The sequence below is a fragment of the Oryctolagus cuniculus genome, chromosome 9, assembly GCF_964237555.1.
Source record: "Oryctolagus cuniculus chromosome 9, mOryCun1.1, whole genome shotgun sequence".
NCBI classification, from domain to species: Eukaryota; Metazoa; Chordata; class Mammalia; order Lagomorpha; family Leporidae; genus Oryctolagus; species Oryctolagus cuniculus.
Genome location: NC_091440.1, coordinates 127,367,965 through 127,490,324, shown reverse-complemented (window position 1 = coordinate 127,490,324; position 122,360 = coordinate 127,367,965). Strand labels below are relative to the sequence as shown.

At 48.5% G+C, this 122,360-nt stretch overlaps 1 protein-coding gene across 2 annotated transcripts; it reads left to right on the top strand.

Annotated features, from left to right (window-relative positions):
• The first annotated feature begins 13,212 nt into the window (after positions 1-13,212).
• On the top strand, positions 13,213-78,758 carry IPO8 (importin 8). 2 transcript variants are annotated; one of them, XM_051850377.2, is made up of 25 exons: positions 13,213-13,515; positions 16,316-16,397; positions 27,743-27,899; positions 30,091-30,249; positions 31,537-31,693; positions 34,190-34,279; positions 35,909-36,003; positions 36,580-36,664; positions 39,107-39,241; positions 40,407-40,506; positions 44,192-44,268; positions 44,593-44,709; positions 45,084-45,173; positions 46,589-46,754; positions 48,224-48,384; positions 48,917-49,042; positions 53,130-53,196; positions 55,496-55,621; positions 56,190-56,287; positions 60,562-60,657; positions 66,815-67,035; positions 68,843-69,048; positions 72,447-72,650; positions 75,830-75,946; positions 77,034-78,758. In XM_051850377.2, exons 1-25 carry the CDS (start codon positions 13,432-13,434, stop codon positions 77,129-77,131), a joined length of 3,114 nt encoding a protein of 1,037 aa, XP_051706337.2. In that variant the 5' UTR covers positions 13,213-13,431; the 3' UTR covers positions 77,132-78,758. The 2 variants fall into 2 exon arrangements, with proteins under 2 accessions (XP_051706337.2, XP_051706340.2); XM_051850380.2 differs by lacking the exons at positions 13,213-13,515; positions 16,316-16,397; positions 27,743-27,899 and adding an exon at positions 28,821-28,835.
• Positions 78,759-122,360: the final 43,602 nt, after the last annotated feature.

Here is a 122,360-nt window from a genome sequence, read left to right as displayed (position 1 = left end):
TGGCCTTCACAGTGAATGCTTCGTTTGAATAGGCAGAAAGCACAGGCTCTGTGGTCAGGGTTGTGTTTTGAGTCCCGACTCTGCCGCTTGGTAACTGATCTTCGGCAAATCATTTTACCTGTGAGGCTGACATTGCCCCCGCCCCCCATACCTTCTCTGTTAGGGAGTCTTGGAAAAAGTTCACAGCAAGCATGTGTTCCGTGTTAGAAGAGAACTGCCTGGATTTCAGTTTGCATGTGTGTTCACAGTAAATGGGTGTTGCACTCGCGTTTTCCCATGAGCCTGTGGAAGGACCCTCCTGTGGTGCTCTCTACAGAGGGAACGTAGGGCCACTGTTGGCAGAACCTGCTCAGTTCTGGTAGGTACTTGCTGCGTTAGGGATGCTCGCTTTCCACCTAAATAAACTAGTTCATGGCTTTAGCATCCAGTGTTCTGTGGGTGTGATTAAAAGATTTGGGGTTGAGGGGTGGTGCTGTGGTGTAGTGGGTTAAACTGCAGCCTGCTACACAGGCATCCCATCTGGGCTCTGGTTTGAGCCCCACTGCTCCAGTTCCCATCCAGCCCCCTGCTAATGCACCTGGGAAAGCAGTGGAAGATGGCCCAAGTATTTGGGCTCCTGCCACCCACATGGGAGACCCAGGTGAAGCTCCAGACTCATTCACTGTCACTCACTACCACCCCCAATAACTCTGCCTTTCAAATAAATAGATCTTTAAAAAAAAAAAAAAAAAGAGTAGGGAACCCAGAAGTTGAACAGTTGGAGATCAAGTTCATCATGTTGCTGTGACGTTACATTTTCTACCAGTTGTCTTTGGCTTAATCCCTCCCCCACGTAATCATTTAAAGTATTGTAGACAACTTTTTTTTTTTTTTTTTTATGACAAGTGTCAAACAACAAGAGCTTAATTAACTAGGGGGCCCACTGATGCTACCAGTCATATTGTAGGAGTCTATTTAAATTCTCTTTTACCAGGTTTAAAGATTTTGTGTTGTACATTATTCTCAGACTTGGGAGGATGAATGGACAAGATCTTTCACTGTGATGTGAGATTGCTTTTTGAAGATAGTTCTGTAAAGTCGTAGTGAAGCTCGCGTAGCTTCAGACAAGTGACCATGAACAGATTTCACTTCTGTGTGCGGGAGGTGGAGTGGGGAGTAGATACGCGAGGCCCACTTGCAGAGCTTGTGGGAAGAACGCGAGTTTCACTGGGCAGATCTTGTAGGTGCGACTGAAGTGGAAAGGCTATGTGTGTCATTCTTTCTGCGTGTGATTGTAGACACGTGGTTCTTCTGTGGGAGGAGGAGTTGGAGGGGAGCTACAGCGACGCTGATTCCCGGGTGTCCCCTGAGTTCTGGGCTGTCACCCTCAGTCTTTGAGTCTTTGACTCCCGTCGGCTCTGATGGGGTGAGCAGCGCGAGTGCAGAGCACGTGTGACTCACTCTGGTCCCCGGACCCCGTGGTCTCTCAGCCGTGCTGCTTGTTTAACTTACGCAGCTCCATGACAGCTGTATTTTTTAATCCTTTCACATTACGTATGTGATGTTTCTACCATTATTTCCTATTTGCAAAGATAAATTTAAAATCTTTGCTTTAATGACATGATGTTCTTTTATGATCCCGGGATAACTACCAGATGAAGTTTTATGTGTTTTATGTTGAAATAATTGTGTGCATACAGACTTTTCCTTTTTTAAACTTTTATTAAATAAATTTCCAAAGTACAGCTTTTGGATTATAGCACCTTTTTCCCCTCATAACCACCCTCCCACCCACCACTATCCCATCTCTCACTCCCTCGCCCATCCCATTCTTCATCAAGATTCATTTCCAGTTATCTTTATATACAGAAGATCAATTTAGCATATACTAAGTAAAGATTTCAACAGTTTGCACCCACACAGAAACACAAAGTATAAAGTACTGTTTGAGTACTAGTTATGCCATTAATACATAGTACAGCACATTAAGGACGAGATCCTACATGGGGAGTAGGTGCATAGTGACTCCCTGTTGTTGATTTAACAATTGACACTCTTATTTATGGTGTCAGTAATCACCCGAGGCCCTTGTCATGAGCTGCCAAGGCTATGGAAGCCTCTTGAATTTACCAACTCTGATCTTAGTCAAGGTCATAGTCAAAGTGGAAGTTCTCTCCTCCCTTCAGAGAAAGGTACCTCCTTCTTTGATGGCCCGTTCTTTCTGCTGGGATCACACTCGCAGAGATCTTTCATTTAGGCTTTTTTTTTTTTTTTTTTTTTTTCCCCACAGTGTCTTGGCTTTCCATGCCTAAAATATTCTCATGGGCTCTTCAGCCAGATCCGAATGCCTTAAAGACTGATTCTGAGGCCAGAGTGTTGTTTAGGACATCTGCCATTCTATGAGTTTGCTGTGTATTCCACTTCCCATGTTGGATTGTTCTCTCTTTTTTAATTGAATCAGTTAGTATTAGCAGACGCTAGTCTTGTTTATGTGTTCCCTTTGACTTTTTTTTTTTTTTTTTTTTTGACAGGCAGAGTGGACAGTGAGAGAGAGAGACAGAGAGAGAAAGGTCTTCCTTTTGCCGTTGGTTCACCCTCCAATGGCCGCCGCTGCAGCCGGCGCACCGCGCTGATCCTGGCAGGAGCCAGGAGCCAGGTGCTTTTCCTGGTCTCCCATGGGGTGCAGGGCCCAAGCACCTGGGCCATCCTCCACTGCACTCCCTGGCCATAGCAGAGAGCTGGCCTGGAAGAGGGGCGACCGGGACAGGATCCGGCGCCCCAACCGGGACTAGAACCCGGTGTGCCAGCGCCGCAAGGTGGAGGATTAGCCTATTGAGCCACGGCGCCGGCTTCCCTTTGACTCTTAATTGTATCATTATGATCAATTATGAACTGAAACTGGTCACTTGGACTAGTGAGATGGCATTGGTACATGCCACCTTGATGGGATTGAATTGGAATCCCCAGGCACGTTTCTGACTCTACCATTCGGGGCAAGTCCAATTGAGCATGTCCCAAACTGTACATCTCCTCCCTCTCATGCTCACTCTTGTATTTAACAGGGATCACCTTTTGGTTAAATTTAAACACCTAAGAATAATTGTGTGTTAAAGAGTTCAACCAATGGTATTAAGTAGAACAAAAAATACTAAAAGGAATAAAATAGTAAGTTGTTCCTCGACAGGACAAGGGCTGATCAAGTCCTAGTTGCTCCTAGTGTCTGTTTCACTTCAACAGGTTTCCTTTTAGGTGCTCCAGACTTTTCCCATATGACTCCTCCTCTGCCCTCCCTCCAAATACTTTAAATGATTTTGGCTTAAAAAACTCAGTTTATGTCTCTGGCTCCTGTGTTTGCGCCTCCACCCATCCTGGGGTGTTCCACTGACCTCCTTAGTGATGAGGCCGTGGTGCCTTTGTACTCATTGTTTTAGCTTTTGGGCAAGGGTTGACAGTGATTATTGCATAACTCATTAGTTAGCAATGCAAGATAATAACTGCTGGATTATACAATACTGTCATCTCTTACCTATACCAGGAGGCCTCAGGCTCGGTGTTGGTCAAGCGTTATTTCACACGTTCTGTACCTTGCCAATAATGAATTTAGTCGCTTCAGTATCTGGCTTACTGGCTTGAACCTGACTCTTAGAAACAAGAGAGACTTTCAGGTGTTGAGGCACAGCAGGTGTAACAGGGTCAACCTCTGGGACCAAATCTCTGGTTATTTCCTTGGTTTCTGTCACACCTTTTTTGTCTTTCTGTCTGGAAGTGTTCCTATTTAGAAGCTGAAACTTTTTCAACCTTTGTCTTACTTTTGAGCTTGACTTCCCGGGAGATTGTCCTGGTTTTGTCTTGCTAGTATTTTTACCGTGTGTGGAATCACTGCTAACATTTAAAATTTGTAGCATACTTGTTAGCTTCCAGATCTATATATATCCTGTTGACTTAGGATACATTGTTTTCTGACTGCTAAAGGATAAGTCTTTTGGGTTTTCTGGTTTTTAAACAAGCAGTGGCACTTGAATCGGTTTCAGGTGGAGTTAGTAACACTCGGAGACAAACCCATCAGCAGAGGGACGCGTGCGAGGCGCGAGGTATCCTCAGAGCAGTGCGGATCGCGTGCGCGGAGCCGCTGCTGCCCGGGCCAGGGTGTCTGGAGCGGCTGTTGAGCAGCTTGGAAGGTTTCACTGTTTGTCTTGGAAGGAAGACGCGCTCGGCTTTGGAACTGGCAGCGGGGGCGCAGCTCTGTGCAACCCTGCAGGTGAAACCCCACCCGGGTGCCTCGGCCCGCCCTTGGCGTCTGCACGCGGGGCACGTGAGGAGTGTCAGGCACTGTGTGGTGGAAAGTTGTTTCACTTTGCTCCTCTGCGTGGTGTATTCCCGGTGTCTTTCCCCCCCAGGCTCTTCTCTGGATTACATTGGCCGTGGGTCTTGTGGTAGTTGCCGACTGTTCTCAATTACGAACGGGGCACCAGAAAGCTTCCGGGAACTCTGTGTAGCTGGGACTCTGCTCCTGGGCTTCGTGGAGGCAGGGTTTGTGGAGAGGCATAGGACACAGACGGAAGAGTTTGCGCGATGCAAGACCCGGATGCTGCTGAGTGTGGATCCGTCTGCTGCGTGACCTTTGTGCAGGGAAATGCTAGTGTCAGAAGCACGTGCAGTGGGAGTCAGTAGCAGACAGGGAATGCAGAAGCAGCTCACACCTACGTGCACAAATGAGCAGGCTTCACCTGTCCGTGGAGAAACAGGCGCTCAGATTCAGGGCTTCCTGAACATGTTGGCAGAACTGGAATTTAAAAATGTTTATTTTGGTGCAAAGCACTTTTGCAGCCACACGCGGTTTGCTCATGAGCCTCAAGCCCATGTATTCTCAGGGGTAGAGCTGGGCTGTTCTGGGAGGGTCGGTGCACAGTAGCCTTCAAGGCGAGAAAGCCAGACATCCTGCGGCGAGGAATTGACACAGAGTTGAGGAATCGGGCCAGGCGACGTGCAGAAAGAGGGCTTGCATAGCGTTGGTTACAGAAGCAGACGCTGAGCCACTCCGTGGCTGATGTGCTAGGGCTCAGCGCGCTGTGTGGGAGAGGTCACTGGTAGTGCAGTTTTAGACCTCTGAGTGCTTGAATGGATTGTTTCCTGGTACGACGCACGGGGGAGTTGATGGTGTTGGCCTGGAGGGTTTGGGGCTGTCTGAGGAGTGAGGGAGCGTTGTCCATCCGTGCTGTGGAGCGTGAGATGCGTGCATCGCTTCGTGGTGAAAACCTCTCAAGTCAGGAGACGGGACGCAGCGGCGGTGCCTGCCCTGCCTGGTCTCTGGGGAGGGTTTGAGTGTTGTGAGGACCGTCAGGCCTGCGCTAGCTCCCGCGGAGGGGTTGCACCGCCACAGCGCTTGATGCTCACAAAGCCCCTTGTAGTCTGCACTGTCACCTTCCTTCATCTCCGTGGGGTTGTGAGGCCTGGACGGAGCTGGCTGCCCTGGTTCCTAAGCCTGCTCTGTCCTCTGGCGCCCGGTGCCTCTGCCTGCCCATGGTCCCCAGTGCTGTCTCAAACACACACGCGCCTTGGTGTGCTCTCAGCTGGGCTGTGGCCAGCTCTGTACTTGGTAAACTGTGCTCCCTTGAGGTTGCTGTGGTCCTGAAGCTGAGGCTGGGGTGGCCTGCTTTTCCGAGTGGGAGGTGGGATGCCCGGGAGGTGAAGAAGCAGCATTTGGAAGAAGAGACGTGAGAGGAGACGGTCTGCATTGCCGGTCACTGCAGCTGTCTCCAGCGCTTTCCCGTCCACACTGCCAGAGGCACTGGGGAGCGGGGGGTTCAGGCCCCCACGCAGGAGCTAAGTGATGCTGTCCCTGCCCTCTTGTGCTGGGGCTCATAGGTCACTGATGGCGGTTTTGTAAGAAGTCTTCAGGAGATCTGTCACGTTCTTGGGAGAGCTCCCATCTGTTGTTTGACTCCCTAAATGATACCTGCAATGGCCAGGACCAAAGCCAAGAGCCAGGAACTCGCTCCCAGGCTCCTGTGTGAGTGGTAGAGACCCACATCTGAGCCATCACGGCTGCCTCGCGGAGTCTGCATTGGTAGCAGACTGAGGTCAGGAGCGGGAGCTGGGTGTCAGACCCGGGTCAGGGGCATCTTAATCACTAGGCCAAACGCACACCTTGCATGAGCCGTTTTTTATTCTTAAAGATTTATTTGAAAAGCATAGTAACAGATCTTGGATTAGCTGGTTCAGTTGCCAAATGGCCACAACAGCCAGGGCTGGGCCAGGCTGAAGCCAAGAGTCTCCCATGTGGGTGGCAGGGACCCAGGTACTTGGGCTGTCATTAGCTGCCTTTCCAGACCTGTTAGGAGGGAGCTGGATTAGAAGTGAAGCAGCTTGACCTTGAACCGCCGCTCGGATGTGGGGTGCTGGTGCCATACACTGTAGCACCTCACGTTTTCTGTTTAAAAGGTCACTGTTGACTTCCGTTAGCAAAATACTGAAGATGCTTCATTTGCAAGAAATCTGTTTGCTTTTGCATGAATTTTAGGTGCTCTGTTAGTGAACTCCGACAGTGTAGATACTTTAGAATGCAGGTATACTGTTACCAGCTATACAGCCTTCAACCACAGATAATTTAACATGGTTTAAAAGATGTGTTATTAAACTTAAAGGAATTTCTATGCATTGAGCTTTTTAAAAAATTTATTTGAAAGGCAGAGAGAGGGCTCTTGAATCCGCTGGCGATTCCCAAACACCCACACAACAATCAGGCTGGCCCGGCTGCAGTCAGGAGCCTGAAATGCAATCTGGGTCTCCCACATGGCTGGGAGGAGCTTAAGTGACCACCTGCTGCCCCCAGGGTGTGCATTAGCCGGAAGCTGAAAGCCTGGGGATTCTGATACGGAATTGGATATCTCAGGTGGGCTCTGAACTTCTGTGTCAAATGCCCACCCTTGTGCATTGGTTCCTAACTTCCCCTCTGTACCGTCTGGACTAGATGGAAGTCTAACGCCGAGAGGTGATGAGCTGTGTGGCAGACGGGGGAACAGCTGCCTGGTATTACACCACGATGACGTAAATGGCAAATCTCAAGACAGGGCAGGGCTCTGAGTAAAAACTGCTTCCTGCACCTTGAGCGCTAATGCAGGTCACCCCCTCTGCTAACTTTGGGGTGATGCTATTGGTTCCCGTGTGTACACAGGTGACACCCAGTTCTCCATCCCAGCCCTGTGCTTCCCTCGCCCAGCTCCCGAAGGAGTGCCAGAGGATCATGGGGAATCTCGCGGGGGTGAACTCCAAGTGTGTCCGGTTCAACATGTCCAGTGGCAAAGCTCACCTTCCCTGCCAGACCTGCGTTGCATTTTCCCTGGTTAATGACTTCATCGGTCATCAAAGCTTGGGACGTTCGAATACTTCCTGACTTCCCTTGGTTACTTGGTTACTTAATCATAATTGCTGTTGATTGTACCTGTGATGGGTCTCAAACCTTCTCTTTCCTACTGTGGATGCCTTGTTTCAGAGCCCTTGTCCAGCATTTGCACTGGATTATACATTCAACCAGTGCTCGCACATTGCTTTTTTTGTGCCAGTGAGAGACTATATCTCATGTCTTTATTCGAGAAGTAGAGTTAGAGAGGGAGAGACAGAAAGGTCTTCCATCCACTGTCGCAGTGGTCAGATCTGGGTTGATCCAAAGCCAGGAGCTTCTTCCATGTCTGCCACTTGGGTGCAGGGTCCCAAGCAGTTGGGCCATCTTCCAGTGCTTTCCCAGGTCATAAAGAGAGAGTTGGATCAGAAGAGCAGCAGCCAGGACACAAGCTGGCACCCTTATTGGATGCCAGTGCCACAGGCAGAGACTTGGCCCTCTATGCCACAGCGCCAGCCCCCCTCATTATGTCTTAGTCGCTGAAGGTTGACTGAGGGGTGTCTCCTTTGAAACAGACCTCAAGGATAATAGCGCTTCCTGAGCCTGTCCCGTGGGCAGGGAGCTGACTTGACAGCTCTGGGAAGCAGGCACAGAGAGGCGAGCTACACGCACATCGCGACACTCCGAGATTGAAATAGCCAGCTCACGTTCTCCCTCCAACAAGGTGAGCTTGTCGCGGCAGGAAGAAGCCCTGGCACCCGAGGAGTGTAGCACAGGGGCCCCAGAAACAGCCCGACGTCAGTTAAACAGATGACAGTGTAGGGCAAGCCGCTGAAACACTTGTAAAGGCATCAGAGAACACAGCCTGGGAGTCTGTGTGTTCCCCTGATCTTTTCCTGTTGTCTTGGAAACCCTCAGTTGATAGTGTTGCTTTTAGTAACTAGTCTTGGAGTGTCCAAGGCATGTAAAGTTTTCCTGGGGACACTGGCTTTTTCTTTAATTAAAAAAATTACTTAAAGCTGAAAGAACCACATGGAGATAAGGAGAAACACACGCATGCACACGGAATCCATGCACTGGTTCATTCCACACATGGTTGCAACAGCTAGGGCTGGGCCAGCCAGGAGCCTGGAAATCCATCTGGTGGGTGTGGTGGCCAAAGCATCTGGGCCATCCTCCATGGCTTTTCCCAGGCCATCAGCAGAGAGCTGGGACGTGAACTGGCGCCTACAGGGATGCTGTCGTCACAGGCGGTGGCTTCAACACCAGCCCCAGCATTGGCTCTTGCACTATGTTAAATTTTTGTGGTAACTGTCAATGCACATGTGGTCCTAAGACGTGATACGTCCCATGGACTCCAGCTATGCACATGCCATTGTAAGACGTGATACGTCCCACGGACTCCAGCTATGCACATGTCGTCCTAAGACGTGATACGTCCCATGGACTCCAGCTATGCACATGTCGTCCTAAGACGTGATACGTCCCATGGACTCCAGCTATGCACATGTCGTCCTAAGACGTGATACGTCCCATGGACTCCAGCTATGCACATGTCGTCCTAAGACGTGATACGTCCCACGGACTCCAGCGAGTTTCCTTCAATGGTCGCTGCAAAGCTACAGCGGCGCATTACAACCAGGAACCTGGCGTGGACACCGTGAAGAGGGTGACCGTTTCCCTCGCCCCTGGAATCCTTGTGCTGCCCTTCCGTGGCCACATGCACTGCCTCGTGGCTGCAACCCCACTCTAACCCTTAGCCACTGCAGATCTGGGTGTTTCTGTGATTTCTTTTAGTTTTGAGGATGTTTTCTAAGTGCAGTCTGTATGGGACCTCTTGGGACTGGTTTCCTGTACCCGTGTGGCCATTCTTTCTGACGCTCACTCGTGTTCCGTGCATTGTACACAACACAGGTTACTTAACCGTTTGCCCACGGATGGACACCTGGACTGTTGGCAGTTTGGGCTTTGACAAACAGAGCTGATACAAACACTCATGGGAGCCGGCGCCGCAGCTCACTAGGCTAATCCTCCGCCTTGCGGCGCCGGCACACTAGGTTCTAGTCCTGGTCGGGGCGCCGGATTCTGTCCTGGTTGCCCCTCTTCCAGGCCAGCTCTCTGCTGTGGCCCGGGAGTGCAGTGGAGGATGGCCCAAGTGCTTGGGCCCTGCACACCATGGGAGACCAGGAGAAGCACCTGGCTCCTGCCATTGGATCAGCGCGGTGCGCTGGCTGCAGTGCGCCAGCCGTGGCGGCCATTGGAGGGTGAACCAACGGCAAAAGGAAGACCTTTCTCTCTGTCTCTCTCTCTCTCACTGTCCACTCTGCCTGTCAAAAATAAAAACAAAAACAAAAAACTCATGGGCACGTTTTCTAGAAAACATTCTTTAATGCAGAGTGTGGGCCTCCCTCTGCTGGTTCACTCTGCAAATGTCTGCAACAGCTGGGGCTGGAGCAGGCTGACTGAGGCCCGGTGTCCCCCTTGGGTGGCAGGCACCTAACCGTTGAAGCATCGCTGCTGCCTCCCAGGGTGCACATCAGCAGGAAGCTGGAGTGGAAGCAGAGCTGACGGGAGCCCTCACGCTCTGACCTGGCGTGTGGGCGTCCCAGGCAGTCTTAACCCATGCACCAGTGCCCACACTCTGTGCGCGTTGGTGAAGAACCAGGTACCCATTTCTCTGGGCTAAGTGACCGTGTAAGAGTGGTGGGTTCAGTTTTTTAAGGAAGCTGACAAACTTTTCCAGGGTGGCTGTACCGTTTCACAGTCCTACCACCAGAGTGTGAGTGATCTGCTTTCTCTGGATCTTAGTCGTGATTTTTTTTTTTTTTAATTTCGCCTCTGCTTTCCATTATTGGAACAACTGCAATGATGACTGTCCCCACTGCACATCATCTCGAGTGCGACCAGAGAGTTCGTTTTCAGACATTAAATGATGTGGGTGGGGAGGTATGCCTGGGAGGAAGGTAGCAGGCGTTAGGAGACACCTAGTTTAAGAGATCTCTGTTAGAACCAGCTAGGGGAGCTGTGTCTGCTGCGTTAGGTAAGCGGATGAAGTAACTGCGGCAGAATGCGGGGGGAGGAAGGGGGTCTGAGAATGGAGGTGTGGGAAGCCCTGGGGCACAGGGCGCGGTGACCAGGTGGTCAGCCAGGCCCAGGAGGAAGGGGCCCGCACAGGGGAGTAAGCTGCGGTTGGCGATGCCGGCATCCTGTGTTGACTCCCAGCTGCTCTGCCTTTTTATTTATTTTTATTTTTTATCTTTTGACAGGCAGAGTTAGAGAGAGAGAGAGAAGCAGAGAGAAAGGTCTTCCTTCCATTGATCCACCCCCCCAAATGGCCAATCTGAAGCCAGGAGCCAGGTGCTTCCTCCTGGTCTCCCATGCGGGTGCAGGGCCCAAGCACTTGGGCCATCCTCCACTGCCTTCCCGGGCCACAGCAGAGAGCTGGACTGGAAGAGGAGCAACCAGGACAGAATTTGGCGCCCCGACCGGGACTAGAGCCAGAGAGAGAGAGAGTCTTCCATCCACTGGTTCACGTCCCAAATGATCACAATGGCCAAACTGAGCTGATCTTAAGTCAGGAGCTTCTTCCAGGTCTCCCATGTGGGAGTCCCCAACAACTTGGGCCATCTTCTACTGCTTTCCCAGGCCATAGCAGAGAGCTGGATTGGAAGAGGAGCAGCTGGGACTTGAACCGGTGCCCATATGGGATGCTGGCACTTCAGGCCAGGGCTTTAACCCACTGTGCCACAGCACCTGCCCTCAGCTGCTGTGCTTCTGGTCCAGCTTCCTGCTAATGCACTTGGGAAGGCAGTGGAAGATGGCTTGGGTACCTCGTCCTGTCCCCTGGGCGGGAGACCCAGCTGGAGCTCTTGGCTCCTGACTTCAGCCTGGCCCAGCCCTGGCTGTGGTGGCTGTTTGGAAAGAGAACCAGTGGATGGAAGAGTTCTCTGTCTCTACTTTTCAAATAAATAATCTTTAAAACACTGAGAGGTATTGAGCAACAAAGAAGAGCATGCAGTACAGTGTCAGAGCGGACGATACGAGAACCAACAGTGTCTTGTGCACTTGGTGTGGAAGAGATCAGTGTAACAGGTGTGAGGACGGAAGCCCGGCGGAGCTGGACGAGGCGCGGACAGCAAGGAAGGCAGAGAACAGGTGGAGCTGCGCCTTGGAATGAGGGGTGGAAAAGAAAGCGCAGTAATTAGCGTTCCTGGAGACAGCGGCCTTTAACTGGGGAGGTGGTTTACGGATGAGGGTCAGTCACTACAGAGGCTGAAGATGTAGGAAAAGAATTAAAAAAAAAAAGATTTGAAAGGCAGAGTTACAGAGACATGAGGGGCTGAGAGAGAGAGGTCTTCCATTTGCTGGTTCACTCCCCAAATGGCCACAGGGCCAGGGCTGGGCCAGGCCGGACCAGGAGCTTCTTCCGGGGCTCCCACGTGGGTGCAGGGGCCCGAGCTGCCTGCCCAGTGCACGCGCAGGAAGCATCTGGGGCTGGAACCGCGGCCACATGGAGAGGATGGGACTTGGTCGGCTGACCTCGGCTCTCCCCAGGGCTCTGGAAGAAGGGGGCCGGGGCCTGGGTCCTGAGGGCCGGGGCAGCCTGGGGCCCGCACGGTGATGCCGACCCAGACGGGAACAGGACTGTGCGTGCGAAGGGTCCACTGTGCAGCGGGGGCGACTCCGAGGCCTGGGGCCTGGAGGGGGCGGCAGTCAGGGTTCCGGCGGGAGAGGGGAGCGGGGTGCCCTGAGAGTGGGCTCCTGCAACAGGGCTGGCGACGGGCACGCGGGCTCCCCGGCCGCTGGCGGTCTGTCTCGGACCACAGAGGGCAGTCTCCGGCTTCCAGAAGCTTCCCCAGGCCGGCGGCCCTGGTTTGAAGAGCGGGCGTGTCTCCTGCCCATCTTGCACCCGGTCACTGCACCGGTCACGGACCGTGTGCTTCTGGACAGGTCGCTCCCCACGGCGCTGGGGGGAGCCCCAGCCCTCCCTGCCGCTGACACGGGGACGGGGGCAGCGGGGCCGCCGAGTGTGGACGCGCTCGGCCCGTCCACCGCGTTTCTGAGGAGGGCCGGGGATTTTTCAGAAACTCCCAGGCACTTCGTTCCTCTCGCCTCTGTGTTTCCACACTCGGGAAATAAACTCCCGCCACCCCCGTTATGATTTTTCTCTTCTCCCGGATGGTGAATTACTCCGTACATCTTGTTAGAAAGTGGTGCCTACGAACCCTAGTCCTCTGGTTCAGAAATGCATACTTAAGGTTCACTTCTCACTGGCTGCTCCCGGATCCCAAGAAGTCGGCCTGGAACAGACTCAGTTCTAGAACGAACAGAAAGAATCACCTGGCCCCAATCGCTCAACCGGCCGCCAGCTGTAAAGACCCCGGGCCGCTCAAGCTGTCCCACCTGGGAAGAGGCGGGAAGCCGTGTTCCGTACAGCAGCATGGCGGCCGCCACGTGCTTCGTGAAACAGCATGGCGGCCGGAGTGCGGGAGTCGGAAGCGCAGTTTCCTCAAGGGCACGAGCCCGAGGCCGCTCTCCGTACAGTAGCATGGCGGCTACCTGCCGGAGCTCGGGTACCCCGTCTCTAGGAGCGGGAAGCTGTTTCCCCACAGCAGCATCGCGGCTCCTCGCCGGAGCTCGGGAGCACCCTAGTCGCCCACACACCCCGGAAAGAGGGGTTACGCCGTGTTCCGTACAGCAGCATGGCGATCACCCTTCGGGGCTTGGAAACACCATCCCACCTCTCGCTCCTAGCCCCAAATAGGAGGGACGCTATTTTCCGTACAGCAGTATGGCGGTCGCCTGCGTGGGCCGGTCGCTGCCTCCGGCCCGGAGGAAAAGACTGCCGTAAAGGAGGCGCCGCTTCCTCTACTGACTTCTCCCGCCTCCCACCGGTTGTCGTAAAAGGGTGAATGGAGTGCGAGTTGTGGGGGGGAAAAAGGGAGGCCAGGGGGCACGGAGTCAGAGTGGCGCAGCAAGTGGCTGCAGGTGGCGGCGGGCGCGGAGTGAGGTAGCGCGGCGGACGCCGAGGAGAAGGCCGAGGGGGTGGGCAGGAAACCCGAACTGCAGCCTGTGCGGCTGGCCCGGGGGCCGCGGAGTCCCCACCCCGGGAGATGGACCTCAACCGGATCATCCAGGCGCTGAAGGGCACCATCGACCCCAAGCTGCGGATCGCGGCCGAGAACGAGCTCAACCAGGTGGGCCGCGGGCCGCGGCGACCCCCGCCGGGGCCGGGCTCGGGGCGCTCGGCGTCCTCGTCTCGCCCGCCCGCCGGCCGGCCCGGCCCGGGGACAGCGCCCGGCTGGGCAGCGGCTCGCGCACCTGTTGGGCACCTGTGCGCTGCGCTGCTCGGCTTCGCAGGGGGCGCGCGGGGCTCCACGGTGCGGGGCTCCCCGGCGATCGGGAGCGGGAGGACCCCCGGCTCCGGCGAAGCTCCCGGTTCCCGGCTGCCGGAGCTCGGCCACACGGCCGGCCGGCCGTGCGGGTCCCGAAGCCGCGGGGACGCGCTGGGCAGCCGGGGCGGGCGGCGGCCCCGCGGAGGGCAGGCGCCCCCTGGGCGTGCGGCGGCGGCCGCGGCTGTGTCCGGCGCGTCCCGGGCCGGCGGAGGGCGGCGGCCGCGGCTGTGTCCGGCGCGTCCCGGGCCGGCGGAGTGCGCGACCGCGGCCGTGTCCGGCGCGTCCCGGGCCGGCGCCGGAGCAGGACGAGGCCGAGCTCGCGGCCGGGACGTGCCGGGGACCCCGCTCTCGGGCGCGGGTGCGGAGCCTGCGGGGCGGCGAGCTCGCCCGGCCCGGCCCCTGCGCCGCCCGCGTCGGCCGCCCGGCGCCGGGGTTCTGCGAGCTGGTCTGCGCCGTGATGGACGCCCGCCGCGTTTTTCTGGGCGCTCCAGGAGTCCCAGGCCGAGGTGTCATCAGTGAACCCGGGCGGACCCGGCGCCTGCAGCGTGGCCCGGCTCCGCGGGATGAGCGGGTGCGGGGTCGGGCCCGCCGGGGCCGGGCCGGGGCAGCGCCCGGTGGGCGCGGCTTGGGGAAACGCGCGGCTGCAGACCCCTGCGCTGCCCGCTCTTGCTCCAGGCACCTGGCAGCTCCACGCTGCGAGAACAGCAGGTTGAAAAGTCCTTTAAAGCGACGAGCAGTTCCAGGGAGCGGAGTTGCAACCCTGCGCAATGGCAACAGTGTTGCGGCAGAAGCGCTTTGAAATAAGTAGCGAGTGCGTGTAAAGGTTATTTTGTGTTTCTGCGCAGTAAGCTGTTTGAAGAGTAACAGGTCCGTTCTAAGGATCAGAACAAACCTGAGAGCCTGAGAGGTGTTTTAGTCTCCGCTGTAAGTGTTAGAAACCTGCATCCTTTTGAAATGTGTATGTAGAAGACCGAGAAGATGGGGCTCAGTTTCTGTTAATTTTCCCTCCTGTAAACTTTGAGAAGATTGTTTTTCTGAAAAACTACATTAAAGGGCTTTCATTGATGTGCAAATGAGAATTTACATTAAATAAAGCGGATAGAGGAGACTTGATTGAAGAATACGGTGATTTGGAACACACGGTGCTCTTGGGTGGACAGCGTCAGTATTTTCAAGATGGCTGTTTACTCTTAATTAATTTTTTAATCAGACAGTGACCTTAACATTCAAGAAGTGCCTGGTGTGCAGACCCCTGCTGTGTATGGATTGATGCCGGCAGAGAGCCAGGCTCCCAGGGAGGGAAGCTGAACAGACCCCCGGGATGTGGCTCTGCTGGGTTCCAGGCATCCGGACAGAGCGTGGTCAGAGGACTTTGTGGCATCGCATGGGTTTGCCTGGCCACACTGAGGAGCAGACGGGAGGAGGCCAGGGCTGTGGGGTGAAGCGGCCGGGGCGGCAGGGCGGCAGCTGGGTGGACGCTCAGGTGCCGCTAAGTGGAGGCTGCAGCAGCACAGGCAGGTGGTGGTGATGGCTGTGAGCACCTGTGAGCCCCTTGGCTCAGGAGTTACCAAGCTCGCGGGAGCTCCTGTTTCCTAACCCACATTGTGCTCTCTGCCAAAGATGCGGTAGAGAAACCTGCAAAGAAACACTTGTGTAGATCAAATTAAAGGTTGGGATTTGAAATTCACAAAGAGATCTTAGACTTTATTAAGAATGAAACCAGTGTTCTCTTTACAAAAGGATGGAGTGGAGTAAGGAATTTGTAGAACAAACAGCAAACAAATGGGAAAATGCAGCCTCCTTAGCAATCGAGGAAATGTTATTTGAAACAGCAGTAAGTGTGTAAGGTTTCAGAGGAGTGGTGACCCCCGCATTGGGAGGGTGGATTCCCGGGTACCGCTGTTGGGTGAGGAAGTCAGAATGCCCTTCCTGGAGAGGATTTTGGCAGTCTGAAGGGTACTTCATCAAGTTTGTGGAAAAATGAAGGTAAAAGATGAGTTTCGGGAGGGCACGTGGTACAGCCGTGTGGTTGCCCCTTGGGGTCCCTTCTTGCAGTACCAGGTTGGGGGGCTGGCTGCCTTGCTTCCCACCCAGCTTCCTGCCTGTGTTGCACCCCTGAAGGCAGCAGGTGGTGGCTCAAGGGCTTGGGTCCCTGCCACCCACTTGGGAGACTCTGGCTGAATTCCAGTCTCCTGGCCAGCCCTGGCTGTCGCAGGCATCTGGGGCGTGAACCCACAGGTCGGAGATCTCTCTCTGTTTCTCTATTTATTTAAATAAAAATAGACTTTTAAAAAAGATAGTCTCTTCCACACTTGAAGTCCATGTATAATTTCTTCCTGATACACATTTTCATGAAATTTTTGAAAATCCCTTCATTTGCATGGATTTCAGAATATAATTGATAGCAGAGTAAGTATGTCTTTTAATTCCCTTTTCTGCGAACTTTTTGAAGTTCCCTTATGTGTCAAATCTTAAATGTTCACGATGTTGTATTCATGCGTTCACGCTGAGGCCTCTTTCGGACTTGAGGTGCTCAGGAGTGCGCGTTTTCATGGCGAGGCGCTAACGGCCCTGCTTTGTCCACCTTTCCTTGTGATTGCAGTCCTACAAGATTATCAATTTTGCTCCCAGTTTACTGCGGATCATCGTCTCGGATCATGTGGAATTCCCAGTACGCCAGGCCGGTGAGTAGGAGGAGAGTTTGATTTTACTGTGGAATTACTTCCTTGCAGAAGTAGGCCACGCACGGAGTGTGTCTGATGGCACGAAGCGCCCTTCCTCTTGGCGTAGCGTTCAGCTCCCCCTGCTGTTGCTCCGTCTCTGCCTGCAGCCTCCGGCTCCTTTTCCCTGTTGTTCTCAGTTGTCGGGGCTTACTGTGCCCATTGTGGGGGACTCTGGCTATACCTTTGGGGCCACAAGTTCCATTCTGGAGTTAGAGTGTGGAGAAAATGGATCGGAGGGATGCTCCTAGCCAGGTGATCTGGGAGCGCACCCTCCTGTGTCCCACGTGGCACTTCTGTTAATTCTGTGGGCACTCCTGTGGTTCCGTGTGTGTGTGTGTGTGTGTATACACTGGTTGTGAATGTGTGTGTTTATGGACTGTGTGTGTGTTTATGGACTAGTCATGTGTGAGTGTGTGTAGGCGTGAATGTGCTTGTCAGTGTATGGACTGGTTGTGTGTGACTATATGTGTGAGGGTCTGTGAGTGTGTATATGTGTGTGTGTTTATAGACTGTATGTATGAGAATGTGTGTATAGACTGGGAATTTGCTTGAGTATGTTCACGGACTGGTGGGGTGTGTGTGTGTGTATGTGTGTGTTTATGGACTGCTTGCTAACAGCCTAGAAGGTTGCACATTGAGAAAGCTTTGGAACATTGTAAGTCCTGTAATGATTATAAGCTAATGGGCATAAAGTGATAGCTATTTTTAAAAATAAGTCTATTTAGCTGATTTTATGTGAGTGACACACATACACACGATTCAGGAGGAGGAGATCCCAGCTCAACAGACCTCTGTACTGAAAATGCCCCAGCCTCCCCAGCACCGCGGCCCAGCCCCGAGCACACGGGAGACGGGGGCTGACGGAGCCACTGTGGCCTGTCGCCGGCCCAGGGAGGGCAGCAGGCTGGCCGTGTGCAGCTGGGCTTGGCTCAGGACGTGCCGCTCTGAGTGTCAGGCAGGGGAAGTCCTGAGCCCCGGACCCTGTGTGTGCAGCCTAGTTGGTGCTGCACGTAGGGAAGGAGAGCAGAAAGCGAACGCCCAGCGTGCGTTGCTCAGCGTGGCCTTCCTCGTCTCGACCTGCACTGCGGTCTTCCCAGGTGTGCGGGTAGCGGGTACACAGACAGTCTGACAGAAACAGGATAGTGAGCTTTGTGCTGATAAAATGTGCAATTTCATTTGGGACATTGAACTAAAAATAAAGAGTGGGGCTTGCGCTGTGGCATGGCAGGTAAAGCCACCGCCTGCAGTGCCGGCATCCCACATGGGTGCCAGTTCGAGTTCCGGCTGCTCCACTTCTGATCCAGCTCCCTGCTTAGGGCCTGGGTAAGCAGTGGAAGATGATCCAAGTCCTAGGGGCCTTAACCTGCATGGGAAGACCTGGAAGAAGCTCCTGGCTCTGGATTGGCGCAACTTGGGCTGTTGAGGCCATCTGGGGAGTGAACCACTGGATGGAAGACTTCTGTCTGCCTCTGCCTCTCCATAACTTTGCCTTTTAAATAAATGAGTACATCTTTTTGTTTTTTTCTTAAAAAAGGTAAGGAGTTAATATTTTTAAAATGTTTTTAACTTTCATCTACTTGAAGAGAGAGATCTCTTCTGTCTTCTGGTTCACTCCCCAAATGGTTGCAACAGATTAGGCTGTGCTAGGCTGTGCTAGGCTAAACTTGGGAGCCAGGAGCTCCCTCTGGAGGTCCCATGTCGGTAGTAGGGGCACTAGCACTTAAAAAAAAAGTTTTGTTTATTTGAAAGGCAGAGTGACAGAGAGGGAAAGACTGTGAGATCTTCCATCTGCTGTTTGATTCCCTAAATGCCCACAATTTCCAGGGCTTGGACCACCACCCACTGCCTCCCATGTGTGTTGGCGGGGGTCTGGAGTGGAACAGCACTAGCTGGGAACTGGCACTCTGGTGGTGGAAGTGGGCATCCAGAGTCCTGCCCCAGGAATCATTGTTGCCTGCCTGTCACCCTGGTGTTGTGATTGCTCATCAGAGCAACAAGTAGCTGAGATGCATAAATGGATTATGGGTCATGGATGTGTGAACATCAAAACTTGGACAAATGAAAAATAAACAAAAAACCCCATACCTAGAAACAGCAGACTGTTAGCCGGACAGTCAGGATCGCATTAACTAGCAGTCAGATACCTAAGTGGAAAGTGAAGCTCTCCAACTGCTAAGTAGGTAAGGAATGGGCTGTCTAGGTATGCAATACTATTTACACATCCTCCTACACAAAAGCAGGAGTTGCAGTGGGAGAGAGAGAGAGAGAGGGAGGGAGGGAGGGAGGGAGAGGGAGGGAGAGGGAGAGAGAGATATCTGTGATCCACTGATTGACCCCCCACGTGTCTGCAACAGCTAGAAGCTCGGAACTCAGTCCAGGTCTCTCATGTGGGTGGTGGGCACCCAGCTTCTGGAGCCAACAGAGCTGCCTCCCAGATGTGCTTTAGCGGGAAGCTGGAAGGGGAAGCAGAGCTGGGACTAGAACCAGGCGCTCCTATAAGGGATATGGGAGCACAGGCGGCATCTTAACCAACACTCCAAATGCCCGCCCCATCCTGCAAGTTTCTGATTAACATGGACTGTGTGTATATTCTTGTGGGGTACTGTGCAATAAGGAATTTTTTTTGAAGATTTATTGATTTAGAAGGCAGAGACAGAGGAGGAGAGAGGTCTTCCATCTGATGATTCACTCCCCAAATGGCTGCAGCAGCCAGAGCTGGGCCAATTTGAGGCCAGTAGCTTCTTCTGGGTCTCACCCGTGGGTGCAGGGGCCCAAGGACTTGGGCCATTATCTACTGCTTTCCCAGGCCACAGCAGAGAGCTGGATTGGAAGAGGAGCAGCTGAGAGTTGAAGTGGGGCCCATATGGGGTGCCGGCACTGCAGGCCACAGCGCCGGCTACCTCACTTCGGATCCTGACAGTACGCATCTGGCAGGATGATCCGATGCTGGCTGGAGTCAAAATCGAGCAGGATCCACGTGTTGGAGTTGTTATGTGAGTCACGGCACTAAAATGCTATGATGAAACAACAGAGAAAATATTATCTCGGTTCTTTGTCCGACATGGAAGAAATTCCAAGTGGATAAGGCACAGTGAAAAGCAATATTTAAAGATTTAAAAGCAGGCTGGCACCACGGCTCACTAGGCTAATCCTCCACCTTGCGGCGCCACCATACCAGGTTCTAGTCCCGGTCGGGGCGCCGGATTCTGTCCCGGTTGCCCCTCTTCCGGGCCAGCTCTCTGCTGTGGCCCGGGAGTGCAGTGGAGGATGGCCCAAGTGCTTGGGCCCTGCACCCCATGGGAGACCAGGAGAAGCACCTGGCTCCTGCCTTCGGATCAGCGCGGTGTGCCGGCCGCGGTGGCCATTGGAGGGTGAACCAACGGCAAAGGAAGACCTCTTCCTCTCTCTCTCTCTCACTGTCCACTCTGCCTGTCAAAAACAAACAAAACAAAGATTTAAAAGCAAGATTTCTTAGTCGGGGACCTCCAGCCAAGAGGAATTGTTAAGCTCTGAGCAAACATTTGTAGTGATGCACAGTCGTGTGTCACGTAATGATGGGATTCTCTTTTCTCTTCTGGAATGTGTGCTATTGAGTGAAGAACTTTTTTTTTTTTTTTTTTTTTTTTTTTTTTTTAGATTTATTTCAAAGTCATAGTTACACACAAAGAGAAGGGGAGGCAGAGGGAGATGGAAAGAGAGGCAGGGGAAGGGAGAGGGAGAGGGAAGGGAGGGAGTGGGAGAGAGAGGTCTTCCATCTGCTGGTTCACTCCCCAGGTGGGCTCAACTGCCAGAGCTATGCCAACATGAAGGCAGGAGCCAGGAGCTTCCTCTGGGTCTCCCAGATGGTTGCAGGGGCCCATCCCAGGCCAGAGCAAATAGCTGGGTCTGAAGTAGAGCAGCCGGGACTCGAACCAGCTCCCATATGGGATGCTGGCGCTGCAGGCGACAGCTTTACCTGCTACGCCACAGCGCCAGCCCACGAGTGAGGATCTGAAAGTGACTGTAGTTACGCAAACCCAGGTAGGGTAGCCAGCTGCTTGCCCAGGCTGTGTGGTTTGTCCTATTGTGTATGCGTTCTGTCGCCTGAAATGTTACATGGCTCAGGTTGTATGTGATGTCTGGAGAGATCCCTTTGTGGTTGAGATAAAGAAAAAGCAATGGAAAAGCATTGGTACTGGAATTATTTTTAACTTTACACAAAAGTCTTGTAAATCTTAAATTTTTTTTGCACCTGCCATTCTAAATTTAATCTTGGTTTTAAAGAATAGGGCTGTTCTGACAAAACAGATGGCTGAATGGAAGTCTTTTCAATAAGCCAAGTATTTACAGGGCTATTGTGATAATCCTGCGAAGCTTTTTAGAAATAGTATTTTTAAAGATCTTGGAATACTTGATTAGGTGATTTTTTTTTTTTTTTTTTTTTTTTTTTTTTTTTTTTTTTTTTTAGGATTTATTTATTTACTTGAGAGGTGGAGTTATAGACAGAGAAGGAGAGACAGAAAAGTCTTCCATCTGCTGTTTGACTCCCTACATGGTTTCAATGCCGGCTGATCCAAAGCTGGGAGCCAGGAGCTTCTTCCAGGCCTCCCACATGGGTGCAGGGGCCCAAGGACTTGGGCCATCTTCTACTGCTTTGCCAGGCCATAGCAGAGAGCTGGATCAGAAGAGGAGCAGCCAGGACACAAACTGCTGCCCATAAGGGATGCTGTTGCCACTGCAGAGGCTTAGCCTACTGTGCCACAGTGCCGGCCCCAGTATTGTCTTCTTAATATGATCTGCAAACGAGAGAGCTGAGTCTGCTGTGGTGTGTGGTGCTCCAGTTCCTTTCTGTTTCTATTCTGTGTGCTATTGTGTAGTTTCCTTTTTTGTTTTAAATTTCAACCGTGTGTCCTTGGGACTGTTCTGTCAGTGCGTATATGTACACTATGTTCTTTATCATAATGGCTTGACTGCAGAATTGGAGGGAGAGACAGAACTTCTTCCTGCAGGTTCTCTCCCCAAATGGCCACAACAGTCGGAGCTGGGCCAATCTGAAGCCAGGAGCCAAGAGCTTCTTCTGGGTCTTTGCATGTCAGGGCAGGGCCCAAGCACGTGGGCCATTTTCTACTGCTTTCCCAGACCAGAGCAGAGAGCTGCATGAGAGGTGGAACAGCTGGGACTGAAACTGGTGCCCATATGGGAAGCTGGCACTGTAGGCAGAGGCTTAGCCCACTATGCCACAGCACCGGCCCATTAGATGAGCTTTTTTTTTTTTTAAAGATAAGAGAGACCTTTATTTTGGGCCGGTGCCGCGGCTCACTAGGCTAATCCTCTGCCTTGCGGCGCCAGCACACCTGGTTCTAGTCCCGGGGGGCACCAGATTCTGTCCCGGTTGCCCCTCTTCCAGGCCAGCTCTCTGCTGTGGCCAGGGAGTGCAGTGGAGAATGGCCCAAGTACTTGGGCCCTGCACCCCATGGGAAACCAGGATAAGTACCTGGCTCCTGCCATTGGATCAGCGCGGTGCACCAGCTGCAGCGCGCCGGCTGCGGCGGCCATTGGAGGGTGAACCAACGGCAAAGGAAGACCTTTCTCTCCGTCTCTCTCTCTCAATATCCACTCTGCCTGTCAAAAAATTAAAAAAAAAAAAGATACCTTTATTCTTCACAGTGTCACTCCACACCACCACCACCACCAAGAACAACAACAAAACCATTCTAGCACCATGCTTCTTGTAAGTGGGAAAAATTAAAATGTCCCCAAAGGCAGTCTGAGTGAACTGTAATTTGATGTATATATTTTGCATACTTCCTGTGTAATTTTTTTTCTTCCTGGAAACCTTTTATTTAAGGAATATAAATTTGATATATTTCTTCAGTACAACTTCAGGAACATAGTGATTCTTTTCACCATACCCATACTCTCAGCCCGCTTTCTCCTCCCTCTCCTATTCCCATTCTTACTTTTTATGAAGATCTGCTCAACAACTGAGACACAGGCTGTTCAAAGTCATTGCAACTGAAAGTGTCACTTTCTGTTCTATAGATTACCTTTTGGGTGCTCTATTAGTTATCACCGATCAGGGAGAACATACAGTATTTGTCCTTTTGAGACTGCCTTATTTACTAATTTTTATCCATTTTGTTGGAAACAACAGGATTTCTTTTTTTTTCTTTTCTTTTTTTTTTTTTTTTACCACTTGGTGGTATTCCATGGTGTACTTATCCCATAATTTCTTTTTTTTTTTTTTTTAATTTATTTGTTTGAAAGGCAGACTTATGCAGAGGGGAAGGGGTAGGGAGGGTGAGAGAGAGTCTTCCATCTGCTGGTTCACTCCCCAGATGGCTGCAATGGGTGGAGCTGCTGCACTAATCTGAAGCCAGGAGCCTCTTGGTCTCCCATGAGGGTGTGGGGTCCCAAGGACTTGGGCCATTTTCTGCTTTCCCAGGCCTTAGCAGAGAGCTGGATTGGAAGTAGAGCAGCTGGGACTTGAACCAGCACCAATATGGGATACTGGTACTTCAGGCAGTGGCGTTAACCACTGTGCCACAGCACCAGCCCTTCTCATAATTTGTTTTTCTAGTCTTCAGTTGAGGGCATTTGGGTTGATTCCATTTCTTAGCTATTGTGAATTTAGCTGCAGTAAACATGGGGGTACAGATAACTTTTTCATATGCTGATTTCATTTGCCTTGGGTAAATTCCCAGGAGTGGGGTGGCTGTGGCAAATTTGTAGGTCTATATTGTAGGTTTCTGAGGGGTTTCCAAACTGACTTCCATAGTAGCTGTACCAGTTTACATTCCTACCGACTGTAGATTAGGCTACCTTTTTCCCCACATCCTTGCCAGCATTTGTTATTTGTTGATTGCTGTATGAAAGCCATTCTAAGGGGTTGAGGTGGAAACTCTTCATGGTTTTGATTTGCATTTCCTTGACGGCTAGTGATCCTGAACATTTTTTCATGTGTCTGTTGGCTATTTGGATTTGCTTTCTTGAAAAATGGCTGTTTAAATCCCTGGCCCATTTCTTCACTGGGTTGGGTGTTTTGTTGTTGTGGAGTTTCTTGATCTCTTTATATATATTCTGGTCACTAATCCTTTAACAGTTGCATAGTTTGCAAATAATTTCTCCCGTTCTGTCAGTTTCCTAGCTTGAGTTTTAAAAAAAGAACGTTGTGATCTTTGGTTTAAAAAACAACCAGCACGGCTGAAAAGCCCATGAGAACATTTCAGGCATGGAGAGCGCAGACAGTGTAGCAAAAAGTGTCCTACACGAAGGACCTGGTTAGTGAGACCCCGGAGGAAAGGAATGGTCATCAAAGGAGGAGGTACTTTGCTCTGAAGGGAGGAGAGAGCTTCTATTTTGCTTATGGCCTTGTTTAAATAATGTGGATTTAAAAGGCTTCCATAGCCTAGGCAGCTCACGTCAAGAGCCTCAGGTGATCACTGACACCATACATAAGAGTTTTTATTGCTAAATTAACAACAGGAGTCACTGTGCACTAACTCTCCATGCAGGACCTCTGTGCTCAAAGAGTTATAATTATGCCTAAATGCTTGCAAAAGATGTATCATTCTTGGGTGATTATAAGGAGGGTTTTAGATTATTATGATTATAATTATCTTAGGTATTCTTTTTGCTACCCTTGCTGATGCATGGTTATCTTTTTTTTTTTTTTTTTTTTTTTTTTTTTTTTTTTTTTTTTTGACAGGCAGAGTGGACAGTAAGAGAGAGAGAGAGAAAGGTCTTCCTTTGCCATTGGTTCACCCTCCAATGACTGCCACGGCTGGCGCGCTGAGGCTGGTGCACCGCGCTGATCCGATGGCAGGAGCCAGGTGCTTCTCCTGGTCTCCCATGGGGTGCAGGGCCCAAGTACTTGGGCCATCCTCCACTGCACTCCCTGGCCACAGCAGAGAGCTGGCCTGGAAGAGGGGCAACCGGGACAGAATCTGGTGCCCCGACAGGGACTAGAACCCGGTGTGCCGGCGCCGCAAGGCGGAGGATTAGCCTAGTGAGCCGCGGCGCCAGCTGCATGGTTATCTTTAAGAGTTATTAATACTCTTTGCAAATTAAATTGTTTTATTTTAGCCAATTGTATGTTGATTTACCCAACCACCAATCATTATGCTGTTTATGAAAGCTATCTCGTACAGTGCCCTGTAATAAAAACATTTTGTAGCCAGCACCGTGGCTCAATAGGCTAATCCTCCGCCTGTGGTGCCGGCACACTGGATTCTGTCCCAGTTGCCCCTCTTCCAGGCCAGCTCTCTGCTGTGGTCCGGGAGGGCAGTGGAGGATGGCCCAAGTGCTTGGGCTCTGCACCCATTGGGAGACCAGGAGAAGCACCTGGCGCCTGGCACGGTGCGCTGGCTGCAGTGGCCACTGGAGGGTGAACCAACGGCAAAAGGAAGACCTTTCTGTCTCTCTCTCTCACTGTCCACTCTGCCTGTCAAAAAATAACAAAAACAAAAACAAAAAACCCACCATTTTGTAAAGAATTAACAGCATTTATTGATTAAATCGCAAGTCCATGACTCTATACTGTCTGCATCTTTGCCTTCTGAAAGTTGCTTGTCTATGTCTTCAAGATCAGTGCTGTAGGGATTGAATGAGGTTGTGTACATGTTGATTTTTCTTTCTGCAAAGACTAGTCCCTTGAAGTCAGTGTGAACGGCCGACTGGTTGGTCTGAAACTTAAATGGTTCATTACATTGTTTTTGAACCATCTACTCATTTATTATTTATTTTTTGACAGGCAGAGTGGACAGTGAGAGAGAGAGACAGAGAGAAAGGTCTTCCTTTGCTGTTGGTTCACCCTCCAATGGCCGTCGCGGCCGGTGCGCTGCGGCTGGCGCACCGCGCTGATCTGATGGCAGGAGCCAGGTACTTATCTTGGTCTCCCATGGGGTGCAGGGCCCAAGCACTTGGGCCATCCTCCACTGCACTCTCTGGCCACAGCAGAGAGCTGGCCTGGAAGAGGGGCAACCGGGACAGAATCCGGCGCCCCGACCGGGACTAGAACCCGGTGTGCCGGCGCCGCAAGGTGGAGGATTAGCCTAGTGAGCTACGGCGCTGGCCAACCATCTACTCATTATTATTGAATGTCTGCTATTCGCCAGTCATTATTCTAGGACATAATAATTGTACGGGGATAAAAGGTAGTGTTTACTCCAGAGCTTACGTTTTACAAATTAAAAACAATTATGAAAAAATAAAAACCACCCAAAAGTGCACCCCTTCCCAAATACTTCCTGTGTTTAGCAGATGAATTGACATTTTAGTTGGAGTGGTCTTTTTTAGCCCAAACTTGGGAAAGAACAGCTTACAGTACAAGAAGTTCATAATTTCATCAGGTTTGTTAGGGTTTAGCAATTGTAGGACATGTTGGGTTGTAATGTGTGGTGCCGTCCTTTGTCAGTTAGTTTAGTTTTATGTTAAAAGTGGGATGGCAATGGCATTGTGTATAGTGGGATAAGCCATTTCCTGTGATGCCAACTTCCCATATGGGTGTTGCTCCACTTCTGCTCCAGCTCCCTGCTAATGCACCTGAGAAAACATCAGAATTTGGCCCAAGTGCTTGGGCACCTGCACCTATGCAGGAGACCTGGATGGAACTCCTGGCTTTGGCCTGGCTCAGCCCTGGCTTTTGCAGCCGTCTGGGGAGTAACCAGCAAATGGAAGATCTCTCTGTCTGTGTCTTGCTTTCTCTCTCTGTAACTCTACCTTCGAAATAAATCTTTTTTTTTTTTTTTTTTTTTTTTTTTTTTTTTTTTTAAGCAGTGATGAGGGTCCTCGCAGGGAGGGCAAAGGGAGAGGAGCATCTCAAAGGGAGGAAGTCACAGTGCTTTGCAGACACTGCTTTCCCCACACTCGAGTACGAGTGTGCGTGCATCGCAAAGTGTTTTACACCCAGATAAGCTTAGCTTTTAATCCCATTTTCTTTATTTTTTTAAGATTTATTTTCTGAAAGTCAGAGTTACACAGAGGGGAGGCAGAGCGAGAGAGAGGTCTTCCATCTGTTGGTTCACTCCCCAATTGGCTGCAACAGCTGGAGCTGCATTGATCTGAAGCCAGAAGCCTGGAGCTTCTTCCCAGTCTCCCACGCGGGTGCAGGGGCCCAAGGACTTGGGCCATCTTCCATTGCTTTCTCAGGCCATAGCAGAGAGGTAGATGGGAAGTGGAGCAGCCAGGTCTCAAACCAGTGCTGTTATGGGATGCCAGTGCTTCAGGCCAGGACATGAACCCACTGTGCTACAGTGCCGGCCCCAATCCCATTTTGTTTTCTTTTTTTTTTTTCCTAATTTTATTTATCTGAAAGGCATAGTTACAGACAGCTGGAGATAACACACAGAGTGGAAAGAGACAGAGAGAGAAGGAGACAGAGGGAGAGAGATATGTTCTGTTTGCTGGTTTACTCCCCAAATGGCAGCAGTAGCCCGGGCTGGGCCAGGCCAAATTCAGGAGCCTGGAACTCCATCCAGGTCTCCCCCATGGTTGGCAGGGGCCCAAGCCCTTGGGGCATCTTTTGCTGCTTTCCCAGGCAGACTAGCAGGGAGCCAAGTTGGAAGCTGAGTAGTTGGGAATAGACCTGGCACTGCAGTATGGTGTGCAGGCTGTGTCACGTGGCCTGCCCCTCCCAGAGAGGTTGGAACGCAGTGAGCATTGGCTCGGCTCAGTCTGCAGCTGGCACGGTTGGAGGGCGCCAGCTTCCCTCTCAGAACCCTGCAGATGGGCCTCAGCTCATCTCTTCCCCAAGTCCTCGCTGAATGCTGAAGATCATTAAAAGATACACAGCAGAAAATCCACTGGTGCTTTGATGGAAACAAGCAGGTAAAACATCTCTCTTTTTCCAAAAATATTTGAAGGCTGATGGATTCACACGTAACAAATACTGTAAAAAGTTAAGTGAAAATCCCCCAAACTGTGAAAGGCTAGTGCGAGACGGCAGCTGGGGACTGCGAGGCCTGGGGTAGCACCCACGGAGGAGTTTCCCACGCGAGGGCAGGCAGTTACACCTGCTGCCCACGCAGGGCTGGCTCGTTCTGTGCTCTCAGGCTGCCGCCGCGTGGTCTCGGGTTGGCCGGCTGGGACTCGGCGTGAGAGCAGGCTGCCGGCTGCTCGGGCACTTTGCTGTCGGCCAGCTCCCGCCTGTGTGAGGACACGTTTGTGCTGGGTTCCTGAGCCTTGGCCCGTCGCCACCTTGGCTTTGACGCCTGTGAGTGAGGCTTGGCTGCTGGTGTGGACACGGAAGGGTCAGCCGTTGGAGCTCTGTGTAGCGGAGAGCAGCCCCCGTTGGCAGCCTGCCGCACGAGTGGTTTTCTCACACGTAGCCGCCATCTACCTGAAGAACATGGTGACGCAGTACTGGCCGGACCGGGAGCCCCATCCGGGAGAGGCAGTGTTTCCGTTCAACATCCACGAGAACGACCGCCAGCAGATCCGCGACCACATCGTGGAAGGCATCATCCGCTCCCCGGACTTGGTGAGGTGCGCTGTGCCCAGCTGGAGTGGGGGTGGGGGGCATCACCCGCTCCCCGGACTTGGTGAGGTGCGCTGTGCCCGGCAGGAGTGGGGGTGGGGGGTATCACCCGCTCCCTGGACTTGGTGAGGTGTGCTGTGCCCGGCGGGGGTGGGGGACATCACCCGCTCCCTGGACTTGGTGAGGTGCGCTGTGCCCAGCTGAAGTGGGGGTGGGGGCATCACCCGCTCCCCGGACTCGGTGAGGTGCGCTGTGCCCGGCTGGGCCCCGGCTGGGGTGGGGGTGGAGGCATCACCCGCTCCCCGGACTTGGTGAGGTGCACTGTGCCCGGCGGGGGTGGGGGGCATCACCCGCTCCCCGGATTCGGTGAGGTGCGCTGTGCCCGGCGGGGGTGGGGGGCATCACCCGCTCCCCGGACTCGGTGAGGTGCGCTGTGCCCGGCGGGGGTGGGGGGCATCACCCGCTCCCCGGACTCGGTGAGGTGCGCTGTGCCCGGCGGGGGTGGGGGGCATCACCCGCTCCCCGGACTCGGTGAGGTGCGCTGTGCCCGGCGGGGGTGGGGGACATCACCCGCTCCCCGGACTTGGTGAGGTGCACTGTGCCCCGCGGGGGTGGGGGGCATCACCCGCTCCCCGGACTTGGTGAGGTGCGCTGTGCCTGGCAGGGCCCCGGCTGGAGTGGGGGTGGGGGGCATCACCCGCTCCCCGGACTTGGTGAGGTGCGCTGTGCCCGGCGGGGGTGGGGGGCATCACCCGCTCCCCGGACTTGGTGAGGTGCACTGTGCCCGGCGGGGGTGGGGGGCATCACCCGCTCCCCGGACTTGGTGAGGTGTGCTGTGCCCGGCAGGAGTGGGGGTGGGGGGCATCACCCGCTCCCCGGACTTGGTGAGGTGCGCTGTGCCCGGCGGGGGTGGGGGGCATCACCTGCTCCCCGGACTTGGTGAGGTGGCTGTGCCCGTCTGGGCCCCAGCTGTGCCATCCCTGGGAGGCAGCAGCCCAGTGCACCGGGCGAGGGTGGGGCGGTTCAGCCCCAGCCGCTGGGGTCTGTATGATGATGTAGCGTGATGGAGATGGGCACGCAGAAGGTAGTTTCCCTTATTTGTCTTTGCATTTGTAATTCTATTCAACATAAGTTGATTCAAGAAGAAATGAGGTAAAAAATAGGCTTAAACAGAAACTGTTCTTTATTTTGCAAATAACCTGTGTTCTTTGTCACAGTTTGTTGACATTTTCACCATCTGCTTTTCTTTGCTTTTTTTAAAAAAATACTCACTTGACAGGGTTACACAGGGAGAGAGAAAGAGAGAGGTCTTCCATCTGCTAGTTCACTCCCCAAATGTGCAACAGCCAGGGCTGGGCCAGGCTGCCAGGCTGAGCAGACCTTCTTCTGGGTCTCCTATGTTGGTGTAGGGATCCGAGGGCTGGGTTCATGCTCTGCTTCTTTCCCAAGAGCGTTGCCAGGGAGATGGATCGGAATTGGAGCGTCTAGGACTCCAGCCTGCAGCCAAATGGGGTGGCAGCAGCTTCACTGTGACATCACAGCACAGGCCCCTACACTTTTTTTTTTTTACTAAAAAAGAATTAAATTATTTGGAAGAAAGACACAGAGAAAGAGAACTACCTGCTGTTTGACTCCCCAAAGGGACACAACAGCATGAGCTGGAACAGGCTAAAACCAGGATCCAGGCTAAAACCACATCCTGGTCTCCCATGTGAGTGGCAGGGGCCTAAGCACCTGGGGCGTCCTCAGCTGCCTTCCCTGGCACATTGCCAGGAAGCTGGGTTGAAAGTGGAGCAGCCAGGACTTGAACCGGTGCTCTAGTATGGGATGCCTGCATTGCAAGCAGAGGCTTATCCTGCTGAGACGCAGTGCCTTCCCTTCATGATATTTCTTCCTGGGGCCGCTGTTGGTCTCCTGTCCCGCTTGGATGCGTTGGTGCGCCACATAACGAGTCTCGTCAGCGTGACCCACAGGTGTGATGATGGTCTCGCAAGAGGACTCGCCTCGTGATGCAGTAGCCATCTTAGTGTGTGTGCGCCCCCTGGTGCTCACCCAGTGATGGGATAGCCCTTGTGTTCCCAATGTGATGCTACAATATAGGTGAACAGGACTCGGAGGACTTGGAGTAAAATACTGGGGTTCTGTGAAACCTGGAGTTAGCATTCACTCAGGTTTTCTACTTGGCTCTCTCACTTCCAGAGTCCAGCTGACGATGTGCCTGCGCGTCATCATCAAACACGATTTTCCGGGCCAGTGGCCGGCGGTGGTGGACAAGATCAGCTGCTACCTGCAGTCGCAGGACACGAGCGGCTGGCTGGGCAGTCTGCTGTGTCTGTATCAGCTGGTGAAGACGTACGAGTAAGCTGGCCGGGCCGGCTTGCCGAGATGGTGCCCGGCGAGTGGAGGGATCTGCCCTGGGTTTTCTGCACGAGGAGTTAGTCTGGGAAGTGCTGGGTTCAGCACGGGTGAACATGGTTGTTGGCTGTAGCTACAGAAACCTTGATCTACAGTAGACATCGCTCGTCTCTAAGGGGGTGATACCATGCGCGGTGTTTCTCGAGCTTCCCTGCTGGGTTATTTACTGCATTCTTGGGAATGCTGACCCAGGGGCACCTTAACGTCTGTCCCCTGGTGGGCATATTGGTAAATAAACCAAGCACTGCCCTTTGTGGGTGCGAGGTAGACATTCTGCTGGGTGCTGTTCTGTTGGGTGTGAGTTACCTGGGAGGTGGGGGAGTAGATGCAGCTGATGAATTGGAATAGAACTGCATTGGAGAGCAGTGCTTCTGGTTTCTGAGAAGGTTGCTGGTTCTGCATACAAAGTTCTGTAATTTTCCCTATTTTAAACTGGTTAGTTGATACTCTGGAAGAAATTATGACATAATATTTTAGATTTATGGCAATTAAAGTGATCTAAGAGCACAATATTGGCTGATAGAAAAATATTTCTTTCCCCATTATGTTAAATCATATGAATATTTATTTTTTAAGATTTTTTTATTTGAAAGTCAGAGTTACACAGAGATAGGAGAGACAGAGAGAGAGGCAGAAAGAGAGCGAGCTAGCTTCCATCCAATGGTTCACTCTCCAAATGGCCGGAGCTGTGCCAATCCGAAGCCAGGATCCAGGAGCTTCTGGGTGTCCCGTGCGGGTGCAGGGGCCCAAGGCCTTGGGCCATCTTCTACTGCTTTCCAAGGCTGGAGCAGAGAGCTGGATCAGAGAGGAGCAGCTGGGACTAGAACCAGCACCCATATGGGATGCCGGCGCTTAAGGCCAGGGCGTTAACCCGCTCTGCCACAGTGCCGGCCCCGAATATCTATTTCAAGTATTGTTATGAATTCATATTTTATAAGGAGAATCATCTGATGAAAATTGATAAAGGAATGATTCTGGTAGAATAGCTGCAAATTAGTGTTGGCTTCTTGTAAACTATTGTGAATCTTTCTGGAGAGAGTTTAGGCATTCGGCCTAACACAGGAATTATTCTCTTCAGGTTGTCTGTAACTTCGTTCTGGCAACCTGAACAGAAAACGTAAGCCAGTGTTTTTGTATTGTTAGTTTTAGATAGCTGGAAGCGAATCCTTTTCACTCGTTGTTCGTAGCTCTTTGCGGGGGGATGACTTTTCTCTCTGCGTCTTTCTGTAGATACAAGAAGGCGGAAGAAAGAGAACCTCTGATAGCAGCCATGCACATATTTCTGCCCCGCATTCAGCAGCAAATCGTGCAGCTCCTTCCCGACCCCTGCCACTACTCTGTGCTCCTGCAGAAGCAGATTCTGAAAATATTCTACGCCCTCGTCCAGGTCAGTCTCCACTGCAGACCGGTGTGGAGCCTGGCATTGCTGACGGGCACGAGGGAAGTGCGGAGGAGCTGGTAGTGAGGACAGAAAGCTGTGTGTTCTCACAGACGTCTTTAAAGAGGCCTGGGAGAAACAGGCCTGTAGATAAGCTCATCTGACCAGGGTCGTCTTTTACTAGGAAGATGGATGTGTTTATTTCTTTGACAGGCAGAGTGGCGGAGAGGGGAGGGGCATAGAGATCCATCTCTCAGCCGCTCATCAGTGGACTCCCCTCGTGGCTGCAGCAGCCAGAGCTGGGTCAGGCTGAAGCCGAGAGCCTGGGACTCCATCTGGGTCTTGCATGTGGGTGGCAGGGACCCAAGTGCTCGGACTGCCATCTGCCTTCCAGGACGGGTGTCAGCGGGCAGCTGCGTTGGCAGTGGAGGCGGGACTCCATCCCAGGCGTTCTGCTATCTCCAGATGGTCTCAGTGACCGAGCAGAGATGGCCTGGGGTGCCTGCGCCCCGTGCCTGAAGTCCTGGGTGGGAGGAACTGGGGTAGCTGCTGCCCTCAAACCTGTGTGTGGCTGCTCTGAGCATGCCGTCTCTGCTACGGGTCACAGGATTGTCCAGAAGGAGGGAAACGCAGCAGAGAGTCCTTGTTTCGCTGGGAGATAGATTGGAGGCAATTTTCTGCATTTGACCCAACTTAAAGCTAACATGATTTAGTGGTTCACTTTCTTTGGTTTAAAATGGTATGTTTTTCTTAAATGGGAATCTAGAAAGTAGATAGACAAAGTGGGGCATAGGTTTGACATATAAAATATTGAACCTTGAGTCCTTGACAGATGCAGGTGGGTCATTGCGTGTGGGCGGAGGCGGACCACTGCTGTCAGCTTGGTCTGCTGGGTGCTGAGCCGGATGGGCCGTGGCGCTGCCTCCTGGTGACGTTCGTCTCAGCCAGAGGGGCACTGGGCCTGTCCTGCGCCTTGTGTCCGACTTGATGGACTTGTGCAGTGTCAGGATGTGTCAGCTCACCGCCGACTTAGGTTTTATTTAAAGTCTCAATAGAGACAGCCTGAGGCAGGTATGTTTTTCCAGGTCAGCCTTTTTATGGGGGCAGGGAAAGGTGCATATCTGAGAAGAGAGAAGAACTAGGATACGTGGAAAACGTATTTCATATTTCCCTGCTGCTGCTTTTTTTTTTTTTTTTAAAGACTTATTTATGTATTTGAAAGGCAGACTTAGAGGGCAGGAGAGACAGCTTCCGTCCTCTGAAATCACTCCCAAAATGGCTATGATGGCTAGAGCTGGGCTGATCTGAAGGCAAGAGCCAGGAGCTGCTTCTGGGTCTCCCACATGGGTGCAGGGACTCAAGCACTCGGGCCATGTTCCTCTGCTTTCCCAGGTGCATTAGCAGAGAGCTGGCTCTGAAGTGGAGCAGCTGGGATTCAAACTCGTGCTCATATGGGATACCAGTGGCTTAACTTGCCATGCCACAGTGCTGGCCCCTGCTTTTTTTTTTTTTTTTTTTTTTTTTTCTTATTTCTTAATGAAGAAGGAAGATGTTTGGTGCCTTTGTTAAAGCACTGTGTAGAAACTTGCCTGAGTTGGGCTGCGTTAGCCTGAGGCAGACTTACTTGATGCTGCGAGGACTTTGCTAGTAGGTGCGATATCGGCTCATTCGGAGGCCGGCTTGCCCTTTCTTACTGGGAGAGACCACCAGTAACGGAGACTTAACACAGAAGCGGATGACGTCATATTCCCAGAGCCTCTGCCTCTGCTTGGCTTGCTGGGAGGCTAAGTCCAAAATTTTTCTCTGAAACTGTTTTGTGCCAAAAACATAAAACATGTGAAAAATAAGAGCTGCGTGTTTGAGGCGTGCTAATCAAAAATCAGACACACAAAGGAGCGAGGGGCAGAATCGCTTTTCTAGGATCTCATGCTGGACGGTCAAGAAACTAACGCTATTCAAGTTTGTTTTTGGCTTTTTTTGGTTTTGTTTTAAAAAGTAGCTTAGTGAATCAAATCATGGAATGTTTGCTTCAAAATTTCAAAACTTTATGTGAGGATATTTCAAAAAGCTCATGGGAAATGGAATTGAAAGAAGCTTATTTTTGTGTAAAAATGTTGAAGTCGCGCATAGATTTTTCATAGTAGGCATTTTCCGTAAACTTTCCAAAGATCCCTTTGATACAGGCTTCTGGATCCATTGTAAGTTAGGTTTTAGGCTGAACCACACCAAGTTGCCATCGTTACGTTCTTACATTAGCTGTTTCACGTGAAAGCCCTTCAGAAAGCTCCTGGGGAAACTCTAGTGCAGGATTTTGATGGGGTGCGGAAGACTTGGACACCCCTGGGGGGAGGGGTGCGGAAGACTTGGACACCCCTGGGGGGAGGGGTGCGGAAGACTTGGACACCCCTGGGGAGTGTCTCCCGGCGCCCAGTCCGTGACCTTTGTGAACCCCTTCTAGATCTCTCTGAGGGCAGGAGTCACTGAATGTTGTTGCCTGTCTTCCAGTACGTGCTGCCTCTGCAGCTGGTGAGTAACCAGACCATGACCACGTGGATGGAGATCTTCCGCACGATCGTCGACAGGACAGTCCCTCCCGTAAGACGCGCTGGGAACCGGGTGTGGAGCACTGGTGGACGCCTTCCTTGCCAGTCTGCTGCTTGAGAATAAGTTACTCTTGAAAAGAAACAGCTTATACTATATATTCATTTCAGAAAGCTCAGAGGCAAAAATAATAAGAGCTACATTTAATTGTATTAAAATGGTGAAATCCGTTTTGCTTTAAATATTTACAAATACAAATGTGTGTGTGTTACTTATTTGAGGGGCAGAGAGAGAGGGAGAGAGACAGAGATCTTCCATTTACTGGTTTACTCCTCATATCCCACAAGGTTGGGGCTGGGCTAGGCCAGGCCAAGGCAGGGAGCTGAGAACTCGATCCGAGTCTCCCACTGATGGCAGGAAATCAACTGCTTGAGCTGTTATCTGCTGACTGCCATGGTCTGCTTCGGTCAAGCTCTTGATTCCAGCTTCTTGCCAAAGAGTTGAACCCAGGCACTTGGACTGGGACGTGGGTCTCCTAACTGACGTGTTAATTGTGAGACCAAATGCTTGCCCCCAAAAAACTGTTTTTGCAACTTGATATTGATCTTCTAGCTTTTTTTTCTGTGCATATATATGCAATAATACTTTATAAAAATATATGTAGATGATACTGTGAAAATCACTTTTCATTTAAAACTTGGGGCTTCTTATTATGAATACTTTTATATGGTTTAAATTTTGGTGAATGCTTCACTTCATTTGCTGGATATTTAGATCGCTTTAAATTTTTTAGTATTTGTAAGATCGTATTTAAATTTTTGTGCACATCCATTAGTCTTTTCTTTGGGCAAATGTACGGAAGTGTTTCAGGCTTCTGCAAGACCTTGCCAGGTGCTTCCAAGAAGAGTGCCCTGGTCTGAAGATCCCTGTGTGCATACACACTTAGGTTTTACTGTGCTTGGTTGATGGTTGAAGCTGTCTCATGTTGATCTGCAATATCAAGGATGTATTTTTTTTAGCTCTCAAAATAACTACGTATATTTTAAAATTTAAACTTGTTTAAAAATTTATTAATCTGAAAGGCAGGATGACAGAGAGGGGGAGAGATGTTGGGTTATTTTCTCTCTGTTGGTCTGTTCCCCAAATTGCTGTAGTTAACTGGGGCTTGTCCATTTCGGAGCCAGGAACCAAGAACTCCATCCAGGTCTCCCAGATGGGTGGTAGCAACCTAGGTGCTGGGACCATCGTCTGCTTCCCAGGTGTATCAGCAGGGAGCTGGAGCGGAAGTGTGGAGTAGCTGGGACTTGAACTGGCACTTGGGAACAGTGTTTTGAGTTGTCATTTATGAACCTGGAAGCAAAGAAGCTAGTGGGCAGTTCAGTGACTCGGACAACAGTACACTTGTGTTAACCATCACCAGGTCAAAGGGTAGAACCTTTATGTCGGTTCCTTGGGACAACGCGGTTTGTATTTTCTATTTGCTTGCGCTTTTTGAAGACAGGAAGTAAATGTGAAGAACAGCCTTGGTTGGGTGAAATCTGTTTTGCAAATGATAAAGTAAGAATTTGCGCCTGTGTCCCACTCCGACTTGACATTCGGTGTGAGAGAATGTGCAGAGGCCTGCCTTGTTGTGCAGGAAGTCCTCTGGGCAGGAGCCTCATCGGGGTGCTCTTGTCCTCCTAGGAGACCCTGCAGATCGACGAGGATGACAGGCCCGAGCTCGTGTGGTGGAAGTGTAAGAAGTGGGCGCTGCACATCGTGGCCCGTCTCTTTGAACGGTAATCCTCTGCCGGTCCCCGTGGCGCCGCACAGCCATCTCCGTGCTGCGCGTGAGCAGAGCGCGGTTGTAGGGATGCTCTATGGTGTCCACTGTTGGTCTTAAAGCCACAGCAGGCAAGGCGTGGGCCTCCGTGTAGTGGAGGTCTACGTCTGAGATCATAAAGAAGGGGGCAGCCGTGGCTGGCTCTTCAGTTGTGTGGAAAACATAGAAAAATAATACAGTTCACTTCCTTGGGAATACCCAGGAATTATGCAAGAAGGTACATGGCCACTCCTTAAAGTCAAATTTAATTAAAAATGATTCAACACTACTATAGAACAAAGTTGGCAGTTGAATCCCTAGTGTTGGCCCTTCACGGCTCTTGGCTGAGTGGGTGAAAGTCTGTCTGCAGCTGTAAGGATGGCACAGAGGCAGAGCTCACCATGATCTTGTTTGATGGCTGTGGAAGGCAGCTGCAAGGTTGTTTTCTGCCCCGGAAGAGTGCATCTTGCTAACAAGCGTCTGTTTTTCACACTAGTGAGCATGCTTTGCTGTTAAACTTTACAGTAATTTAATTTTTTTTCCTCTTTTTAAGATACGGAAGCCCAGGAAATGTCACAAAAGAATACTTTGAATTTTCTGAATTCTTTTTGAAAACCTATGCAGTAGGAATTCAGCAGGTAATCAGCTTATGCCCTTTCTTTTTTTTCTTTAAGATTTACTTGTTTGAAAGGCACAGTTACAGAGAGGGTGAGAGGGAGGGAGGGTCACGGAGAGGGAGATCTCCCATCTGTTGGTTCACTTCCCAAGTCACCCCAATAGCCAGAGCTGGGTCGCTCTGGAGCCAGGAGCCAGGAGCTTCTTCCAGGTTTCCTGTAAGGGTGGCAGGGACCCAAGGACTTGGTCCATCTTCTGCTGCTTTCCCAAGCACATTAGCAGGGAGCTGGATCGGAAGTAGAGCAGCTGGGTATTAAATCGGTGCCCATATAGAATACTGGCTTCACAGGTAGGCGCTTTACCCACTAAGCCACAGTGCCAGCCCCAACATTGTTTGTATCCTAAACAGAACTTACTACTGATGATTGCTGTGTCGGGAACCTACTGAGGAAGCAAAGATTGAAGACATAAGCAGAGAGTTAACGATAGAGCGATGGCAGATTTTCGTGTCTTTATTGTCAGCCAGAATGGTGCCTCTTCAGCAGTAAGCGTGCTAACCCAGTTTAATGAGGAGAGTACATCTGAAAGACCAGGCAGGTGTCTCAGGAGAGAGCCGAGGGCGGAGTAGAACCATTTCCTGGTTCAGGAAAGCTGTAGTTACGATTCTGTCACGCATTCTTTTCTTGGCCTGTGATTCAGCGTGCAGTGAATATGGCTGAGATCATCTCTTCAGCAGTGCACATGGGTTCCGAGCTGGGAAGCTGTTCTGACCCCATTAAGCATCCTAAAGTCGATGTCCCCTGGAGCTGTGCTCTGCACTCTGCTCGTGTCACAGAGACACGCATGTGTCTGTATGTATTCACATGTGCTCCATCCTCCCTGCTGTCCAGGGGCCACGCTGCTATTGGAAGTAGTCAAGCAGAATCTTCCATTTTTAGCTGGTGTCACAGGAGGGCTTTTGAGTTAGCCGTAGGACTCGTGACAAATACGTCAACCTGAGTTTCATGTAACTTGAATGGAACTGATGTTCTGATTTGTAACTTTGGTAAGAACCATTTTTATTTATCACAGACTTGACAGGGCAGTGCTCTGGAGAGCAGGCCTGGGTGCAGGAACACTTGGGGTTTGTGGCTGTGCTGCTTCTGCCTATGGCCCCTGACCAGTCACGATGGCTCTGCACGGTCCCTTCCTTAGAAACCGTTGTTCTCATCTGTGACTTAGAAATAATTCTTGGCCGGCGACATGGCTCACTAGGCTAATCCTCCACCTAGCGGCGCCAGCACACTGGGTTCTAGTCCCAGTCAGGGTGCCGGATTCTGTCCCGGTTGCCCCTTTTCCAGGCCAGCCCTCTGCTGTGGCCCGGGAGTGCAGTGGAGGATGGCCCAAGTGCTTGGGCCCTGCACCCCATGGGAGACCAGGAGAAGTACCCGGCTCCTGCCTTCCGTTAGGCGCGGTGCGCCGGCCGCAGCAGCCATTGGAGGGTGAACCAACGGCAAAGGAAGACCTTTCTCTCTGTCTCTCTCTCACTATCCACTCTGCCTGTCAAAAAAAAAAAAAAAAAAATTCTCAGTTGTGTGTTAGGTTTACAAAGATAGTCCTTCTGTGGTCTGAAATGATAAAGTCTAAGTCTTCCATATTTTTTTCTAAGAATCTTTTTATTTTTGTTGAAATACTTTCCCATTTGGGTTTCTTTTGTTATGAAATTTATTCAGGCATAGGGAACTAATTTAATTTCTTTTTTCAGAGGGCCAGTCAGTGCCACCTCTTGCTGTCTGGAAATTGTTAATGTTTATTCATTCAAATCTGTTTTGCTTATTTGAAAGAGGGAGAGGAAGTGTGTGTGTGTGTGTGTAAGACACAGAGAGATACAGAACCTTATCTTTCGGTTCCCTCCCAAATGCCAGCCGTGGCCCCAAGCCAGGATCCCAGAATTCAGTCTGGATCACCTAAACGCGTGGCGGGGGGTTCAGGTGCCTGAGATCCAGGTCCTCTTCTGCTGGGTGTGCATCAGCAGAAAGCTGCGTCAGAAGTGGAGTTGCTGGGACTTGAACTTGGCACTCCAGTGTGGGATGCTGACACCCTAAGTGGTGGCTTAACCTGCTGTGCCGCAACTTCCATGCCTGTTAGACAGATACTTTTAACAGGAGTTTTAGTTCATTTTGAGGTTCTGGTAGTGGAATAGGGTTTAGGCTTATTTGGAGTAGTTCCATAGGCTAGGGCCTGGAAATTACAGTGTGACACTCTGTGGTTTAATATAACATAGACCCGTGTAATAATTAAAACTGACTGTGTGAGCCTTCTCTTTAATTACTCTTCTCCCCCTAAGTCTGTTGATGTTGGTCTTCTCGAGTTCTGGATTTTCTGTCATGCCCAAGACATCACACACACCGACCACCTGCCCTGCTGTGCCTTAACCTGCGGGTTGTTGATGATCCTGTGTGTTTTCTCTTCCTCTCGTCTTATAGGTACTACTAAAAATTTTAGACCAGTACAGACAGAAAGAATACGTGGCCCCCCGTGTTCTTCAGCAGGCATTCAACTACCTGAACCAGGGAGTGGTCCACTCTGTGACCTGGAAGCAGATGAAGCCGCACATGCAGGTGAGCGTCCGAGAGCCGCTCTGTGATAAGCAAGTTTTCTTGACGAGGTGTCCCTGATCCCACGTCTTACATGAAATGTGTTTCTGTATCCATGAACATTGTCCAGTGAGTGCAGTCTGAGACCCGGCCTGCAGGGCTTGGAGTCCGAGCATCAGGGAAGAGGGGTGCCTTCCGCTTAGGGTCTGTTTGCCCCAGCTTCTCTGTAAGGGTAGAGAACGTCTCCTGCGAGGTTGCTGGGCCGGGACGAGCTGTGAGAATGCGTGGTGACAGCTGGCAGCGGGCTCTGCTGGGCCAGCGTTGCTGTGCAGTGAGTGAAGCCGCCTACGTGGCTGTTTGCTCTGCCAGGTATGAGCAGCAAGTTCTCTTTCTTTCTTTGGATCATTAACTTCTATGGCGGAAGTTAAAACTTCTCTGTCTTTAATATAGGATTCAGCATTATTTAAACAAATCAGAATGGAAAATTATGGACCCTTAATAGATAAATTGTTAATTCACATGAAAAAATTTGAAGAATTCAGTGCCATTAGGAGTGGGTTTATGGAGAGTGTAGATAGGATCCTCCCTCCAAATTTGTTTTTGTGGAGTAGAAAATGGTATTTTTGAAAATGAAAGAAGGAAAATTTGTTGTTGATTTATTTCCATGTGGACAAAAAAGTATTGTAGTAAAAACCTTGGCTTGATATTTTTATGCCCTGTGTTCCTAAATCTGTTTATATGAAATACATGAAATTCGTATGCCTTTAATAAAAATAAAAATAAACACCTTACCATCACCAACACAAGAATTCTAGGGTGTAAACAAACACACATTGCTGCAAGTAGGCGATTAAACTGTGCAAATTTTCTGTGGACAAATCCAAAACTTTAAAATAATTTATCATTTTAAGGTTTTTTCCTTGTTTATCACTCCTGTGGGGAAACCTAGAGGTAGATGGAGTTACAGATGCGTTCATTCCAGCATAATACAATGCTGTTTATACCTGAAAGAAACACCCATTTGTTAGTAAAGGTGTATTACCTTGTTTCTTCAAAGGAACATGTGTACACATTGCAGAGGGAAGGTTAACGTGAAAATCGGGACAGCAGCACCCACGGGCGTGGCGAGCGGGTGCTGGCCCCGGTTGGAGCCGGCCGTGCCCACGAGCTGTTTGTTTCCATGTCGTAGAACATATCGGAGGATGTGATCTTCCCAGTGATGTGCTACAGAGACGAGGATGAGGAGCTGTGGCAGGAAGATCCGCACGAGTACATCAGGATGAAGTTTGGTAATGCATGTGCTGTGGGCCCCGTGGTCTCTGCACGTGTAAAGCAATGTAACCAAATGCGTACTTTTAAGCGGATGTTGTGACTTGACCGTGAAACTCGGGAGTTGGCTGTGCTGCTGAAGCTCAGAGCTGGGGCCGTGGATCTGGCCGTGATGAGCCCCCAGTCAGCCCTCAGGGTGCCGCAGCACCTGTGGGCTGTGTGTTATTGTCCTGTTGTGACCAGGCTGCCGGGACACCTGTTTATGAATGGGGTTCTTCTCAATTCTGGGAGATCCTTGAGATTGAGGACATTTTAGGAGCATCCCAGTTAGCTTTGCCTCCTCACCCTAGGGACCAGGATTCCCCGAGGGAATAGAACTCCCTGCCAGGGCCTCGCTGTCTGACCTAGGTTCTCTGGGGGTCCTTTCAGCGTGGGTCTTCCTGGAAGCTGCTGAACTGTGCAGGTTGCCCGAGTCACTGCCCCCTCCCGGGCCTGTCCAGTTGGCATTAATGGATTGATGGACTGAGCAGCTGGCATAGCAGAATGTTAGTTTACGTCCCTCTGCCTCTCGCAGTCTGAGGGCGGGAACGCTGTTCCCTGCGTTGCTTCTTCATCCCTTCTGGCGTCTGGGCTGGTGCTTGGCTCCCTGCGCCTTCAGTGAAGGTGAACCAGTGCTGCTCACAGCAGCGCCGCCGAGGGCGCTCAGAGCGGCGGCCGTGCTTCCTGTGTTGAGTGGGGGGTCTGTAGCTGCCTGCCTTGAACTTATTAGACTTACTGTCTGGACACTGCCTGGTGTTGGCATGAATTGATGCAGTAAGGGGGGAGGCGCCTCTTGCCTTAGTGACAAAGCGCAGGAAAAACAAATGGAGGTGAATAACGTTTGCCCTCTGCTTCTGCTTTCTCTCTCTGTCCTGTCTTCCTCCTCTGGAAGTCATCACTCACATTGAGGGTTTACTGTTTCCTCTTGTGACTTTGTTTTCCTGCTTTGGTGGAATGGTGAGCTCGTCTTTTTTTTTTTTTAAAGATTTATTTATTGGCTGGCGCTGCGGCTCACTAGGCTAATCCTCCGCCTTGCAGCGCTGGCACACCGGGTTCTAGTCCTGGTCGGGGCGCCGGATTGTGTCCCGGTTGCCCCTCTTCCAGGCCAGCTCTCTGCTGTGGCCAGGGAGTGCAGTGGAGGATGGCCCAGGTGCTTGGGCCCTGCACCCCATGGGAGACCAGGAGAAGCACCTGGCTCCTGCCATCGGATCAGCGCAGTGCGCCGGCCGCAGCATGCCGGCTGCAGCGGCCATTGGAGGGTGAACCAACGGCAAAGGAAGACCTTTCTCTCTGTCTCTCTCTCTCTCTGTCTACTCTGCCTGTCAAAAAAAAAAAAAAAATTATTTATTTATTTGAAAGTCAGAGTTATAGAGAGATGCAGAGACAGGTCTTCCATCCTCTGGTTCACTCCCCAGTTGGCTGCAATGGCTGGAGCTGTGCCGATCAGAAGCCAGGAGCTTTTTCCAGGTCTCCCACGCAGGCAGGGACTCAAGGACTTGGGCCATCTTCTACTGCTTTCCCAGGCAGAAATGGAGCAGCCAGGACTCAAACTGGTGCCTGTATGGGATGCCAGCACTGCAGGCGGCAGCTTTACCTACTAAGCCACAGTGCCAGCCCCTGAGCTCGTCTTTGTTTGAAGACATTTTTTCAGTGTTTGCTTTTCTATAATACTTATGTGTTTTTATAATATACAGCATGTTAAAATGCTCCATATGTTACTGATTCTTCCTATCTGATAGGATATTATCTCAGTTTTGAGATAATAAAGAGCTGTGTATGTTGACTAATAGGCTATTTGGATTTTATTTGTTTAAAATATTTTATGGGTGGCTTAAGACTAGCTGGAATGCTTCTTTCTTTTTTTTTTTTTTTTTTTTTTTTTTAAGATTTATTTATTTGAAAGGCAGAGCTAGAGAGAGGGAGAGACGGAGGTCTTCCATCTGCTGGTTCACTCCACAAGTGGCTGCAATTCCTGGAGCTGTGCTGATCAAAGCCAAGAGCCAGGAACTTCTTCCTGGTCTGCTATATGGGTGCAGGGGCCCAAGAACTTGGGCCATCTTCTGCTTTCCCAGGCCATTAGCAGGGAGCTGGATCAGAAGCTGAGCAGCCAGGACTGGAACTGGCACTCATATGACATGCCGGCACTAAAGCTGGTGGCTTAACCCGCTACACCACAGCGCTGGCCCTGAAGTGCTTTTTCTTTATCCTGTGGACTAGAATGCAGTGACAATTATTTATGTATTTTACTTTTGGATAGCTATAGGGAAGAACAGTTAATGTGTTTTCCTTTAAAATTTTTTTCGTCAGTTGCAGCTATTTGTATGAATGGAACACTCCTATCTAAATGTATTGACTGATATTAATAATAATGTTTTCTTTATTTTTCCTGTTGTGTTCCCTTTAACCAACACCTTCTGATTTCTCCAGTAATGATGTTTAGGTAAAAGTGATAGGAGCCAAGACTTAGGTGTTAAGACAGCCTACATACAAACACTGGTTTGGTTTTTTAATTGTTGTGTAGCCATGAGCAGTTACTTAACCTTTCTGAAGTGGAATGTTTGTCGCAGTCAACAGGTCATCATGACAGTGCTGGGAGGGTTAAGTGGGACAGTACCCAGGGAAGAAGATGGTGCAGTTGTTAAATCGTTACGTGTGTATCTTACATTGTCAGGTGACGACTCGGATTCGGATCAAGTGGTATGTTGAGTTTAAAGGGGCTAACATTGAGCACGTGCCCATGGAATGCCTCCTGTAGGCAGAGCCGGGCCTTATCCTCACAAACCCCCTTCTCTGCCCTCGGCTTGCAGGGCTTTGTCTTTACATTTCCATGGGCAATGTTTTTGTTTGTTTATGTATTTATTTAAGATATCTAGAAGTTTGAGAGGCAGAGTGACAGAGAAAGGGAGACACAGAAAGAGAGGGGTCCTCCATCTGCTAGTTCACTCCCCAAATGACCAACCTGAAGCCAGGAGTGAGGAGCTTCCTCCGGGTCCCCCATGTGGGTGCAGGGGCCCATGGACTTGGGCCATCCTTCACTGCTTTCCCAGGCCATAGCAGAGAGCTGGATCGGAAAAGGAGCAGCTGGGACTCGAACCGAGAGCCATGTGGGATGCCAGCACTGCAGGCAGAGGCTTAACCTACTGCACAACCATGCTGGTCCCCATGGCAGCTTTTGATGGGCCTGTGGGGAGGTTTCCCCCAAGTAGCAGCCCCTTTTCTCACCATGTCCTGCCCACTTCACTTTTGTTCCTTGCCTGACCTATTGAGCAAACATCTGTATCCCATGGGTCTCTCCTCTGACCACATAAGCCTCATAGAAGCATTTCTGTTTCATCCGGGACTCTGCAGAGCCTGGGGCAGAGCCTGGCGCCGAGTGAGCATGGCAGAGTGGTGGTTGTGTCCCGACAGAGAGCAAGCCCTATTCCTGTCCTCCGTGAAACAGCGGGGCCTCCCGGGTGCTGGTTTCCAGGCGGAGTTTTGGAGGGGCAGCCTGGTTCATGGGTGTCGTGGTGACAGTGAGTGACATGTCCGGAGCTGGCTTATGCTGCCAGTCGGTGTGGTGTGCACTGTCGGATTTCTTGGCTCAGGACAGTAGTAGGTCAGGGCTCAAGTCTATAATTACTTACTATGCCTTTACTAAGATGGTTTAACCTTTTTAAATCTTAGATATTTTTGAAGATTATGCTTCTCCCACCACAGCAGCCCAGACTCTGCTGTATACTGCTGCAAAGAAAAGGAAAGAGGTACGTGGGTACCTTCATACACCCAAGACATGAAGGCAGCTGGTGGTGTGCTGATGCGCCAGTACACCGCCAGTGTTGGAGAAGTTAGATGATTGTAGCCGTCAGCTTCAGGATATTTTATTCTGTCCCAGCAAGGGGAAAGGGGAAAGGCAAAAGTAGCATTGATCATTTCGTTTCTTGGCAAATTGAGTATTTCTTATTAAGCATCTAGATCTTTGATAAAACACAATAAACTAGCTTTCTTTTTGAAAACTTGTACACTTGATGCCATAGGGAGGCAGCACAAGTTCACGTAGACTGAAGTGGGCTCTTGTGTTTCTTCAGGTCTTGCCAAAAATGATGGCGTTCTGCTACCAAGTCCTCACAGACCCGAGCGTCGATCCCAGGAAGAAGGACGGAGCCCTGCACGTGATTGGCTCCCTGGCTGAGATTTTACTGAAGGTCAGGGTGGTCTCAGTTCAGCTGAGTGGGCTCATTGAACACTGGTGGCTGCTGTGGGTAATCAAGATGATTGGATATGCCCTCTGTCCCTGATTTCTTTAATTAAAAATGATCACTTTTTTGGGTCAATTTTTCCTTTTGAAACCATTGCTATACAGAAGGACTTTGGTATTCTGCAAAAATCAGTATCAGATTGATCTAAGGTAATAGTTGTGCCATGTTGTAAGATATGCTATATTGTAGGCCAAATAATTTTACAAAACTTCAAATAGAAGTACAGTAAATGCAAGTCATCATAAACATACTTGTTAGGAAATGAATCTTAACCATGAAAAAGACATTGAAAAGTGGAAATGTAATTTGTTTCTTCACAGAAGAGTTTATTCAAGGACCAAATTGAGTTGTTTCTGCAGAATCATGTGTTCCCATTGTTACTGTCTCACCTGGGATATCTTCGAGCTAGAGTAAGTTTCTCACCTTTTTGTTAAGTTTCATGAGATCTTCATCTGCAAGATAATGACTGAATAAATGTTTAGGGATGAATTGTTCTTGTACCAGTGGAATGATTGAGAATGTTTATTATGGTCACATCAGTTGAATCAAGAATGAGTTACTAAAGAAAAAGACTTGTAGATTTTATTTCCTACTGAGTTCACTTCCTTTATCAGCTGAGCCTCATTGGCCACATAGGTAAAACAGGCAGTGTTGAGGGTTGATTTTACAGCAATGGTATGATGTAAATTCATAAACAATTGGCATCTAGTTAAAATGGCGTGAAATTCTAGTTGGGCTACAAACTTGAGATTTCCAGTATGTTTGGCAACTTAGTAACGTTCCAGTGTGAACTTATGTTCTAAGTGCTATTTCTAGAATCCATTTATTTTATGGCGAAATAGAAATGGAAGTTTATTTCTAGAGCCTGTGTTTATAAATAGCTCCACACAGAAAATGCCATGCTAAAAACACGTTAGCCATGTCTGTGTGCCAGCCTGTGTTTTGTAAACGTGACAGCCAGTGGAGAATTCCTGGTCCAGCTGTCATTTAGGAAGGCCTAGGGCACGGGTGAGATTCTCTTCCTCCAGCCTTCAGAAACACAAATAACTTCTGTTGTGTGTCATGCACATAGAGGAAAAAGTAAAGGAGCAATGAGTCTGTGTTCTCATAGCTTAACACTTGATCATCTAGACAAGTTTTAATGTTCTTGTTAACTTACGTGAGAATAGAATTTTTCCAAGTTTGTGAGAAAAAATGACGTTCATCTAAATGTGAAGCCAGCAAATGGAGAAGCTTTTACTTAAAACAAGTTAGTTACAAATCATAATATTTATTTATTTAAAGCATAAGTAGGATTTTTTTCCTGGGATGTTTGAATTGGGCTTCATTTTCTCTTGCCTAGGAAAAATATCACTGTATACAGGTAATTTAGAAATAATGAAACTACTTTTTCATAACAAGAAATTCGGAAGTAGCCTTCTGATTAAGAAGTTGGATAAGACTCCTGCATCCCGGGTCGGAATACCTGGGTTCAAACCCTGGCTCTGCTCCCATTCCAGCCTCCTGTTGGAACAGCCATGACGGCGCAGGTGGTTGGGTTCCCCGACTCACAGGAGAGATCTGGGTTGAGTCTGGTGCTCCTGTCTATAGTTCCGTTTATTCCTCACCACTGCAGGAAGTGAGGGAGTGAACCATGAGGTGGGAGCTCGGTCTCTCCCTCCCTGTCTCCTAAATAAATAAATTTTTAAAAAGAAATGAGGAAACTAAAGCAAGCAATTGTTGGTAAACCTGGTGGTATTTCACTAAGAAGTTCTTGTATGTGTGACGTCATTGCAGAATGCCATAATCCCAATCTCTTCCTACTTACTTGCTTCTTACAATACAGTCGTGCTGGGTACTCCATGCATTTAGTTCTCTGAAGTTTCACAATGAGCTCAACCTGAGAAATGCCGTTGAATTAGCCAAGAAGAGCCTGATCGAAGATAAGGAGATGCCTGTTAAAGTTGAAGCCGCTCTTGCTCTCCAGTCATTAATCTCTAATCAGATACAAGGTAAAGCCAAAATCCCTGTCGCAAGTTTAAAAATTTTAAAATCTGAGGGTCCAGGGCTTGGATTTCTGAGCTTTTGCCCCCTCCGAATTTCACTGGGGTTTATTCTTGACTAATTCACGAATTGTTAGTGATTGTGGTTTCCAGAAAAATTTTTAGGCTGGGACCCACGTTAGTAATTGTTGGATTCCAGGAAGGCTGTCTTGGCACACAGGCCTTGGTGGGCGCAGGGTGCCTCAGGGTCAGGCCTTGGTGGGCGCAGGGTGCCTCAGGGTCAGGCCTTGGTGGGCGCAGGGTGCCTCAGGGTCAGGCCTTGGTGGGCGCAGGGTGCCTCAGGGTCAGGCCTTGGTGGGCGCAGGGTGCCTCAGGGTCAGGCCTTGGTGGGCGCAGGGTGCCTCAGGGTCAGGCCTTGGTGGGCGCAGGGTGCCTCAGGGTCAGGCCTTGGTGGGCGCAGGGTGCCTCAGGGTCAGGCCTTGGTGGGCGCAGGGTTAATCAGGGTCAGGCCTTGGGGAGACACAGGGTTCATCAGGGTTAGGCCTGGGTGGGCACAGGGTTAATCAGGGATCATCAGGCTCAGGTCTTGGTGGGCACAGGGTTCCTCAGGGTCAGGCCTTGGTGGGCGCAGGGTTCCTCAGGGTCAGGCCTTGGTGGGCGCAGGGTTCCTCAGGGTCAGGCCTTGGTGGGCGCAGGGTTCATCAGGGTTCCTCAGGGTCAGGCCTTGGTGGGCGCAGGGTTCATCAGGGTCAGGCCTATGGGAGACACAGGGTTCATCAGGGTCAGGCCTATGGGAGACACAGGGTTCATCAGGGTCAGGCCTTGGTGGGCACAGGGCTCATCAGGGCTCAGGCTCCCCAGGCTCAGGTGTAGGAGCAGGACCAGGCGGCTTCAGGATTCCTTTGAGTCCTAGGCGTCCAGGACTCTGCAGCTCTGCAGGCAGCAGGTGTGTGTCTCTTGAGTGAAGACATGGGTCAGAGTTGGGTTAGACCTGTGGTAGTCAGCGGTTGCTGAGGAACATGGACCTACCTGGACTCCCCACAGTGCGCCCTCGGGAGGACTGTCCTGTCGGGGTGTGTAGGAGGGAGGGTGGGTTGGGAAGAATTGGGCTGCATCAGTATTGGCATGTTGGTGTAAGTGACTTGTCAGACTTGTCATCAGGAGTGATGTAATACGTTCCCCAAGTTACGCTGATGACCGCATGGGTACTCTAACTAGAATGTCTCAGGGGGAGCTGTTAGGATTTTGGACAGGGCAATTCTTCCTGTGCAGGACTGCTTATCCCCGTGTTACTTGTGGGAAAGTTGACCTGCTGGTGAATGCTATTTGGCACAGCTTTGTAACTTGTTCACCAAAGAGCAAGTGTGTACGTAGCACCTTCTCTAGATACTGCACTGTGTCACTTCAGCTGTGACGAAGGTAATTGCTTTCACTACCTATGAATGGGTTATGTTTACCAGTGTCTTTTACTGCGTTAGCTAAGGAATTCATGAAGCCACACGTGAGGCCCATCATGCAGGAGCTGTTGCACATCGTCAGAGAAACTGAGAACGATGACGTCACCAACGTGATCCAGAAGATGATTTGCGAGTACAGTCCGGAGGTGGCCTCCATTGCGGTCGAGATGACTCAGCACCTGGTGAGCCTGGGCACACGCGGTTTAACATAGAAGCTCTGAGCAAACTGAATAGACGAAACTCGAGGATTTGGAGCACAGCTTTGCTTGTAACTGAACTACGAATAGAAAAAGATTTCTGAAGCTTATTAGTCCAGTAACCTTTAGGATAGCCACTTAGCATGTATAATCTGAGGTTTTGTGGTGATGTGCCTGGATGTGAGCCTTCTAAATCTCTCTTTTCTGGGCTTTGATTCTGGAAACTCATTTCTTTGTTTGGGGCAACGTCTTCTATTTCCTTTATTAGTTTTTTCCCTGCTTTTTTAGTTTTTATTTCCATTTCCTGATGTAGAAATGGATTAAATGTTAGTATGTATTCCACTGCAGTGAGTAAAAAGGGAAAAAGGACTATTCAAAGCATGACATATTTTTTAAAAAGTTGATTTAGTTAGCAAAATGCAGAACTTAAGGTTTGAGATACGTGAAACTGCCCTTTTGATAACTTGTATAATGGGGTATGAGTGCTAACTGTTCATATTTTAATGTTATTTCGTAGGCTGAGATATTTGGGAAAGTTCTTCAAAGTGATGAATATGAAGAAGTAGAAGACAAGACAGTAATGGCAATGGGTATCCTACATACCATTGATACCATCTTAACAGTTGTAGAAGATCACAAAGAGGTGAGATGTCTTTGGTTTAGCCATAGTAGTAACGCTGACTGTAATTTATATGCTGCTTAGTTATTGCTTGGGTTGGAAAGTGGCCTTTAGTTTTTAAATAAACTTACTAAAATGGCTGAGGGGAAATAGTCCAAGGACTATTTAGAAGTATATGAGGGTACTTTGAAGCCTTTGTGGAAAAGTGGAATTACAAGATGAGTTTATTTTTTTTTTTTAAATTATTTATTTGAAAGTTGGAGTTACAGAGGCAGAGAGAGAGAGAGAGAAAGAAAGAAGGAGAGACAGATGGAGAGGTCTTCCATCTGTTGGTTTACCCCAAATGCCCACAGTGGCCAGAGCTGTGCTGATCTGAAGCCGGGATCCAAGAGCTTCTTCCAGGTCTCCCAGGCAGTGCAGGGGCCCAAGGACTTGGGCCATCTTCTACTGCTTTCCCAGGCCATAGGAAACAGCTGGATCAGAAGAGGAGCAGCTGGGACTAGAACCAGTGCCCATAAGGGATGCTGGCATTGTGGCAGTGGCTTTACCTGCTACTCTGCTACACCAGCCCTTGCAGCTCCTATATTGTGTGCTGAGGACCTAGGAGGATGATTAATCTTGTGTTTATCACATATGGTTGAAGGCTACTAGATTCTTCCAAATAGTTAAGTATTCTTCTTGTTAATTTTTAATATTTGAGAGTCTGAGTGACAGCAGAGAGAAAACTTTTCTATCTGTGGTCAGTTCTCCAAATGCCTGCCAGAACTGGGCCAGGCTGAGACCAGGAGCTTGAGAATGCAATCCAAGTCCCCCAGGTGTGAGACATGGACACAGTCACCTGGGCGGTCACCACTGCACTGGCGGACGCTGGAATTGGGAGCTGGAGCTGGGAGTGAAACTTAGGTATTCTTAAGAGATGTGGGCACTCTGCCTGCTAGGTTCACCTCCAGGTGGTTCAATATTTTTCTTCTCAACTTGTCTTCCTTGACATAAAGGACTTACTGTGAAACCATGTGATCATTGGGGTAATGGTGAGATATTCCAAATTACATGACAAACACATTTCAGGGTAGTTCTTTTACCTCTTGTTGGGAACTTACATTTGGAGGTATCTTAGAAGTCACCTGGCCCAGTTTTTCCAGTTGTGTGTGTGGGGATGTGAGGATAGAATGAGCTCCAGGATTAATTTGAAACAAAATAGCACTTTGTTGTGTTAATTTTTTAAACAGTTATTTATTTATTTGAAAGAGTTTCAGAGAGGCAGCGAGAGACAGAGAGAGGTCTTCCATCCGCTGGTTCACTCCCCAGAAGGACCCAATGGCCGGCGCTGTGCTGATCCAAAGCCAGGAGCCAGGAACTTCTTCCGGGTCTCCTACGCAAGGTCAGGGGCCCAAGGACTTGGGCCGTCTTCCACTGCTTTCCCAGGCCACAGCAGAGCTGGATCGGAAGTGGAGCAGCTGGGACTCGAACCAGCGCTCATGGGATGCCGGCATTATACACAGCGGCTTTACCTGCTACCCCGCAGCGCTGGTCCCCTTTTGTGTTAATTTTTGTTAATAGAAATTTATTTTGAATTTTCTCTAATGTTGAGGGAGGATGTGAATATATTGTGATTTTCAACGGAGAAATGAGTTAAAATTGAGAAACAACAATGAAATCGAGCTTTCTCACCTACTGATGAAAAACTTAAAGCATTCGGCTAAATCATAGCTTTACCAAGGTCAGGAATAATTGGTGGCAAAATCTACTAGAATCTTGGTCTCTGGACTGCATATCTCTAAATTTTGAAATTTGACTTGCTAAAAGCAAATTTTGAAGGCAAGATTTCCTTAAATGTGAATACTTGTCCAAATACTTAATGTATAAAAAGCAATATTAGAAACCTGAAATAGGGGGGGCCAGTGCTGTGGTGTAGTGGGTAAAGACGCCGCCTCCAGTGTTGGCATCCTATATGGCCACCAGTTTGTGACCCAGCGCTTCACTTCCGATCCAGCTCTCTGCTATGGCCTGGGATAGCAGTAGAAGTTGGCCCAAGTCCTTAGGGCCCTGCACCCACTTGGGAGACCCAGATGAAGCTCCTGGCTTCAGATCGGCACCGCTTTGGCTGTTGTGGCCAACTGGGGAGTGAACCATCGGATGGAAGACCTCTATTTTTCTCTGCCTCTGCTTCTCTCTCTGTTTAACTCTGACTTTAAATAATAAAAAATCTTAAAAGAAAATCTGAAATAGGTGCTTAAGCATAAATATTTTTGTTTAATGGGTTTAATTAAGCATGTTGATTTATTTGTGGATGTATGTATTTGAAAGGCAGAGCAATGATGGAGGGAGACGGATCTTCCATCTGCTGATGACTACCCAGATAGGCACAGTGGCTGGGACTGTGCAGTGCTGAAGCCAGGAGCCAGGAACTCCATCCTGGTCTCCCACATGACTGGCCCCTAGGGACCCAAGGCATAGGGCCATCTTCTGCTGCCTTCCCAGGTGCATTAACTGGAAGCTGGACCGGAGCAGAGCAGCTGGGACTTGAACTGGCCCTCTTATATGGAAGGCTGGTGTCAGAAGCAGCCATTTAACCTGCTGAGCCACATGCCAGCCCTGAAAATTTTTTAATCTTGGAAACTTTGTATCTTAAAGACACACACTAACGTAAGCTGGATATTAGAGTATATTCAAAAGTTGAAATAAGACACTTAGATGAAAAATGCAACTCAGGGTAGATTTTAATTTTATTTGCTTAGAAAATATTTAATACAAGTGTGATTTTTCTACTAACCTACAAGCAAAGAATTCTATTTTTTTTTTCTTAGGAAAACCACAGCATATGATGCACTGTTTTTATCTGCTGGTTTTTTACCTAATATAGCTTAGTGCTCCTTCCATTCCTTCAATAAAGTTAAATATTCTTAGTGGTTGCCTAATACTTGCTCATGGCAGGTGTCAGATTTGCTTCACCCGCCTTTGGTTAATGGATGCTGTTGAACTGCCCTTGTTGAAATGGACAGTCGGTTGTTAGTAATCGCAGCATTGCTGTCATGGTCTCTTCTGGTTCTGCACTCGGGATCCTTGGGGTTAGACTGCTGGATTGGAGGGTGTGGGTGAGTTACTCGGGGATCCTGGATGTGTAGTGTAGACCCGAGTAGATCCCACTGATGCATCTGCAAGTCTGCACAGCCCAGTGCTTGGGTCCCTCCCAGCCTGATAGGTCAGGCGTGTGAGTGCTGCCTCTGGGGCCTGGGCTGCTGCTGGGTTGCTGGGAACGTTTTTTTGGTAAGCCAGGGTCTGTCTGTTACTTTTTCATGACCTTTGCTTATTGCTCTGTGGGGTTATTGGCTCCATGGTAGAAGAATTTGATCTTTATCTCTGATAACATTGGAAAGGATTTCATTGAAGTCTTCAACTTTACCTTGCCCTGTGCAGAAAAAAATTATTTTAAAGATTATATTTATATATTTGAGAGGTAGAGTCACAGACAGGTGAGAGGGAGAGACAGAGAGGAAGGTCCTCCTTCAGTCGGTTCATTCCCCAAATGGCTGCAACGGCAGGAGCTGTGCCCATCCGAAGCCAGGAGCTTCTTCCTGGTCTTCCATTTGGGTGCAGAGGCCCAAGCACTTGGGCCATCTGCTGCTGCTTTCCCAGGCCACAGCAGAGAACTGGATTGGAAGAGGAGCAGCTGGGGCTTGAACTGGCGCCCATATGGGATGCTGGTTCCGCAGGTGCTGGCCCTAGAAATTTTTAATTTTTGTCAGAAGTTTTGAGTTTTTGTTTTTCTGGGCTTGAAGTCACTTTGTCTCTTCAGCATTATACAAGAATTAAAAAAACTTTATAGTATGTTTATGGTTTATTCACATCAAAATAATCTGTTAGAAATTTATTTTGATAAAAAATATGAAATAAGGAACTAAGCTAATCTGTAATTTCATTATGAATTTATTTCTATTACCATATTTTTTCATAGTTATTCTTGCATGTTGAGTTTTTCACATGAAGTTTAGAATTAACCTGTGAAGTTTCTCTAGTAGAAGTGTCCTGTTGATATTTTACATTGCAACATGAAAATTGTGGAATAAAAGTGTCACCGACTTTGAACTAAATATGTAAAATCTGTCTTTAGATTACACAGCAGTTAGAGAATATCTGTCTACGGATCATTGACCTGGTTTTACAGAAGCATGTGATTGGTAAGTGTAAAGGTGGGATGAATGTTCTTCTCATACTTACTAAATTCACAATGCATTTTTAGCCCATTAAATCTAACAAGGTGACAGTTTTGAGAAAGATAAATGTGTATTTCCTCTGAGTTTGGATATGCTTGATGATGTTCAAATATCCATTTGAGAGTTTTTGGTCGTAGAAAATTTTAAAGACTAGAGAATTTGACAGTTTACTTTAATCAGAAATGAGGAGCTAGTTTGGGGTTTCTTTGAGGCTACTTAACCTGGAGTTGAAGAATGTTCATGGCTCACAACAGGCATGTTTCTCACCAGCAGTGTGAATTAGGTGTTGTCCTGTTCTCTATTACAGCGCCTGAGTTCGGAGCTGGTGGTGTCACAGAAGCTGCTACGTGTTAGGGGCGGCTGGGGGTTTGTGGTGGAGGTGACTTGGCTAAGCATCCAGGTGCTCTGAGCACCCTGCCCCGAGTGCTGTGGGCGTGACCAGATGCAGGCTGTGTAGCTCCCAGCAAGACGCAGGGCAACTGGCTGATTACTTGCAGTTGTGTACAGACTTTCACTATTTTTTTATGATCTATTTTATTCATTGGAAACAGTTTCAGAGAGAGGTAGAGACATGGAGAGAACGAGGTCTTCCATCTTCCATCTTCACTCCAAATGGCGGCAGCAACCAGAGCTGGGCCCATCTGAAGCCGGGAGCCTCTCCAGGGGTCCTCCTTTGCTTGTTCAGGCACATCAGCGGGGAGCTAGATTGGAAGTGGAGCAGCTGGGACTCGAACCGGCTCCCATGTGGGACACTGGCACTGCAGGCAGCGGCTTTACCCACTATGCCACCACACCAGCCCCGTATACACGCTTCCTTTGTCATGTCTGTCCCTTCAGGTTTTTTGTGTTGTGGCTTTTGTGGCTAATGCTGCAGTGAGTGTGGGAATGCCGTTCTGTTGGGTGTGTACCCAGCAGTGGGATTGCTGGGGCGTGTGGTGGTTCTATTGGCAATTTTTTTGAGCAGTTTTTATATTGCTTTCTTAGTGACTCCACCAGTTTATTTCCACCATTAGTGCACAAGGGCTCCCTTTCTCCATGTGCTCTTCAAGTTGATCTCTGGTTTTGTTCTGAGGATGGCTGTCCTGGCAGGTGTGAGGCTGTATCTCATTGTGGTGTCAATGTGTATGTGATAAGTGATATTGAGCATCTTTTCATATGCATTTTTGGCTACTTAAGTATTTTTTTTGAAAAATATCTATTCAGGCCCTTTGCCTATTTTTTTTTTTATCGAGTTATTTATTATAGCTGCTGGGTTTGCATTCCTTCTGTATTTTCAGTTTATCAGATACATGCCTTGCAGTATCGTTCTCCCATGCTGGAGGCTGTGTCTTCAGTCTGTCGATAGTTTCCTTTGCTCTGCAGAGCGTCTTAGTTTGGTGTGATCCCATTTGCCAGTTTTCACTGGGGTGCTTTTGGGGTTGTGTCTAGGAAAGTTGTTCCCTACACTGGAGTCACTGACGTTGGCCCTGTGTTTTCTTCCAGTAGGCCCATGATTGGGGGTCTCCGTGAATGCCTCTTTACCCCATTTTGATTTGATTTTGTGTATATTATGAGCTTCCCATTGTTTTTCTTGTACGTGTGGATTTCCAGTTTTCCCAGTGTTCTTTTAAACACTGAGATAGGTGGGAGACGTGCGATAGTCTGTTCTTTCCTGTATTTGTTTCTTTTTTTTTTTTTTTTTTTTTTTTTTTTTTTTTGACAGGCAGAGTGGACAGTGAGAGAGAGAGACAGAGAGAGAAAGGTCTTCCTTTGCCGCTGGTTCACCCTCCAATGGCCGCCGCTGCAGCTGGCGCACCGCGCTGATCCTGGCAGGAGCCAGGAGCCAGGTGCTTTTCCTGGTCTCCCATGGGGTGCAGGGCCCAAGCACCTGGGCCATCCTCCACTGCACTCCCTGGCCATAGCAGAGAGCTGGCCTGGAAGAGGGGCAACCGGGACAGAATCCGGCGCCCCAACCGGGACTAGAACCCGGTGTGCCGGCGCCGCAAGGTGGAGGATTAGCCTATTGAGCCACGGCGCCGGCTCGCCTGTATTTGTTTCTAATACAGCTTTTAGAAATTACATTTGTGTATCCTGAAATAGAAACAAATTGTGATTTTCCAGTGATAGAAGAACGCTGAGTGAGAACTAAGTGGAGGGCAGGTCTTGGTAAGAGGTGGAAGGCGGAGGAGGCAGCCGAGTGCTGCTCTGGGAGTGTGTGGGGCGGCCCTTGCCCTTCACCGTCGCTCTTTTCCCGCTGTCTGACCGGGGATTTTCTTCCTCCTAGAGTTCTACGAAGAAATCCTTTCGCTGGCGTACAGTCTGACCTGCCGCACTGTCTCCCCTCAGATGTGGCAGCTCCTCGGAATCCTGTACGAGATCTTTCAGCAGGGCTGTTTTGAATATTTCACAGGTACGGCTTGGCTCAGCGTCTGCGTCTCTGCGTCTCGAAACTGCAGTGCCAGTCAGTCGCAGGGCTTCTGCCGCACAGGCGGAGGAGGGGGCTGTAGTTCCCGGTGACTGTGCTGCCTCCAGGTCTCGTCCAGACAGTGTATGCGCGTGTGTTAACTGAATGCGTGTTCTCAGAGCAGCACCCCCGTGCCAGGCACTGTTCTGAGCTCAGCGGTGTCACAGGGAACCCCGCAGGCAGCGCTTGCCCCTTGAGGCTTGCGTTGTAGCGGGGGCAGGGAGACACTTAGCCCAGCAAGCGGGGCCGAGACGCCCAGGGTGTGAGGGCGGCGAGGCAGGGCAGTGCTCGGAAGCTCCAGCACGGTGGGCCGCTTTACCTCGCAGGTGCACACTCCCTCACGTGTAGGGGACAGGTGAACTTGGTCAGTTGCTGGGGTTTTGTGGTTGCAGGGTGGGGGTAGTGGTGAGGATGGTAACGTGTGGGTGCCTCTCGCGTGCAGTCTCAGTGGGAAGAACTTACTCTACTCTTGGGGCTCCCGTCACACTGGGATTTTGAATTTCTTGTTCCCCAGACATGATGCCTCTCCTACACAATTACGTGACCATTGACACAACTACTTTCCTGTCCAACCCAAAGCATTTAGAAATCCTCTTCACGATGTGCAGGAAGGTAAGCCTCTGCGGCAGTGGGCCTCACTAACGGGTGAGCAGTCTCCGTGTTTCTCTGCACATCGTTCTCTGTGTCTTCCATCGTTTGTGTTCCCAAAGGCAAGCCTGGGGTGGCTGTAACGTCTAGGTTGTGTTGTGTGTTACGCTTGGGGATGTTAGCCACGTTGTAATCTGGGTTCTTGGTAAATGTTGGAGTAGTGCTCCCTCAGTGTGCACGTTGCTCAAGTCCTGTACACGAGGCAGTGTTCGCATGTGGCCTAGCAGTCCTCCCGGACACCTGAATTTTCTTTTTAAGGATTTATTTATTTATTTGAAAGAGTTAGAGGGAGAGACAGGGAGAGAAATCTTTCATCATTCATTCCCTAAGTGGCTGCAACTGTGTCCCGATCGTCCATGTGGGTGCAGGGACCCACGTACCTGGTCGTCTTCTGCTGCTTTCCCAGGCACAGTGAGCAGGGGGCTCGATCAGAAGCAGAGCAGCTGGGACACGAAGCTGGCCCCTCCTGTGTACTTGAAATCATCACTAGACCACCTACCATGCTGAATACGATGTACATGTTCTGTAATCGTTGTTGCACTGTATGGGTTTGGGAATAGAGACCAGAAAGGAGCCAGTACGTGCTGAATACAGCGCAGGGAGCTCTTTTTATTTGGAAACACTTGGAGTCCATGGTGGGGTGAATCCACAGATGCTAGTGCTTCTCTTGTTCTTTCAAAGCAAAAATACTAGGAAAATTAACACACAGTTTGTCAGTGATGGGATGGCACTGATTTTTCTTTTAATTGAATGTGTATATTGGAAGCTACTAGATGTCGGTAATTTAACCATAAACAATATAAGAAAAAATTGTAAAAAAAAGAAAAAATTGTAATAGTTGTGAAGAAATCATTTAGCTGACATAAATAATGTGCATAATGGCAACTGTTACATTTTTACATTTGTGCTTAAACATGATTGTCTACTGTGTCGTCTTTGCCACAGTTTACTTTTGACGTTCAATTGATTTTATCTTCATCTATCTTCTTTTAAAAATATTTAATATATTTTGAAGACAGAGACATAGCTGTCCCATCTGCTGGTTCACTCCCTAGATGTCAACAAGGACTGGGCCTCAGCTAAAACTGGGAGCTGAGAGCTCACTCTAGGTCTCCACTCTGGTGGCAGGAACCCAACTAACCCAACTGTAGGAACCATCACCTGCTGCCAGTAATTGCTGTCTTTTTTTTTTTTTTTTTTTTTAAGATTCATTTATTTGAAAGTCAGAGTTACACAGGGAGAGGAGAGGCAGAGAGAGAGAGGTCTTCATCTGTTAGTTCACTCCGCAGTTGGCCACAGCGGCCAGAGCTGCGCAGATCGGAAGCCAGGAGCCAAGAACTTCCTCTGGGTCTCCCACGTGGGTGCAGGGACTCAGACTTGGGCCATCTTCTACTGCTTTCCCAGGCCATAGCAGAGAGCTGGATTGGAAGTGGAGCAGCTGGGTCTTGAGCTGGTGCCCTCATGGGAATCCAGTGCCACAGGCAGCGGCCTTACCCACTGTGCCACAGCGCTGGCCCTAATTGCTGTCACTAATGGGAAACTGGAATTAGGAGTCACAGCCTGGGTGTCTGATAGGGGATGCAGGCGTCTCAGCTCCTAGGCTGAATGTCTGCTCCTCAAGAGCCCTTGGCTTAAGTTACAAGATATTCCTGATTTCATTTCCCTCTGGCAAACTAAAGACAAACAAAACCACCACTAGCAAAAACTCAAGTAAATGTTGTTGCACGAGAAGAGAATGAAAATTCTGTTTTCTGTCCCACAAGCCCATGAGGGATGTGCTATTGCTCTTCTCATCATGTGGACGGGGAGAGGAAGAACTGGGTTACACATAGCTGATAGGTGCAGGGCTGCGGTTTCCCCCTCGCATTCAGAAGTGGATTCTGATTCTCTGCTCTGGAGGTAGAGTTTACATTTATTGAAGAAGGCGACTCTCAGCTCTGCTCGTTGTTGGTTTCCAGCTTTCAAAGTTTATATTGCTGTGTTTCCTTTTCTGTGCTTTTGAGGATGTATGCCTTTTAAGTATCTTTGCTGTGGCCGGCGCTGTGGCGCAGTGGGTTAATGCCCTGGCCATATGGGCAGACCCAGCTGCTCCACTTCCTGTCCAGCTCTCTGCTATGGCCTGGGAAAGCAGTGGAAGATGGTCCAAGTCCTTGGGACCCTGCACCTGTGTGGGAGACCCGGAAGAAGCTCCTGGATCCTGACTTTGGATTGTTGCAGCTCCAGCCGTTGAAGCCAATTGGGGAGTAAACCGTCAGATGGAAGACCTCTCTCTCTCTCTCTGCCTCTTTTCTCTTTGTAACTCTTTCAAATAAATAAATAAATCTTTAAAGAAATTATCTTTACTGTCATTTTAGTGGATTTTTAGGAGGAAATGAAATTAGATGAGAATGTGCAATCTGTCATCTTTATCTGGAGGAAGATACAGAGATCTTCCATCTGCCAGTTTACCCCCCAAATAGCTGCAGTGGCTGGGGCTGTGCCATGCCAAAGCCAAGAGCCAGGAGCTTTTCTGGGTCTCCTATGTAAGTGCAGGGGCCCATGCACTTGGGCCATCGGCAGCTGCTTTCCCAGGCACATTAGCAGGGAGCTGGATTGAAAGTGGAGCAGCTGAGACTTGAACTGGTGCCCACATGGCATGCCTACATTGCAGGCAGCAGTTTAACCTGCTGTGCCACAATGCTGACCCCAGTTCAGTATTCTTAAATTACATTTTTCTTGGAAATTAAACATTCATCTGAGTTTTCAAATTTTAAGGATCTACTGTTCTCTGTTGTACTCCAACTTGTACTTTTTTTTGTTTGCTGTTTGTATCTTCTTACCTTTTCTCTTTTAATATTTTGGCATTAAGTCTTTTCAATGAATCTGCTTTTAATTCCTCTGTTACTACTTTTTTTTTCCCCAAGATTTATTTATTTAATCGAAAAAGCAGGGTGAGAGAGAGAGAAGAGGGGGAGGGCGGAAGAGGTCTTTTATCTGCTTGTCCACTCCCCAGATGATTGCAGCGGCTGGAGCTGGGCCTGTCCGAAGCCAGGAGCCAGTTCCAGGTCTTCCACGTGGGTGCAGGAGCCCAAGTATTCGGGCTCTCAGCTGCTTTCCCAGGATTATTAGCAGGGAGCTGGGACTCGAACTGCTGCTCGTTTGAGATGCTGGTGCTGCAGTGGTCACCCTACCTGGGGCACCACAGTGGTGGCCCCACTACTTTTTTTTTCCTGCTCTCACCTTTTTCCTATGTCTGTGTTTAGTCCTTAATTTATTAATTTTTCCACTTTTCTTAATTTCTAACATGAGCTTGCTCTTCAGTAGCATCCCTGCTTCTGGGAATCTTACAAGACGCCTGCATTTCAACCTGCATGTGAGCGTGCTCACTCCAGAATTGTTTACAATGGTGAAGATACAGAGTTGAGTGCAGCAAACAGTCCGGTAACTTTGTTACAGTCATCTACTGTCAAACTACATAGTGCTGGGGCTGGCATTCCATATGGGTGCCAATTTGAGTGCCGGCTGCTCCACTTCCTATCCAGCTCTCTGCTAATGGCCTGGAAAAGCAGTGGAAGAAGGCCCAAGGACTTGGGTACCCATGGGAGACCTGGAAAGAAGCTCCTGGTTTCAGATGGGCTCAGCTTTGGCCATTGGGGAGTGAACGAGGGATGGAAGAGCTCTCTCTTTGTCTCTCCCTCCTTATCTGTAACTCTGCCTAAAGAGAGACTGAGAGAGACAGAGTGCTCCGATCTGCTGGTTCAATTACCGAATGGCTGCAAGGGCTGGCACTAGGCCTGGGCTGCACCAAATGCCTGACTCCATAGGAACTATTAGTAATTATGCAGTCTGAAAGATGTGTAATACCACATTAGGATTATTATGAAAAACATAAGGGCATATGGGTAAGAATTAAACAGGAACATACAAATTGTTTATCACTTAAAAGTTACTTTGTTTCCTGTCAATATCATTTTATTGTTTTGGTGCCCTTAGAGGGAAGCTTCATTTGCACAGTGAACTTACATAGCTTACTTCTGAAGTCACATAAGTGTGGGCTGTTATACCTTAGAAGAAATCAGAGTAGATAGAGAGGATAGAATGGCTTATGGTAACCTCCTTGTCTGGAATGGGAAGGTAAACCTGGAAAGCAAGCCCGGCCGTGACTCCTTCCCCGCGTTGCTGTGGGCTCTGCTTTGTGTGGCGTTAGTTAAACTCAGGGCAGCGTCGTTCACCACTGAGCTGAACTGTACTTACTGCAGGTGCTGTGCGGAGACGCGGGAGAAGACGCAGAGTGCCACGCGGCCAAACTGCTGGAAGTCATCATTCTGCAATGCAAAGGAAGGGGAATCGATCAGGTGACCCCTGTGTGGGAGCGGCTCGTTTAAAATGCGCATGCCCCGTTGGCATTCTGCTTCTGTTAGATTTGGGAAACTAAAAAGTAGCCTGCAGTGTGTGCTTGTCGGTGCAAACTTCATTTAAATGACAGTAAGAAAAGGCAAGCATTTCGAACCCTGAGCTTGCATTTCAGCTTAGAAAGGCATGCACAGGAAGTATGTAATAATTTAAGAAGCTATCAATAAAATTACAAGTAAATATGTCAGTTCTACTCAGAGCCCCAGTGATTTGCACTTTGCTTTGTTTTTGTGCTGTTGACATATTCCCAGATTTGTTTTCCAGCCAGAAACAGATACTACGAAGAAAAGGTTTCTCTGGACAATTTTAAAAGTGTCCATTTCTACATCGTAATTTTTAGATGGTGTTAACTTGTAAATTCTCAAGATTAATTCAGTTCTTGATACTACTGTGGTGTGATCAATTACTTAGAAAAAATCTTGAAGCAATCGAGTGAAATTGTGAATTTTACTTTTTCTTTCAGTTTTGTATTTTCCCATGCGGCTTTTGTAATAGCTTTAATGAAATGGGTTGCAAACCATACATTTCATTGATTTAAAGAGTACTCTAAAGTGGTTCTTGCTAGATTTTAGGATTTTCATGTTTGAAGATGAGGAGGTGGCTTTATTTTATGGGGGACAGGTTGACGGGGTAGAGAGTAGGGGTTGAGGCTGCGCAGAGAGAGGGCAGGGGGTTTGAAGCAGGCTTCGTGACGTCGGAGCTGCTTGGAGGAGGAGGCGCAGAACACTGTGTGGACCCTGATGAGCTGGGTGGGGGTTTGCAGAGAGTCCTCAGTGAGGTTCACCGTGCACTGTCTTGGCAGTTTGGAATGTCCCAGGTGCAGGGCTGTCCAGAGCAGTACACATCTCACCAGCCTCGAGGTTAGCTTTCTGTGCCCAGCTTCGGTGGGCTTGGGGGTTCAGGCCCCAAAACCTAATGGGGTCTGTCAGGCCTCCATGGCCTTAGAGGTTCTAACAGTTCTTAGGGTATTCACAAGATTGTGTAACGTACCACCCTTATAGAACATTTCTTCTCTGTAGATGTGCCTACTCTGGACATCGCCTATTGGTGAAGCACGTGGGCTTTGTGTCTGGCTTTCTCACTTCCAACTGTTATTGTGTATTGATAATTTATTTTCTCGATCGCTGAATACTCTTCCATCGTATGGATAGAACACATTCATCTGTTTCTCCATTGTTGGACATTTGGGTTGGTCCCACTCTTTGGCTTTGTCAATGAAGCTGTTAGGAGTATTTGTGTACAGGTCTTTGCATGCACATGTTTTCATTTGGTAGGCCTGGAATTTTTGAGTCATTTGATAATTCTGAATCATTTGAGGAACTGTATTTACGCAGTGGCTGCACTCTGGTCAGCTCCTGCTGGAAGTCAATGAGGGTTTCAGCGTCGCCATGTCTTCAGCCACGCTGGGGTTGTTTCCTTTCGGCCTCCTGGTAGGTGTGGAGTGGTGCCTCCTTGTGGTTCTTACTTGCATTTCTCTCATGGCTAATTACGTTAAGCATAATTAAATGTCTTTTAATTTGTGGGGGAAGAGAGAGAGACTGAGACAGACGGTGCTCCCTCATTTGTGGGTTCCCTCCCCAGATGTCAGCAGTGAGAGAGGAACATGTACTGGGTATTCCATGTGGACAGCAGGAACCCAGCGTCTGCCTGCAGTCAGGACACGGAGCCGGGAATCAGGCTGAGGCTCTGCGATGGGGACACGGATGTCGGAACCTCTGGTTTGCGCCTTGGCTGCCATCGCTAATTTTAGTTGTATTGTTCGTCTATGCATTAGAGTATTTGGTGTTCATTGTGTTTTCTAGATTGAACTCTGTTATCAGATATGACTTGTGAAATTTTCTCCCAATTGGTGGGCTGTCTGTTCACTTTGGTGGTGTCTTTTGAAACTCAAAAGTTCTTTTTTTTTTTTTTTTTTTTTTTTTTTTAATAGAGAGAGAGAGGTTTTCTATCTGTTGTCTGCTGGTTCACTGCCCAATAGGCCGCAGCTGCCTGAGCTGTGCCGATCCGAAGCCAGAAGCCAGGAGCTTCTTCTAGGTCTCCACAAGGGTGCAGGGGCCCAAGCACTTGGGCATCTTCTGCTGCTTTCCCAGGCCACAGCAGAGAGCTGGATTGGAAGTAGAGCAGCTGGACCTTGAACCCGAACCCATATGGGATGCCAGCGCCTCAGGGCAGGGTGTTAACCTGCTGTACCACAGCTTTATGGTTTGAGTTTGTGTATTTGGAATGTGGATAGAGTCCAGATGCATTTTCTGCATGTGGATAGTGCATTGCTTCAATGACATTTGTTGGAAAGACTGGGCACTCTGTCAAGTACTTGACTACAAATTTGAGAGTTTCTTTTTCTTTTTATTCTGTTTTCTCATTCTACTTGCTTTACTTAATTTCTTTGCTATGCTGTCTTTATTACTGTTGCTTTGTAGTTAGTTTTGGAATTAGCAAGTCTGAGTCCTTCAACTTTGTTCTTTTGAAAGATAGTTTAGGCTTTTCAAGTTTCCTTGAATTTCCATATGAATGTTAACATCAGCCTGCCGGCTTTAGTAAAGAAGCCAGGCTGGGATTTGATAGACATAGTGCTGGCCCTGTGCTATGTATTCTTAGCTTGCATCCTTGCTTTTTACAATTTATTATTATGTATATTGTATGCACTATTTTATAATTATTCCTTTTTGTAAATGTATTCATTAAATTTTTCAAAAAAAATTTGAAAGGTAAACAGGCGGGGTCACTCCCTAAACACCTGCAATGGTGTGGCTGGGCCAGGTCGGAGCCAGGAGCCAGGAGCCTGGAACTCAGTCCAGGTCTCCCTCCTGGGTTGCATGGATTCAGTTACTTGAACCATCACCTTCTGCTTCCCGGTGTGCACCATAGCATGGCGCTGGAAGTGGAAGTAGAAGGGAAACTTGAGTACAGGCACTCCAATATGGGTTGTGGGTATCTGAATGGTGTCTTGACCCCTGCTCCTCCTCGTCTTAATTTTATATCTGTTAAAGAAAGAAGCTGAGAAAAGAAGTGACCAAGTACATATGTTTTGGGAGGTTTTTTTTTTTTTTTTTTTTTTATAATATTCTAAGTTACTGTTTCTGGTCCTTGTCATTTGTCCCTGAGGATCCTGGTTGCCATCTGGTATCTTCTCCTTACTTCAGTACAACCTTGTTTGATATTGTTAATGTCAAGTATGTCACATTTCTATGCGTATATTTTTAAGATTTATTTATTTGAAAAGAAGATGGGGGTAGAGATAGATCTTCTATTCATTGGTTTACTTTCCAAATGGCTACAATGACCGGGTCTGGGCCAGACCAAAGCCGTGAGCCTGAAGCTTCTTCTGGGTCTCCCATGTGGGTGCGGAGGCCCAAACACTTGGGCCATCCTCCACTGCACTCCCGGGCCACAGCAGAGAGCTGGCCTGGAAGAGGAGCGACCGGGACTAGAACCCGGTGTGCCGGCGCCGCTAGGTGGAGGGTTAGCCTATTAAGCCACGGCGCTGGCCCTTATTTTGCCTTTTTTTTAAAAGATTTATTTATTTATTTTCAAAGACCGACATACAGACACAGAACTTCCATTCACTAGTTTACTCCCAAGATAGCCACAGTGGTCAGCACTGGGCCAGGCCCAGCCATGAGCCTCATCCAGGTCTCCCATGTGGGTGGCAAGGCCCCAACATTTGGGCCATCTTCCACTGCTTTTCCCAGGACATTGGCAGGGAGCTGGATTGGAATAGGAGCTGCTGGGATACAAACTGATGCCCATAGGGGATGCTGGTGTCACAGGCCGTGGCTTTACCCACTTTGCCACAACACCCGCTCGTAGCCTTCATTTTCGAAAGATAACTTTGGATTTTCGGTTTGTAGTTGTTTTTCCCCAGCACATCTTATGCACATACCATCTCATCACTTCCTGGTGTTTCTGATACAAAACGATTAGTAACTTCACTGAGATTCTCTGGTTTGTTATAATGATGTATGTTTTTCTCTTTTGTCAAGATTTTTTTCTTTTTCACCATTTTTACTATAAGTCTCTGAATATCTTTGCATTGATGCTTAGAGTTTGTGAACCTCTTGGATGTGTGGGTTGTTTATTGTCACGTTTTGGAAATTTTCTTTTATAATTTTTTTTGACAGAGTTAGACAGTGAGAGAGACAGAGAGAAAGGTCTTCGTTTTTCCGTTGGTTCACCCCCCAAATGGCCACCATGGTTGGCGCTATGCCGATCCAAAGCCAGGACCCAGGTGGTTCCTCCTGGTCTCCCATGGAGGTGCAGGGCCCAAGCACTTGGGCCATCCTCCACTGCACTCCCGGGCCACAGCAGAGAGCTGGACTGGAAGAGGAGCAGCCGGGACTAGAACCGGTGCCCATATGGGATGCTGGCGCCGCAGGTGGAGGATTAACCAAGTGAGCCACAGCGCCGGCCCCCCAAAATTGTTTTTTAAAAAATATTTTCAACTATTGTGCGTGTGCACATGCAAATTGTTGACATCTTTACTTGGTGTAGAGCTCGTCTTCTGTGTATAAAGTTAATTGAAAATGAATCGTAATGGAGAATGGGACAGGGATTGGGAGAGAGGAGGAAGTGGAATGGGAGTGGGGGCGGGAGGATGGGTATAGTGGGAAGAATCATTATATTCCTAAAGTTGTACTTAGGAAATTTGTACTCATTAAATAAAAGGTTTCTTTGGGAAAAAAATAAAAGCCATACACACACAAACACACACACACCCCTAAATGAAATCATTTAGATAGCCACATAATACAAAAAATTAAAATGTATGTATCCTTATTGGCATTTTGAGGTGATGTCATTATGACTTTGTTTAGTTTAGAAACGGTTTCCTTTATTTGTAAAATTCTCCATAGTGGTGGATTTGAAATGTTCACAGCCTGTCGTGGAGGTTTGTCCCAGCCCCAGGAGGGTTACTGTTGGTGCCTGCCTTCCTTAGCAGGATGACCTGCTGGCCTGGCTTGTTGCTGTTTATAGGGGAACTACCAGCATCTTCTGAGTTGCCTAACAGCAAAATCCCAGTATTTTCATTATTCTGTGCAGTTTAGAATCTGGAGATAAACACACAGCCAACATGCAGCCACATAATTCAATTTCAAAGTCTTTAAAGTCATTTCTGTTTGGTTGATTCATTTATTTCTTGGTATCTTAATTTTTAGGGGTTGCTTAAAATGTATCTCCCGAAACAAGTATATTCCTGGAAATGGAGCTTCCGGCCTCCCCTGGGCCCTTGCTCTCCTCCCGCATTGTCCCCGCAGTTTCGGGTCCCTCAGTTCAGCACGTACATCACTGCGGGCGCATCAGGCCGATGCTGCACACTGGGATGGGGAGCGAGTGCGCGATCCTCCTCTCACTACCTAGGGCTCTCTGTAGACCCCTGTAGTTTGTTTATCCAGCCAGTCCCTGTAATCGATTTTGTGTTCATAGACTGTGAAGAGATACTTTCAGTTGTACTTGTTTGAAAACTTGTCTGTATTCTTAATGGCTTTACATTTTCTTGAGCTTTATTGATCTGTCAGTCACTATCTGATGATGGTGGTTGCGAATGTTGCTTATTTCATGCGTGTTGTGCTTTGAAATCAGAACACAGAATACCCCAGGTAAGAATCAGACAAAATCCATAGTTAGAGTTGGATTCAGATGATCTTAGTTGACTGTGAAGGGTCCATCACATTTTTCTCAATTCTTTTTCATTTTTCATGTAAGTCAACAGGAATTGGTCCTAGGAGACTTTCTGATGACATCACACTTACTTGTAGTCCCATTCATTTGCGGTTTGATTTGTCAAAGAAAAATCCCACCCCCATCATGGTACCTTAACCGTGAAAGTGGCTGGGTCCAGGTCAGATTATTGCTGCTGTTCAAGTGTGGATTCTGTCAGGACAGTCTTGGGCTGACTCTCATCTGCACCTAGAAATAGGGAGGATGCGTCTGGCGCTGCTATGGGACTTCTTTTTGTCTATTTAACTTTGATGGGTCTTTTGAGAATGTGCGTCTTTTACGTAACTCTGAAGACGATTTACATAGTAGTCTTTGCCACCTGTGCACACCAGGTGACTGCCGTGTGGGTGGCTGACTCTGTCTCTCTTTTTTGCCCTGTAGTGCATTCCGCTCTTTGTCCAGCTTGTTCTGGAGAGGTTAACTCGAGGGGTCAAGACCAGCGAGCTGCGTACCATGTGTCTCCAGGTGGCAATCGCTGCCTTGTACTACAGCCCTGACTTGCTGCTGCATACTCTAGAGCGAGTGCAGCTGCCGCACAACCCGGGACCTATCACTGTACAGTTTATCAATCAGTGGATGAATGACACGGATTATTTTATTGGGTATGTGTCTTTTGGATTTTATAATGCTTCTCCGTTTCTGGGACGTTTGCTTTTTAGTATATACAGTGTAATAGTGTGCGGAAAGATAATTTTCACTTCCTGGGAATGACTGTTTGTGTTTGTTACCATAATGTTCACATTGGAGAGAATGGAGAGTATGTTTCAGCAGAGTCTACTCTAGTGGGAAGAACGCAGGCTCTGAAATGAGGTGTGGGTCTTCCCCACTTGCTGTCGGCTGTGTATCAGCGGATACCTAGAAAACAAGAATCAAGTGTCGGGGGTGCCCGGTCTGCTGTGCGGCTGCAGGGCGCACATTCTAAACAGGGTCAGGTTTCCGAGGAAGCACTCGCTGGCACAGATAGAGTGCACTGTCCCACGATGTTGAGCTCTTTGCGGGTCTCAGGGGAGCTTCTCTGGAACGTGAGGTCCGGGAGCTTCTGGCTTGATCGGAAGCGCTCTCCTCACTTTGAGACGTGGGATGAGTGCGATGCCAAGCCATGCCTATGTGCTCAGCTCAAGTCACGTAGCAGTGACTGTTAGGCTAGAGTCTGAGTTTGTTTTAAAACACTTAGTTTTCTTGCTAAGTGTCATAACACTGAGAAGAGTTTGCCCCCGGGGACATGGACTTCCTGCAGAAAGAGTTAGGATGCTGCCATGTGGGTGTGAGGGTGGTGGACTGAGTCGGGATGCAGGGCGAGGACTGGGGAACACTGGCAAGCTGCTGCATGTGTTCTGGTTTTCTGCCAGGTGGAGGCTGGAGTTTGTCTTTCAGTGAGATTTGTTATTAAAGCCTTGAAGGGAAGGGTACTTTACAGAGGTAGGGGCTTTCTCTGGTGAAGACTTAAGAAGCAGAGATGTGGTCATTCAGCTATGCAGTTGGTATGCACCAGCAGGCAGATTTTCGGAGGTGGAGAGGCCGTCTCTGAGCCGTGTGTGGACCGGACCGCTGGGACTGCATGTCCTTGGCATCCTTGGTCTGCCGCCTTTCCGAGATCCATTGCACAGCTCTGTGCCCTGCGAGTTAGGGGTGGAGCAGAAGAGAAAGACTTCAGGCCAAGTACAGTTCCTGTTAGAGCCTTCTGCTCTGGCATTGTAACTTCAACGGGGCGGGAATCCAACTCCTGAAGAGTAGTCAAGGAAGCTGTAATACAGTCATCATCGACAGTTACGCATGCTAAATGAGTTGAATCACTGCAAGTGATCTTTTGGTTCATGCCTGGAATTTTACAAGTGTTGCACCAATACACAGTAGTCTATTAACTCTTAATATTTTTGGGTTTTCAATAGCTTATAGGAAATATTCACTGGCAAACTATGACTCGTGTATACTAGCCAAACATTTTTTTCCTTCAGATAGAAATGCTCATTATCTGTTACAGCAGGGGCCTTTAATAGGCTGATTGGTGGCCACCAAGTTGAGCTCACCACGTGCTAAGCTTCTGGGTTCTCGTTGTGCGTCTTGGATTGCCAGGAAACCCGTGGACCAGTGTAACGACAGAAGTCTGCGGAACTCTGCACTTCCCCATCATACAGCGACTCCGCTGTCAAATACTGCATTCCTGCTTTGCTAGGACACAGAACGAGGCAGTCATGGGCTGGGTGACATAGCATTCGCTGTGTTAACTGCAGACTCCCCTGGGGCTTTGATGTTAACAATTGGGTTACAGAATCTGATTTTCTTAGGATTTTATGTGGTGCAAAATGGTTGATGGGATAACTGTGTAACTCCAGTGAATGTGGTTTCTCCAGAATTTATTTTTATTATATTTTTCAAGTCTGTTTTTTTTTTTTCCTTCAAAATTTGTAGGCATCATGACCGGAAGATGTGTATCATAGGTCTGAGTATCCTTTTGGAATTGCAAAACCGACCTCCTGCCGTGGATGCTGTGGTGGGGCAGATCATTCCCTCGATTCTTTTCCTGTTCCTTGGCCTGAAGCAGATCTGTGCCACTAGACAGCTGGTAAACCGGGAAGATCGTTCAAAAACTGAGCAAGCCGACATGGATGAAAATGGTAAAGTCTTCATTGCCGTGAGTGCTAGAGTTGGTTCTTGTTTGAGCATGTATTTTCTTTCCCTCTTTATTTTTTGTAACAAGATTTATTTATTTATGTGAGAGGTAAAGTACAGAGGGAAAGAGAGAGACAAGTCTTCCATCTGCTGGTTCACTTCACAAATGGACGCAGTGGCCAGAGGTGGGCCAGGCGGAAGTCAGGGGCCAGAAGTTTCTTCCAGGTCTTCCACATGGGTACAGCGGTCCCAGGACTTGGGCTATTTTCTGCTGCTTTCCCAGGAACATTAGCTGGAAGCTGGATCAGAAGTGGAGCAGCTGGGCATTGAACTGGTGCCCGTACAGGATGCTGGCAATGCAGACGGTGACTTAACTCCAGTGCCAGCCCCTTGGTGTGCTTCGTGACACGTGAAATGCTTCATGATTTGTTACGGCCGTTGATGGGTGGTGTTGCTCGTTGAGAAGTACATTTGTAACAGCATCGAGTGAGTGTGACTGCAGTTGCAGCGTCGCGTTGCTTTGCTGGGTCTGTGCTGCCTTAAGAAAAGCCATTAAACAAAGGGCAGAAGAGTTGGGATAGCACATTAGTGGAGTGTCTGTTTTTACCTTTATTTTTAAAGATTTATTTTATTTGAAAGGCAGAGTGACAGAGAAAGGGAGAGATAGAGATCTTCCATCTGCTGATTCAGTGTGTGTGGCCGCAGCTGGGAGCCGGGAACTCAGGTGGAGTCTCCCCTGTGGGCACAGGGCCGTTCGCTGCTGCGTGCTGGGATGTGTTGCCAGGAAGCTGGATTGCAGCCCAGGAAGGAGCAGGCAGTTGAGCTGGCGCTGTGATATGGATGCACGTGTCTGAGCAGTGGCTTAAGCCCCCTGCACCGCCGTACCTGCCCACCTCCTGAGTGGTCAAGAATATTAGAATAAGTATTATTGAATGATGAGATAATGCAGTGAATCGCTAGGCGCTCAGGAAGTAGCTTCACCCATCGTCTTCTGGTTAAAAACAGTCATGTCTTCAACTGAGAAAAGTCACAATTCCTCCCGGAAAGCATACAGTTCTGTTTTTCATGCTGAATTCTGTGATACCAACAGGTACAGGTTTAAAACACCTTCCAGTTTGTTTGAATACAAGTAATAGTAATCCATCCTTCTCCCAAAATACATCACAGCTTCTTAATTGTTCTAAATTCTATATAGGTGTTTTGAAGTAGCATATTTTTAAAATCATTTTTTATTTGACAGGAGAGAGAGGACACACAAACACATGCACACACACACACATGTGCATGCCCCACATGTTAGTGGGGGAGATAGGTGTCTCTTTCATGCTTTAATTTACAGTGCAGACGCCCACACCAGCGAGGGCTGGGCCAGACATTGAGCCAGGGGTGTGGAACACCGCCCAGCTGTGCACATGGTGACAGGAGCCCAGCCACTTGAGTTATCATCTGCTACCTTCCAGGATGTGCGTTAGCAGGAGACTGGAATTCTAAGTGGAGTAGCTGGGATTCATCCAGGCACTCCACTGTGGTTTGTGCACCCCCAGAGCTATTACTTCTTTTTGACAGGCAGAGTCAGGCAGTGAGAGACAGAGAGAAAGGTCTTCCTTTGCCGTTGGTTCACCCTCCAATGGCCACCGCGGCCAGCGCGCTGCGGCCAGCGCAACACGCTGATCCGATGGCAGGAGCCAGGTGCTTATCCTGGTCTCCCATGGGGTGCAGGGCCCAAGTACTCGGGCCATCCTCCACTGCACTCCCTGGCCACAGCAGAGAGCTGGCCTGGAAGAGGGGCAACCGGGACAGAATCCGGCGCCCCGACTGGGACAAGAACCCGGTGTGCCGGTGCCGCAAGGCGGAGGATTAGCCTAGTGAGCTGTGGTGCCGGCCCAGCTATTGCTTCTTAACCAAGGGTTTTTTTTTTTTTTTTTTTTTGCTAAGTATATGACAACAATTATAGAATTTTTAAATTTTAAATGATTATGATTTTGTTTATTTCTTGCTTTGCTAACTAATTATTGGGTTAGATAGAACTATAATATATAATAACTATATAATATATAATAACTAGATAGAAGTTTTTTTAGTAATAACTCAAGCTTTCTTGTTGAACTTTCTGTTACACCATGGGGTGGTTAACTAGCAAAGATACTTTTGCCTTGTATTTCTTGCCTCCCTGTAAATCTTGGGTCCTGCCACTCTGGTGTGGTATGTATGGTTCCAGATGAGTAATGCTGGTTGGATTTACTCCAGGTTTTCCTCTTCTATTGATGATGGTTTGACATTTCTGCGTCTGTATTCCACCCAGTTCCAATACTGATCTACCTGCTTGGAGCAGGGCAGCGCTGAATATAGCTATGGAGTCTGCGGTGGTACACACACGTCTCTTCACCCTGCAGCTGCTTTGCTCGCTGTGTTACTGTTTCCAGCGGTGCCCTCCTCACTTAGCTGTTTCTCAGCTGTTCATCGTTGACTTAGTTGATTCTGAAGACTTGAATTGCTGGGGTCTGCGCTGTGGCGCAGCGGGTAAAGCCGCTGCCTGCAGTGCTGGAATCCTATCTGGGCGCTGGTGCGAGTCCCGGCTGCTCCACTTCCCATCCAGCTCTCTGCTGTGCCTGGGAGAGCAGTAGAAGATGGCTCAAGTCCTTGGGCCCCTGCACCTGCGTGGGAGACCTGAAAGAAGCTCCTGGCTTCAGATCAGCCCAGCTCTGGCTGTTGGGCCCATCTGGGGAGTGAACCAGTGGATGGAAGACCTCTCTCTCGCTCTCTGTCTGTAGCATTTAATTAAATAAATAAATAGACTGTGGCACCGGCATCCCATATGGGCGCCGGGTTCTAATCCTGGTTGCTCCTCTTCCAGTCCAGCTCTCTGCTGTGACCCGGGAAGGCAGTGGAGGGTGGCCCAAGTGCTTGGGCCCTGCACCCGCATGGGAGACCAGGAAGAGGCACCTGGATTCTGGCTTCGGATAGGCGCAGCGCTGGCCATAGCAGCCATTTGGGGGGTGAACCAGGGGAAGGAAGACCTTTCTGTCTCTCTCTCTCACTGTCTGCAACTCTACCTCTCAAATAAATAAAAAACCCACACTTGAATTGTTGATGGGAGGCCACTGTTAGGTTGGACACATGCCCTGACCTTTGTTGATGATGGGAAATGAAATTGGGAATGTGCAGTTACCAGGGAGGCCGAGGCAGCCATGGTAGGGAGCAGTGGGCAGCTGGGCCGTAGACAGGGACACTGTGTTGAGTGAGGACACAGCCGCTCTCAGTGGGCCAAATGAGGTAGGTCTTCTTACGACTTCAGCTAGAATTACGTGTTTTTTCTCATTTCCAGAATGTCTTTTGTTCCCCCCGTCATTTTCTGTCTTATCATTGTGTTCTGCTTTCTTTCCCCCAACTACTGGATCCACAGAGGAGATTTCGAGCGACGAAGAGGAGACGAACGTGGCCTCTCAGGCCGTGCAGTCGAGCAGCGGGCGAGGAGAAGACGAGGACGACGACGACGACGACTGGGCCGACGAGGTGCTGGAGGAGACCGCCCTCGAGGGCTTCAGCACGCCTCTGGACCTGGACAACAGTGTGGATGAATACCAGTTCTTCACCCAGGCTCTGCTCAGTAAGCCTCGACCGCCTGCACCTGCAGATGCGTGTTCTAAACTCTGCCTGTCTTCTTCCGGTCACAGGTTGTTTCGGTTTCCACCCTGAGGTTGGTCTAGACTCTTCTAAAAACGCGTCTGTTTTATGAGAGAAGTTCCCAGACAGACGCCCAGGGAAAGGAGCCCTCGTGTGCCTTCATGGTACGGCTGCAGGCCAGGAGGCCGTCCTCAGGAGTGACGTCAGGCGGAGCATCACGTGTGTAGTCCATCCTCGACGTGTACACGCGCGGGCGTTTTACAGAACAGAAAGAAGTTCGGGCTTCGGATGTTGCTTAAAAATTGCAACCATGAACCTGTTAGTGATTGACAGTGCCCGTGAGCGGGTGCCCTGTGACGCACAGGTAGCTTAGAGGACATGGAGAATACCTGGCACCTGTGTATCGTAGGCATAAGATACACAGTAGACAAAGGCCTGCCGCCAGTGAGCAAGACCAGTAACCCCGTGCGTAGAAATAGGAGACAGGAATAGAAAATGCAAAGAAAAGGCAGTAAATCAATGAAAATACTTTAAAAAATTATTGCAACTTTAAGATTTGGAGTCTGTTTTTTAAAAATTGACTTTTTTTTTGTTTAGTAGAAAATGCAGAGCAATAGAGAGAGACAGAGACAGACAGAGACAGAGACAGACAGAGACAGAGACAGACAGACAGACAGAGACAGACAGAGACAGAGACAGAGACAGACAGAGACAGACAGAGACAGACAGAGACAGACAGAGACAGAGACAGAGAGACAGAGACAGAGAGACAGAGACAGAGAGACAGAGACAGACAGAGACAGAGAGAGACAGAGACAGAGAGAGACAGAGAGGGACAGAGACAGAGAGGGACAGAGACAGAGAGGGACAGAGACAGAGAGGGACAGAGACAGAGAGGGACAGAGACAGAGAGGGAGAGAGGGACAGAGACAGAGGGAGACAGAGGGAGACGGAGACAGAGGGAGACGGAGACAGAGGGAGACAGAGGGAGACGGAGACAGAGGGAGACAGAGGGAGACAGAGGGAGACAGAGGGAGAGAGACGGAGGGAGACGGAGACAGGCGGAGGGAGGGAGGCGGGCGGAGGGAGGGAGGCGGAGACGGAGGGAGGCGGAGACGGAGGGAGGCGGAGACGGAGGGAGGCGGAGACGGAGGGAGGCGGAGACGGAGGGAGGCGGACGGAGGGAGACGGAGAGGGAGACGGACGGAGGGAGAGGGAGGGAGAGGGGGAGACGGACGGACGGAGGGGGAGGGAGAGGGGGAGACGGACGGACGGAGGGGGAGGGAGAGGGGGAGACGGAGAGAGGGAGATTGATCTTCCATCCACTAGTTCACTTCTGCAAATGCCCACACCGCCAGGGCTGGGCTAGACTACAGCCAGGAGGCAGGTACTCCATCCAGGTCTCCCACATGGGTGGTAGGGACACAGACACTTGAGCCGTTACCTGCTGTTCACCAGGTACAGCAGCAGGAAGCTGACCTGGAAGTGGAGGTAGCGCTGATCCCAAGTACTCCAAGATGTGACCTGGGTATCCCAAGTGGCTGCTTAACCTGCAGGCCCTGGAAAATTGTTACTAGATGAATCTTGTTACCTTCACTTCCTGTGTGCTCACATAGTGTTTATTTACAGTTATACCATGACTTACAGAACATTGAGGGTTACTTCCTATTTTTTGCCATTAGAAGTGTATTAACACGGACCCCTTGGTGTATAAAATACTGTTACCAACAAGGCAGTACCAGCATAATGGCACAGCTTAGTGTTGGAAAAATACCATTAATGAAGACAAACACCACATGCTGTGCTGAACTGTAGCAGGGACAGGCAGAGGGGGCAGCATGCAGGCAATGAAAGCCCAGTAAGGGCATGGGGGGAGCTGTCCCCAGGCTGGGCGGGTGGGAGATCGCAGGTGCTTGGAGTTGCCCCGGGGCGCCGGTTTCCAGAGCTGGCTGTGCAGCAGACTCGGCGAGCAAGCCTGCAGGTCTGGCTGGGCCTCGGGTATGTGCAGTGTTGAAGAAGCGCTCCTCCCTCGCCTGGCTGCTGGTGGCTCCGTTGGTTAAGCTGCTGCCTGTGATGCTGGCATCCCGGAAAGGAGCGCTGGTCTGACTCCGGGCCGCTCCCGGGAGGCAGTGGAAGTCGGCCGGGTACCTCCCCCCAGCCTCCCATGTGTGAGACCCGGGTGGAGTTCAGGCTTCAGCCTGCCTGGCCCGGACCTGGCTGTTGGACCATTTAGAGCGTCCCAGTGAATGGGGCATCTCCCTCCCTCTCTCTCTCTTTGTCCTCTGTCTTTAAAATAAATCAAGAAATCTTAAAAGTCCTCAAGTAATAGGCTGCTAGCTTTGGACCAGCCCATAGGGCTGCTCCTTACAATTTCTGCAAAGAAATAAATAGGGCTGGGTTGCAGCAGCCTTGAGTTCTGTCCTGAGGTGGTCTGCTCCCACTGCCGAGAGGGTTGCTGGATGGTTTTCTGTGTGGACTTGACCCCGCAGATGTGGTGGCGTGTACTCCGGGTAAGTTAGGAGATCTGAGTGGGACTGGCTGTGGGAGCCAGGCCTTACACGATGAGTGCATGCACGCAGAAGTAACAGGGCGCTGATAGTGGGAGGATGACGCTTGAGAGAGAGGAGCCCAGAGGCCAAGGTCATGAAGACAGCAGCACGCGATGGGGTGTGGAGAGGGCAAGGTCAAGGACGTTAGGGTTACAGTGGTTGCCTGGGAGACGAACGGACCTCATCATGGGCCTGGGGAGACGGAAGGGGCTTGGGAGGAAAATGCGAAATTTGGTTTAGTTGAGCCGAGTTTGATGGAAGTGAGCTATTTAACTGGAAAAATCCAGAGGCCTGGGGGAAGCTTTGCCTGAAGGTACAGATTCAGTGCTTGGTATAGGAGCGGTGTTTGAAGTTAGGTAAGATGAACATCCCCCAGGAAGTTGTTCCAGCTGAGTACAGGTAAAAACCTCGGGAAGAAGTTAGAACCGGGCCTACCAGAGATGAGCCTGTGACGCCCACACAGCTGAGGACCCGTGGGCCTTGGCACCTTGTCTCTCACTGTCTGAGACCACCCCACTGCGATTGGGTCAGCCACTAGTTCTCTGGACGCGCAGTGTTCACTGGCCTCTCTCCCCTCTCCCTCCTCCTCCTGCACGCCCCTGAAACGCCCCAGCTGTGCAGAGTCGGGACGCTGCTTGGTACCAGCTGCTGACGGCGCCGCTCAGCGAGGACCAGAGGCGAGCGCTGCAGGAGGTGTACACGCTGGCGGAGCACCGGCGGACGGTGGCAGGTGGGTGCGTGGGCACCGTGCCGGGAGCCAGCCTTGTGTGATGAGCCACACGGCACCTAAATACTTCGACAGCTGTTGGAGGCCAGCCCTCCGTGGTGTGAGAACGGCTTTTAGCGTACGATAGCTGTGACGAGTCCCTCTAGGCCGAAACGTGTGCGTCTGGGTTTCCTGGTGAATGAGGCTTCACGTCCTCGGCCTGGGTTGAGCCAGAGGTGGGGAGTGAGTGACATCCCGTGCCCTGCCGCAGATGCCAAGGCCCCCCAGGCCCGCCAGGAGCCTGTGTTCCTGGAGCTGAGGCTAGGTCTGTGGGCTTCCTGCTGCTGGCCAGTTTGGAAGCTGGCAGAAATACTGAATGGTTTTTTTTGACAGGCAGAGTGTACAGTGAGAGAGAGACAGAGAGAAAGGTCTTCCTTTTGCCGTTGGTTCACCCTCCAATGGCCGCCACGGCTGGCGCGCTGCGGCCGGCGCACCGCGCTGATCCGAAGGCAGGAGCCAGGTGCTTCTCCTGGTCTCCCATGGGGTGCAGGGCCCAAGCACTTGGGCCATCCTCCACTGCACTCCCTGGTCACAGCAGAGAGCTGGCCTGGAAGAGGGGCAACCGGGACAGAATCTGGCGCCCCGACCGGGACTAGAACCCGGTGTGCCGGCGCTGCAAGGCGGAGGATTAGCCTAGTGAGCCGCGGCGCCGGCTTAGAAATACTGAATGTTGATCGTGGTCGCTCCTCAGTTACCAGTGGGAAAGACTCTGGGACTGCTGAAATCTCTGAGTAGGAAACACGGTGGGCCCGGCAGCTGGAGCTGCAGCTCCGTGCCTTCTGCCAGCCTGGTTTCCGGCACGCACGGCTCCGTGCCAGCCCCTCGCGGGAGTCCTCGGCTCTTGGGGCAGTGGGGACCGTGAAGCTGCCTTGGGGACTTGGTGCCATTCGCCCACTCCCTGAACCCGACGTTCACTTGGGAGGAGTAAGCCGTGCGGCGAGGCCCACTCCTCCCTGTACGCAGTGCACGGAGGCCCAGCTCTGGGTGTATTTCTGACTCAGTCGCCTTATCTGCTTCTCTTTCTCTCCTTCTTTCTTTCGGACGGTGCTAGAGGCGAAGAAGAAGATTGAACAGCAGGGAGGCTTCACGTTCGAAAGCAAAGGAGTCCTCTCCGCGTTCAACTTCAGCGCCGTGCCCAGCAGCCACTGAAGGAGCAGGCGCGCCGGGTGTGAGTGCTGAGGGCAGGAGCGCGGGCTCCCTGGAGGGCCCCTCCTGCCGGACCAGCCGGCCGCTGGCTCTGGGCAGCAGCACTTGGCCCCGCTCGGACCTCTCTCCCCCTGAGGTCTGCCTCCTGAGCGGCTACTGTCATGTGTGAGGTCCGGCACGGCGGCTGGGTTGAACAGGACGGACCGTGAGCCCGCAAGGCTGCGCGCCCGGGCGTCGGCTCGCCCGTCTCAGGTTCTGCCCGTGCAGGCTCAGTGGTTTTACGCGGATAACAGTGCCTTCTGTTGTACATGAATTACCACACACAAATTTTTTTTGGTGTGCATTGCCATTTTTTTTTAAAAACATATTTCTAGATACAATGCAAACTTTGGTCAAATGTCAACTTGTTCTGCATTGGACTCTGAATTTAGGCATCAGCTGCAAGTCACTCTGGTTTCCAAGACATCACGGCTCCCTGAGCTCGGCCTGCTGGGGGCTCGCTTCAGGGGTACAACACAGGCACTGGCTCTGGGGTTTCAGATGTGTTGTGGCTTTTTAACAAGTGTCTTATTCCCTCCCCCATTCACGTTTTCTGCCTTGAAGATTGCTTTGGGGTCAGTATTATGCATATCAGTTCCACCCACAACCTGGTAAGTGCAGGACTCGGCAGCCCGTGAGTCCCTGGGGTTCACTGTGCCTCCAGGTGGATTCTGAGTCATGGACTTCATTATGCAATGGGTCGCTGATCTTCGCTAAAGCACACTGAACTCTGGGAGACGTGTGCTACCTGAGAAGCACCTGTCTCTGGGTGGGAGCTTGTGTCTTTGGTAACTCACCATTCCAGCTGTGGCGGACCAGGGTCCAAAGCATTTTATAATGATTTTATCTAGCGAAAAACCCAAGCAAATCTGACTTGGGATGTTCGCACCCGGGAGTGTTTCCTCCCACCTAGTGGGTTTCAGTGTTGACTGTAGTGCAGTTCTCGGGGGGGCGTGCCAGTCCGCTGCACTCTGAGACGGCACTGCTGTGGGACAGCCTGGGGGAGGTGCTGCAGCTGCTTCAGGCCCAGACCTGGGCTGCCGCCCGTTCACCCCTCAGGGTGACGAGTCTCTCGGCGCACAGCCTCCTGCTGGCTGTGGCGCAGCTTGTCCGTGTCTGTAAGGCCTGCAGCTTCAGTTTCCCATCCGTGGCTGGAGGAATTTTTTTCCCAGGTGCATCCCTCAGTTAACTCTCCTAGAAGGCCGTGAGTCTCAGAGGGAATCGACCCCCTGCCCTCCAAGGCACTGGAGCTGCATGTGGGTGGGAGAGAGCCGGGCGGTGGGCGTTGTAGAGAGCTGGGGAGCTCTGTGCTCCGGCTGGGTCCCGTGCGGCTTAGTTTTCACACGAGTCTTACGCCTTCACACTGGAGTCTGAAGCGCAGAGGCCTGCGGTTTTATTCTGTGGTGTGCTGTCTTCTGCAGTTAGAGGGGAGGAAGTGCAGGTGCAGCACGCGCTCTTGCTGCGGAAGCCAGGGGAGTGTGGGACTCTTACCAGCAGTGCTAACCTGAATGTGACCTGGTCCCCTTGCAAATGCAGGAACTCACATGAATGTACTGTACAATAAAGTGCGGGCTGATTCCCCGGATCCTGAGCCTTCGTGTGATGTGTTTCTCTGAAGCTGTGCGTTCCTGAGCTCCCGGGACCCGAGCGACGTGGCCGTGGGTCCGGGAGGGCCCCAGGCTCGTCAGGCGGGGCTCCGTGTCGGGGAGCGCTCGGGGCCGGAGCCCCCTCCTAACCAGGGTGTCCAGAGCAGAGTGGTGGAAGCTCTGTGTAGCACAGCTCACGGAACTGTACCAGGAGCTCTGAGCACCGGACAGGCGGTCTCTGTCCCCATCCCTGTTAGGTGAAGACCACACTGCACCAGTCCTTTGTTAATCCGTGCAAATCCCCAAGGTAGAAAACAGGTGCTTAAAATTGTCACGTCAGTAATACAGTGAATCAGAACAGAGCTTTGTGTTGGCCAGAGGAAGAGGAGCTTGGCCACGTCTTGAGGACCCTCTGTGTGCATGTGTGTGTTGTGTGTCCACGTGGCTCATCTGTCCACTGAGACGGGGGCAGTGTGCAGACTTCGGTGGGTTGGGAACTCTTTGGACGGTCTGCTAGCGAGCAAGGCTGCAGGATCAATGAACGAAGGCTGGGCTGCCCCTGAGGAAGAAGCAGAACCAGGGCACGCAGGCCTGGTCCCATGGCACGCAGAGAGGCACATGAGCCCTGGGAAATGTGTGCCTGGGCAGTGCGCAGGCTCCCTTCAGGGACAGGGGAGGAAGCTCCCCTTGGGGGTCGCCCCGCAGGTGGATGCGTGCCTCTCGGGTCTCGGGAGTGGAGGCTTTCGTATGCAGAGGTGGACAGTGACTCCGGCAGGACTGACCCTGTGCAGACTCCCCACACCCCACCCCAATCCCTGTGTGAGGGGAAACCTTGGGAAGGTGGGTACCATACGTGAGGCCCAGTGTCCGGCACACAGCTCTCGGGAGTTCACCGTGGACCCTCCACTCCTGTCCACTGAGTGACTAAGTGACCTGCAGGTTCTCTTCCTGGCCAGACATTCTCGGAACTCCCTGTCCTGGATCTGACCCCTGTATTTCCATGGTCTGACTTCGCTGGAGTTGGCTTTACGCACACATACTAATGAATGAGAATCCTTTCCTTCCCATAGCACCTGTGTTTGGTCTGCCCTTGAATCGCTCACATGATTGCTTTAGTAACTCTTGGAGTTACCGAGAGGCAGAGAGAGAGATTCACTCCCCAGATGGCCAGAACAGCTGGAGCTGTGCCGATCTGAAGTCAGGAGCCAGGAGCTTCTTCTGGGACTTCCTATGCAGGTGCCAGGGCCCAAAGACTTGGGCCATCTTCCACTGCTTTCCCAGGCCATAGCAGAGAGCTGGATAGGAAGTGGAGCAGCTGGGACTTGAACTGGTGCCCATATGGGATGCCGGCACTGCAGGTGGTGGCTGTACCTGCCACACCACAGCGCCGTCTGCCACACAGTATTTTTGTAGACATGTTTTGAGTCTTCATAATGCCCTGCATCTGGTGGCCCATGGAGATCGGAGCGTCTTCGAGTGAGCTTGGAGTCCACAGATGAGAGCCTAGAGACAGGTAGCTTATGTGGAGGCACTTGGCCCTGAGAAGGAGAGGAGTGTGCGGTGTGGGTCTGTGCCACTGGAGCGAGATACAGTGGATCCCTGGGCCCTGTGCGTGCCACCAGTTGCAGTGCACGGTTTTCATGGGCAGCAGCATTCAAGGCGGTGCCGTCCCGCCTCCCTCCGCCAAGGCCTCTCCTCCCCTTGTCTCCTGTCTCGGAACTCCTGCTGTTCCTTCCTTTGGCCCACAGCTTCACCCTCTGTTCGTTCATCCTTAACTCCATCTCCCCCCCCCCCCCCCCAGTGCCCCCGATTCCCCCTGAGAATGTTTGGAGTCGACTTCTTTCCGTATCACCTTAGTGCAAACCTCCACCGTCTCTTTACTAGAATGTTCTGTCCTCAAATCTGAGAATTAAAATATTTAGTTCTTGGAAAGGCAGAGGTACAGAGAGCAAGATGAAGTGTGCTGTTACCTGCTGGTTCACTTCCCAGATGGCCTCTGGGACTGGAGCTGGGCCCAGCTGCAGCCAGTATCCTGGAACTCCATCCAGGTCTCCCAGGTAGGTGCACAGGCCCAGACACTTGGCTGTCTTCCACTGCTTTCCCAGGTGTTCTAGCAGGGAGCTGGATTGGAAGTGGAGCAGCCGGGACTCCAGTTGGCGCTGGTATGGGATGCTGGAGTTGCAGCTGGTGGCTTTAGCCGCTGCACCCCAAATCTAAGATCTTGTGTGCTAGTGCCCTCACCTAGTATTCCCACAATTAATAGGATGATTTTTCAAAATGCAGGTCTTGATTGTATCACAAACCTGACTTAAGACTTCTTAGGCTTTAGGAATAAAAAATCTGTAACGGCTCATTACTTCTTCAAGTAATTTGGCCGTTTCTTGACTCTCCCATGTTGTGCCACTTCCTTGTAACATTCCGACTACCTGTGACCAGTGCCTGGCATTTACGGATTTGTTCTTCCAGTGGGCTCTCTGGCTTTTTTTTTTTTTTTTTTTTGGAATGTTCTGAAATGATGGTTCAGCCCCCTTACTTGTTTGGCCTTTCTATTTCTTCTTGACTCAGTCTTGTAGGTTGCCTGTTTCTAGGAGTTCTCGGTGATGCAGTTGGTAATTGTTCATTGTAGTCCTTGGTGGTCTTCACTATGTGCCATCAGCTGTAATGTGTCCTTGTCCATCGAGAAGATGCCTCCCATCGAAGAAAATCCAGGCCGGATGGTTTCACTGCTGAATTGCTACCACACATTTTCCAAATATTGACCAGGAGGAATTCTTCTGAACTCATTCACTGAGGCCAGCACTTCCCTGATTCCAAAAGCAGACAAAATCTTTAGAGCGATATCCCTGATGAACCTTGATGCAAAAATTCTCAAGAAACTACTAGAAAACTGAATCCAATAGCACATCAAAAAGATGGCACATCATGATAAAGTGGGATTTATCCCACAGGTGCAAGAATGGCTCAACATACACAACACATCAACAGAAGAACACAAACCGCCAGTCATCTCAAAATACTCAGTGTTCAGTAAAACTCAGTATCTTGGGCTGCTGCGGCACAGCAGGTAGAGCTGCTGCCTGCGATGCTGGCATCCTGTGAGTCTTGGCCCCCCCTCTTCCCATCAGGCTTCTTGCTAAGGTGCCTGGGAAAGTAGCAGAAGACGGCCCAAGTGCTTGAGCCTCTGCCCCCATGTGGGTGAGCAGAATGAGGTTCTTGGCTCTGAGTGTCCGACTGGCTGAAACATGGCTGTTGTGACCATCTGGGGAGTGAACCAGTGGTTGGAAGATAGCGCTCGCTCTTGCTCGTGCGCGCGCTCTCATTTTCCTCCCCCTCTCTAGCCCTGCCTTTCAAATGAATAAAACTCTTAAACTAAAACATCTCATCATAAAAACTCTGTCGGCCATCAGTTGGTTCAGTTCCAAAATGGCTACAACAGCCTGGGCTAGGCCAGGGTGGAGCCAGGAGCTTTATCCAGGTCTCCCATGCAGCTTGGTCCATCTTCTGCGGCTTTTTCCAGGCCATTAGCAGGGATCTGGACCAGAAGTGGGGCAACAGGCACCTGTATGGGATACTAGTATTGGATGCGCTGGCTTAACTCACTGTGCCGCAGTGCCAGCCCACGCTGTTATTGCTACTCTTAGGCTACACAGTACTGCAAGTCTAAGGCAGAGCAGAGAAAAAAAAATAAATGAAGGGAATTAAAACTGGGAAGGAGGAAGTCAAACTGTTTCCAGGCAATGTTATCCCGAATATAGAAAAACCCAGATTGCACCACAAACCTGTCAGCGCTGTTAGGAGGGATTCAGCAAAGTTGCAGGATGCAAGAGGAATAAAAAATGGCATTTCTGTACCGATGGTGCATCCGAGAAAGCAATCCCATTTATAATAGCTGAAAGTTGAAGCGCCGACGTGGAAGAAATGAACAACGAAAACTGGGGAACACTGATGAGAGAATCTGAAGAGGACACAGCAAAAGTGGAAAGAGCCCTCGCGTTCATGCCCTGGGAGAATCGAGCTTGTTCAAATATCCATACTGCCTAAAGCAACCTGTAGGTAGAGTGCAGTCCACATTAGAACACCAAAAATCTTCAGAAATGGGAGAAACTTTGCTAAGATTTACAGGGAACCACAAGTGACTCCGAATGGCTGAAGCACTCCTGAGCTAGCGGAGCACAGCTGGACGCATCCTGATACCTGGTGTGAAGCCACAGGAGCAGGTGCTGTGGCACAGCAGGTTAAGCCGCTGCTTTCGAATGCGTTTAGGAAAGCAGGGGAGGACGGACCGTGTGCTTGGGCCCCGGCACCCAGGTGTGGCACCCAGATGGAGTTCCTGGCTTCTGGTTTCTGCCTGGCCCAGCCCTGGTCTTTGTGGTCATTTGGGTACTGAACCAGCAGACAGAGGGTCATTCTGGCTCTCTTTGGCACGCTCTCACTCAAATAGATCTTCACTGGGAGAAAAAAAAAAAGCATACTACAAAGATATAGTGACCAAGGCAGCATAATACTGGCATAAAAACAGGCACATAGACCATTGGAAAAGAATAAACCCAGAAATAAATCCACATACTAAAAAAGGCATCAAGAACTATGTTGGAGAAATAACAGACTCTTCAGTAAACGGTGTTGTGAAAACTGGGGAACCACGCAAGGTGAAGTTATGTCTTTATGTTCTCACAAAGGATGAGACTTCAACGTAAAAGCTGAAACTATACAACTCCTAGAAGAAGACATAGAGGAAAGTTCTATGACACTCCGAACACGACCTCAAAAGCAAGATGGACGCTGGATTCCATCCAACTAAAGGCTCTGCGCAGCCGGCGAAATGAGGCTGGAGGGAGGACTCGCGGAGCCCGAGGAACGTCTCCAGCTGTGCAGCCGGGAGGGCTGGGTGTGCACAAACACCAGCAGCTCGGTGCAGTGCAAGGAAGCCTGGGCCGTCTGACTCGCTCGGTTGCCTGAGGCAGGCTAGCTTTCCAAAGGGGGTTCTGCTTGCTGCCTGAGCCCTAACGTGGCCCAGAGCGTCACATGGCTGGGGCAGGGGCTGTGTCTGTCCATGCCGGGCCTTTCCCTGTTCCTTCTAAAGCTGCCAGGACCTCAACTACCTGATTCAATCTCCATTACCACAATGGCCCACTTCAATACCAGATCAAGTGTCCTTTCAGTAATTAATTCAGTAATTTGAAATGTAGAGCAGTAGAGCGGAGAGATCTGCCGTCTTCACTCCCAAATTCCCAGGGTTGATGGGGCCAGCCCAGGCCAAAGCCAGCAGCCAGAACCCCAGCCCACGTGGGTGGCTGGGACCCAGGCACTTGAGCCACTACCTGTTGCCTCCCAAGGTGTGCGTTAGCAGGAAGCTGCATGGACAGAGAAGCCGGGACTGAAACCAGGCACTTCTGTATGGGATGTGGGTGCCCCAAGTGGTGGCTTAGCTGCTGTACAGCAGCACCCACTCCCGTTCTCACCCTCTTCATATCACTGACATGGGACTAGGGACTCACCTGCATGAGTTCCAGGGGGAAAAAGCATATTCAAACCATAACAATAAAAATCAGGCAAAAGATCGGAATGGTCATTTCTCAAAATAAGACATGCGTATGGCCAGCAGGCATATGAGGAAATGTTTAGTATCACTAATCACAAGGAGAAAGTTATGATTTGGCAATCCTACTCCCGGTGTGTGTTCAAAGGAAGTGAAGTCAATGTCCAAGAGACATTTGGACTCCCCTGTTCATTGCAGTGCTGTTTGCAATAGCCAAGGTGTGCAATCAACCTGTGTGTCCATCAGTGGATGAGTGGACGCATAAAATACAGGCTGTGTACACGGTGGAAAACTAGCCACGGACAGAAGGATCTCACACGTGTCTGGAATTTGGAAAGCTGATCTCAAAGAAACGTGAACGGTGGTTGCCAGAAGCCGGGGTGGTTTGCGGACGGTAGGAGGGAGGTGTTGGTCCAGGACACGTGACTCCAGTGGACAGGGGAGTCGTGTAGAGACGTGGTGGGCAGTGTGGTGACTCTCCTTGCCAAGGATATGCCGTAGCCTCAGAAAATGCAGCCAGGATGGACACTAAGTGTTCTCACCATAAAAATGAGCACACACAGGGAAATGCTTTGGCTATCTAGATTTAGCCCTGCCACGAAGGATATATACTTCCAAGCGTTCTGTTGCACACATAAAGACATAGAATTTTATCTGCCAAAACAACAACAAACCAAAGAAACACGTTGAAGTGACGGTTTACTGTCTCAACGTCCTGCATCTGATAGGTTTGCAACCTTTCTCAGCACACGGGGCTCAGCAGCTGTGGCCTCCTGCTCCTGCCACCTGCTATGTCCCTGCTGGCCGTGCTTCCCTTGGCTGCTGTAGTCCAGGCGATAGTAAGCTGAATGCCTCCTCCTCCCCGACCGATGTCTTTGTCCTAATTGCTGGGACCTGTGACTCTGCAGCCTTATGTGGCAGGTGGGATTAATGTTCCCGAGAGAACTCCGTTTGCCTATCAGCTGACCCGACACCCAGGTTACCCAGGTGGGCCTAATGTAACCACAGCGTCCTTAAAAGCCAAAGAGGAGGGGCTAGAAGCCTGGAATCAGGGGGTGCTGGAGACACCGAGCCCCTGTGGCTGGCTGTGGAGCTGGTGGTTGGAGGCTCCTCCAAGCTGGTTCTCTCCCCGTGCTGCCGGGCGCCGGCAGCCCTGCCACCACCTGAAGGCGTAGCCTGAGGAAGACAAGGCTCAGACTTCGAAAGGCGCTGCCAAGGAAAAATGAAGCATTTCATGTTTATTCGATGCTCTGGGTTTTATTTAATGCACTTTTCAATACAGTATCCAAATGCATGTAAAACATTATATTTTAAGTTAACATATTGGTTCAGCAAATGACCTGCTATTTTGTAAGCTGTTTTTCAGATTAATCTATGAATTTACTTGAATGCAGATTATACACAGAGAGGGAGATAGAGAGGGAGATAGAGATCTTCCACTCTCTGGTTTGCTCCCCAAATGCTCACAATACCAGGACTGGGCCAGGGTGAAGCCAGGAGCCTGGCCCTCAGTCTGGGTCTTGCATGTGGGTGGGAGGGAGCCCAGTGCATGAGACAGCACCTGCTTCCTCCCAGTGTGTGCATTAGCAGGAGTCTGGACCAGAACGAAGGGGCTGGCCTTGGACCCAGACACTGAGAGGAGATGCTGGTGCCCCAAGCTGCAACTTAACCTTGGGTCAAAACTCTGCTGACTGAAACGGCTTAGGTGAGCTTCCCTTTCAGTTTTGGGAGAAACCAAGATCCTTTGATCAAACCCCCCTCTACGTGAATGAGTGCTGGCTGCGCTGGCTTACAGCACGCTGGGCTCCTGGCAGTGGGAGACATGCCCAGGGTGGCTGGCTCCCTGGATGTCCCAGGGATCCTGGCCGTCCTCACGGCTCTGCCCTTTTTTACTGCCGTATGCCTGGACTGTGGTGCCCCCAGCATGCAGGAGAAGCCAGGGGAGCCTCTTCTCCAGGGGGAGGGCGTGAAAAGCTGCGACTCCCATCCTGGTGCTCCTTCTCCCTGTCACCGGCTGGGGTGCAAGCCGTGTCTTGAGCGCCCCTACTGGCACCGTTCGGAACTGAAGCCTGCAGCCAGTAGACTTGGAGGTCAGTGCCTGGTGCCTGGGCTGAACCGCGTTGCTGGCTGATGGCTTCGTAGTGACTTCCTGAGTGGCCTTGAGCCATCACCACCCCACGAGGTGCAACAGTAAACAAGCACTGTAAGTAAGCGTTGGGAGGAGACAGGCTGGGGAGAAGTGTGCCGCATTTTCTCTAGCTTTTCTGAAAGGCAGGCGTGAGGGTCGTGGGACCAGTCTTGCATTAGGGCTAAGCAGCAACAGCAGAGATGGGGAACTTCGCCCTCCTGAAACCTGGTGAACGAGGTTGGAAGTCAGATATCTGTTTCAAACAGGCATTTGGTTATTTTTAGTTGGAGATTTGCTATGGGACGGAACACCCCAGAATTTCTTGACTTCAAAAATAGCAGTGTTCTGTCCCTCCCTGGTGGGTGGCTGGGTCAGGTGGGGCTGCGGCTGCACCCTGAGGGCCTGCTCTTGATGCTGGGTTTAGTCCCGTGATTCCCTGGGGGTGGGCTCATCTGCGTCCAGCAGGCCCCTCTGGCCCTCAAGAGGGAAGAGCACGCTCTTTGCCACAATGCTGGCCGTGTGCCCAAGAGTGCAAATAGAAGCTGCGTGTCTTGTCTTGCTCAAGCCTTTGAAGTAGCAGTGTCACTGAACAAAATGGAGACAGCCTTCACAGAAGGGACAAAGACGGGGCCCGCCCTGTGCTGGTGGAGTGGCGCAGTCCCATTTCACGAGGGTGCGGACACAGGATGTTTGAACTTCTGGGAGCCAGTAGGGTAAGATCTACAAGCCTGCTCCCTCCTAATTCAGGTCTTTCGCATGTGCAAAATACACTCCCTCCCCGCTGCTTCCTAAGCCTCCCAGAGCCGCCTCGCTGCAGCCGCTGAGCCCGAGTCCTTGGTCTCACAGCCTGCGCTAGGTGGGTGTGGAGAGACGAGGTGTGAACGGGGGAAGTCGGCACCGCACGCTGCCTGCAAGCACCCGAGGCCTGGAGGGCACCCAGCAGCGCCAGTCCACAGGACTTCCAGACTCGCTGGCTGCCTGGGGGATCCGGCAGGAGCACAGTTAGGGTTGCTTGGCCGATACTGTCAACCGCCTCCCCCGCTCCCCGCCCCGTTCTTGGTTCCATTGCAGAATGGTGGTGCCTTCTGAGATGTTTCTCCTGTGCAGTGACGAAGGGACCATGTTTGTCACTGTGCAGCCTTTGCAACGTGTCTGCCAATGGGAGAAGGTTCCGGTCCAGCCTCTTCCGTTTGAACCGCTCGGTCCGAAAGAGTTGTGCCCTCCTTAATACAGTTATCTTGAGAAACTTGGGTTCGCTGCAGACCCAGAGCCACAGTGAAAATTGTTTGAGACAAGCCTCTTTAAAGATTTATTTATTTATTTGAAAGTCAGAGTTCCGCAGAGAGAAGAGAGGCAGAGAGAGAGGAGGTCTTCCATCCCCTGGCTCACTCCACAGTTGGCCACAATGGCTGGAGCTGCACCAATCCGGAGCCAGGAGCTTCCTCCGGGTCTCCCATGTAATTGCAAGGGTCCAACGAGTTGGGCCATCTGCTGCTGCCTTTCCAGGCCACAGAAGAGAGCTGGATCAGAAGTGGAGCAGCTGGGTCTTGAACCAATGCCCATAAGGGATGCCAGCACTGCAGGCGGCGACTTTACCCACTACACCACAGCACCAGCCCCTATTTGAAGATTGTTACGAGGTCTTTTATCTAGCTGGGAGGAATGTACAGGGTGCTGTGTTAAATATCTGCAATGTGCTAGAGCCACATCTGTGATTCAACATCAGTGTCATCTGATGATTGTTTTGCTGTTTGGCGTCTCACACAGCTAAATCCCCAGCTGATGGTTTAAATTTTTGCTGCTACATCTCCTTAGCTAGATGCACAGTCTGTTAGATGTTTAATTCATTTCATTTAATTCACTGCTCGGATGCCTGCAGTAGCCAGGCCTGGGCTGAAGCCCGAAGCCGGGAAGTCAGTCCCGGTCTCCCACTTGGGTGGCAGGGGCACAATTACTTGAGCCAGGCCCGTGCCTGCCAGGGTGCGCATTGGTGGACGCTGGAGTCAGAGCTGGATCTAAAGCCCAGCCTCTCTGTGGTGGGGCGTGGCTGTCCAACCCGGTAGGCGAGCAGCTGCACCTGTTAGATCTGGCTTTTAGCTTCGAAGTTAGCGTGAGTGACAGTTGGGTCCATTTTCCCACCAGATTGGAACATGGGCCATGATTTTGCCAGCTTCTGGCAGTAGCTCTCTGGCTAACTCTGCCTTCAGCGTGCTGCCCGGTCCCTAAGCTGATACCGCGTTCGCTAGGTTTTTGGTAAGCTTGCGCTCTGCCTTGTTCCAGTTTACCTTTGTTGGGTACCCACCCCCAGAGTCCGCAGCTTAAAGCAACAGTGACTGATTGTCTCACAGTGCTTCGTGGGTCGGTTGGGGGCTGCCTGTGCAGGGCTTGGCTGTGCTGTCAGCTGGGACGCGGAACACGGGGCTCCACTCGTGCATCCCCCGGAGGGGAGCCAGGCTGCGCTCCTCCACGTGAAGTGCTCCAAGGAGAAAGTGTGTGTGTGGGAAGCTCCTCACAGCCTCGCCTCCAGGTTTCTGGAAGCACTTTGTACAGCCAGTGTGGGTGCGAGTGGAAGGGAAACTGGTGGCTTCCTGAGGACGGGTTGCCTTCCCCACACGGCTGTAGCCGTCCCGAGGTGGGGGTGGATCGCACGCTGGGGTTGATGCTCAGTCTGCTCATTTCACAGCCGCCCCTTTAGCCCTGCGCCCGTCTCCAGAGGTGAATGTCTATCAAGAAACCAAAGTCCAGGTCACTTCTGTCTTCCTTTGCTACTGATGGACTCCTGGCGGGACCGGATTCAAGATGTGTACTGTTTTAAGGAGATGGGATTTTGTGCAAAATTGTTACGTTGTAGCAATCTGTGGGAAATACTGGGATGAAGGTGAAGGGTGGAGGGTGAGGGGCAGGTATTGGGAGCAGTGGTTAAGGTGTCACATACGTGACTCACATCTCACATTCCAGTGCGTGAGTTCGAGTCCTGTCTCTGATTCCAGCTTCCTGCTATTGTGCACTTGGGGAGGCAGCGGGTGATGGCTCAAGTGCTGAGTCCCTGCCACCGTGGGGGAGATGTGGGTTGAGTTCTGAGCTCTTGGCTGCAGCCTTGTCCAGTTCTAACTGTTGTAAATTTTGGGGGGATGAGCTACTGGGTGGGAAACCCCTCTTTGTCTTTACCTTTCAGATGAATTAAATAAAAATAAAAAATAGGGAACAGAAGACAGAGGATTAACTGTTTCCAATGTGCGCATGAGAATGTTGGCTTCTCATTTGAAGCAAGCACGAGAAAACATCACTGTTGCGTATTGAACTACAGTGAGGATCATGGAGGCTCGGAGGTAGCGCCTTTGTTGTTCACCAGGGTCATGAACTCACTGCTGTGTCAGTAAAGGTTTCTGCCCGGAGCTGTTAGGAACACACCCAGACAGTGCTCACACCGGCACCTTGCAGGGCAAGTGCCGGCGCACGACAGGGGCGTACGCAGGCGATCTTCAAGCTTCTTCATGCCCTACTATCCTACAATAGATTAAAACTGCAGAATGAACGCAGTAACAATTTTCCTGAAATGGTCAAGGTTGTCTGCTTTCAATGGAACCTTCCATCAGCTGGTTTACTCCTCAAATGCCGGCGGTAGCCGGGGCTGGTCAGGCAAAAGCCAGGAGTCAAGAACTCCATCTGTGTCTCCCCTGTGGGTGGCAGGAACTCAAATACTTGTGCTGTCATCTGCTTCCTCCCAGGCACAGCTGCAGGTAGCTGGATTGGAAACTTGGGCGTAGCCAGGAATTGAGCCAGCCAGCACTGGTTTACCCTTGAAATGCGCATAACTGTTGGAGCTGGACCAATCTGAAGCCAGGAGCCTCGGACTCCATCCGAGTCCCCACGTGAGTGCAGGGACCCAAGCCGCCCCCAGCGTTAGCTGGAAGCTTGATCAGAATCTGAGGAGCCGGAGGTCAGGAGCCCTCCCCTGTGGGATGTGAGTGTCCAAGTCGTGGATTAGCTCTCTGCGACACATGCTTTCCCCTGTCACTTGCACTGGCTTGTTCTTAGTTAACTTTTTTTTTTTCCATTTTTTTTGACAGGCAGAGTGGACAGTGAGAGAGGGGAGACAGAGAGAAAGGTCTTCCTTTGCCGTTGGTTCACCCCGCAATGGCCGCTGCAGCTGGCGCACCGCACTGATCCGATGGCAGGAGCCAGGTACTTATCCTGGTCTCCCATGGGGTGCAGGGCCCAAGTACTTGGGCCATCCTCCATTGCACTCCCTGGCCACAGCAGAGAGCTGGCCTGGAAGAGGGGCAACCGGGACAGAATCCAGTGCCCCGACCGGGACTAGAACCCGGTGTGCCGGTGCCGCAGGCGGAGGATTAGCCTAGTGAGCCACCGCGCCAGCCCTTAGTCAACTTTTGAAATTTTTGTTTGAAGATTGATTTATTTTTTTGAATGGCACAGTTAATGAGAGACAAGGAGAGGCGGACACAGAGGCGGCTGTAACAGTTGAAGCTGGAAGCCAGGAACTCCATCCAGGTCTCCCTGGATGGCAGGGACCAAACACTTGGGCCATCCTCTGTGGCTGTCCCAAGCACATGAGCAGGGACTAGATTGGAAGTGGAGCAGCTGGAATGGGACTGGTGCCATATGGGATGCTGATGTTGCAGATGGTGGCTTAGCCCACTGCATCACAATGCCAGCTACAATTTCTGTAGTGTGCAAAAATTCTACAATGAAAAGATGTTATCCAATTTATAAGTTTTATTTCTTAAAAATTTTAAAAAATTTATATAAAGGAAACAAATATCTTGTATTTCACATATACAATTTTTTTCTTTATTTGACAGGGTTTAGACAGTGAGAGAGAGAGAGAGACAGAAAGGTCTTCCTTCCGTTGGTTCATCCCCCAAATGGCCACTAGAGCCAGAGCTACGCCTATCTGAAGCCAGGAGCCAGGTTCTTCCTCCTGGTCTCCCATGCGGGTGCAGAGCCCAAGCACCTGGGCCATCCTCCATTGCCTTCCCGGGCCACAGCAGAGAGCTGGACTGGAAGAGGAGCCACCGGGACTAGAACCCGGCGCCCATAAAGGATGCCAGCGCTGCAGGTGGAGGATCAACCAAGTAAGCCATGGCGCCGGCCCCTCATAAATGCAATTTTAAGAACATAATGATATTTCCTGTTTCTTCCCACACCCATACCCTCCCTTCCCCTTCTTCTCTTATTTTTTTGAATCTTTGCTATGACATACTTTAAATTTACTTTATAATCACAAGCTTAACCCTGCATTGTATAAAGCATATAACAAGCAGTAAGCAGAAAAACCACTGTTCCTCAAGCGTATACAGAAGGGCTATAAATAATAATAAAATCTCAAAATGTAATTTCACTCATACATTCCTCTTTTGTATTCTATGCGTTAGTTACCATAAATCATGGAGAACACGATATTTACCTTTTTGAGACTGGGTTATGTCCCTAAGCCTAACAGTTTCTTTCACATCCTTCTTGTGAAAGAAGGATTTTTTTTATGGCTGAGTAGCATTTTGTCAGTATATACCACAATTTCTTTATCCAGTCATCAGTCGAAGGGCATCTGGGTTGTTGAATTTCTTAGCTAATGTGGACTGAGCTGCAGTAAACATGGGGCTACAAATAACTCTTTCATATGCTGATTTTGTTTGCTTTGGGTAAACTGCCGTGAGTGGAATGGCTGGGTCATATGGTAGGTCTATTTCCAGTTGTCTGGGGAGTCTCCATACTGTCTTCCATCATGGTTGTACTGGTTTGCATTCCCACTGTCAGTGTTTGATGATACCTTTTTTCCCACATGCTGGTCAGCATTTGCTGATCTTTGACTTCTGGGTCATGACCAATCTAACTGGTGTGAGGTGAAACCTCATTGTTTTTATTGACATTTCCCTGATTAGTGGTCCTGAACATTTTGTCATATGTCTGTTGGCCATTTGTAGTTCATCCTTTGAAAAATGCCTATTCATATCCTTAGTCCATTTGTTAACGGGATTGTTTGTTGTTGTTGAGTTTCTTGGTATTAATCACTTATCTGATGTATAGTCTCCAAATAGTTTCTCTCATTCTGTCAGTTGCCTCTTGAGTGTTTTCTTTTTGAAGAAGCTTCTTAGCTTAATGTAATCCCATTTATCTATTTTGGTCTTTATTGTCTGTGCTTCTGGGTTCTTGTCCAAGAAATCTTTCCCAGATCAATGTCTTTCCCCTGTTGTCCTCTAGTGTTTTGATGATGTCAGGTCATAGATTCAGATCCCTGATCCATTGTGAGTTGATTTTTGTGTAGGGTATAAGGCAGGGCTGTTGTTTTATAAATCTGCATGTGGAGATTAAATTTTTCCAGCACCATTTGTTGAAGACACCATCCTTTCTCCAGGGAGTGATTTTTGTTATTTGTCAAAGATTAGTTGGTTGTAGATGCATGGGTTAGTTTCTGGGGTCTCTAATCTGCTCCATATCTCTATTTTTGTGCTAGTGCCAGGCTGTTTTGATTATAACTGTCATGTATTATGCCTTGAAATATGATATTGTTGGGGCTGGCACTGTGGCCCAGCCTGAAGCACTGGCATCCCATATGGGTGCTGGTCCAAGACCTGGCGGTTCCACTTCTGATCCAGCTCTCTGCTAAGGCCTGGGAAATCAGTAGAAGATGGCCCAAGTCCTTGGGCCCCTTCACCCACATGGGAGACCCAGAAGAAGCTCCTGGCAAGCCACCAGGCTTTGGATTGGATTGGTACAGCTTTGGCTGTTGTGGCCATCTGGGGAGTGAACCATCAGATGGAAGACTCTCTCTCTCTCTTTCTCTGCCTCTCCTCTCTCTGTGTAACTCTGACTTTCAAATAACTAAATAAATGTTTTTTTAAAAAAAGAAATATGATGCTGTGTTGCTTTCAGCTTTATTTTTATTAAGATTCCTTTAGCTATGCAGGGTCTTTTATGATTGCATTTAATTTTAGGGTCATTTTTTCCAAATCTTGACGATTGCTTTGAATCTGTAAACTTCTTCAGGAAATATGAGCATTTTGATGAGATTAATTCTTCCAATCCATGAACATGGAAGGTTTTGCTATTTTTTTGGTGTTTTTTATTTTCCTTAATGTTCTCTAATTTTTGCTGTAGAAATATTTTAATAAGAATTTTTATTAATTTATTTGAAAGGCAGAGGGAGAGAGAGAGTGTGAGAGAGTGTGACAGAGGGAGAGAGCGAGCTTCTATCTGCTGGTTCACTCCACAAATGGCCACAACAGTCAGAGCTGAGCCAGGCCAAAACCAGGAGCTTCATCAGGGTCTCCCACGTGGGTGAAGGGGTCCAAGAATTTGGGCCATCTTCCACTTCTTTCCCAGACACAGTAGCAGGGAGCTGGGTTGGAAATGGAACAGCTGGGACTTGAATTGGTGTTCACATGGGATGGCCAGCACTGCCGATGGCAGCTTAATCCACTATGCCACTATGCTGGCCCTTAGTCAATTCATTAATAGATGTATTACATTTATTTTTTAAAATATTTATTTATTTGAAAGGCGGAGTTACACAGAGAGAGAGAGAGGGAGGGAGGGAGGGAGAGAGAGAGAGATAGAGAGAGAGAGAGATCTTCTATCCCTGTATATCAGCGATAGGTGTCATTCAGTCTGGTCAATGACTTTTTCTGATGTGTTGTTGGATTCAATTAGGCAGTATTTAGTTGAGGATTTTTACATAGATGTTCATGAGGGATATTAGTCTGTAGTTCTCTTGTTTTATCTTTTTTGGTTTTTTAATTAAAGTGATTTTGGCCTTCTGGAATGAGTTTTGGAAGATTTCCTCCCTTTCAGTTTGAATAGTTTGAGAAAAACTGGAATTAGTTCTTGAAAGATGTGTTAGAATTCAGCAGTGAAGCCATCTGGTCCTGGGCTTTTATTTTTTGGGAGGGTCTTTATTACCAGTTCTGGTTTCCCTTGGTCATCAGCTTATTCATGTTTTCTATGTCTCCTGCGTGGTCGTAGGGGCATCTTTCACTTGGGCCGTCTTCTGCTTTCCCAGGCCCTCAGCAGGGAGCTGGATCAGAAGTGGAGCAGCCGGGACTCAAACTGCAGGTGCATGCTTAACCTACCACGCCACAGCACTGGTCCCTGCATAGTGCTCTGCCCACTCGCTCAACTGAGACAGTTCCTTGAAAGATCAATCCAATGTGCGCGACAATCGGGCTGCTGCAGAGCTGTTTCTGGGACTCAGTCCTTAGTTGCCACGAGGCTGACCATGCCTCTCTGTCCCCGGGCTCTGCTTATGTTCAAATTGGAAGCCTCATTTTGATAGACGTCTGGCTCTATGATTGACCGTGGGTTTAAACACAAGAACAGGATTGTTCACATAATATAATTGCATGGGCTTTTGGCTTCTGGGGCTTTTGTAGAGCTGTTACTTGGCAATGGCTGTTTGGTGACCCTGTTAATTTCATTGTGCCATGCAGAGATCTGCTAAATTGGAGTAATGGATTGTGCTGTCACTTGGGTGTGACTGAACTACTGCGATTTTCCAGTGGAATGAAAGCAAGATCCAGTCGTACTAAGCATGAATGAGCATATACCCTAATAATTAAATAAGTGCTTTTAGAAAATGCTGTAAAGCACATTTTTTGAGTGGATTTATTTTCTCGCGGCGTACTTTGTGTAGAACTGCAAATGTGTTCCTCAGGGTAACCTTGAACTTCTGGCACTTTTAAAGCAAAAGTTAAGTATGGAGTTTAGCAACATGCAAATTGTCTTCAGAAACTTCATAGAAATGCCTATTGTGAAAAATCTATACACATGTTTCAAAAATTTTTATATAAAAATAAACTTACCTGTTAATTCCATTTTCCATGAACTTTTGGAAGCAGTTGTTGGTGTGTGTACATATACACTGGTGTGTATCAACACATGTGTATGAGAAAATGTATTAAAAATGGAAGGGAATGGAACTATTGTGTAACTCCCCTCTCTGCAATGCTGTGGAAATGCAGAGTAGTTTGCAGAAATAGAGAAGGCAACTTGATCTATTTGGGAAGAACTCTTGAAAGTGAACACATGAGGGGGCTGGCGCTGTGGCACAGTGGGTTAATGCCCTGGCCGGAAGCGCTGGTGTCCCATATGGGTGCCAGTTTGAGACCCAGCTGTTCCACTTCCGATCCAGCTCTCTGCTGTGGCGTGGGAAAGCAGTAGAAGATGGCCCAAGTGCTTGGGCTCCTGTACCTGCGCGGGAGACCTGGAGGAAGCTCCTGGCTCCTGGCTTCAGATTGGCACAGCTCCGGCCGTTGCGGCCAACTGGGGAGTGAACCATTGGATGGAAGACCTCTCTCCTCTGCCTCTCCTCTCTGTGTAACTCTGACTTTCAAATAAATAAATAAATCTTAAAAAAAAAAAAAAGTGAACGCATGAGAACATGGCCGTGAGCTGCACCGTGGCCAGCTTGTATTTCACTTGCGCGTGGAGGAGACGGGCTGTCCCACTCGGGCTGCCCTGCAGGCCGTCTTCATTCTCTGTTACTAACACCGAGCAGAGAGGGGAGGCTTTGCTTGTCTCTAGCACTGAGGATAGTAATTTATCCACACATGTTCCTGGATGGTTCTGTGATGCACTCGAGAACTTGGAACCCTTAGTATGTCCTCTGGCCTTTAACAAGAGGGACGCGGGAGTGTGCACCTCTGCTCACTGCTTGGAGCTGCCCAGGGAGGAAGACAGGGTTTTCTGTGGGTAACGGGTTATGATCCAGTGAAGTTCCCGCCAGGGTTCTCCTCCTGCAAACTCTGTTCCACATTCCCAGAGAGTCCCCTTTCTAAAACAGAAATATCATTGTGCCACTTCCTTGCTTAAATGTATCCAGGGACATTTCTTACAGTTAAAGGGCTATTAATGTTCATGATTGTTAAAGCTAGATGAAAAATTTGGCTCTTTGCCGTGGTGTGACACTATCCTGCGGGATTGTTCTTGGCCACAGTGGGCACCTTATCTCTGTCCGCCTTCTCTCCCACCCATGGAAAAGTCTCCCACCCTTCTCTCGCCCCATGGAAGAGTCAATGGTGAATTATGAAAGCAGTCCAATTAAAGTCACCGTGGCAACTCTGAAAATGTACAGCCAGCGGTTTCCCTGGGGGGCTTTGAGCTAACACCGCAGGTGCTCTAAGGTTGAAGTGTGAATATTCGTGGACAGCACCTAGCAGCTGTGCAGGGAGATGCAGAGAGGGAAGACTAAGAGCGGGAGGATGTGACGTCACTAAGTACACCTGGGGAGGGACCTGCCCTGGAGACGGCGGCAGGGTACCACAGAGCAAAGCCAGGCTTGCTGCTGATGAAGAAGATGATGGAGATGAAGATGATGACAATTTTGATGAGGAGGAAATGGAAGAAAAAGCTCCAGTGAAGAAGTCTGTGTGAGATACCCTGCAGAAAAATGGGGAAAAAAAAAAAAAAAAAGGCAAACCAGAATGGAAAAGACTCAAAACTGACACTGCAGGTGGCAGCTTTATCCACCGTGCCACAGCATTGGTCCCAACCAAAAAGCATTTTAAAGGTAATTGAAACCAGGGCCGGCGCTGCGGCTCACTAGGCTAATCCTCCACCTAGCGGCGCCGGCACACCGGGTTCTAGTCCCGGTTGGGGCGCTGGATTCTGTCCCGGTTGCCCCTCTTCCAGGCCAGCTCTCTGCTGTGGCCAGGGAGTGCAGTGGAGGATGGCCCAGGTGCTTGGGCCCTGCATCCCATGGGAGACCAGGAAAAGCACCCGGCTCCTGGCTCCTGCCATCGGATCAGCGCGGTGCGCCGGCTGCAGCGCGCCGACCGCGACAGCCATTGGAGGGTGAACCAACGGCAAAGGAAGACCTTTCTCTCTGTCTCTCTCTCTCACTGTCCACTCTGCCTGTCAAAAAAAAAAAAAAAAAAAAAAAAAAAAAGTAATTGAAACCATTCTCAATAAACTTTGATATTTTATTATCCTTAATGATTTTTCCCCTGATTTATGATTTTAAAATATGCACTTATTTAATTTGAAAGGAAAGAGATATACTCTCTTAGCTGGTTCACTTTCCAGTTGGATGCAACTGGTAGGGCTGGGCCAGGCTGCAGCCAGGAGCTTCTTCTGGGTCTCCCACGTGGGTGCAGGGGCCGAAGGACTTGAGCCATCTTCTGCTGCTTTCCCAGGTGCATTAGCAGGGAGCTGGATTGGAAGTGGTGCAGCTGGTACATCTGGGATCCAGGTGTCACAGGCAGTGGCTTAACCTGCTGTGGCACAATGTGGGCTGTGAGTTCCAAGTACTGACTTGGACACAAGCTCGGTGTAGCTCTGCTCACTTGTGGAACAGGGGTTTGTAGGGGGATCTGGCTGCCTTGGTGAGCTCAGACCGCATGATCATGAATGTCACATTTCTCAAGAGGGGCATTTTCTTTTCTTTTCTTTTCTTTTTTTTTAAATTTATTTATCTATGTGAAAGGCACAGTAACACACAGAGAAAAGGAGAGGCAGAGAGAGAGAGAGGTCTCCCATCTGCTGGTTCACTCCCCAGTTGGCTGCAATGGCTGGAGATGCGCTAATCTGGAGCTAGGAGCTTCTTCCTGGTTTCCCACGTGGGTGAGGGGCCCAAGGACTTGGGCCATCTTCTACCGCTTTCTCAGGCCATAGCAGAGAGCTGGATTAGAAGTGGAGCAGCCGGGACTGGAACTATCGCTCATATGGGATGCTGGCACTGCAGGCGGCAGCCCTACCCACTATGCCACAGCGGTGGCCCCCTTTCTTATTTTTCTTTTAACTTTTATAATGGCATACTTTCAGTTTACTTTATAATCACAAGATGAGCCCTCCACGGAACAGAATACAGCAAATTTTAAAAGAAAAACCACTGTTCCTCAAGAGTATATACAAGGGCTGTAAACAGTAATCAAATTTCAAACTGTCAACTTTGCTCGCATAGACTATGGGTTTTTGTATTCTATGGTAATTACCACAAATCAGGGAAAACATAGATCTGTCTTTTTGGCTGATTTCACTAACTTCAATGGTCTCCAGTTGCATCCATTTTGTTGAGAAAGATGGGATTAGAGTTTCTTAACTAGCCTCTCTATGCATTGTTGACTTTTCTCTTGCTTGTTCGTATTCTCATCTTTGCATGCTAGTAATTTTTGATTGGCAGCTCCTGTAGAGATTGGCTTCTTCAGAGCAAGTTCACATCTCCCTCTGCTAAGACATTAGAGCGGGCGGAAGAGGGTGGAGGCACTCATTTTTATCCAGCCTTTGCCTGGGCTGTGTTGAGGTCAAATTGCAGTGTCGGCCTTTGCAGTTCCCAGCCAAGAGATGGGCAGGTCTTTGTCTCTTTGGCACCAGTGGGCTGCGGGAATCTGGTTTTCCTTCCAGAGGTTTTTCAAGTTAGCGCTGTAGTCTCCTACCAAGCCCATCTTTGGGATTAGCTGAATGCTCCATGCCTCGGGTTTCCAGTTCTGTCATTCTCATCCCGCAGGACCACCCGGAGCTGCGCTGGCCTCTGTCCCCCCCAGCGGAGACTGCACAAACTCCAGATGCTGTGACCTCAGCCTGCTCCGAACTAGCAGGTGTTGCCTGCAGGAGTCAGCTGCACCCTCTTGCGGCATTTATAAAAGGCTCTCAACTGAGCCCCGGGAATTTTAGTCCCTGTTGTACCGTTTGCTTTTGCAGCTCTCTGATGTGTAAGAAAATAGGAGTTTAAAAAAATGTGTCTGGATTTATAGTTGTTCTGAAGGGTATCTGTGTGTTCTGTCATATCCAGAAGTAGGGAATATGAAAACTTTAAAAGAAACACTCTATTTATTGTTTTTATTTTATTGTTTTTATTCTTTTTTGTACACATTCTTATTTTGCTCATTTGATCTGACTTGGGCCAAGAGAAATAAATTAGTTTCCCACGACTAAGCATTCCCATCTGTGCCTCCTGGTGCTTCCATGGCTGCTGTTCTCGTCAGTACTGCTGCTAGTGTGTCTAGTCTGAAGAACGTATAAGGGATATCCATTTTGCATTGTATGCATTAACATTGTCAGTTGCCTTTATTGTCTCTTGATTTCTGCTCTCAGTTCTACCTTATTAAATTGCAACTGCTACTTTTTCTTTATTTTTAAAAAATATTTATTTATTTGAAAGGCCGTGTTAGGCAGAAGCAGAGAGAGAGAGAGAGATCTTCCATCCACTTGTTGACTCCCCAAATAACTGCAATAGCCAAGGCTGGGCCAGGCTGAATCTAGGAGACTGGAACGCCATGTGGGTCTCCCATGAGGGTGGCAGGGACCCAAGTACTTGTGCTAAGTCTTCCGCTGCTCTCCCAGGTGCATCTGCAGGTAGTGGGATCAGAAGCAGAGTAGCCAGGACTCCAATCGGTGCTCTGATATGGGATGCTGGCATCAAAGGTGGTGATTAACCTGGCTGTGCCACAATTATTTTTCTGGTGTGTTTTTCTTCATCTTTTAAAATTTTTGAATAATTTAACTTTCAGGATGAGTCTTGGATTTTTTTGAGGTAGTACACAAAAAACTGCAGACATGGAAGTATAACTGGATGAGTCTGGACATACACATCCACTCATGAAGTCATCCTTGTAGTCCAGGTAATGGACATACACAGCACCTTGGAAGGTTCCTTGTGCCTCTTGTCGTTGTTGGTTTCTGTAATCAAATTACTTATATTTAAATTTTTACTTTACAATTTTTTAACATTTTGCAACATTCATTGTAAATGTAGACTTTTGTACATACACATATGATCTTTTTTCTTAAACATTAATATCACAGAGTGAGGGATTCATAGCTGATGATGTGGGGGAAAGAAGAGCATATGGTCATTTACATGGTGTGATTCGGCAAAGCAGTGTTTATAGCTAAGTGCCTAATGACAAGGCTTCACGTAGCTTTTATAGTCTGTATATTAACTTCCATAAGAAAGAGAAAGCATGATCTTTATCTTTCTGGGTTTGGCTTATTTCACTTAGCCTAATGATCTCCAGTTCTACCTATTTTGTTGCAGATGTTACGATTTTACTTTTTATGGCTGAATAATGTTCCATCATATATACATACTGCAATGGGTTTATTCAGTCCTCAGCTGATGGACGTCAAGGTTGATGCTGTATTTTTGCTATCACGAATTTAACTGCTGTGAATATGTGAGTGCAGGTATAGCTTTCCTATTGATGTCATTTCCTTTGCCTGTTTTCTCGGGAGTGGGATGACTGGGTCATATGATAAATCTCTTTTTAGTTTTCTGAGGAAACTCCATGCTATTTTTCATAATGGTTTTACTAGGGTATCTTTTTCTCTACAATCTTACCAGTGTTTGTTATATTTTGTTTTTTTAATATTAGCCATTCTAGCTGGGGTGAAGTAAAACTTCATTGTGGTTTTCATTTACGTTTCCCTGATGGCTAGTGATGCTGGGCATTCTTTCATGTGTCTGTTGGCCATTTGTATTGCATCTTTTGAAAAAAATGCCTGTTTATGTCCTTAGTCCATTTCTTTTTTTCACCACAAAGAAACCTTTAATTTAATGAATACACACTTCATGCATTCCGTAACTTTAGGAATATAATGATTCTTCCAACCATACCCACCCTCCACCCACATTCCCACCCCTTCTCCTCCTCCCTCTTCATTCCCGGTCCCACTCTCCACTAAGATCCATTTTCTATTAACTTTATACATAGAAGACCAACTCTGTACTAAGTGTTCAACAATTTGCACAAATAGAATTCCCGAAATACGGAAAAACTTGCTCAACAGTGGAGACACGGGCTGTTCATTGTCATTGCATCTTGAAGTTAATTTCACTTGTGTTTTTTAGAAGCTTAATTAACTTTAAAGAGGCACTTAAGAATGATAGATCTTTTGAGAACACTTAGACATAACTATAACTTAGGAGACATAGGAATATCTGCCACTTAATACATTAAAAGTAAGTCCTTTTTTAATTCAGCAGCATAATTTATTTAACCCAGTATCATTCTAGTATGTGAATTAAGATTTAAATATTACATAGTAATTTACATCCTTTTTAAGCATTAAGTCTTCTTATAGCCTCTCTTTTTCAAAATCTTTTTTTAATAAATAAAAATTTTATAGGTACAGATTTTGGAATATAGCAGTTCTTCCCCCCATACCCACCCTCCCACCTCCACCCCACTCCAGTTCCACCTTCTACTCCTTTTCCCATCTTATTCTTCATTAAGATTAATTTTTAATTATTTTTATATACAGAAGATCAACTCTATACTAAGTAAAGATTACAACAGTTTGCACCCACACAGACACAGCAAGTATAAAGCACTGTTTCAAGTCTAGTTTGACCGTTAATTCTCATAGTACAACACATTAAGGACAGAGGTCCTACATGGAGAGCAAGTGCACAGTGATTGCTGTTGTTGACTTATCAATGGGCACTCTAGTTTATGGCATCAGTGATCACTCGAGGCTCTTGTCATGAGCAGCCAAGGCTATGGAAGCCTTTTGAGACCACAAACTCTGACATTGTTTAGAAAGGGCCGTAATCAAAGTGGAAGTTCTCTCCTCCCTTCAGAGAAAGGTACCTCCTTCTTTGATGGCCCCTCCTTTCCTCCAGGATCTCACTCAGAGATCTTTCATGTAGGTCATTTTTTTTGCCACAGTGTCTTGGCTTTCCATGCCTGAAATGCTCTCATGGGCTTTTTAGCCAGATTCGAATGCCTTAAGGGCTGATTCTGAGGCCAGCGTGCTGTTTAGGGCATTTCTCATTCTATGAGTCTGCTGTGTGGCCTGTTTCCCATGTTGGATTATTCTCTCCTTTTTAATTCTATCTGTTAGTAATAGCAGACATTTAGTCTTATTTATGTGATCCATTTGACAGAAAATAAGTCCTTGAGAATGAATTTTATCATTAATTAAGGAAGCACCTAAGAAAACAAGCAATGGAATTGGATACTTAGGCATAACTAAAATTTAGGAGACATAAGAATATCCTCCACTTAATACACTAAAACAAATCTTTGAGAATAAGTTTAAGTGTTAACTCTGAGAATGCAACTTTTTTGAGGACAGAGGTCCTATATGGGAAGTTAGTGCACAGTGACTCAAGTTTTTAATTTAACAATCAACACTCTTAGGTATGACATCAGTGATGACCCAAGGCTCTCAACATGAGCTGCCTAGGCTATGGAAGCCATTTGTATCCACAAACTCCATCAGTATTTAAACCAGGCCATAAGCAAAGTGGATGTTCTCTCCTCCTCTGAGAGAAAAGTACCTCCTTCTTTGATGACCACTTTTTACACTGCTTAGCCAATTTCTTAACTGGCTGGTTACTTTTATTGAGTAGTTTCTTGAACTCCTTATGTATTCTGGATATAAATTTATTGCATATATAATTAACAAATATTTTCTCCCATTCTGTCAGTAGCCTTTTCACTTAGTTAATTCTTTGCTTTGTTAATTCTTGGTCTATCTTTGCTTTTATTGCCTGTGCGTCTGGGTTTGTATCCAAGAAGTCTTTGCCTATGCCAGTGTCTTGAAGTTTTCCTCCATGTTTTTCCGTAGGAATTTGATGGATTCAGGTCTTAGGTTTAGATCCTTGGTCCATCATGAGTGGATTTTTGTGTAGCATGTAAAGTAAGGGTATTGTTTAGATTTGTGCATGTGGAAATCCAACTTTCCCAGCACTGTTTGTCAAAAAGACTGTCCTTTGTCCAGGAAATGACTTGTGCTCTTTTGTCAAAGATCATTTGGTTGTAGAAGTGTGGGTTAACTTTCATTGGTCTACCTTTGATGCCAGTATCGGGTTCTGTTGATTATAACAACCCTGTAGTATGTTTTGAAATCTGACATTGTGGTGCCTCTGGCTTTGTTTTTACTGTTTAACATTGCTTTGGCTATTCAGGGTCTTTGTGTATGTGTTATAGATGAAATTTATTCTTGTTTTTCTAGTTCTATGAAGAATGTCCTTGGAATTTTGATTGTGATCACATTGAATGTGTATATTGCTTTGGGAAGTATGGACATTTTGATAATATTCATTCTTCCTTTCCATGAACATGGAAGATTTTACCATCTTTTCTAATTAGAGATTTATTTATATATTTATTTGAAAGTCCAAGTTACAGAGAGGTAGAGAGATAGCGAGAGAGCTTCTGTCTGTTCTTTCACTCTTCAGATGGCAGCAATGACCAGAGCTGAGCCAGGAACTCCATCCAGGTCTCCCATTTGGGTGGAAGGAGCCCAATTACTTGAGGCATCTTCTGCTGCTTTCCCAGGTGCATCATCAGGGAGCCAGATTGGAAGTGGAACATTCAGCACCAAAGCCAGAGCCCATATGTGATGCCAGCGTTGCAAGTGGCAGCTTTACCCACTATACCACAATGCTGAGCCCAATGTGTATTGATATGTCTTATGACTTTGACAAATTATCTTATCAGTTCTAAATAGTCTTTTGGTTGTCCCATACAATGGATTATGTGATCTGCAAAGAGGAATCATTTGACCTCCTCATTTAATCTGTATCCTTTTGAGTTTTTTTTTTTCCCTTACCTAATTATTTTAGTTAAAACTTCCAGAACTATATTGAATAGTGGTGAGAGTAGGTATCCTTGTCTGGTTATGGCTCATAGTGGAAATGCTTCAAATTCTTCTTAATGCAATATAATGCTGGCTGTGAGTTTGTCATATATTGCCTTTACTGAGTTGAATTATGTTTCTTCTGTACCCAATTTGCTTGGGGTTCTCATCATGAAAGGATGTTGTATTTTATCAAATGTTTTCTCTGCATCTATTGAGGTAAAATGGTTTCTATGCTTCGTTTTGTGAGTATGATGTATATATTTATGAATTTGTGTGTGTTTAACCTCTGCATTCTTGGATAAACCCTACTTGGTCAGACTAGATGATGTTTTTGATGTGTTGCTAGATTGGATTTGCTAGTGTTTTGTTGAGGACATTGGCATCTAGATTCATCAGGGATATTTGTCTACACTTCTCATTTTTTTGTTGTTGTATCTTTCTGTGATTTTGGAATTAAGGTAATACTGGCCTTACAGAAGGAGTTTAGAAGGGTTGCCTCCCTTTCAATTATTTTGAACAGTTTATGAATCATTGGTGTTAGTTCTACCTTAAAAACTAGGCATGATGAATCAGTGAACTCATCTTGGCTATGCTTTCTTTGTTGGGAGCTCTTTATTACTGTCACTCTCAGCCTTAGTTACTGATCCATTCAGGTTTTCTGTCTTCATGCCTCAATGTTGGTCAATCATGTGTGTCCAGAAATCCATCCATTTCTTAGAGAATTTCCATTTTTTGGCATATGTTTTGTAATAATTCCTAATTTTTAAATTTCTGTGGTATCAGTTGTACTATCTCCTTTTTCATCTCCAATTTTATTCATTTGAGTCTTCTTTTTTTTTTTTCTTTGTTAGCTGGGTCAATGGTTTATCAATTTTCTTTGTTCTTTCAAAAACCAGCTCTTTAATTCACTAGTCTCCTATAGAGTTTTTTTTTTAAAACATTTCTGTTCTGTTTTTTTTCTTAATTTTATTTCCTTCTACTAGTTTTGGGTTTGTTTTGTTTTTATTTCTCTAGTTCCTTGAGATGCATTATTAGATCATGCGTTTGATATAACTCCAGCTTTTCTCATGGAGCCACTTATTGCTATAACCTTTCCTCTTCACACAGCTTTGTTGAGTCCCATAACTTTTGATAGGTTGTGTTATCATTTATATCATTTACTTTTTTTTTTTTGACAGGCAGAATGGACAGTGAGAGAGAGAGACAGAGAGAAAGGTCTTCCTTTTCTTTTCTTTCTTCTTTTCTTTTTTGACAGGCAGAGTGGACAGTGAGAGAGAGAGAGAGACAGAGAGAAAGGTCTTCCTTTGCCGTTGGTTCATCCTCCAATGGCTGCTGCGGCTGGCGCCCTGCGGCCGGTGCACTGCGCTGATCCGATGGCAGGAGCCAGGTGCTTTTCCTGGTCTCCCATGGGGTGCAGGGCCCAAGGACTTGGGCCATCCTCCACTGCACTCCCTGGCCACAGCAGAGAGCTGGCCTGGAAGAGGGGCAACCGGGAAAGAATCCGGCTCCCCCACCGGGACTAGAACCTGGTGTGCCGGTGCTGCAAGGCGGAGGATTAGCCTAGTGAGCTGCGGCGCCAGCCTCTCATTTACTTTTATCTGAAGAGTTTCTTGATTTCTGTTCTGATTTCTTCTGTGACTCACTCTTCCTTGAGGTGCTTGCTGTGCAGTTTCCATCTTTTCTGGTTTATTTTACTGCTGACTTCATTCCATTGTGATCAGAAAGATATATGAAGTAATTAAAATTTTTTTGAATTTTTTCAGATTTGTTTTATGGCCTATTTGATTTATCCTAGAAAACATTCTAGGCACTGATGAAAAGAATGTATGTTCTGCCACTGTGGGATGGAACATTCTGTAGATATCTATGAGGTCCAATTGATCTATAGTATAGGTTATCTCTGTTGCTTCTTTAATTTTCTGTCTGATTGCTCTGAACATTGATGAAAGTGGGTTTTGTTGAAGTCCCCCATTATTATTGTATTGGAGCATATGTCTGCCTTTAGAGCCCATAACATGTGCGTTACAAAACTGGGTGCCTCTTGTCTCAGTTGGGGCACCAGCTTCAGTCCTGGTTGCCCCTCTTCCAGTCCAGCTCTCTGTGGTGGCCTGGGAGTGCAGTGGAGGATGGCCCAAGGACCCGTATGGGAGACCAGGAGGAAGCACCTGGCTCCTGGCTTCGGATCGGTGCAGCGCGCCGGCCGTAGTGGCCATTTGGGGGGTGAACCAATGGAAAGGAAAACCTTTCTCTCTCCCTCTCTCTCTCTCAGTCTCTCTCTCTCTCTAACTCTGTCAAAAAAAAAAAAATTAAAAAACAAACTAACAAACAAAACTGGGTGCCCTAGCATACATGTTTACTACTCAGATCTTATTGAATGGATCCCTTAATCATTCCTTAATGACCTTCTTTCTCTGTTTTAACAATTTTTGCCTTAAAGTTGATTGTGTTGGATACGATTTTATTAAAAATATTTTGTTTATTTATTTGAGAGGTACAGTTACAGACAGTGAGAAGGAGAGACAGAGAAAGGTCTTCCATCTGCTGGCTCACTCCCCAAATGACTGCAATGGCCAGAGCTGGGTTGATCCAAAGCCAGGAGCCAGGAGCTTGTTCTGGGTCTCCTGCATGGGTGCAGGGGCCCAAGCACTTGGGTCATCTTCTACTGCTTTCCCAGGCCACAGCAGAGAGCTGGACTGGAACAGGAGCAGCTGGGACTAGAACTGGCACCCAAGCAGGATGCTGTCACCAGAGGCAGAGGATTAACCTCCTGCGCCATGGTGCCGGCCCTAGGATATAGTTTTGATTTCCATTTGAATGACATATCTTTTCCATCCTTTGACTGTCAGTGTGCTTTTTTATTGGTGAAGTGTGTTTCTTGCAGGTAGCCTATAGATGGGTCTTCTTTTTATTTAATCCAGTTAGCCGGTCTGTATCTTTGAATTGCTGCATTTAGTCCATTTAGATTGAAGGTTATAAATGATAAGTAGTGGCTTCTTCCTCCCATTTTCCCATAGTTTGTATTGTGTGTTTTGAATTTCCTTTCTTCTTTTACTAGGAGGTTTTCTGCCTTCCCATTTTGTTATGATGCTGGATGTCTTCCTCTGTGTATAGTACAGCCTTAAGTGCTATTTGTAAGGTTGGCATGGTGGCGACAGATTCTTTGAACTTCTGTTGTTTTGGGAGGTCTTTATTTGACCATCATTCATGTGAGTGAGAGCTTTGCTTGGCAAAGCATTTTGAGTTGGCAGAGTTTTATTTGTTTATTTATTTTTTTTATCTTTTACATCTATGCCTCTCCATTCTCTGGTCTGTTGGGTTTCTTTTGAGCAATCTGCTGTCAATTTGATGAAAGTTCTTTTAAAAGTGATCTGGCGGCTGGTGCCGCAGCTCAATAGGCTAATCATCCACTTGCAGCGCCGGCACCCGGGTTCTAGTCCCAGTCGGGGTACCGGATTCTGTCCCGGTTGCCCCTCTTCCAGGCCAGCTCTCTGCTGTGGCGCGGGAGTGCAGTGGGGGATGGCCCAAGTGCTTGGGCCCTGCACCCCATGGGAGACCAGGAGAAGCACTTGGCTCCTGCCTTTGGATCAGCGCGGTGCGCTGGCTGCAGTGGCCATTGAGGGGTGAACCGATGGAAAAGGAAGACCTTTCTCTCTGTCTCTGTCTCTCACTGTCCACTCTGTCTGTAAACAAACAAACAAACAAACAAAAGTGATCTGGCATTTCTCTCTAGCAAATTTTAAGATATTCTCTTTATGTTTTACTTTTGAAAGTTTGACTACAATACCTCATGGTGAGGATTTTTTGGTCATCCATATTTTGGGTTCTGTGTGGTTCCTATATTTGGATGTCCATATCTGTTTTCAAATTGCGGAAATTTCCTGCCATTATTTCATTTATTAGGTTTTCAGAGCCATTTTTCCTCTATTGCTTCAGGTACTCCTAAGACATGTAAATTTCATCATTTGATGGTGTCCCATAGATCCCAACATGTCTTACTGACATGTTTCAAAAGACCTGTTAGGAAAAGAAGCGCAGACTAGAGAGGAGGTAGTGTACGAATTTACAGCCAGAGTGAATTTATTCAGAGAAAATAAATCCATAGGGGTGGGTGATTAACTGCCCATGTGCCCATGATGGAACACGTGGCAGAAGGCCCCGACTCCAAGGGCTGGGCCTTTTTATTTTTTAAGATGGCTGGGGATGGGGGTGGGGTAGGGGCAGCAGGCAGAGGGGAATTCCTGGAATTGGTCTTTCAGGTGTTGGGGGCAACTGGTCTTTGAGGTGGCTGTGGGGGGTGGGGCATGAAGGCAATAGGGTGTGAGACCCAATTGAGATTCAAGGGCAGGGAATACGTTCCAGTGTTTATCTCTTTTGGGCAATGAGGGAGAATGGCTGAGGCTTGTGTCCTTATTCCATCAATCCCGACTGAGTATAGGTAAGGAGAAGAGGTAGTGATTTCTCGCTGGCTACTTCCTGCTGATACGGGTGTAGACACGGAGCCAGGACTTGAATGGTGACCTCTACTCGGGATCAGATTGATGGAAGTCTTGTGCTGCTCCTGCGAGATGGCTTGGTATAGCAATTATTTGTTCCTGCAAGAACCTTTGGAATAAGTTAAGTGTACATGGCAGAAACAGGAGCGCTGTGATTATGAAGACAGAAGGAGATACTAGAGGTATCACCCATGGTGGAAACCATAGCCAGAATGAGGCAAAAGTATCTTGTGAATACCTCTCATGACTGTGGCAACCTGAGAGAGGTGGGTCCTGTGGGTGTAGACTTATATGAGGGAGATGGTATTAGTTTTAATGAAGTAAAATGTGCCTAAGCGGGGGTGCCCTTTGAGTTTGGCCACGGTGGGGGTTGACAGTATCAACTGGTAGGGCCCGCTCCACTTTGGCTTTATAGCAGCCTCATTTGGTTTTAGACAAACCCAGTCACCAGGTTGAAAGGTAGGAATACAGTCGGGAGGCAGAGTGTGGTTTGGGTAGGTGTGCGTCTGCATAGGTCCGTAAGTTAGAGCGCCTTTCAGTAAGAAGAGGAAAAGCTTCAGAATTCTGTAGGGAAGGCAAGTTAGGTGCAAGAAGAAGCCTTCCATAGAGAATTTCAAGCAGGCTAAGCATTAAGGGCTTCTGATTCTTAACAGGGCTAAAGGGAGGAGTTTTACCCAGTCTAAGTGGACCTGGGCAGAGAGATTAGTTAGAGCCTGTTTTAAAATTCCATTCTCCCATTCTACTTTTTCTGAGGATGGGGGACAATCGGGAATGTGAAAATGCCGTGAAATATGAAGAGAGCAGATACTATTTGAGTAATTTGGGAGGTAAACTCTGGTCCACTGTCTGACTGCATGTCTGTTGTTAAGGCTTTCCACTGTATTATCATTTCACTTACTGAGTAGTTCATTTATAATATTTTTGTTAAAAAGATTTATTTTATTTGTTTGGAAGGCAGAGTTAGATAGAGGCAGAGGCAGAGAGAGAGAAACAGAGAGAAGTCTTCCATCTTCTGGTTCACTCCCCAGTAGGCTGCAATGGTCAAAGATGGGCTGATAGAATCTGAAGCCAGGAGCTTCTTCCGGGTCTCCCACATTGTCGCTCCCCCTCGTCGCGGAGGAACGACACAGGACCCTGCGCTGTTCTTTCGTCTGCTCGGCCCTCCCCGGGTTTGCTGCTGGTTCTTCCCGGGTTGGCTACTGTCCCTTCCACCTCCGTGGAAGGGCGGTTCCCCCTGGCCACATTCCCCACTTCCGCAGGGGAGCGGCACACCGCCGGCCGGTTCTCTCGGGGGCTGCACGGGTTCCCTTAGATGTTCCCCATAGATGTTCCTGGTGCATGCCATCTCTCTCCTCCTTTATAGTCCTCCTCCGCCAATCCTAACTCGGCTGCCCACACGCCGAGTACGCTGCTCTCCAATCAGGAGCAAGTCCTACAGTTTATTGGTTGAACTGGAGGCAGCTGGGTAGAAGCTGTTTTCTCTTCTCCCAGCGCCATATTGTGGGAGAGCAGATGCATAGAATAAGTCTTAATTCCAGTAACTTAGTCTAGTCCGAGCTGCTCCCCACACCACATGAGTGCAGGGGCCCAAGGGCTTGGGCCATCATCTACTGCTTTCCCAGGCCATAGCAGAGAGAGGGATTGGAAGTGGAGCAGCTTGGACTCAAACCAGCACCCATATGGGATGCCGGTGCTGCAGGCAGCAGCTTTACCCACTACGCCACAGTGCTGGCCCCTGTTTATTTTCTCAGTATCTTTATCTGCAGGATTTCTTGTCCATGTCACTTACTGATTTCCTAATTGCATTTAACTGTTTCTGTGTATCCTTTTTTCTCCAAAGAAACCTTTTATTTAATGAGTACAAATATCATAAGTACAACTTTAAGAAATAGTTATTCCCACCATACCCACCCTCCCACCAACACTCCCACCCCACCTCCTCCTCCCTCTCCTTTCCCTGTCCTATTCCCCATTAAGATTCATTTTCAATTAACTTTATGCACAAAAGGCCAACTCTGTACTAAGTAAAGATTTCAATGATTTGCACACATACACATGCGCACACACACACATAGGCACACACACAGTTTGAGAACAAGTTTTAGAGTTAATTCTGATAAAGCAATTCATTGAGGACAGAGGTCCCGCATGGGAAGTTAGTGCAGAGTGACTCTTGTTAATTTACAATTAACACTCTTATGTATGATGTCAGTGATCACCTGAGGCTCTTGACATAAGCTGCCTAGGCTATGGAAGCCTTTTGAATCCACAAACTCCGTCAGTATTTAGACAAGGCGATAAGCAAAGTGGAAGTTCTCTCCTCCCTTCAGAGCAAAGTACCTCCTTCTTTGATGACCACTTCTTTCCATTGGCATCTCTCTCACAGGAATCCTTCACGTAGGACACTTCTTTTGCCACAGTGTCTTGGCTTTACCTGCCTGAAATGCTCTCAAGGGCTGATTCTGAAGTCAGAGTGCTATTTAAAGCGATTGTCATTCTATGAGTCTGCTGGGTGGACTGCTTGCCATGTTGAAACATTTTCTTCTTTCTAATTCTATCTATTATTATTACCAGGCTCTTAATTTTATAAATAAAAAAAGCCAACTAAAGTCTAAATTCACTTCACATAAATTAGTTGGTGAATTCTGCATACTGATAGTTCTTGGAATTCCATATGAGGCCTTTTGTGATCACTATAATTATGATGCCTCATGGGCACAATTTTTCTTTAAAGAACAAGGGATTCATGATATTCAACATGCAGGTAACATAAGGCAGAAAAAAACTGATAATTTGCTTTGAACTTCAATGAGAGAGAGAGAGATCCTCCATCTGCTGTTTCACTCCCTAAATGGTTCTAATAGCCAGGGCTGGGCCAGGCTGAACCCCAGAGCCAGGAGCTCCATCAGGGCCTCCCACACCGGTACAGGAGCCCAAGCACCTGGGCCATCTACTACTGCTTTCTCAGGTGCATTACCAGGGAGCTGAATTGGAAATAGAGCATCCAGGACTTGAACCTATGCCTGTATAGGATGCTAGTGTCACACATGGTGGCTTAATATTTTATGCCACAACACCAGCCCCAAACATGTATGCTTTTGGTCTCCAAAGAATTCAGTATGATGATTATATTTTCAATAATTTATAAGAATGAGAAAACACAAAGGGAAAACGTCTAAAAGAACCCTTCTGCATGGAAATGAATTATTTTTTATGTTTAGTTGTTTTGGATGCTACCGTGTTCATCCAGGCCTGAGCTTGGACTAAGTTCCACAGTTGCTTTCTCGCTTTTCTGGTGAGAAGTAAGAACCCATCTTTAACACTACAGGATTGTGGAAATTGCTCTCTTCACACACAATCTTTCAAGTGGTTAATACAGTAATTGTCTCTATTATGTTCTAAGTAATAGAAAAACCAGTTATTTTTCAAAGTGCTGTGCACAGCACAGTTGTTGTTTCTGAAGTGAAGGGAACTGGCATCTATAATTTTCCTGCAGAGCTAATTCTGTGGACCTGGAGAGATGAGGTTGCCTGTGAGGAGCCCGGGGATTTCTGTGACAGTGCATCGCTTCCTGCTGGCCTTGACCTGCTAGAGCACCGAGCCGCTCAGCTCTGACAAGAAACACCAGTGATGGAGCTGGTTAGAAACTGTTTTCTCCCATCCGTTTTTTTGGGGTAAAATCCATAAAACTTAAACACTTAAAACTTAACCGTTTTTATGTGCTGTATTAAATTCAGCAGTGTTAAGCACAATCATGCTGTTGTCCAGCCAACAGCACATCCTGTCTCGAGAATACTTGTTATTCTGCAGAACTGAAACTTCATGTGCGTTAAATAATAAGTCCTCATTTTCCCTGTCCCCTGTGGTAGTATAGCTTTCTGCATTTTCTGTCTGATTTTGACCCACTCTGGTTATTCCTCTAAGTGAAATAATAGAATAGCTTTCTTTCTGTGTCTCGTTTGCTTCATTCAGCATAATGGTCATCCATATCAGAGCAGAGGTCAGCATTTCCTCGTTCTGGGGCTGTATAGTATTCCTCCCTATGTGGAGACAGCATTTTGCTTGTCCATTTATCTCTTGATGGATACTTGGGTTGCTTCCAGGTTTCATTACTGTGAATGATGTTATGAACATGATATTCAGATACGTCTTTGAGACCCTGCTTTAGATTATTTTTGATTTATACTCAGAATTGCTGGAAAATATGGTAATCCTATTTTTAATGTTTCGAGGAATTGTTATGGCATTTTATATGGTGGGTACATTCTCTTGCATTTCCACCAACAGTTGACAGGGTTCTAATGTTTCCATATTTTTGTTAGCTTAAAATTTCTGTTTTTTTTTTTTTAATGGCAGCCATGATAATAGGTGTTCAGTGATATTGCATTGTAGTTTTAATTAGCACTTATTTAAAAATTTGTGACACTGAATGTTTTCATGTGTTTAATATATATCATCTATATATCTTTACTGGGGAAATGCCCACTTAAGTTTTTTGCCCATTTTGAATCAGGTTGTTTGGTTTTCATTGTTGAGTTTTGGATGTTCATTATATATTTTGGGTATTCATTACTGATCAGATATATTATTTGCAAATATATTACCCTGTCTGTGTTTTGCCCTTTAACTTTGTTTATAGTGTATTGCAATGCATAAAAGTTTTTTACTTTTATAAAGTCCAGTTTGCCTGTTTTTTCTCTTGTTGACTGTGACTTAGTATCATCATTTAAAAAAAAAATGTAGACAAATGAAATGCCCTGGAAGTTTTGTCCCAGAAAATTTTTTTATCATCATAAAATCTTTTTTTGTTTTGTTTTGTTTTGTTTTGTTTTTGACAGGCAGAGTGGACAGTGAGAGAGAGAGACAGAGAGAAAGGTCTTCCTTTGCCGTTGGTTCACCCTCCAATGGCCACTGTGGCCGGCGAGCTGCGGCCAGCGCACTGTGCTGATCTGAAGCCAGGAGCCAGTGCTTCTCCTGGTCTCCCACGGGGTGCAGGGCCCAAGCACTTGGGCCATCCTCCGCTGCACTCCCTGGCCACAGCAGAGAGCTGGCCTGGAAGAGGGGCAACCGGGAAAGAATCCAGTGCCCCGACCGGGACTAGCACCCGGTATGCCGGAGCCGCAAGGCGGAGGATTAGCCTAGTGAGCCACGGCGCCAGCCCATCATAAAATCTTAAGTCATTGTCTAAACTAGTTCTACACCCAGTTTAGTTACACCTTTTATTTATTTATTTTTAAAGATTTATTTACTTATTTGAAAGACAGAGATAAAGATAGAGAGATCTCCCATCCACTGATTCATTCTTCAAATGGCTGCAATGGCTTGGGCTGGGCCAAGCCAAAGCCAGGAGCCAGGAGCTTCTTGGGGGTCTCCCACATGGGTGCAGGGGTCCAAGCACTCGAGCCATCTTCTGCTGCCTTCCCAGGCCATAGCAGGGAGCTGGACTGGAAGTGGAGCAGCTGGGACACGAACCAGTACCCATTTGGGATGCTGGCATTACTGGAGGCAGCTTAACCTTATGCACCACAGCGCTGGCCCCGTATCTTTTATTAAATCACTAATCTTGGTCATCTCACTAAAACTTAAATATCTATATAACAAGGTGTTCAGTATTTCCTTTTTTGAATTTTTGCAATTTTCTTTATTTTTGTAGCATTTCATTTTAGTTTTTTAAAAATGTGAACAGAGTTCATGTATTTTGTACATACAGACTTTGGAGCGTAGGGGTAGTTCCCACACTGCCTTCCCTCCAGCCTATGCTCCTACCCTTCCTCCTACTTTCTGTGTTAGTCTGTTAATTTTTACTTCATACTCGTAAGATTAAACTCCACAGTAACTAAAGAGTTCAACAAATAGGAACAAACACTGTTCCTCAACAGAAGAGACAAGGGCTGTCAGGAATCATCAAATCTCAAAATGTCGATTTCACTCGTACACAGTAGATTTTTTTGGATGCTCAGCTAAAAGATGGGATCACTAGTAAGAGTCCTCTGGTTTCTGCTGTCAGGTTTTTTTTTTTTTTTTGAAGATTTATTTTTATTTATTTGAAAGACAGAGTTAGGGAGAAAGGTAGAGACAGAGAGAGAGGTCTTCCATCCAATGGCTCACTCCCCAGCTGGCTGCAATGGCTGGCGCTGCGCCCATCCTAAGCCAGGAGCCAGGAGCTTCTTCTGGGTCTCCCACGTGGGTGCAGGAGCCCAAGGACTTGGGCCATCCTCCACTGCTTTCCCAGGCCACAGCAGAGAGCTGGATCGGAAGAGGAGCAGCTGGGACTAGAAACGGCGCCCATATGGGTTCCCGGCGCTTCAGGCCAGGGCTGTAACCTGTGGCACCACAGGGCCGGCCCCAGCTGTCAGTTTTAATGTGGTGCTTGGTCTGTCTAGAGAAACATGTATGAATTTCTCCTGCTCTATAAATGTAGTCTTTGAAGAGCATTATCTGCTTCCTACCTCAGGATTTAATAAATTTTTAAAATAATTTTAAAAAATTTATTTATTTGAAAGGCTGATTTACAAAGAGGGAGAAGTGGAGCCAGACTGGGTTGGGAACCAGAGAGAAATATTTTCCATCTGCTGGTTCACTCCCCAAATGACTGCAACAGCTGGCGCTGGGCAGGCTGAAGCTGGGAGCCAGGAGGTTCCTCTGGGTCTCCCATGTTGAGTGCAGGAGCCCAAGTACGTGGCCATCTTCCAGTCCTCTTCCAGGCACATTAGCAGGGACCTGGATCAGAAGTGGAGCAGCTGGGACTCCAACCGGTGGTTTGACACCGGCATTGTGGCCACAACACTTGCCTAGAGATTTTATTTTTTTGTTTGCCAAACAAGTTTCCTGTGGACACAATATTTGTGAGGAATTTAAAAAACTTTGTTTTTCCCCACAAAGTAAACAGAATACTCACTACTGGTTTTCTGATCTTACTAAGAACTATATGCATATTAATTCGATATCATAAAGTCAAAAGTTAATAATGAAGCCTTCAATTGGTCACCCTTTTTATATTATTATTGTATTATTATATAGATAGATTCTATATAGATATAGATATAGATATAGATAAAACACCAAAAGTGCAGGAAACAAAAACAAGCATAAACAAGCAGGACTATATCAAATTAAAAAGTTTCTTCACAACAAATGAAATAGTGAGATGCGAAGACAGCCAATGGAATGGGAGAAAACACTTGTGAACCTTATACCTGATTGCAGTAGTGTCCAAAATTTATAATGAATTCCTACAGAAAAATGGATAACTCAATTGCAAAATGGGCAAAGAACCTGAGGAGACATTTTTCCTAAGAAGACAGAAAAGTGGCCAACAGATACATGAAAAGATCTTCAACACCACGAATCATCAATGAAGTACAGATTGAGCCCTCAGTGAACTAGCCCAGCTGTTACATTGTGTCTATAAGGAAGCTTGTTTTCAGAAAGTCAAAAGGTGAGGGGTGAGGATCTGTACACTGCTGATGGGAATGCTCACTGGCACAGCTATTATGGAAGATAGTATCTTAAAAAATAAAAATATCTCATGATCCAGGCACTCCCCCTTCAGGATGTGTATCAATAGGAAAATACATGACTATCTCGAGACAATTGCCATCTCATGTTTATTGCAGCATTATTCATAATAGCCAACATACAGAAACAACCTAAGTGCCTGTTGATAGGTGAATGAATGAAGGAAAAAACTGGTATGTGCGTGCGTGTGTGTTTGTGTATGTGTGTACGTATGTTTGTCATTTGGATGTGTGAAAGTACATAGATAGCTTTCAAAGGAAAAATGTGATATATGCTGCTATGTGAAATGTTATTTCGCCTTAACATTCAGCCTTGAAGTAGGAGGAAATCCCGTCATTTTTGGTTGCATGAATGAACTTACAGGAAGCCAGAAACAGAAAGATCAATACTGGGTGATATTACTTATATATGAAATCTAAAAAAAGATTCACAGAAACAGAAATGAAAGGTGGTTCTCAGGGCTTGGGGGGAGGGGGAGGCGGGGAGGGCTGGTCATCAGCTGTGCACAGTGATGGCCCCTAGGGACCTGACGTAGCACGGACTCATGCTCATGCTAGTTAACAGTGTCATATGAGATACTGGAAGCTTCCCCACCGAGTAGCACTTAGGGCTCGTCTCTCTCTCTCTCTCTCTCTCTCTCTCTCTCTCTCTCTCTCTCTCTCTCACACACACACACACACACACACACCCCTGTGTGAGGCAATGGCTCTGTTACTTAGCTCGACTGCATTCACTGCTGTACAGTGTAGATGTGTCCCGAATCATCTTGTAATGTGCCTCAAGTGTGTGCAAGTTTTGGCAGTGATACCCCAGCCAAGCTGCACAGTCACGTTCTGTTTAGCATGCGTTGCACACTGCGTCGAGGGAAGGGTTTCTGCAGTCTTGTAGGCTCCTGCAGACCAGAGGGGGCTCTTGTCTGTCCTTTCTTTAGTTGGGATTGTCCCCTAGTCCAAGCCTGGTTGCACAGGAACTAGTTGCCCTGGAAATCACGACCCCGTGTTCCCTGGCCCTGGGCTCTGCTCCGTGCTGTCCACCCGCAGGTCTGCAGCACCTCCAGGCAGTCTCTGCACGGTCACTCTGCAGCTTGTGTGCGTGGAGCAGGTTCTGGCTTCCGTCTGTACGGAACACGGAATCCAGCTCGCACTGCCTGTGCTGATTTAGTTCGGCCCACAAAACGAATGAACGTTTTCATATTGGTCGCAAACATGGAGAATTTTTCTGCTTTTAGCTTCTTTGGAAAACCTGGAAGATCTGGCTTGGAGGCGCCTGCTGCTTACATGGGCGGGGTTAGCAGAAGCTGACGCCCCATGCAAGGAGCGTTCCTTCCTCATTTTAGGAAATCCCTCACCCATAGGCATTCGGATGTGTGACGACCTGCCTCCTCCATGCTGGCCACAGTTTGCCCCACACTCCCCCGGAGCCACCAAGCCAGCGGGTTGCTTGCCGAGTCGCCATGGTGGTTTCTGGGGCGCGCTCCTCTCCTGGGGCTCTTGGACAACTTGAACAAACCCTGCACCGTGCTCCATCACTTTCACTCCTGTTGGCTTCGTTTGTGTGCATCCTCATGTATCAGAGGTGCAGCCCCCGCACTCCTTTTGGTTGCAGCCCGGCAGGGAGTCACCTTTAAACTTTCTTGGTCATTTTTAGCCAGCACTCGAGGGCTTCGCTCTCAATGAATTAACTTCTGCAGTGAAGTGTTGAGTCCACACAAGTGAGCAGGAGTGCTGGCTTGACCAGGTGCCCAGGAACCTTCTCCACACTGCACAGTGTCACCCACTGGCCGGCAGCGCGGGGCCAGCAAACCACCTCGCGGGCAGCGACCGGAGGCCAGCAGCTCCACCTGTAAGTCAGGGTGACATGAGGTGTCCCAGGGAGAGCTGCTGTGACTGCCGCGAGCAAAATGGCGCTCTGCCGGAGTGGCTGCAGCTCTTCGGACTGCTCCCCAGCTTCTGGTCAAACAGGAGGGATATCTTGGAAGGTATAGGAAACATGGAATATGAAAAAAAACTGTGTGGCTTTAAGAATATTTTGCACCCAAATAAACTTAGCTGTATTTCTATTTTGCATGAACTCTCTGAAGTACTATTGTTCAGAACACATAAGTGTTTAGATTTTTTTTTAAAAGTTGTATTCATTTGTTTGAAAGGCAGAGTTACAGAGAGGCAGAGGCAGAGAGAGAGGGAGAGAGGTCTTCCATCCACTGGTTCACTCCCCAGATAACCACAGTGAACAGAGCTGTGCTGATCCAAAGCCAGGAGCCAGGAGCTTCTTCCGGGTCTCCAGCATGGGTGCAGGGGCCAAGCACTTGCCATCTTCGACTGCTTCCCGAGGCCATAGCAGAGAGCTGGATCAGAAGTGGAGCAGCCAGAACCTGAACTGGCACCCTTATGGGATGCCGGCGCTACAGGCGGTGGCTTTACCAGCCATGCCACAGCTCTGGCCCCGAGATTAGATTTCAAACAGTGCATTTCTCACAACAAAGATGACCTTGCCAGCCAGTTTTTTTCCCCACCTTTCCAGTACAGCTTCCAGGGTTGAATGTATAAAATCCTGGAGTTCAACCTGGATTACACAATCTCATGAGCCTGTGGCACAGCCCTGAGGCTGAAGGAAAAGCTAGTGTTGGGGTAAAGCCCCAGCGGTCTTAGGATGCTCTAGTATGGACATCTTGTACGACTGCGTGCCAACTTGCTACCACTCAGTATTCAACCAGAAGATGAAAAGGCGGTGTAGAGTGATAATGAACGATTTCTGAGAGATAACACTTGTAGGCTGTGAAGGAAAACGTGTTAGAACTTCAAGTCAGGTGTTGTCCAGATCTGAATCTCATTCCACCCCCACACTTGTCCTTGTTAACTCCAGCGGCGTGTAAGAGGAAGCAGTGTTTGACAAATGATACGTGAACACCTCAGATTTCAAAATCAGCGTTTGAGATTTGAAAGTGCTTTTCTGTAAAAGATGCCTGAAATCAGTTCACTCACATTTTAACTTTCAGAAATAAAGCATAAATAGAAGTTTTCCAAAATGCAAACTACGGTAATTTTACTTTCTCTCACTTTTTTTTTTTTGTATGTATTTCTTAAAATGTTTTGCTTGCATTTCTGGATAGCTGAGCAGGATTTCAGTTTTCAACCTGGAAGTCCAAAAAGGTACTAAGCAATCCCAAATGACCATGGTTTTAAGAATAAATGACTGGGGCTAACCCCGTGGAGCAGTAGGCTGGGCCTTGGCCTATGGTTCTGGTATCCTATATGGGTGCTGGTTCGGTTCCTGGCTGTTCTTCTTCTGATCCGGCTCTCTGCTGTGGCCCGGGAGGGCAGTGGAAGATGGCCCAAGTGTTTGGGCCCCTGCACCCTTGAGGGAGACCTAGAAGAAGCTCCTGGCTCCTGGTGTCAGATCAGTCCAGCACTGGCCTTTGCAGCCATTTGAGGAGTGAAAGCAATGGATGGAAGACCTTTCTCCTGTCTCTCCCTCTCTCTGTCTGTAACTCTGCCTCTCAAATAAACAAAAGCTTTTAAAAAAATGACTAAGCTTTTTAAATTAATACATAATAACTGTATGTATTTGTGAGGTGCAGTGTGATAATTCAGCCCATGCAAGCAACATAAAATGATGAAGTCAAGATAGAATTTCGATGAGCTCCTTGGACGTGTATCATTTCTTCTCTTGAGAGCCTTTAACTCTTCTCTCTCAATGGACTATTTAACGAATGCCTGTGAACTACAGTCGCCCTACTGTGCTGCAGGGCGCTCACAGGGATCCCCCCATTTAACTGCACTTCGGTACCCGTTATCCAACCCATTGTCCTCCCCTCCTCAGTCCCCTTGCAGCCTCTAGTGAGCGCTCTTCTCCGGTGAGATCAACACGCGGCAGATGTCCATCAACGGAAGAATGAGTAATAAAAACGTGGAATAACGACTGCGTATTCCAGCCACACACTCACACAAAGGATCAAATCCTGTGGTGTGCAGCCACATGAATAGAACTGAAGAACATTATGTGATGTGAAATCAGCCAGGCATAGAAAGACAAGTATCTCACGTTCTGACTCATAGGAACTTACAAAAGGAAAAAAAAATCATCTTAATGATTTCAACGCAAGAAGAGCCTCAAAACTCTGGCTCAGTGGAAAGAATTTCCCCTAACTAACCTTCTTTCCCTTTCTCTCGTGTGTCTAAATTTCATTTCAAATAATGAAGATGAAGCTCGGTAGCACAGAAGTACCTGGTGCAAATCTTCTTGGCAAAAAATGTATTATCTAGGAAGGCAATGTGTTATGTTAAAGTAATGTGATTATTGAAATTCAGTTCTAAGTAGTTTATCCTCCATTTAATTCCCAGGGTGGCAGGCACTAGCTAAGCATGGCCCTTTGTGGTTTCCAAGGACATGGTGAGTTCAGGAAGCAGAGAAGATAAAGCACGCCTCAGCATGGCACAGTGACAGTTTAAGGAAGAAATAGCACCATCAGGAGCAAATGCGCTAAGCACAAGCAGAGATAAAGAGATGGAAATGTCGGCTGCCCTGTTTGATCTGCTGGGGTGGTGTGTGTGTGCTGGAACACGATGTACCCCATCCCTACGGACAAGAAGTACCTGTGAATAAAAACATGAGGGGAGCATTAAGCCTTTGGCTTTAATGCCAATTAAAAAGTTTTTATCTCAAAAATCAGAAAAAAAAGGGACAGAGAGGAAGGAAAGTATCACTAATATTCTTAGAATTATACCAAATGGCCAACAGACACATGGAAAAACACTCGGGACCACCAGCTGTCAGGGAAATGCAAATCAAAACCACAGTGAGGATTCACCTCAGCCCATTAGAGCGGCCTTCACACAGACATCAACAAACAACAGATGCTGGCGAGGAAGTGGGGCAAAAGGCACCCCAACCCACTGCTGGTGGAAATGTAAACTGGTAAAGCCACTATGGAAGACAGTATGGAGATATCTCAGAAATCTGAATATAGACCTACCCTATGACCCAGCCATCCCACTCCTGGGAATTGACCTAAGGAAAATGAAATCAGTAAACAAAAGAGCTATCTGTACTTCTGTTTATTGTAACTCAATCCACAATAGCTGAGACATGAAAGCAACCTAAATGCCCATGAACTGAAGACTGGATAAAGAAATTATGGGATATGTACACTACGGAATACCACACAGTAGTAAAAAAAAAATCCGGTCATTTGCCACAAAATGGATCAATCTGGAAAACTTCATACTGAGTGAATAACCCAGTCCCAAAGAGACAAATATCATATGTTCTCCCTGATCTGTGAGAATTAATAGCACTCCTAAAACAAAAGCTGTAGAAGTGAAATTGACACGTTCAGAAACAATGACTTGAATAGCTCTCATCCTTACTGTAGAGGGACAGTTTTTTATTTTTATTTTTTATTTCCTTTTTTCTTTGTTTTCTTTTCTCTTCTTCATACTATATGTTGAACACTTTATGTAATATAGTTAATCATATGTATATAAAGTCAATTGAAAATAGATCCCAGTGAAAAATAAGAGGGGGGATAAGAGAGGGAGGAAGTAGTTTATAACTGTAAAGCTACATAGTTCTACTTACAGTTCTGCTGACTTACTTCTAAGGGTACAGCTTAAAAACTTGTCATCGGACTCCAAACCCATAACAATTGGTGGTATAAATGCCATCTTAGCTGTTAAAATGATCATATTAAATGTTCAAGTAAGCATATAGATAGGTTTAAATGTAAAAGTGATCATGTAAATATCAAGTGCCTGGTCATAATAATAGAATTTAAAAGGAAGCAAAGTCCAACATGGGGAGCAGTCCACACAGCAGACCCCTAGAATGACATTCACTGTAAGTAACACTCTGACCTCAGAATCAGCCCTTTAGGCTTCCAGGTCTGGCTGAAAGGCCTGTGAGAGCATTTCAGGCATGGAAAGCCAAGACTCTGTGGCAAAAACTATCCTACATGAAGGTTATCTGTGAGACCCCAGTGGAAAGAAGGGGCTATCTCTTCAGAAGGGAGGTGAGAACTTCCACTTTGCTCATGGCCGTGTCCAAATACTGATGGAGTCTGTGGTCACAAAAGGCTCCCACAGCCTTGGCAGCTCACGACAGGAGCCTCGATGATCATTGATGTCATAAGTAAGTGTGTTGTTAAATGAACAACAGAAGTCACTGTGCACTTACTCCCCGTGTAGGACCTCTGTCCTTAATGAGTTGTACTATGAGAATTAGCTATAAATCTTGTTCTCAAACTGTATTTTAATGTTGTGTGTGTGTGTGTGTCTGTGGGTTGGTGCAAATTGTTGAATCTGTACTTAGCATAGAGTTGGTCCTCTGGATATAAAGTTAAATTAAAAATGAACCATAATGAAGAAGGGAATGGGAAAGGGAGTAGGAG

Excerpts from the sequence above, each read along its gene's own strand:
- IPO8 (XM_051850377.2), top strand. The coding sequence starts at position 13,432 with ATGGACCTCAACCGGATCATCCAGGCGCTGAAGGGCACCATCGACCCC. Across the intron at positions 44,269-44,592 it reads CTGCAAAGAAAAGGAAAGAG|GTCTTGCCAAAAATGATGGC; the intron begins GTACGTGGGTAC and ends GTGTTTCTTCAG. Across the intron at positions 69,049-72,446 it reads AGCCGACATGGATGAAAATG|AGGAGATTTCGAGCGACGAA; the intron begins GTAAAGTCTTCA and ends CTGGATCCACAG.